We start from the raw sequence: 113,274 nt of genomic DNA, 5'->3' as shown, positions 1-113,274 counted from the left end.
CGGTATTTTATAATCCCATTTGAGTCGATGCTTCTTCCAAACTCTCATCAAAGAGTCTCTAAGTATATGACTTTTAAATACTTTATCAACTTTGTCATCATAAAATAAGTAAGCATGCCATCCAAATTCAAGATCAAAACTTTCTGCATTCAATATTCCAGCCTTTTTACTTCCAAACCAATCACTTGTTAAAGTTAAAGCTGCTGCATCATAATATAGCTGTAGGTTTGGAAGTTTAAGACCTCCTCTTTCTGGAACATCTTGCATAATTTTCAATTTCACTCTCGGCTTCTTCTCGTTCCAGACGAACTTATTCACTCCAAATTGCCAAACTTTCAATTGTTTATCACTTTTAAGCACCGGAATCATTTGAAACAAAAAAAGAAATCTTGGCAAAATATTCATCTTAACTTCTGCTATTCTTCCAAGTAGAGACAGCTGCAGTTTTTTCCAAGTCTCCATATCTTTCTGCACCTCTCGCCACAACACCTCATAGTTATTTTGAAACAATTTCATGTTTGATTCTGCAACCTGAACTCCTAGATATTTTACCTTAGGTACAGTCTCAAAACCTGCCCTCCTTTCAAGCTCATGTTTGCGATCTTGTGTCATGTTTTTAGCTATCATTTTAGTCTTTTTTGGATTCAATCTAAAACCTGAAACTTTACCATAGTCTTGTATAATGTCCTTCATCAAGATTATTGATTCCATTGGTTGTGATAGGGTAACAACCAGATCATCTGCAAATGCCTTTATTCTGTAATCCTCTTGCCTAATCTTTATACCTTTCAAGATATTAGAGTCCCGTATTGTATTTAGCAAGACTTCTAGTGTTAAAATAAATAAAAGTGGGGACAACGGACATCCCTGTCTTGTTCCTTTTTCAATTTTAAACTCTGTTGTCAGACTTCCATTAATAATGATCTGTGCCTTTTGCTCTTGATAAATTGCCGAAATCGCCTGTATAAATTGATCCCCAAAGTCCATCTTTTTCAAAGTCTTTAATAGAAAATTCCAATCCACTCTATCAAAGGCCTTCTCTGCATCCAAAAAGACCAGCACTGCAGGGATCTGTTTATTCTTCTCAAGATATTCCAATAAATCTATTATTTGCCTTACATTGTCCTTCATATATCTGCCCTTGATAAATCCCGCTTGATCATCATGAATCACCTTTTGAATTACTGGCAGCAACCTGTTGGCTAGTACTTTCGCAAAAATTTTATAATCTGTATTCAAAAGAGATATTGGTCTATAGTTCTCTGGTTTTTTAGGACCGATTTGTTCTTTTGGTATCAAAGATATGTAAGCTGTTGTCCATGATGGGGGTATTTTACCCCCTTGCTGAATATTGCAAAATAAATCTCTAAGTTGTTCCACCATTTCAGCTTGCAAAGTTTTGTAATACACTGCAGTCAAACCATCCGTGCCAGGAGCTTTGGCTGTTTTTAACTGTTTAATTGCTACTATTATCTCCTCCTCTGTTATAGGATAATTCATTCTTTCCTTTTGTTGATCAGTAATTTTTGTAACTCTTTTATCGTTTAAATATTTTTCTATAAGTCCATTCTGCACCTCCTCTTTAGCATATAATTTGGTATAATAGTCCACAAAAGCTTCTTTAATTAATTTTTGTTGAAAGATTTCTTTCCCTCCAATATCAATACTATCAATAGTCCGTATACTTTGTTTTTTCCTCAGTGTGTAAGCCAACCATCTGCCCGGTTTATTAGCGTTACAAAATGTGTTATGCTTCGCATATTGTAAGTTTGTTGCAACTTGTTCCGCCATAAGCATTTGAAATTGGTCTTTCAAAAGTTTTATAGCACTACGTATTCTTTCATCTGTTGGATTTTTAATAAGTAACTGTTCTTTATTCTTTATTTCTATTTCCAGTTCAGATCTTTTCTTTTGTCGGAACAGTCTATGTTTAGAGTTCATGTAGATAAGTACCCCTCTCATATAAGCTTTACTTGCATCCCACACAATTTCAATTGGGGTACCTTTATTCAAATTTATTTCAAAAAATTCTTTCAAATGCTTTTTAAGTTCTGTTGTATTTTTTTCATATCTAAACAAATTCTCATTTAATCTCCAAGAACGTCTCTCAACCTTGTCTATCTCAATTTCTATCCATACTGGGCTATGGTCAGTCAAAGTTCTTGGAAAAATCTTTGTTCTTTTTGTCTTAACAAGTAAATCATCTGTCAACAAAATAAAGTCAATCCTAGAGAAGGATCTATGTCTATCAGAAAAAAAAGTATAGTCCAATTCTTTTGGATTATATATTCTCCAAACATCTTTTAGTTCCATATCTTCTTTCATGTCAAAAAAGGTCTGTGGTAATCTGATTCTAGACTTTGCCAAACTCTTTTTATCTAATTTAGAGTCGATTACTCCATTCCAGTCTCCCATAATTAAAATAGATCTGTAATCCCATTGCAATATTTTAGTATGTAACATCTTATAGAAATAGTCCTGTTGTTGATTGGGAGCATAAATCCCAATCAGAAGAATTTGGCCATTTGCTATAGACAATTCAATTGCTACAAACCTACCATCTTCATCTGTTTCTATAACTTTAGCTGTTAACTTTTTATTTACATAAATAACCACACCATTCTTTTTTTGCGAAGTTGAAGATATAAAATGTGTTCCTAGTTTGGAGTTTATCAAATATTTTTGATCTTGAGTTGTGATATGCGTTTCTTGTAAACAAATTATATCATTATTAAATTGTTTCAGATATGTAAATAATTTCTTCCTTTTCTGTGCTGAATTCAGCCCATTAACATTCCAGGATAAACACTTAAACATCATCAGCCTCTTTCTGGAGCAAAGAGCAAAATAATTGAAGGTCATCCGAAAGCTTCGATCTTGCTCCTCCCATAGCTCCAGTCTCTTGTGCAGTACTCTTATCTGCCTCCTTGTCTTGTCTTTCCTGTTGTTGTTGTTGCTTTTGTTTAAGTAACTTAGCTTGAGCTCGAGTTATACGTTGATCCTTAACTTCAATCATCCGAACCGGGTCCAAGATTGGAGAAGATTCCAGCAGGGGCTCATCCAGAAAACCTCCTTCTGCACCTTGCACTTCTTCTAATTCCTGCTTAGACTGTTCTTGCAGTTCTCGTTGAGGTTGCTTCTCTTCACTCTCTTTAATCTCCAAAACTGTAGATGTACGTGGAGATGGTGTTCTTTCCTTAAGAATAGTAGTGTAGAAGTGCTGTGCCTTCTCCACGGTATTCAAACGGTATCTTTCTCCCTTGTATCTGAAAATTATGCCAACTGGTGCATCCCACCGGAAAGGTATCTGTAAATTTTGCAATTCCTTAACAAGAAAGCCAAATTCTTTTCTAGCTTTCAGCATTTTAGGAGGCAATTCTTTATAAATTCCAATTCGTGAGCCCCCCACTTGTACAGAAGTGTAAAAGGATTTTTACAGGATATTGTTTCTTATTTCTCTAACTGTAAAATATATGACCACATCTCTAGGTAATTGTCTTTGTCTGGCCACCCAAGAGTTCACTCTGTAAATTTTGTCTATTTTGTGAAAAACCACATCTGGATTAACTTGTAAAATCTTAGCCAGGGCCTCAGAACAAACTTGTCTCAAATCCTGTCTTTCCTCCTCTCGAATTCCTCGAAGCCGTATAGCAAACTCCATTGCCCTGAATTGTATCATGACAATCTCGTTTTCAACTCTTTGCATTTTATTGTCAACATCAGCAATTTTATAATCATTGTCTTTCATCTTAACATTAACTTCTGATTTAAGTTCTTCAACTTTAAAATCAACTTTCCCAATAAATTCTGCCAGGCCAGATGCCACTTCTGATATTTTTTTGGTCACCTTGTTTTGATTCTGTTTCACCATATCTTTAACTTCATTAATTTCCTGCATAAACTCCTGATGTGATTTTTGAAGTTTATCATCTATCTCCTGTTGAGATTTTTGAAATTTGTCATCCAAAGTTCTAGAAATAAATTCTTTTAAATCTCCCACATCAAATTCTTTTTTCTGAGTCTGTAGCTGTTGAGCAGGGGGAGGCTGCGTTTCATGTTTGTGTGTGGGGGATCCCCCCCCCTGTTGCCTTCCCTTCCTGCTTCTTTGAAGCCATCCTGCCATGTGATCTAGTTTTTCTAAAGAGGGAAGTTCCTTTTCCTTTCCCTCCTGCACAAAGACTTCTAAAAAAGTCCCCCAGATTTGATCAAATAAAGGTTGAAGTAAAGCAAAGTCAAGTATTGAAAAGGGAGAAATTTTCCACTTGTTTCTCTTATTACAAACAAGGCAACTTTGTAGCAACTTGGAAACTTTGTAACAAAACAAGATAACTTCACCAATCCACACTCGCTGGCTCGTTAACTCTAAGGCTGAGCGCCATGTTTTTTCAAAGCACTTTCACTCATTCGCATTTTTCTCAGTTTAAAAAGTCAACAAAGCGCTAATACTTGCGTTTCCAAGTTTCAGGATTCAGGTAATTTCGCTGTTTATTAAAGCTGGTTCTTTTTCGCTTTGAGTTTCCTGCAGCCGGCTTGTTCTGCGAAAGCAGAATCGTCCCACGTCGCCCGGAGTTTCAGCAGGTTGGGAGGGAGCCACGCCTGTTCTCTCCCCAGAAACTTCCCTGGGGGGTTGCAGGGGCTCGACCTGTGCCCTGCGATCTCTTCTTCCTCAATCCTACGGATTTGGAAGTTTTCGAGCCGCTTCCTCGTCTCGGAGCGGCTCTACGGGCGGCGGGGCTGGCGGAGCTTCAAAAGGCGCCGCCGTCGCCGAAGACAGGGAAACCGGAAGTCATCTTTTTTCCATTTCATTCTTATAGCCTGTAATTTTAAAATCTGCTTTCAACTCAGTCTCAGTCCTGTCCAATAGAGCAGAATTGTTCTTCTTCCATAATAACTTCCATAATAAACTCAGTCTGTCTATAATAGCAGACATTCTTAAAATTATCTTTTGAGTTCATTGTTCACAAACATCCTTCAATATGTCCAATGTTAAAATATTTTTTCCATTTTGTATTAATAAATGAAATTTAAGCGTTCTCCTCTACTTGTAAAATTTATATTCTTCTGGTTTCCTTAATGTTAAATCTTCAAAAAGTCCCATTTCATCACTTAAAAAAAAGAAAAAGAAAGAAATATGAGGAGCAACTGTCCGGAACACTTCTGTTTGATTTCATGTCCTCTTCATATCTGTAGAGGTATCACAAAGAACCTGTCCTTTCACTGACTCTTCACTCCACTAACAGAACTGTCTTCAATTCACCAGTTCATAAATCATTGTTCACAAATCAATAAGGAGTTCTGTATGCTATATATTTAGCAATTTAACAATAATCATGGGAGAGATATATAATTAATCTACCACCATCTAAATCAGAGGTGTCAAACTCACGTCATCACGGCAGCATCACGTGACATATCGAGACTTTTTCCTTCACTAAACTGAGTATGGCCAGTGCATGATGCATCCGGCCCATGGGCCAGAAGTTTGACAGCCCTGATCTAAATCCTCTGATATTATAGAAAGTCCTGAAATGCTTAGAGTATACAAAAGAGAATCTATCACATCTAATAGGAAACAACTCATAAAGTCTTTTTGCTTTGGGTACAGAATGTTTTATTAGTTTCTCTGTGTCTGAACTTTTCTTTAATGCATGTTTACTCTGAAATAAATCCTACCCACCAGTGTTTTTAAGTTTAGACCTTTAAGTGAGAGGGGGGCATGGATTTTTTAAAAAATATTTTTGACAAGCAACAAGACAGATTCACAGATTTTGTTTCAGTACTTCCACTGAATTCAGCTCATTTTCCACTATTTTCAAGAAAAAAGGAAAATGTTTTTCTTCCCAAAATAAAATTTTCACTCTTTAACACTCAATTATTTAGTGTAAAGGATGAAAATAAATGTTAATTTTGGAAGCCTTCTGAATCTCTTTCTACCATTCTCCATTGAGAATTGCTTTTTCTTTCTTCCCAGCAACACTATATGTATAGGTCAGGCTGCTATGAAAGTTACTGAAAGAGACCAGATCTTGTGTTTACAATCCCCAACCAGAGGGTATATAGTAACTTCAAAGTTACAATTATAATTGTGCAATCCTAAACATGTTATACTGGTTTAAATCGTACTAAGATAATTTAGGAATGGAATCTTATACTGCAACCCTAGATATTTATCAGAAAATATGCTCCAGGAAACATGATGAAACTTTCTCCTAATATACAAGAAATTAACCACAAGCCTATGGTATGTATGTTTGTTTTCAAAGAATTTTGAACTTTATATGCTCTATTCTTGGAAGTAAAATTAAATCTGGTTAGTTTTAAGAAAAGAAAATTAGAATATTTTCATGTCTATTTATGGCTGGGGGGGTTAGTGTTTATCTGTGTCAAAAATAATTCAGTGCAGATTTGTTAGGAAAAATGCCTTGAGTTCACATTTTCTATTGTTATGAACAATAGTCCTAACAAAGAAGACTTCCACATAAAATCTCTCATCCATTGGTTTATAAAAAAGTATATATTGGAAAATTTGACTATCTAAGAGGAAGTGATTCAAATTACTGCTATTGTGTTTCCACCTTATAAATTACAGCAAAGAGCACAAGCGATGCAGTTTGAGATGAACATTCTCCATATGATGTTTCAAACTTTTATTGTTAAAAAGTAATACTTCTGTTATGGAGGAAGGATTAAACCATACAACGGTATGTATAAAAATATGAAAATAGAAAAGTTCCATTACAGTGTTTGGGATTTTGATCTTAATGGTCTCACAAACAGGAGCATGAATCTATGTCGCTGACAGCAGAAGTAAAGGATTACATTTTTCCTCAGCATTTTCTTCTGCATCCTTATACTGGTTCTTGAAGACATTTTGGAAGAGTAGGGGAGGGAGAAGGAGAACGACAGAATAGATTTTTTAGTAGCTTAAAAGCTCCTATTTTGTGAAGAAAGAGTAACACAGTGAGGGGGAAGATGATACAGAATGGCCAGTACAAAATCACTCAGATGGGCTTGATCAGGACTGTCAGGAATATTTTAGTCGGAGAGAGGTTTTTGATTTTGTAATATGTGTTAAGCTTACAATAGGGTTTACACTATCCTGAAAAAGCAGAAAACCATGCTGAAAATTTTTAACATGTCTACAAAAAAAAAAAAATGATTGGGATTTGTATGCATCCCTGGAGCCACAGCTTCTCCATCTTTGAGTTAGTTCAAACTTAATTACAGTAGCAGTTGACCAGTAAAATCAGCAAAACCTGAAGGAATAGAAAAGTGTTATTTCATGACTGTGGCATGTGGCAACTTTTTGAAAACAGTCTTGAGATAACTTTGCTCTATTTCATAAGTCAAATGCATTTGAATAAAAAAAGAAAGGACAACTTGAACTAAAGTACTTAAAACCAGAGTAGTTTTTCACATAGCAGGAATATTAAGCATTTTCTTGTAGATAAGTAATCAAATACTTATGTGTCTAGCTATTGCTGATATCACTGTACATATTCATTTCTGAAAAAGCTTCATTTTTTCATATTTTATTTTACTTAAAATGCTATTGTTTTTGCTCTATCTTTACATCTTTTATGTAAACAAATCATTTTCATTTTAGAAAAGCTGTTCTATACTTGCAAAAATATTAATAATTTTATATTTGCTGAAAACATATTCTGCTAGTCTTCATTAGAATTCCTGATTAAAAGGCATTCTTGCATTATAAATAATGTTACGCAATTTTTAAGAACTGATTCTGCAGTAACTCTAAAATTAGTACTTTCAAAAACATTATAGTTAAATATTAGTTGAACTGAAATGTTAATCCCTAAAGGTACATATTTGTACAAAAAAGTGAAATACCATAAGTTACCTGCAAATGCCCTTATTTTTGTAATCAGTTTGAAAATTAAAGTTAAGAGATTAAGAATAATAATGAAAGCAATGATCCATTTCACTTAAGTAAAAATAAAAATTGCTAGCTTTTGTTGGTTAGAGTTAGGGTGTGAAATTCCACATTAATGTGAATGCTTACCAAATAAGTTAAAATACAGTTATTCTGTAGACACTCATATAAAACACTACTATAAAATTATGGCAGATATTTTAAATATATAGAAATAGTTGAACATAGACTTCTAGAACAGTATAATGCTGGTATATATTATATTTTGAATTATGTTTCTAATGGAATTCAGGTCACACTAGTGTTTTAAAATAACTGTTTGTACTTCAGAACAGGGGATTGTATAATCCTTTGATTATACAAAGTGATGAATTCCATAGTGAGTCATTTCCAGTACATGGACTTTTACTCCCCTAAATCTTCTTGAAGATGTATTGCTGTTCTACTCTATGCAGACATTGCAGTAATACTTTCAAGAATACCTACTAGCCTTAAAACAGCACCCAAAGCACTAACACAACACAACTATGGCATTTGTCAAAAACCCCTACAGCCATTCCAGGCGAATAGATAGCCACAACATTGAGCAGGTTTTATGTTTCAACTATCAGGGAGTAGTCCATTATTTTTGCATCATTAGGAAAACTCATGGACTACATTGCTGAAAATGCTGAGGGGCTCATCTGTCATCCTTAAATGCCTTGACAGAATAAGTGGCCACTACATACTCACAGCTCTCAAATTATTTGAAGCTGGGCCATTAACACTAGTTATCTATTGTAGTCAGTGGGGGGGCCTTCCCAATTTTGCATAACTAGAGCATGTGCACAGTCCAAATTTTTAACAGCAGCTGTTTAAGTCACTAATTGTTTCTTTCAAGTGCTACCCTGAGACTGGAGACAGGCTCTATTAAATTGAATGCTAGGGTGGCTTCAACTTACATTCAAGCTATTTTATTTTTGCCCCATTAATTAGGAGTGAAGATTTTCAGTCTACATGGAAACAGGCACTGGCAACTAAAATCTCATTCTTGGGGTTCTCTCAAGGTCTTCTACTCAGCATGGGGTCTGATCAAAATGCTTATTAAACAGCACATAATAGACATAGAGCACCAGTCAGATGCAGCCAAGACCCCAGACTTTCTTGCCAATGAATCCAACAGGTACCCTACTTCCCATACTTGACTAAACTCAAAGAATCTAAATTGAGAAGGGCCTTTACTGTGGCACTGTGTCAGGCCCCTTTCCTTAGCTGTCCTTGAAGGCACTTTTAGGAAGGCTTCATTTGGAGCAACAATGTCCCCAAGACTCTGAATACATAGAAACATGGCCTTCATCAGTATCTGTACTATAAAGACATTTGCAGTAGTCTCTTTTTTACCTTTACTACATAAATACCCAGGGCACACAGGACAATTTTGTACCACCTTATCACCTTCAGATACTAGCCCTGCTGTACATACAGTGACCCCAAGTTTTGTGAAGCAATACTAAAACACATCAGATGATGACCAGTCCTTGGGTCTCAGCTTTGTAAACTAGATTTAATGTGCACCCAGTATTAGAGTGCTCTGTAACGTGATATATATACCATATTTTTCAGACCTAGCTTTTGGGGAGGAAAACAAGAAAAAAAAATCTGCCTCTGCCTCCCGGTATTCATCTGGCCTGTTTGCTGTGGCCCATTTGCTGCTGCAGTCCGTTTGCCGCCATAGTCTGTTCACCGTGACCTGTTCACCACCACCGCCATGACCCATTCTAGAACTCCAGGCCACCCCAACGATGCCCTTGAAGTGATGTCCCAGTGCCTGGAGCCTCTGCGGATCTAGATGTGGAGGAACAGGCTCAAGCTCAACCCTTCCAAGACTGAGTGGCTGTTGTTCCCGGCATCCCGATATAGTCAGTTGACTCCATCACTGACTATCGGGTGCGACTCTTTGGCTTCCGCACGCAATCTGGGAGTCCTCCTGGATACGCAGCTGTCCTTGGAGGAACATCTGACGGCTGTAGCCAGGGGGACCTTCTGTCAGGTTCGCCTGATTCGCCAGTTGCGGCCCTTTCTTGATCGGGATTCCCTGTGCACAGTCACCCACGCCCTCGTCACCTCGCACCTGGATTACTGCAACGCTCTCTACATGGGGCTCCCCTTGAGAAGCACACGGAGGCTCCAACTGGTCCAGAATGCAGCTGCGCAGGTAATTACGGGAGCCGCCTGGCGCTCCCACATAACACCGCTCCTGCATGAGCTGCACTGGCTCCCAGTGGTCTTCCGGGTGCACTTCAAGGTGTTGGTTACCACCTTTAAAGCGCTCCATGGCATAGGACCTAGTTATCTTCGAGACCGCCTGCTGCTACCGATGAGCTCCCACCGACCTGTGCGCTCCCACAGAGAGGACATCCTCGGGGTGCCATCAGCCAAACAATGTAGGCTGGTGACCCCCAGGGGGAGGGCCTTCTCTGTGGGGGCACCTACCCTCTGGAATCAGCGGCCCCCAGAGATAAGGAGAATCCAAGACGTCGGTGCCTTCCGCTGTGCCCTTAAAACTTTCTTTTTTCAGCAAGCCGGGCTGGCTTAACATATTTTTTAACATATTTTTAATTTTTTAATTGGTTTGTTATCTTAAATTGTGGCCAAATTAATATATATCCTTTTAATTGTTTTTAATGTTTGTATTGTATGTTTTTATCTGGCTGTACACCGCCCTGAGTCCCTCGGGAGAAGGTGCGGTATATAAATTCAAAATAAAATAAAAATAAATATAAATAAAATAAATAACTGATCGGTGCCCACCAACCCTCCTCCCCTCGCAATATTCGCTGTATAAGATGCACAGACATCACCCACTTTTTTGGGGGGGGGAGTGTGTCTTATACTCCAAAAAATACGGTAATAGTTTTGTACATACTAACTTCTCAAATATTCTTCTACGTATTAACTTCTCAAATATACTCTATTCTCAGATAACACTTGTATATGTTTTCAGGTTCACACCTTAAATTTATATATACTTCAGCACCAAGCTGTTGCAGATCATAAAGTTGATAGAACAGAACTAACAATCTAAAATTGTAAATTTATGATACCAAAACTTTCTGCTTACAAAAAACAAAACAAATGGTTGTCTCTTTATACTACTATTGAGAATAGTGGAAACTATATACCAGTTCTGAAATTTTGCAGGATGTATCTTTGGTGTAGACCTGGGTGTTTATATGTAAATAGTCTACACCAGGGGTGTCAAACTCGTGTCATCAAGGACTTTTTTCCCCTTCACTAAACCGGGTGGGGACAGGGCCAGCACATGATGCATCCAGCCTGTGGGCCACGAGTTTGACACCCCTGGTGTAGACTATTTACATATAAATTGTCAACTCCCACATCAAATTCATGGAAGTTAATTTTTGAAGATTCCTAAGTACGATTATCAGACAACAAAAGGAGGACATATCCTTTTTTGTCTCTATGTCCTCTCTCTGGCAGACATAGCCTTAAAATCAAATATTGCCTGGTTTTTCAAGCATATAACAAGATTACTGAATAGCTTTTCTCCAACATGCAGTGCTTCCCTAATATGTGCTAACCGCAAGTTAATAAACTCAGCTCTGTGATTTTAATTAGTTGATTAGTATCCTCCTGTCTTGAGCTGCCATCAGATATTGAAAGCACCTTAATTGGTTAAATGCTGGAGGCTTTTGCTTCTTAACCAGCTGGCAGCCAGCATGCTAGGCAATCAGTTGGCACTAGCCCATTCCTCTTGTTGTGGTTGCTCCATTATGTGCCTGGGTACTCACTTGTAATCCTTTCCTCACCAATGAATGTAGCAAATATTACTAGCCCAATAAGTGTGCCCTTCTTTTTGATTGTCAGTGTCCTCCTTTGGACCCTGCAAATTCTACTTCTAAAGTACCTTCTTGTGCTCTCCTTTTAAAGCTATTAAATCTTTCTAACAAATATCTCCTTTATTCTAACTATTATCTACAGAGAAGCTTAAGGTAATGTTCATTTTTAGGACCTCCAAAATTGTATTTTTTTTCTTGCACAAGCTTGCTGAAATTGTTATAAATCATACAGTTTATGCGGAGATGTATCACTATATTTTATTTTTCGCAATATGTTTACTCTTCTTTTTTTCCCCCCTAATTTTTGCAACATGTAAATGAAAAAATTATTCACTGCAAACTGAATGACGGAACAATGCAAATGCCTCAACCGTCAGAAATAAACTTAAAACAGGCGTGCACAAAACATCGGTACGGTATGCTAAGAATGTGCAATCCGCCCCCCTCCCTTCCGTGTTTAAATAAATACACTGCTCAAAAAACTAAAGGGAACACAAGCAGAAGACATCCGAGATCTGAATGAATGAAATAGCCTTATTGAGTACTTTGTTCGTTACATACAGTAGTTTTGTGTTCCCTTTAGTTGTTTGAGCAGTATATTTAACACTACTAGATATTTAGAGTCAAGTTTTTTTGAAAACAGAATGTTTAAGAGGCTGATAGAATACAGCCGCAGAGAATACAGTATTAGCCTAGGCTACAATGTAGTCCACCCTCGCCTTGGAAAAACGAAGAACGCATGCTCTTTTAATAAATAAAATATCGTTCATAATAGCTTAATTTGCAAGAACCATTTGCAATATTTACATACTTCCTAGAAAGCATTGCAACTTTCCCCAAACACGCGGAAGCAGAACTTCCAGTCTTCCGCCAGAAAGCGCAGAAATGGCGTCATCGCTGGGTTATGACGTTTTCTAAATCTCCGCCTCTTGTTTCCGGTCGGCGATTCTGCAAGCGTCGCGTGAAATGAGCGTCGGCGAGGCGGCGACTTCTCAGCGGACGGCTTTGGCGGAGGAGGATGAACAGCCGCTTGCAGGAGATCAGGGAGCGGCAGAAACTACGCCGGCAACTTCTGGCTCAGCAGGTACCTGACGCCCGGTGACCGAGAGATCGTCCTTGGGAAGAGAGGCCGCTCGTGCGGGTTCCGTGGCTCAGGCTTAAAAGAAGGGCGGGGAATGGGGTCTATTAGTGCAGAGTTGTGATGTAAAGCAGAGGTCTCCAACCTTGGTAACTTTAAACCTGGAGGACTTCAACTCCCAGAATTCCCCAGACAACTTTGCTGGCTAGGGAATTCTGGGAGTTGAAGTCCTCCAGGCTTAAAGTTGCCAAGGTTGGGGACCCCTGATGTAAAGACCTACTGGGGCTGCGTGGATATAGTAACCCTAATAGTATAATATAATGCTAATGGTTAGTAGAATATTGCTCCTGTAATCATCTTCTGAACCCTTTTCTTTTCTTCTCCATATTCTAGCTGGGAGCTGAAAATGCTGATAGTATTGGTGCAGTGCTAAACAGCAAGGATGAGCAAAGGGAAATTGCCGAAACGAGAGAAACATGCAGGTTTGCATCAAGCGATTTTTTTAATTATTATCATGCAAACATGATAAACATGCAGAGAGAATTGGAAGTTCCTGCTAAGAAACTTTAGTTAATTTTGCTTGTTGTTATTTTGAGTTTTCAAATTGAGTTTTCAATTTCCAACCAAATATTTGAAAACAGATTCTATCCTAGAATTTGAATATTTACTTTATTTGGTAAATTTGGGTCTCTTGTAAATGCATAGCGATCTGAATCTTATAATTTTATATAGCAATAGCACTTAGACTTATATACCACTTCACAGCCCTCTCTAACCGGTTTACAGTGTCAGCATATTGCTCCCAACAATCTGGGTCCTCAATAAAATATAAACCTATTTTATGTATATTTAAGCTAAATGTTTAGTATATCTGTGATAAGGCTTTATTTTGGTATCATCAGACATGCAATAAAAAGTTACTCAGAAGAGAATTACAATAGTTAATATCATTAATATATAACAACCAGTCATGGGTTTCAACATTTTTTACTACCAGTTCTATGGGTGTGGCTTGGTGGGAGTGGATTGGTGGGGTGTGGCAGGGAAAGAATACTGCAAAATCCCCATTTCCTCCCAATCAGCTAGGACTTGGGAGGCAGTGAATAGATGGGGGCAGGGCCAGTCAGAATTTTTACTACCGGTTCTCCAAACTACTCAAAATTTCCGCTACCGGTTCTCCAAAACTGGTCAGAACCTGCTGAAACCCACTTCTGATAACAACACAGAAGAAAAGATTAAGGTAAAGGTTCTCCTCGCAGATATGTGCTAGTCATTCCTGGTTCTAGGGGGCGGTGCTCATCTCCGTTTCAAAGCCAAAGAGCCAGCGCTGTCCAAAGACGTCTCCGTGGTCATGTGGCCGGTATGACTAAATGGCAAAGGCGCAAGGAACGCTGTTACCTTCCCACCAAAGGTGGTCCCTATTTTTCTACTTGCATTTTATATGTGCTTTCGAACTGCTAGGTTGGCAGAAGCTGGGACAAGTAATGGGAGCAGCACAAGGGATTCGAACCGCTGAACTGCCAACCTTTCAACAAGCTCAGCGTCTTAGCCACTGAGCCACTGTCCAGCCAAAGATATAGACATGATATAAAGAGTTTAAAATGTCATTTATTTTCAGAGTTATGATTTCAATTCCTGAATGACAATCAATTATCTTGAAATCTTAGTGAAATAAGGGAGAACCTTTTTCAGGACTGAGAGTTCTTTGAAAGGACTGCCTTTCTTCAATCCTTTTTTATTTGCTAAAAGGCTACTGAATCCCAAAAGAATTCTTTTCATAGCAATAGCATTAAGGCTTATATAACACCCCCATAGTGCTTTACAGCACTCTCCAGGCGGTTTATAATGTAGAAGCATTACTTGCATATTGTCCCCAATAATCTGTGTCTTCGTTTTACCAACCTCAGAAGAATTTAAAGATCTTTGAGTCCTTTCAAGATCGAACTCCAGTTTGTTGGCAGTTTTCCTACAATACTTTTATAAAAAATAGGATGATAGAAGCAGTACAACAAGGATCAGCACATCTTAAATTAACTTTTCACAGCATCTTATGAAATTTGTTTTAAACTGACATACATTCAATATTCATATTTCTAGGGCTGCTTATGGTACATCTGCTCCAAATTTTAAACGTAGATATCCTGATGAGGGAGAAGCTGATGAAGAAGAAATAGAAGAATATAAAGTAAGAAAGTGACTTTAAAAAAGAAAAAAAGCAAATCTGTTTCAAAAATAGAAACATATGATTTGAATCTTTCTAATCATTTTACATACCAAAATCTTTAACACTTACATTAAAAGATTTTATTATAAATATTTAAAAGTATTTTAGCAATGCTTGTTTATAAACATTTTTGTTTGTTTTGTCTTTAGAAAGGACAATATTTTTGAATCTTATAAATAGATATGATGTATTCTTTATAAGGAGCAAATGTATTGATGTATACATCCATATATACATACATAGAAAAAAATTAGCACCCCATTCACAATAGAGATTCTAGGTTATTTAAATACAGGAAGTCCCTAGATTTGCAACAGCTCATTTAGTGACCATTCAAAATTACAATAGCACTAAAAAAAAGTGACTTATGACTGTTTTTCACATTTACAACCATTACAGCATCCCCGTGGTCCCATGATCAAAATTCAGATGTTTGGCAAGTGACTCATTTATGATGATTGCAGTATCCCAGGGTCATGTGATCACCTTTTGCAACCTCCTTATAAGCAAAATCAATGTGGAAGCCAGATTCATGTAACAACTGTGTTGTTAACTTCAGTGAGCAAGCAGGTCGTAAAATGGAGCAAAATTCATTTAACAGATGGCTCACTTAGCAGCAGAAATGTTGGGCTCCATTGTGGTCGTAAGTTGAAGACTACCTGTAATAGAACTATGAAGAAAAAAACAAACACCAATCAGTGATCGACCCAAATCACAAGAAGATGCGATCTACTAAAATACATGAAGAGTTAGAAAGATCCACTTGCCTTCTGATATACTCTCCATGAGATCCAGTGTAGTATTGTGGCTGAGACATTGGATTGTCCCTAGGGAAGCCCACTCTCAGCTACAAAAGTTAAGCAGAGGACTTTAGGCTTGTTATTCTCACTCAGTACTGAGAAATTGTGTGGATAAATAGAATGGCGTGCAATACATGCTGCCTTGAGCTCCTGAAGAAAGGGCAGAGGATGAATCTAAATAAATAAATAAATCCTTCTTAAGTAGCAATAGTTACGTGCATTATGACTTTGAAAGGCATATCTCTGATAGAGTGATTCACCCAAGATAGAAGGTATATGATATTAAAACATTTGGGTTTTTTAAATCATTTTTAAGTTTTATTTTTCTTGGTTAAACAGTGTTTTGGGGAAAATGTAATTGGTTCACTGACTGCTTTCCCAGACTTACACTGGGACTACTCATGATCTGCTGTTTCAGGGAGACAGTATTCATAGACAGCCATCTTCTTTCTTCATTAAGAAGCGGAATGCTAATGAGAAGAGAAACACCCTGTTTCTACACACACATAAAATGTGCTTTATTCCAAAGGATGAAGTGGAGCTTCCGCAAGATGAAGAGAATCTACCATACGAAGAAGAAATTTACAAAGATTCCAGTACTTTTCTTAAGGTAAATAGCTGTTATGATTTTTAAATCTATTATGTTTTTATATTTACTTTATTGATTTGTATTATGTTATTTGCATTTTATATCTTATTTTTACATTCAGAGGTCTTTAGTTTTTATGTGACCAAAAAGGGCTGAAAATAAATTTACAGAATATTTCAACTTTACTGTTCTACCTTCCACTTGAATGTTATTATTGAGATCTCTGGTTACACACATTTAGGATTTGAATACGCTTTTAAGATCAACAAAACTGATCACAGATGCATCTATTTCAATTTAGCTAATTTAAACAATATTTCACAGTTGCCATCAATACAGGAGCATCTGCTATACCAAACGATGTTTTGATGGAAATCAGAGAAAACATTTCATTCAAAAATAGCTGTTCGTCATTTTGGGCATTTATATGCTAAAGAAAAATACATTATCTTGAATATATAATTAATGCAGTCTTTGTTGAAAAAGGAGAAATGAAATCTATTGTTCAGATGTCGTTATTAAACTAAATTATATCAGCAGTCTGGAATAATAGCTAAGAGTCTAGGAGACATGGATAACCATATGCAGGTGATAATATCAAATCTGTGTATCAGTGATATGCTTCATTTTGCTAATGTTAATTCTTAGGTGATTTTCTTCCCTTAGGGGACGCAGAGCTTAAATCCTCATAATGATTACTGTCAGCATTTTGTGGACACTGGACACAGACCTCAAAATTTCATCAGAGATGTGGGTATGTCAGAGGAATTTATAATAGATTTATAAAAGATTTCTGTGTACAGGCTGTAAGAGGTTTTATTTATTCTGAGAAAAGTACAGGCTTTCCATTTTCTATTCATAGATGTATTTGAACTATCAGTCAAATGAAAAGTAACAGTGGAGTTGGGAATTATGTTTAGATAAATGTGAGTAATAATTGGATAATCAATAGCCGTGATTATCGATTTCCTGGTCAAAAGTTTCCTAGTTTTAGAAGAAAGGTCTGTTCCTGTAATATAGTGGCTGTTGGATGCTTAATTTTTTTTTAAATAACCATTTTCTTAAGTTTTCTCATATTTAATGTGGAGGCATCAGTATAAAATATAAAACTCAAGTTGGGAGCAGAAAATAATTATATTTCAGTACAATGGACTTTAATTTACAACCAGTCACTTAGTGGCTGATTTGAAGTTACAATGCGTCCTGAAAAAACTATGTACGATCCATTTCATTTCATTTCATTTCATTTCATTTATTAGATTTCTATACTGCCCTACTCACGAAGGACTCAGGGCGGTGCACAGCCAAACAATAAAAACACATACAATACAAAATTTAAAAAATAGAATAAAATCAAATTAAATAATTTTGGCCCCGACAAATTTCAAACCCCAAACATTTAAAACCAATTTAAAATTGAATATATAAATACTAAAAGATGTTTAAAATTTTAAAAATCTTTTATAAAAGAGGGGGAAAATTAGGCCAGGCCGGCCTGGTGAAATAGTAAGGTCTTTAAGGCGCGGCGGAAGGTGCGCAGATCCAGGATCCTCCGTATCTCTGGGGGGAGCTCGTTCCAGATAGTAGGTGCCCCCACAGAGAAGGCTCTCCCCCTGGGGGCCGCCAGTCGGCATTGTTTGGCTGACGGCACCCGGAGGAGCCCCTCTCTATGGGAGCGTACCGGCCGGTGGGAGGCTATTGGTGGTAGTAGGCGGTCCCGCAAGCCATGGAGCGCTTTAAAGGTGGTAACCAAAACCTTGAAGCGCACCCGGAAGACCACCGGGAGCCAGTGGAGCTCGCGCAGGAGAGGTGTTACATGGGAACGCCATGTCGCTCCCATTACCACCTGCGCGGCCGCACTCTGCGCCAGTTGGAGCCTCCGGGTGCTCCTCAAGGGGAGCCCCATGTAGAGAGCGTTGCAATAGTCCAGGCGGGAGGTGACAAGGGCATGAGTGACCGTGTGTAAAGAGTCCCGATCCAGAAAGGGACGCAACTGGCGAATCAGGCGAACCTGATGAAAAATCCTCCCGGTCACGGCCGTCAAGTGCTCTTCTAAAGACAGCCGTGAATCCAGGAGGACGCCCAAGTTGCGAGCCCTCTCCGTGGGGGCCAATGATTCGCCCCCAATAGTCAGTGATGGCGTCAACTGACTATATCGGGACGTCGGAAACCACAGCCACTCAGTCTTGGATGGGTTGAGCCTGAGCCTGTTCCTCCCCATCCAGATCCGTACGACCTCCAGGCACCGGGACATCACTTCAAGGGCATCGTTGGGGTGATCCAGGGTGGAGATGTACAGCTGGGTGTCGTCAGCGTACTGATGGTACTCCACCCCGAAACCACGGATGATCTCGCCCAGCGGCTTCACATAAATGTTGAACAGGAGAGGCGAGAGGACCGACCCTTGCGGCACCCCACATATGAGGGGCCTCGGGGTCGACCTCTGTCCCCCTGTCAACACAGACTGCGACCGGTCAGAGAGAAAGGAGGAGAACCACCGCAACACAGTGCCTCCCACCCCCAACTCTTCCAACCGGTGCAGCATGATACCATGGTCGATGGTATCAAAAGCCGCTGAGAGATCTAACAGGACCAGGACAGAGGAGCACCCCCTGTCCCGAGCCCTCCAGAGATCATCAACCAACGCGACCAATGCCGTTTCTGTGCTGTACCTGGGCCTGAAGCCCGACTGGAACGGATCCAGATACGTCGTTTCATCCAGGTGCTGGGGGAGCTGTTGCGCGACCACACTCTCAACAACCTTCGCAACAAAGCGAAGATTGGAGACCGGACGATAATTTACCAACATTGCCGGGTCCAGGGAAGGCTTCTTGAGGAGAGGCCTCACCACCGCCTCTTTCAAGGCGGCAGGAAAGTCACCCTCACTCAGCGAAGCGTTTATAATCTCCTGGAGCCAGCCTCGTGTCACTTCCCGGGAAGCCAGTACTAACCAGGAAGGACACGGGTCCAATAAACAAGTGGTCGCGTTCAGTCTACCCAGAATCCTGTCCACGTCCTCAGGGGTCACAGGATCAAACTCATCCCAGATAACATTCTCAAGACCTGCCCCTGTCTCTCCCCCTGAGACTACCCAGTCGGAGTCCAAATCTTCCCGAATCTGAGTGATTTTGTCATACAGATACTGAACAAAATCCTCGGCTCTACCCTCCAAGGGGTCCTCCCGCGCTTCCTGGTGGAGCAGGGAGCGGGTCACCCTAAAGAGGGCGGCCGGGCGATTATCTGATGACGCAATAAGAGCAGCAAAATAACTACATTTCGCTGCTTTTATCGCCACTAAGTAATTCCTAATATGGGATCTTACTAGTGTCCGGTCAGATTCAAGAAGACTGGCCCTCCAACTACTCTCTAGGCGTCTTTTCCGGCGCTTCAACTCCCTCAGCTCCTCGGTAAACCAAGGAGCCAATTGAGATCGGCGCCGGGTCAGAGGCCGCAAAGGCACGACCCGATCCAGAGCACCAGCAGCCGCCCTATCCCAGGCGGCCACCAGGTCTCCAGTCGAGGCGTGTGCCAGAACCTCAGGAAATGGCCCAAGCTCCGTCTGGAATCTGTCAGATTCCATCAGGCGCCTGGGGCGGAACCATCTTACCGGCTCCGCCTCCCTGCGGCGGGGTGCAGCGGTTCGAAAGTCGAGACGAAGGAGAGAGTGATCTGACCATGACAAGGGTTCAGTAACTATATCCCCTATATCAAGATCCCTCAACCACTGTCCAGAGACAAAAACCAGATCCAGCGTGTTTCCCCCTGTGTGGGTAGGGCCATGAATTAACTGGGTCAGGTCCATAGCTGTCATGGAAGCCATGAACTCCCGAGCCATCTCTGACGTCTCGCCCACGGACGGCAGGTTGAAATCCCCCATGACCATAAGCTTAGGGGTATCAACCGCCACTGCGGCGATGACGTTGAGTAGCTCGGGCAGGGCTGTTGCCACGTGGCAGGGAGCCAGGTACGTGGTCAGCAAACCCATCTGAACCCCATGACCCCATTTCACAAAAAGGGATTCAGAGCCGGCCGTCTGAGGAACAGTGGCCTCCCTCGGTCTCAGACCTTCTTTAATGATAACCGCTACCCCCCCGCCCCTCCCCTGTGACCTCGGCTGATGGAATGCTTGGAAACCTGGCGGGCACATTTCAACAAGGGGAACCCCCCCCCCTCCTGGCCCAGCCAGGTCTCCGTAATACCTGCCAGGTCCGCACCCCCCTCCTGAACAAGATCACAGATGAGGGGGGCTTTATTTACTACGGACCTGGCATTGCACAGCATCAGCCGAAGGCCTGGGTCCTGAGGATCTATGCAACCTGAGGAGCGAGTAGAGCCTTGGGGGCCGGAGCACGCCACCGCTCGTAGACAGCGAGTGTGCACTCCACTAACACGATACGGCCCCCTGCTCCCGCCATATCTACCCCTCCCACCTACAGTACTGATGTTCAAAAAACTATCCGGACAAGCTCTAACCCCCCCCTCGATCCCGGGTCCCCCATCCCCCACGCCACGCTTCACTGCCAGACCCGACCCTCCCCCTTGTGGGTTATCCCCCATACCCACAGCCCGAATCCAATCTGACCCTCCCTCTCCCTAGGACCCCTTAAAAATTTGACTAAAAATTTTGTTAGAAAACCCCTCAATCCCCTCGTTTTCACATGCCACCTCTCTGGGTCCCAAAACCCTTCCTTGAGGTGGGCCCTCGATAGTGAGGAGGGCCACATCTGCGAGAAGGGGGAATCTCGCAGCGCAAGAAGATCTGCAGTCGTATACATCCCCAAAATGCAGCGATGGAGGCCCAAAGCTCAGACAGGGGACTTCACAAAAGATGTAACACAGCCAATTGTTCATCGATGTGCTGTTGGTATCTCAGCTGTCCTCCCACAACAGCAGGAGGGTCCTAAATTATCTCCTCCAATGGGGGCGACCTCCGGCCTGCCCTCTCACGGCGGAACCCCACGGGACCGTAGATTGAAAAAAGTTCTCCCACAGACAAGAGTCATGATGTAATAGAAGACCCCTCAACAGTTGCATCAGTTTGGCTGACCATGGTCGGAAGAAAGATTTATCAGTCTATCAGTCAGTCTATGAGTCACGCCAGGGGCGAAGATGGAAAATCCTTGGCAAAGTCTTATACTCAAGATCATATTCGAGTAAGTCCCGATGAAAAAGGGAAAGAAGGGAAGGGGAAGAAGGAAGAGGGGAAGAAAAGGGGGGGGGAGAGAGAAAATTCCCTCAATTAGGGCGAATAATAAGCCCATTTAGGCAGACACAGTACATGGGAGGGGGAGGAGAAAAGGGCTGGTATCTATGTGACGGAAAACTCCTCCGTCGCCCCCCAGCCCTACATTCCTCAGATAGTTCAGTTCTTCCGGGATAACAAATCCAAACCCCAGCCTCCATTGGATGTCACGGGGCCTCCAGGTCCTCTACAGCTGCCAAGATATCCCGGGAGGGGGTCTTTCTTCTCTGGTCCGTTATGCTCCTCTCAGTTTTCACCCTCTAGCAAGCCTCCCTTCTCCGGCAATAGGGCCTGAGAACAGCTCCAGTACTTCCATGGGGTGTGCCATGGCCCGGTTTAATGTTGGGGCCGGCCTCACCACCCCCGCTGATATCCATGCCACCATTCCCGGATTCCAGGGGCCGCTGAGGAAGTTCCTGAGTGGGGCAGATGAAATTTCAACAGGCTGCCACCACTCGCTGCCCCACAGCCATACTTCCCCTTTCACCTTGCTGCTATCGCTGCCAACGAACAAACCACCATAGCACCTCTTTCGGCGGCGTTGGAGCAGCGCGGCCAACTTCTTCGCCAGTGCCTCTAGGCATGTCCAGGGGCGAGGGAGATCTCAAAAACCCTCGCCCCCTCCGCTGACTGACCCCCCCGCCGCCAGCAAGCCACATCTCCATATCTCCGCTCTCCGCTCGGCTCGGCTCCACTCTCCCTTCTCCTTCTCCTTCCCAGTAGCGCCGCCGCTCTCCACTCCCCACTCGGCTCGGCTCTCGGTGGCGTCGCGGAGTCGGAGCAGCGCGGCCACACTCTCCCTCACCGCCTCCGACTCCGGGGGCGTCCAGGGGCGAGGAAGATCGCAAAACCCTCGCCCCGAAGCCATCCGACCGATCCAAATTCAAAGTTCTGATATCCACCCCCTGTGGTCACATGACCACATTTCGGAGGCTTGGTTACTGGCGTACATTTATGGCCCTTTGCAACACATATCATGTGATCACACTTTATTGGCAAAAATTGCCCCATAGTGAGCAATGGGTTTTCTTAATAACCATGGTGTTAGCTTTACAACTGCAGCATTTGATTAACAGCCTTCACTCCAGCAAAGGTTGTAAACTTGTAAAATCAGGTCTGGTCACATGATCCACATTACAGCCATCATGACATTTGATTGACAATTTCATAAATTGAGGACTACCTATAATCAGTTCAGTTCAAATAGCAACTTCTAAAAATAAAGTAAACAATTTGTTTTAGGTGTTGTTATAATCAAAATTCTTAATCAAAATTATATATAAAAATAAAAAGACAGTAAACAGTCACAGTTAAGGATTTTAAAACTGCAAGTTGGAGATATCAACAGTTGTTTGAGTTGTATGTAGCCAAAATAATACCAGTCATGCCATAAATAGTTTCAAATAAGTAAGAACTCTTATTACTCTTTAAAAATCCAGAGACACGGACATTAATTTGCATTGAGACAAGTTAAACTCCGAAAACTAATATGAAGAATTTTATTTTATGTTATGTTGTCTATGCATTGCATTTCATAGTAATTTAAGCACATTGTGCAAAATTATAAATGAGTTTAGAAGATGTGCACTGAAGTGGCTAACACTCTGGATAAATATTCTTATTAATGTTCTTATTAGTGTTCGGCTAAATTGCGCTGAGCTCAAATCATAACGAAAAGAAACAATAGAGCTGTGATCTAAATCAAATATGTTAGGGTGCCTATTTTGTGACACATGTATTTGCAAGTTGTTTCTGTAGTATAACATATATGTGTTTTTATCTTAGGTTTAGCAGATAGATTTGAAGAATATCCAAAACTCCGGGAACTCATCAGGCTGAAAGATGAGCTAATATCTAAATCTAACACCCCTCCAATGTAAATACTTCAAATAAACTGGATTCTTTTGTCTAGACAGGATTATCTTTAGTTGACTGCAAATTAAGATTTTTCTGTGAACACCTGTTGACAATAGGAATGTTTTAGGTTGTATATATAAACTTCAAAATTATTAATCTATTTTCTTTGGTGTGCTTTCTTAGTGAATTTTTGCTCTTGACCATTTTATCAGATTTTCTTTTTTCTTCTGCTGTTTGCAAATACCTACAGTTCATAAGCCTTAGTTTGAAATGTGTAAATAACACACATTTACTACATCAATGGATTAAAATAAGAATAATTTTCTTGGTGTAAGGGCTCCTTGTTAATAAATCAGAAATAGATAACTTGTGGCACTCCCTCATTCTTTGGGATCAATGCTAATAGATAGGGAGATGTAGTTCAGCAATATCAATTACCCCACAGCTTGCCTACCATAGTCTAAACAACTTCCTTGATGTAAAGCGGCTTTACAAACCATTGGGCTGTCTCCCATATTAAACAGCAAGGTTGCATTTCCATAGCTAGAATTCTTCTTGTGCATCTCTCATTCTTGGTTCCCATTTGTTTTGAAAGTTCCCAACTGCTTCAGAAAATATTTTATAGATGATGGGGCAGAAGTGAAGCAGGAAGAATCTGTTAAACTAATAGATGCTGTTTCAACAGTGATAGACTGCTAAATTATTGGATACAGCCCATTTAAATTAATTTTGGAAAGTGGGTTTTTAAATTTACTTATTTCAGAAATTGCTTATCCCAAATTAATTTTTATTTAATTAGAATAGTAATTTTATAGCAATATTTGTAAATTTTAATAAGGTAATGATAGCCAGATTAGCTTTCAGAATTTAGTTTCTGAATATCAACCTAAACAGTTATCAGATTTTATTTACAAATTATTCTACAAATGTGAATTGCTTTCTCAAGAAAACAGCTTTTGTGCACAAAGTACTATGTGTGTTGCATGTGTAAATCGCACATCTCAATCTAAGACAATTGCACAACTTGCTTTAAATATCACAGTTGGAAAATGGACATTGTGAAATTGTCAACCTAGAAAACTAATCAAATAATAACAATGTATTTTTCATTTGTATGATAGGTATTTACAAGCTGAACTGGAAGCTTTTGAACTTCGTGAACTCAAGTCTAAGTTTGATGTGATACTTTTCGAACCACCATTGGAAGAATACTATAGAGAGACTGGCATTACTGCTAATGAGAAATGCTGGACATGGGATGATGTGAGTTTGCTATAGAAAACAAACAAAAGAAAAATTAAGACAGTCTTGTTTTGTTACTGTTTTACATGAATTGGCTTTTGAAATGCCTTTTATCTAGCTGCTTTTCAGATTTCCTGTGAATGCTCTTTCATCATCCTTTTAAAATATGAAAGATAAGTAATACCTTCATTTTTAAAACCATGTATCATTAGTAATTCTGTCATGTTAACATTTAGCTCACTTTAAAATTGCAGCTGCAGTAAGCTGTCTACCATCATCTATTTCTAATTGGTAGATTTAGAAACAATTTATACAATATGCAGTTATGAAGCAATAAAGTAAGAACTGTTGCATAAAAATAATATGAGCCATAAGAATCCTTCACTTAGTGTTCTTAGAACAAAATGTGTAAACAAATAAACTTTGAATATTTGGTGGTAGTTATAAGGAGACTTTTTAAAAATCAAGGTTTGCTAAATAACATGGGCCAGATAAATCGCTCTGTATGTTGTTACAGAGAACAATTAAGATAATAGGAAAGAAGCAATTAAAATTTTGCATTTGAAGTATTGGTTGAAATTCATAATAAAAACAGCCTTGTAGCCTTTGATCATGAATTTCTTCTATTAAATCTCTGAATTTAATATGTTAAAACCACTGATCTTTAATAATTACAAAAGTATTAAAGAAATAAGTTATAAAGTTATTATTTCTGTATCTTTGCCTCTATAGAGCGATTTATGCACTACTGATATCAGACATGAATGTCTGCATGGTTGTATTTTCTTTGCCTTTATTTTTGACACTTCGACAAGTAGATAAAAACTGGTGTATTATTTAAGAAAGACCATTTATTTATTATATAATTTCTTCCTAGTGCTTTCCCAGAAGTGCAGGGTGTTTGCAAATGGTTTTGCTTAAAACATTACACATTTTCTACTTTTTGCAGATTATGAAGTTGGACATAGAAGAAATTGCTGCCCCACGATCGTTTGTCTTTCTTTGGTGTGGTTCTGGTGAGGGCCTGGATCTCGGCAGGGTGGTAAGATGATGTAATTCTTTGTCATTGAAACAAATAATAACAACTGATTCAAGGGAAGCTTTCAGATAAGGCCAGCATATAAAAAAAATATCTGTCTAAGAGTCTCTGACTAAGAATCAACGACAGGAAGTCTTGAAAGCCAAGTCCTACAAATATTTGTAGGGTCCATTTTTGTCCCTATGGATTTTATTCCACTAATCATTGCTGACTATAGTGGGTGGGGCTCATCTCCATTTCAAGGACTATTGAGTCAGCACTTTCTGAGGTCATGCGGCCAGGATAATGTCATGGAGTGCTGTTACCTTCCCATCGAACTGGTACCTATTTATCTACTTGCATTTCCATGTCTTCGAACCAGCTTAGCAGGAGCTAGGGTGAGGACAGGTGCTCATCCCATCACATGATGTTCGGGTCTCAAACCTGGGCTGTTGGCTTTCCAACTGACAAGCCCTGCATCTTAACTGCTGAGCCATCGCACCAACTTCTGTACATTACATGCAAGCATACATATATACATAAAATTGTGCCATCAGTATGTTTAATTCCATAGGTAATGTATAAATCACCCATATGAGGTGATATGCAACATATTTTTAAAATGTTGAAGGGATTCAAATAAATATATACTATAACAGAGACATTGCTTGAAAACCTGTTAATTACTTGAAGTTTAGCAATCTGGTCTCTAGGAAAATTACAGAAGAAATCGGGTTTTTCTTTAAAAACAATTGAATTAATAAATTGGACTATATCCAGAGTTAAACCTACTTAGTTGGTTAACAATAGTGGAGCTTCATCCTCCCTGTACTTGTATTTCAGTGCTCCTGTAAAAGAGGATCACAGTTCCTACTGAGTGGAATAGGCTATACTTCAGGAAAAAGGGCATCTCATATTGAGCCCAGAGGTACATTAGTGACACACTACCCCATTCAATAGGATCTGCCAACATTCTCTTCAGGAAAAATTAATGAAAAATGAAAAGAAGGAATTTGTTTTCATCAGCCTTGTTACCTTTGTCTAAACTTGTCTCCAGTGCATTGTTCTTGTTCTTTGCTGTATTATACAAAAATTCTGTTTTGTTGAATTCTGGTAGTGTTTGCGCAAATGGGGATACAGAAGATGTGAAGATATATGTTGGATTAAAACAAATAAAAATAATCCTGGGAAGACCAAGACTCTGGACCCCAAAGCTGTTTTTCAAAGAACGAAGGTACATCTTTGAATTTCTCATCGTCTTCTCCCTGTGTTATGTCAGCGGATACTTTTTACGTGCTCTGTTGCTGTTGGTAATAATTTTAGTTTTACGAAAATACTTGCAGAACAAGTAGCTTCACTTACTACTTAAAAATGTGTTTACAAGTGAAAGACATGATGCAGTATTGAACTTCTGTCTACAACATGAAACTCTGGAAAATTCTGGGAAGCACTTATTTTATTGAAATGCAAATCAAAGTATCATGGAAAAATTAGGCTTTTTTCACCTTTCAGAGAGATGATGGAAGAGGTGTAGAATATCTTTTATAGTTTTCTTTTTGCTACAGTTTTGCTGTAGTTAGGAATTCAACATGGTTAGCTTTCATTTTGTTCTATGTTGAGATGTAAATTAAATGGAGGCAAGGGAAAATTATTCTGATTTTCTCTAGAATAATGTGGGGCTGTGTTAACTTCTTTCTAGTATTCAGTACTTCAGCAATATTTGGACTCTTACCTATTGCTTTGACAACTGTGCTTATTGCTTGAGTAATTGTTTTGTAAGAAGAGCAGATTTTGAGATATTTCTATATGTTTGACAGAAATTCATGAATCTTCCTCTCCCTTTATCTAAACATGGACCATAAAATAAATAGAGATAGTCCTTGCCATAAGAACATTTGTTTGGCAAATGTTTGAAGTTACAACAGTGCTAAAAAAAGTGACTTCTTACTGGTTCTCACATGTATGTACTTTTTCCGTAGTCATATGATCAACATTTGATTACAAACTCTCAAACTCCTCCCACCTATCCTCCCCATCACTGTCTTTTTGGCGATGGCCTCCCAGGGCAGTAGTGCCTGACTTGAGACTGCTGAAGGCCCCGAGCCTCTACTTCAGACCAAGCTCTGGTGGCATTGCCAGTGCTGCCAAGGAGTGTCACTGTGCAGGATGGCCAAAAGGGCAGAGATGGAGGAGGGAGAGGTGGATGGAGAAAGTGCTTCTGCAGTTATTAACTGCAGGCAGGCAGCTGAATGCTCAAATTTTGATTCTGTGGACATGAGGGTGTTGCAATGGCTGTAACTTTGGAGACTGGACATAAGTAGCATTTGTTCAGTGCTGACGTAACTACAAACAGTTGCTGATCAGATTGTCATTAAGTAAGGGCTACCTATATTTGTGTATGTCTTTTTTTCTGCCTATTTCTAAAGCATTTTCAAACTCTTTCTTATCGCAACATTTAATACAAAATTATCAATATTATTTAAAATTTGTATGTACCTTGTGCTATAATAATTCATAAACACAAACCTGCTGGTCAGGTATGTTTAGCACAAAATGCTTGAGCATTAACAAAATGGATGGAAGAGTGAGTTGATCTTTACCCTAATGAAATCCCAATGTTAGACGTTCATCTAAGTTTCTTTGCACCTTTTTGGGGGACTGCTTGTGTGAAATCCCACTTGGCAGAACACATATGGTCTTGCAGCTGGTAACTTCATTTGAGACTTGTTTACTATTGTCAGTTTTCTGAATGCTAGTGCTAATGTTTATAGAATTATTTGGACAATGTAAAGATTCATTGTGTAGATTCATGGCTGAGGCAGTTAAGTATGCCGGCTCTTAGTGGCTAAATGTCAGCATTGGTGGGGAGGATTAAGATGGCAAGTGGACTGTGGACCATGAGAAGACTGCAGTAAGTGATCATCCACAACCACACTTAGAAAATCACTGCCCTAGAAAATAGTATCAGTGGGCTATTTGAGCATCTTCCTCAAGACTAATCTAAACTGCCTCCTAAAATACCTCTTCCCTAGAGGAAAAAAGAAAAATTAGGTTCCTGAAATACTCAGTATCATTTGTTGATAATAGTAAATTCTATGTCACTAAACAAAATGTAACATTTTTAAATATATCATCATTCTCATAGAAATTAAAAAAAATATTCCATAGTGATGAATAATGACTATGTCTTAAAATTATTTGTTACTATTATGGTTTTTTAAGAGACTGCAAGTCTCAAAACATAAAGAAAAAGTAATCACTAGATATTTATGAGCTGCATTCTTTTTTTCTTAATCAGTTACTTCCACAGTGGTTTAGTCTTTTTTTAAAATCAAGGTCTAGAAATATTAGCACTGACATACAGTATCAACGTTCTTTAAATTGGTGATTCCAAATGTATTACCATGATGTTTAGGGATTATGGGAATTGAAGTTCAATCCATCTAGAAGTTGCCAGGTGAGAAAAAGTTGGCTTAAGACAGACTTGCCTAATCCAAGTAGTGTGCTTGCCAGAGATAGTAAAAGTGAACCGTTTTCTATCTCTGAAGGGACATCTTCCCTTACCTGGTTTTTCAGAATTTGGAACTTACACAGCTTTTGGGAGAGTTCTGGAAATTGTTATTCATCTTCACTCATAATTTTGTAAAAACCATCTGGTGGCTTCAGTAAAGCAACATTTAATAATTTGTGGAAAATTGGCCTTTTGGATCATTTTTCTGAAATGAGATAAATCTATCCACCCCAAAGGTAAATGTAGACTTTCCACATAGAGGCCTTATACAATTGCATTCCAATATTATCTTTAAAAAGAAGATACACAATGTCATTGTCTGTTTCTTTTCCTTTTTATGGGTGGGGGGGAGGAGGTGTTAAAACCAGTTTGTTCAAACTTCATGTGGTATCCGTGTTGTGTTCTATAAAACACAATCATACTTCTGGGGATGTTTTAGACTCCGAATGTTGACTTCCCTTAAATTGTGATTTATGAGTCTATACAAGGAATATGCAGAGCTTTGAAAATAGCTTATAAGAAAGTATTAATTATAGTTTCAAAAGCCTATTTGCAAATCAGTATATCAGCATGGAACTGTATTGAATAAGATGGGTTTGAAGTAGCTCATAAAACATTTTGCAGATTTAGTGTGTTTTCTATTGCTTCTGGGGTTGTTAGAGATAATATATACTACACTGAAATTTATATAGACACACACACACACACACAAAATGCTGAGTATGAGTTGAGTAATGTGATGGGTTCTTTGACAGATACGAGTAATTTGATCAATAAAATTTACCATAGCATTTAACTCAACTCTATTTGGAGCAATAATTTGGGTGGTAAAACAAGCTTTACTTTGGGTCAACCATTTTCTCTTAACCTGCCACATAGGTGTGTGGTTGTGGGGAAAAATTGTAGAAATGCGGTGTATACTTTCTTGAGCTTTGGAGAAAAGGCAAAATATGTATCTTCCTTAATAACATCGATGTAATGTAGTTCATTGTAGACTTCTTTCTTACCTTGCAGTGTGGCATTACTGGTTTTATAGCAAATATTTTTATTTCAGAACATTTTTTTAGGGTAATACTTTTCAGATAGGGATTTTCATGTTCTTACTGCTGCTGAATGATTTTAATTGTTTTAATATTTTATGGAGGTGTAAGAAAGCCATAGAACATCTTGGCCCATGATGATTTTTGATGAATTACATAATTGAACTTACAAAAAAGTCACATTCTCTTTCAACTTCTCCTATCCCTCCCATCCTTTTTGATACAAAAAAAAAAATGTTTCTTCTTTTTTTTTTTAGGAACATTGCCTTATGGGCATTAAAGGAACTGTCCGCCGTAGTACAGATGGGGATTTTATCCATGCTAATGTTGACATTGATTTAATTATCACAGAAGAGCCAGAAATTGGTAACATAGAAAAACCTGTGGAAATATTTCACATTATTGAACATTTTTGTCTTGGAAGAAGGCGGCTTCATCTTTTTGGACGTGACAGCACCATTCGTCCAGGTTATTCTCAATCTTGCTTTGTATTAAATCATTTCAAAAGCTTTATAGTAAATATGAAAATTTCATAAAATTAATTTGTGTGCTTTAGGAAAATGTAGATTTTAGAGGAGTAGTTATGGCTTCCAGTGCAGTATAGTGGTCCAGTTGCGCATAAAGGACAATTTTACCAAGCTCATTTTCTTACTAAATAACTGCAGATGTAATGAGGATATATGCATTCAGCAGACGGGCACAATTTTTTTTCCCCCTCAGAATGTTGCTGAGTGTTCCAAACGTTCTAGAATTTTGCTCTATTCTCAACTGTGTCGTTTTATATAGTAGTAGTTCAGGCATTCTAATCATAGAATACTTGAAACTAGCCACCCCAGAGCTGTTTCATTCAGAACACCAAGCAAAACTAATTTCCCATTTGAATATTACAGTATTTAGATCTTAAGGCAGAAATACAGTATGAAATTGACATCTAAGTTGAAATAAACATGAAAGGCAGAAATAAATTTATCACTTCTGGGCGTGATACCTGATTTTCAATAATTTTATTAATAATTAGTGATTACCATATTTTCCGGCGTATAAGATGACTGGGCATATAAGAAGACCCCCGAATTTTCCTGTTAAAATATAGGATTTGGGCTATACTCGCCGTATAAGACTACCCCTCTTCCAACGCACACCAAATAAAAATTAAAAAACATCAAATGGCTCATCCACAATGTAAAAGCAGCTGTGCTAGACCCAAAATGGCCCCTGAAACAAGCAGGAACCTCATACAGCCACAAAAAGCCCAAAAAACAATTTTCACACTTTACACACACACAACACAACACAACTGGCTCACCCACAATGTAAAAGCAGCTGTGCTAGACCCAAAATGGCCCCTGAAACAAGCAGGAACCTCCACAGCCACAAAAAGCCCCAAAAAACAACTTTCACACTTTACACACACACAACACAACACAACTGGCTCACCCACAATGTAAAAGCAGCTGTGCTAGACCCAAAATGGCCCCTGAAACAAGCAGGAACCTCACACAGCCACAAAAAGCCCAAAAACCCAACTTTCACATTTTACACACACAAAATTCCACATACAGCTTTGTGAGATTTTGTGTGTTTGTGTAGTTAGAGTGAAACACTACAAAAACATACTAAATCTCAGAAAGCTGCACAAATATTATTTTATTTTATTTTATTTTTATTTTTATATGAAAGCTAAATTTAAAACTTCCTAAACTTTAAATGGCTATGTCTAAAAAAGAACAACTAAAAAAAAACCCAATTAACTATTTTTTTTAAAGATCCCAAAGGGGAAAAAAACTTACCCAATAGAACAGGAGTCTCCAACCTTGGCAACTTTAAGACTTCAACTCCCAGAATTCCTCAGCCAGCTTTGTTTTGCTGGCTGAGGAATTCTGGGAGTTGAAGTCCACAACTCCCTGCCTGCTTGATTGCAGGCAGGGAGTTGCTTGCTGATGGAATGGATTCAAGCAAGCGAAGCAAGGCAAGTGAAGCAAGGTAAGCAAGCTGGAGGGGGAAAACTTTTTCCCTTCTCCATGGCTCTGGCGATCCCAACTGAGTTGCCTGATTAGCAGATCATCAGAGCTTGGATCGCCAGAGCCATGTGAAAGGAGAAAAGTTTTTCCCTTCTCCATGGCTCTGGCGATCCCAGCTGAGTTGCCTGATTAGCAGATCATCAGGGCTTGGATCGCCAGAGCCATGTGAAAGGAGAAAAGTTTTTCCCTTCTCCATGGCTCTGGCGATCCCAACTGAGTTGCCTGATTAGCAGATCGTCAGGGCTTGGATCGCCAGAGCCATGTGAAAGGAGAAAAGTTTTTCCCTTCTCCATGGCTCTGGCGATCCCAACTGAGTTGCCTGATTAGCAGATCGCAGGGCTTGGATCGTCAGAGCCATTTAAGGCTCGTCAGAGCCTTTCGGGCTGGTCTGCCTGGTTACAGGAGAACGACACCCGGCGTATAAGACGACCCCCGACTTTTGAGAAGATTTTCATGTGTTAAAAAGTCGTCTTATATGCCAGAAAATACGGTATGTGTTTTTAAAATGTCTTAATAGCAAGCTAAAGAGGGGAATGTCTCATATCATTGAAATACTGTCCTAGTGGATTAATATTAAGCATCTGTGGTTTTCAAAAATGACATTCAGCTACATCATGTAGAGTTTTATTGCTAATTCTACTTGCTCTTATTTTATGGGAATAGTTGCTTCTGCTAAATTTAAGTAGTATTAAAGAACCAATGAGGAAAGGATTAAGGGGTACAATTTTGTATGTGGCTCACTCTTCCCTTTTGTTCCCTTCCCTCCCCTTAGGCTGGTTAACTGTTGGACCCACACTCACAAATAGTAACTTCAATGCCGAAACATATACATCATATTTCACAGCTCCCAACTCCCACCTGACTGGTTGTACAGAAGAGATTGAGAGACTCAGACCAAAATCACCACCACCAAAAGATCGAGGAGGTGGTGCACCAAGGGGTGGAGGGAGAGGCGGGACTTCAGCTGGTCGAGGAGAAAGAGGCAGAGAGAGAAACCGAACTAATTTCAGGGGGGAAAGAGGTGGATTCAGAGGGGGACGGGGAGGTACTCACCGGGGTGGCTTTCCCCCTCGCTGAGCAATGAGAATCTTCATCTTTTTTCCTGCCTTTATCCTACTGAGTTTTTGTTTAAAAAGTACAGCCTTAGTTCTCCAGTTACCTTTATTAGCAACTCACTCTAGATCTGCTCATCAAAATATTTTTGTACCTATTATGAACCAGTCTTGTATAATAATCCAGATCTTACAATAAAGCACATTTACAGTGGAATTCTCTGAACTTGGTTGTTTTGTTGCCCACTGGTAGCATCATGAGTGTATTTACTATTAAGCACATTTACTATCAGAATCGACTTTGAACATGACAGCTTTAGTTTTAATTTTAATTATATGCTTTATCTTCCAATTTTTTTTAAAACCTCTTAATTGGATATTAATAATTCTAGGATAAATTTCTAAGACAAATATTTCTCTTTCTGTTACTTTTCAGATGATTGAATTATATTGCAACTTAGGTTCCAATAATAGAAAATTAGTGCTCCTATTAAGGGAAATCTCAAATATATATTAGTCTCCTAGTTAGTAATATTCCAAAACCACAAAAAATGCAAAAAAACCAAACTCCCCACACATGTTGTATGTATGTATAAAACATTAAGTAAATCAGATCAATTTCAGTAATGTTATTAAGAGAACATAGGGTTTTTTTTAAAAAAAAAAACAACCAGGGCTTTAAGTAAAGTACTTTTGTTTTGAAATGGATATTATACTGTAATGCTATATTGCTTGTTGTCCAAGAAACTTATGGTACAAAACCAGAAACCTAGATATGAGATAGATAAAAATATTTAAAATCCTTTAAGCCAGAATTTTAGTCATTATTGATTGAAAGCCCATCCTAATAGATATCCAATATTAAACTGAAAACCAACCAGGGACATATGGGACCACCAGGTAATCCTTGACCGATGACTACAATTAAGCCCAAAATTTCCATTGCTAAGAAAGATAGCTGTTAAGTGAGTTTTGCCCCTTTTACAACCTTTCTTGCCACAGTTGTTAAGGGAATCAAATTAGTAACATGTTTATTAACGTGGTTGTGGCTTCCCCATTGACTGTGCTTGTCAGAAAGTTGCAAAAGGTGATCACATGACCCCAGGATACTGCAATAGTCATAAATACATGTCAGTTGCCAAGCATCTGAATTTTGATCACATGACCAGGGGAATGCTACAATGGTAGTGTGTAAGTGTAACTAAAAAACAGTGTAAGTCACTTTTTTCATAACTTCCAGCGGTCACTAAACAAATGGTTGTAAGTCAAAACACTATATAATGGCTTAATAAAATGTGAACGCAGCCATTAATCCCCAGATCATGTGATTCCCAAAATGACAGTATAAAACCTGAAAAAAACTGGTCTAATAATTCTAAAGCCGTTAAAAGAGTTGTATATAAACGTGGTTTTAGTCAAATAAAGAACTTTTATTTTAGGAATAAAGTTAACAATAGTATCTTTCAAGTAATAGTAAATTTTCCAGGTCTGGGAAGTTAATATGTTGAACAGGTTTAAATGTTAATTTACTGCAATAATTATCCTTTAGGTAAATTCCAGTAATAGCAGTTGCTACTTTGCTTTTTGCAAGGCATTAAATTTTGCTATGACCTAAACAAAACTATTCCAAATTCCTTAATACCTTCATAGAGAAAGTGTTACAATTCAGTTATGACTCATGTACAGTAACAGGAGTTTGGAGTATGTTAAACAAATCTTTGGCGGAAAGGCCATGTGAATATGTTGAGATTGCATCTGGACATGGTCAACATAAAAATATTTTTTTTGTCCTAAATACAAATTGCATGTAAAAGAATTAAATCCCCCCCACCCACACAAATGACTTCATTCCTCTTTCCCCTTATCAACCCAAGAAATAATTAGTTTTAAAAATATTTATAAAATCAACAGGTGATCCGGAGAGCCACAATTTCCATGGCCCCAATCTTTGGATGTTTTGCTGGGGCTGAATAGTCCACTATTTTGAACTATGTCACTGCACCACAGCATGCAAAATAATAAAAAGTACATTAAATTAAATGTAAGCTAGGAGGGAAAAAAGTTATTGGGTCAAAATGTACAGTAAAAAGGACCAAAAATTATATGAGTAATACAAATCATATATAACAGGGCTTGATGCTTTGCAGTTTATTAAAATGTGTGAAATGAGAATTGCATGTTTTACACAGATTCCAAGATTTCAAACCTTGCCATTAGAAAACTTCCTTTTAAAGAAGGATAAAGGCTCTCCCATAGGAGTTATACCTGAGCAAATATTTGCCTACTTTACATAATTATAGATGGCTACATTATTATGAAACAAAGCACTAATCTACAAAATTAGAAACTGTACAATAAGGTAGCAATATAAAGCACCTTGTGATGGTGGTTGGCCATTCTTGAATAGGTTCCGAACAAATGCACAGAGAACAAACATCAAAATCCATTAGTTGAGAAGCTGACATATTTCTTTATGAACGCAACATAAGAAGTCCACATAAGAAGCTCCTCCGTAGATGTTCTTGTCTTCAATTAAAAACTGCTTGAAAATCATCTCTGGTTGCTCTCGTTGCTTCACAATCAGAATCTTTAAAAAATAGTTTAAGAATTAACGAAACATACAAATGCTGCTTTGAGTCTTATTTCTCAGCTTAATTAAAGAGCAAAAAATGTTAAGGTTATTAAAATGTTTTCAAAGAAGGGAATTAGGCAATCATAAGAGCAACGTTTTAAGTAATCTTTTACCTTCATGGAATAAGGCGTTCTGCTTTGGAGCTGATCTATTATGGACTTCAGTTTTGAAGAATAGGGATTATCCAGTTCTGGAAGACGTGACTACATGTAATGAATAAATACACATACAGACTTAGCACACATGAAAATTGCTATTCTAGAAAAACAGATTGTATGCCGTATGGATATTTGCAATGGATTTGAAAGGCTAAAAGTTGTTGACTTGTACAATGAAACAAGCAAATTATTTGGTACAGAAAAAATGTCCTTAAAATTCTCTGTGAATGTAATTTCATTGACAAATTCATCAAGATGATTGATAAATATTTTATTCGTGATCAAAGATGAAATAAATTACAAGGAAGATTTGGAAGATAAAATAGAATTTCATCAAAACAACTATTCAATAGGATCTATTGGCTGATAGGACAATATTCGCATACAATTTGACACAGCCATTAATAAAGGAATTATTAGATCAATGTGCCAGGCCAGATAAAAAGGCAAATATAAGACAGATGTTAACAAACAGAAGCAAGTTCAGTGGAAGGTTACCAAGATAAGGAAGGAACTGGAAACCAAGTCCTATGAGCATCATTAAAGGATTGTTTATCATGCAGATAAGAAGGCTAAGAGAAGATATGATAGCTGTCTTCAGATATCTAAAGAGTCACACAGAGAACTGAATGGCTTTGTTCCCTTTACCTAGGATTCAGCTGTTTGAAATATACAGGGGATTTGTTTCAGGTTAGTTATAAGCAATTTCCTCACATTAATAGATGTCAACCAGTAGGATAAATATCCTTATGAAGTGATATACTTCCCTTTGCTGGAATATTCAGAGGTTGGATACTAGCTATCTGTCTAGAATGTTTCAGCAGCTCTTGCAATAAGCAGGTGATAGGACTAGGCAATCTTTGAGGTCCCTTCCAACCCTTATGATGCTATAAAACTTTTTTAAAAATGGAATGATAATGATATGCATCCAATTCACATTACTTTCAGCACTGTAATTTGTGTGCTTTATACTGAAAACTTACCTATACATTAATCAATCCTGGCATATTGCATCTTTGCAATTCAGACTGGTTTCAGGGAGAAGGTAGTAGAGGCTTTGTTTTTGGAAATCAATAGACTTGCAAAATAACTTAGGTATAGAAACCTACCCACTTTTTCTATGCGTGTTTCTACACATCTGCATTTTCATCTTTATAAAGGAGCAATGATTTCAAGGCTGCATTGTTCATATCATGTCATCTGGCACTTGCATCATAGTTTGGAAATGAAGTACCGTGTTTCCCCCAAAATAAGACCCTGTCTTATATTTTTTTTGAACCCCGAAATAAGTGCTTGGCCTTATTATTATTTTGGGGCCTGTGGAACAAGATGGGGCTCCTCTTGCTGTCTTACCTGATTTCCAGCTCCATTGTGTTTCTTGCCATTGTGTGCAGGGAAACAAGTTGTACCGTAAAAAAACACTTCTCATGAGTTCAATCAATTAATTCCAACTTCTCGAATTTCCACCCCTTCACTAGGTCTTATTTTCGGGAGGGGGGGCTTATTTTAGCACATGCACTCAAAAGCCCGGTTGGGCTTATTATCCAGGGAGGTCTTATTTTTGGGGAAGCAGGGTACATATTAAAAATAAGCATTCAACTGCTCTTTCTCAAATACATAAGACTATACTCACAGCCTCGGTGTTGACGTGTGCAAAGGAAGGCACGTTAAATATCCCTTGGATAAGATCTGGTGGGGCACTGACTCCAAGCCATAGAAACACATGTAGAGAATTTGCCAATAGGAATACTCCTCCTTCAGAGAGACGTTCTTCTGAGCAGCGAACAGCAGGAGGAATTGTGTCTTTACTTACATCCATGGAATGCTGTGGGATAAAATTTAATAAGATTCACTGCATGTTTTTTTTTTTTTTAAAAAATCTGAACAACTATGAGAGTAAATTTGATATGATTTAAAGCATGAGGGTCAAAAGTAGGAACCCATGAGTTCTAATCCTGCCTTATACACAGAACTGGCTGGATGCCTTTAGGCCACTTAATCTCTCAGCCCTAGGAAGCAGGCAATGGCACACCAATTACATTCTATGGACTTGTCCAGATAGTTCATTGAACTGAACTTTCCTTTTCCTAATAAACTTGGATACATAGATTCTGAATCAAAGAAATGATGACTATACATCTATGAATTTAGGAGACAGTGTTTCCAAAATTTCTGCATTTTCAAATTCCACATTATGACCACAATGCCAGATGACTATTCCTACATTGGCATATTCTACATCTACATATTATGTGGTATATACAAAGAGTAATGCTTTAGGCACAAAAATGAGTGCAATATTCTTAAGATTAACAAATTTTGCAAAATAATTTATTTTTGATGAAAATATACCTGCAATTATCAGTTTCAGGTTTATGCAAGGGGACCAATTGGAAAAGTTGCTCTGATTTTTCTCTACTCAACAGTCCTGGACAATATTACACAACTTACTATTGTCTGTCTGTTTTTGCCACTGGTAGGGGGTGGGAGGGTCACCAACTACTTGCCTATTGGCAATAGCTTCAAATTAATTCAGAGGAAAGTGTGGTTGGGCAACATGAACTGTGCTTCATCAGTGCCATGATGCTATCATACTTATATTGGCTTTTTACAATCTCTGCGGGCTGAAGGAATTATAATGGTAGAACCACTAACTCAGACCAGATGGACTGACTAGTATCCGCAAGACTATGTTAGAGGTAGCCTTGTGCCCTAGCCTACCATATTCTCCATGTCGCAGCAACTGCCCTGTGATATTGCCCAATATCTGCTGATAGCAAAATACTTACAATTGGCAAAAGCTGTGGATAGAATAAAAGTTGGGTGTTAGCAACATCCATTGACATGACCAGCTGTCTATGAAAAGTTCTTTCATCCGTGGGAATCTCTGACTTGCCCAACAGCACACAGCTTTTCAGAAGGCTATTCATGTAGACAGGAAGTACCTTCATTGAATCAGGAAGAATAAGCTGAAAAAGAAGAAAAGGCATCAGCTAAAATATCTTGCCATTCATGTACTCCAAGTTTTCTCCAGCAGAATTTGCTTCTGATTAGTTCCACAATCAACTGCTTTTGTCTGACAGATTTCTATAAACAAATGGAAGTTTAATTTAAATGGTTTTCCTGTCTTCAAATGTCACAACTTGGTTTATACTTCAATCCATAAATCAGTGTTATGAGAAAAAGTATATTCAATAATTAAAATAAAACAAATACGAAAACCTCTAAAAATATATTCAATTTCTGATTTGTTTTCTCCTAAATATTCTTATTTTGTATCTATAATATAAAGGTGATATCTGCTTTTTGGTATCATATGCATATATTACAAATCAGGGATCACATGATTTAGGACTTAATCTAGCCTGCCCAATCAAAACTGCTCTTATGATCTGATCTTGGTAATTACAAAAGGATAAATTTATCAAGTGATTTGAGCCTGAACAAAGTCTTTCTAATTTTCAAAAATTGTACTTTTTTAAAAATACAGAAGTATAAGCTAAAAATTGAAGTTCAGTTATAAGACAATAAAATATTTTTATTTTATGAAAGAACATTATGTTAGCCATATGCCATACAAAGCATAAAAATTGTTCTGAGATTTATATACTAAATTGCATGTAGTTAAAAACTGCATTGCATTATTTATAGCACAATGACATTTAGAGATTATCTTATCCTGCACATGCAGAGATGCCAAGACTGTTGAAGGCCAAGATTTTAAGCAAGCAGTTCCTACAAAATCCAATGAAAATGCAGCACAACTGTGTAGCACATACGGGAATGATAAATACAACATTTAGATCTTTCCTCATAGTCAGCCTGGGTTAATAATGACCATAAAAGGTGCTAGCTAAAGCTGGAAAATAAAGCTTTAATGCTAAATTCTTTGCTGTGCTTCTTCACTGAATAATTAGGCTTTAGGCAAGTACTATTTTTGTATTGTGGTTTATATTACATAATTTACAGTCCTGGCCACAAAAATAATTGAGTGAAAATGTGAGTGAGGAAAGATGTTTATTTCAAATTGCAATTTATGTCTTTGCAAGCTTATTAAAAATCAGCATAAGCAAGCATAAATTAACTGTAAATTAGTTAACATCTGGAGAAAACAAAGCACAAAATCTTACAATCTTGACTTAGATTCTAAACATTTTGTTCTTTCAATTGAAAAAAAAAATCCATGAAACACAAACCATCCATATCTACTAGTTTAAAATCAATAACCAGAATAGAGAGGCTCTGGAGGCTGGGGACAGCAAAAAACATCACTTCTTGTCCAATTGGCAGTTGGGAAATGGGCCATTTCAGGCCTCCAGAGGGCCTCCGAGGGGGTGGGGAAGGCTGTTTTCACCTTTCCCAGATGCATAGACAGGATCTGGAGCCAGGTGAGAAAGAGAAATGGACCTACTGGGCCACTGCATACCAGGAGCAGGGGGGGGGCTTGCGCACGCATGCGCAGGGTGGGGCGCATAGAATTATGGGTATGGGCACATGTGCACGTGAACCTCCCCCACCCCCCCTCCTGGCACGCGATGGCAAAAAGGTTAGCCATTACTGCTATAGTCCATCACATCACTTCCCTCTTTGTAGACACATTCCAACATACGTAGCTATCCTATTTAAGACCAAAGAATGAAAATCCCAGAACTAAGAGATCCAAGGATCTGCTAATACTTGGTCTTGCTAGAGTTAAGCCTGAGCCCATTTTCCTCCATTCCAGACCTCAACAGCCTCTTTATTTGCTGAGACAAGACTTGACAGTATCATTCTGAAAATTTAGCACCAGATTCTTAAAATAGAGTTTATATTCTATAATAGATTTCTGCAGCATATCGGCTTACAGTCTCTAAACTAATTTAACTATAGGGAGTGTGGCAGAAGGCTCACTAATGTTCACAAACACCTAGTCTACTTAAAGCAAAAAATAAAATTTGCATATTAAACCCTATGGAGATGCAATATTTCTGAATTTGGTATCACATATTTTTGCTTATATGTTAAAATAAATACCCAAATAATGCTCAAATAAAACTTCTAAAGCTGGAAATATAAAATACCTGGCTCACTGAAGATGGACTAGCACAGTTCTTTCTGTAACATGCCAACATGCGAGCTGTTTGATTCACCAGGATCTCACGAACAGTCTTTAAGGGCTGGCTGAGAATGGCTTTATAAGCTATCATTATATAAAGAAGTGATAAAATATGTTATGTTAACCATTATATCTTTTCACAGGAGAAAAAAAAATCAGACTTCAGATATTAAAAAAAGTTTCATCTAATTTACCCTTTCTAAACAGAGTATAAAACTTCATATATTAGATTTAAATTATAAACTGTGTGAAAATTATTCACCTTGCATCCATGGTCAACCACAACAAAAAATGGCCAATATTCTTGTTCCAATGCTATCATAGTGACTTAACAATAGTGCTCTATTAATATCACTATAATACATAGAAATTCTGAAGTATGAACTTCATGTATCCAGGAACTTAAATTAGATATATTAAAAGCATTCAGCAACTATTGTCAATTTACATCACTGTCTTGTGACAATTTCTTATATATATATTTGACAGGAATTGATTATTTCTGATTTTTAATACCGTGTGTTTTATCAGATTTTAAATGTCCACTGTCACTTTCCAGCCTCCCTCCCCACTCCCAAAGCATGTATTATAAGCTGACCTGATTTTGCAAAGAAATTTACTAGCGCATCAGTCTCACAGCTCTTGTAGATATCAGCTAACTGGGAACTACAACTGAGTCCAATGTTATGTATGCGCAGTCTTCTTTGACCAGTCATGGATGTGTAAAGGACTGCACACTGCAATGACAAAGTCAAGATGATAGATAACTTAAAATGGTTAAGTTACTTGCATTTTCTACAAAAGTATTTCAACTTGTTTTTAAAACAGTAATTTGAGACACTGACTCAAAAAGTGTAATTTATTTATTTATTATATTTATTTATGCAGCCACCTATCTCACCATTGCAACTTCAAATGGCACACACAAGGTTAAAACCTAGGTTGGCACTGTAACAGAGTAAGATGTGAAATATTACAAGTAGAAAAATTCAGGTAGAGTTTTTTCTTTTGAATATGAGTCCAGATGAACCAAAATAATAGTAACATATTATAATGAGTTGGACCAAGAACCATTTTAAGGCAGCATTGCTTAAACTGACTTCCAAGGTACTTCACAGAGGCCTTCTCTAGCCCTACAATTTGACATGCCAGGGACTTACCTATTTCCTTATTCACAAGTACTTTATACTTAAAATTATGTAACTAAAGCCTATGAATTGCAATATTTGTTCATTGATTTTTTGTCATGTAATAGTTTTCCCAGACTTAGAAAATTAAATGTCTCTTTAAAAATTATTATAGATTTTTCTTGACTTACACTCTCTTTCATTTAGTGTACCTGACTCTGTCCTTTATTCCAAAGAAAGGCACTAATCACTTTGGTATGTTGGAGCTTGACATAAGGGCATATTGTACTAAGGAATGGGGCTTTCTTTGCCTAGAATCACTGTTTACCACCCTTACATGAGGATTTCTGATATTTCAAGGTATGTGAATAACTATAATAGTAGCAAAATGTTGAAATAACTTTAGAAATCGCTTATAACCGGCAGGAAAAAAGGAAAGCAGCAGTCTTGACAAATAAGTCTTCATTACCAATTAAGGTTTAGGGTTTACCTAAATTTTAAAGTAAAGGATGTCTTCATCACTTTTAAAATAAAAAAGCCCATAAACCATAACTATAAAAAAGGCCCACTTACATTTGCTTTCAATGCTGCTGTGTTCCCCTACTATGACAGCAGCTGAAGCAGCAAGTATTGTAAAGATACTAAGAAATAAGCTAAGACAACATGTGCTCATCTGAAGCAGGAGTTTATTGAAGGTGAGTGGGAGTTTCTCTACTGTGATAAAGATTCATAGTCCTGTCGTAAGCAGCTAAGCTTCAGGAAAACAGAAGAGCACTGCATGAACAAAACAGCTAGTTGTGTTAACTGTTGTCAGCAACCCACAATGATCCAATGAAAATTCCAATGCTACATTTGGCATATGTCAATTATGGTAAAGCAGTGGTGGGTTGCTCCCGGTTCAGATCGGTTCTATAGAACCGGTAGTAAAACCGGCAGGAGACTCCGCCCACTGATCTGGATGTCATCAGAAGCAATCTGCGCATGCACAGAAGAGCGCGCGGGCATGATGTGAACCGGTAGTAAAGGTAAGTAGAACCCACCCCTGCAGTAAAGGTAGCCAGAATGATGGCATTTTCACTGAGGTAAATCACTGCTCATATGTTAGGGAAATCATATGGCAGCGCAGGTTGTGCAATACTGCCTGTATGTACCAATTATGCATAACGGATCTACAGTAATGGTCATCCAGAAAGACACCAAAGAGGCATGTGACCTAGGAACTTCTTACCTGGATTAAAGCCCCACTATCTTCACTCAATTTATCATCATGCTTGAACTCCACAGTCACAGCTTTGTCACAATCTATTGCTGCCAGTTCAACATCTGTGGTATTGTTCATGTAAATAGCTCCCAGGAAATCTGTTGCTCTAAAACCTAAGTCAGGATAAGAAAAGAGTAAGTTGTACAGTTAATAAAAGCAACCAGCATCATTTTTGTAATAGGTAAAATAGCTGATAGCTTTAAAGGACATATTCCCCTACTCACCCACCCAGTGCCATTCTTAGTACCAGTCTCTATCCTCTTTAATGTGAGAAGTTGATTTGTTAAAAAATAAATACTACAGTCACCTTACTCATAAGAAACATTAACCTGAAACCAGCAAAAAGTCTCATTATTCGTAGCTGAAGCAGCAATCTGGAACCTTACTTTCAAAAAGAAAAGTGTGCTTGAAATAAAGACTGCTGATCATGACATTTTTTTCAAATGATCCACTATAATTATGCCAACAGTGATGGATTTATTCTGTGCTATGTAATTGAATGTTTCAGGAAGAAACCTGGGTGGTTTCTCATCTAAAAAACCAAGCCAAATCCAGAATGCATTTGGAAAGATTTGACAGATTTGACAGCGAGGTTTACTAATTCCCAATGCTTCACATTTTGTTCCGGGGGTGGGGGGTGGGGTGGGGTGGGGGAGACATATTAAAACTATCTCTTAAACAGAGTAAAACAAGCAAATAAAAACCTCTATAGTAATCATTATTACCTGTGCTGGTTCGAATTCTCATAATAGCATCAAAACCCACTTTTTTTTCTATATCCTTTCTCAGGTCATTGAGAAATTGATGGCTGTCAGAATGTATCTAAACAAAAAGAAGAGATTGGGAAAAACTTGACTAAATAATGACTACCACTGGATGGCAGCAGCACAACATAAATAGTTTAAGGATATACTGTAAACTGTTAGGAATGAATAGCACTAAATCACTCCTAAATAAATAATTTATTTAGTTAATACTTGCAGGCCTTTCACATTCTCACATGGTCATGCAGATTAAGAGAAAAATCAAACTGCTTGTTATACATAGAGAAAAAAATACAATATTAGTAAAGAAAACCTATTCTTTTAAAATAGATTGATGAAAATAACAGATATTTATTATTATTAAATAAATAAATTATTATTATTATTATTATTATTATTATTATTATTATTAAAAAAAACAAGCCAACATTAGAGTAAGCATGTATTTTATGTTAGAAATTTGCTGCATATTATATTCCCAGTTCAATAAAATAATTGTAATTTTTTCATAATTTTACAAGATTATGTTGCGCATTGTCATCATAAACCTAGGGAACGTATAGGAATGCAAAAAAAAAAGGTGTAATATATAATTATTTAACATCAGGAAAAGGACAGAAATGCCACTAAACATTAATGGTTCTTGTGAGTCTAGCACTAATAAGCAGAGAGGGACATAATCCATATATTTCTTTATCCTATTTGGAATGGAGAAGAAAATCAGATTAAAATTTTAGTTCTAGTTGTACAGAAGGCTGCAAGACAAACATTTTACTCACTACTTATAGAAATATGTATTGCATTCTTCTTTATTTATCCCTATAAATGCTTGAGATTTCTCCTATTTTTCCACACAATATTGTGAAATAGTTTGGGCACTGACTATGTCCTGTCAAATTTTTAACCCTAATCTTCTGACTGCAGATGAATCTGGACCTTTATCACGTTGGTCCTTGTTCAACACCTTAATTACTGCATCACATTTTCAGAGGTCTTATCATAAGATTTCCCAATGCCCAAACACCACTTTACATTTATCCTACTGTAGGTGAGTTGCTCTCTTGGTAATCTGTACGTCCCATTAGAGTTAGCTTAAATGGTCAGTGCCAAGGACTGTCGGAAGTTAAATAATTCTGCAGCATCTTCATATAGAGGAATTTCACAGGAAATTGGTAAGCATTTGGGGGAGGGGGGGAAATCCCTTCACTAACAAGATAATTTTATCTTACAAGATTTACATTCTATAGGCCCTAAACCCTTGCCTTTTCAAATTAATACCCTGATGCCAGAATTATTATAGTTTTGTTAGATAGCCCTAATTCTACAATATATTTTGAATATAACAATACTGGAATCTGTGTTTAATCTGCATGTAGTTAATTAATTTAGTTCAGTTAACTGGATGGAAGTTATCCCCTGCAGTTAAAAAAATTCAGGGCAAAGTGGGTGGGCTGAGATTGGGAGTGGGATATGAAGGCTATTATCCTGTGGGAAGCTTTCCAGAACAATATTTTAAGAAGGATTTTAGGACGTCCCCAGCATATTTCTGTGCCTATTGAAGGTGGAAGTTGCATAACCTGCAATCTTGAACAGAGAATTCGTACTGTATTTTTAAAAAATAGAAACTGATTTCCTATGTATAGATCACTGGGACTACCACATAAGCTTGCTGTTGGCAAATTGTCATCAGGTGACACAATAGTGCTTATGACTCTTTTATCTACTATGCATGCATTTCATTTTAATACATACCATACATACCACCATACATACATATATACATACAGTACATACAGTTAAAATGCATTGAAATCTTGAAAACCTGGCAAAATTTAATGACATTGCAAGAAAGAATCAGTTTTTGCTACTTACATTTTTTACTTTATTTTTGCAGCTGTTACATAAACCAGATAGTCAAGGCTGACTCCTAATGTAATTCTACTTGCAACTTGACAACAGAAATGAAGGGAAGGGGGAGGAGAATGCTTGGAATATATTGGCAGCTGGGAGGGAGGTGAGGAATTTATGTGAGCTGTTGGCATCCTGAGAAGCTCATGATACTTCAAGGCCGTGCGATGGGAACCTTCTGAAGGTGTAGACTGTTTTCCAAAAATAAAAAAAATGTGGACAATGGGTGGCCCAAATGGGGAAAAGGGCTGTTTTTTGCACGAAAATCTAACTAACTAACTTCACTTCTTCTGTGCCTATATGAATCTATCGATAAAGTTATACTCTTGGTAAAATAATGTTCCAGGAGTTTCTTTTGCTGCATATGCCAATGGGACGATTGGCTCCATCTACAATATCATCTGAGTGATCTACAGACCTCAGGTTGCAAACTACTGAGACAAAAAAAGAAGCTTTTGTCAGTTACCTGAAAATTATTGTACTTATACAATGTTCCTCCAGTATGAAAAGTCACAAAGCCCATGGAAGCAATATCTGCATACTGGTTTGGGAAAAGAAACAGATTTACACAGCAACCGCTGGCAACACAGTCTTTGGCCAAGGCCTCATAAATATTTGTCTGGGCCTGAAACAGCGTCTGGGGAATATAGAAGAATATAAAAGAATTAAGCATTCTAAGTAACCAGCAAACAAAAAAACAAGATGTTGCGAAAAATAAGGAGGCAAACAAAAATATATATGAAATTAAAATATAGTTTTAAGAGCTAAACAATTTTAACAAGCATAAAGCATTAACCAAAAAGGCAGTTGCAGGTTTTCTTGACAAGAATATACTATCTATTTCAGATACTAATCAAATATCTAAATGTATTAAGAAAAATTTAAGTACTTTGCACACAACTATGTTCATTAACGGGAATAAGTAGTCTTCGCTTACCAATGGTTACTAATTCGCTTCGCTTACTAATTTTGTTAACTCTGTTGCTAAGCAATGAGATCGTAAAGTACAATGTTATGTGACTGCGATGATTTACGACTGCAGTTTGGACAGTCCAAGTTGCCATCATAAAGTGAATCCCATGCAGTCACAGCATTCTGCAATCACACATTCGCCATTTGCAACTTCCGGCCAGTTTCTCTATTAACTTTGCTTGTTGGAAGCTGGCAAATGGCAGTTACATGACTGTGAGATGCTGCACTGTTGTAATTGTGAGCTGGTTACCAAGAACCTGAACTGCAATCTAATGACTGCAAGGATGCTGTGATGGGTACAATAATAGGACCTGTCATAAATCTCCCTCATTCAGTGCCATTGTAACTTTCTTTGCTGAAATGAGTGGATTGTTAAGCGAATATTACCTGTATATATGACTGACACAAATTAATCATTTGAAACAATTTTTTTGTGACACTCAAATGCAACTGAAACTCTTCTGTGAGCAGAAGATGCTGCTGGCTAAGCCCAGAGAAGGTTGAAAGTTCTGCTAAGGTTCCCCCTCTCCTAGTAAACTCCTTATTGCCTTCTTGATGAATTCTCCCAGAGAATTCTTAGTATCCCTAAACAACTAACCCTTGCCCTATCTCAAAGGAGGGCAATCATTTTTAATTGAGATAGCTCAGGCAAATGATCCAAACCTTTACATTTTACAGTAGGAGTTTTCCACCCAATATTTACTTTCTTCTGCCTCCCAAGCAAAGGTAATTTAAAAAAAGAGAACCTTACATATCAGTGTCCAAACCGACATGGAGATATTGGTTAAAGAATAGATCTTTAAACTGGTTGATTAGGAAAAAAACCCACTTTCCAAGCCAAGAAAATACCAGTCAATGAGTTAGAGGCAATCCCTAAGAAGGGCCTATTCTGGTGCAAGAATTGAACTGTTGGAATCCATGGCCTAATATGGGAGTTTCCCTCATTTGCCATATTATGAAAGGATCTATATATGTTTCCATGTTTTATTTGATCATTAATTGTATGCTACTTTTGGAGTTAGATATCTAAAATTCCTACTACAATGAATAGCTCACTAGGACCTGAATCATAGATTCTTCTATTTCCTCTTAGACTCTAATATATATGCTGTTAGCAGAACTGCAAAGTTGATAAGACAAAGCAGTGGAGCTAAGAATTTGTTATATTGAAGGTCATGGTATAATGTAAAGGCGATGTATTTATTCGAACATTAATTCTTTGTATTTAACCAGATATGTATTTAATTATTGTATTTTCTTTTATCTATTTTATAAATAGGATTTACATTTTATTTTAAATATGGTTATAAACTAATCAATTATCTCTCTATCTCTGTAATTCTCTGTCCGTCCATTTCTCTCTCTCTCTCTCTCTGTCTCTCTCTCTCTCTCTCTCTCTCTCTACCTACCTAGCTATCTAGCTATCATCATAGTAAACAGCATACATATAACCTCCTATGCCCAAATAAATAATCCACACTATATCTTAACCTGATAGCCTAATTCATAAAATGTTGGCCAATGGCTAAATTAATATGACATGCTGAACCACAAATTACTCATCTGCATTTTAATCTACCATAATATTCCCAGCTAAATGAAAAAGCCCAGCACCACCGTAGGAAGTTCTCCAAAATTCTCTTCTTTTTGCTTTTGAAATAATTTCTGCAACTAATTTTATTTGATCAAACTAAATGAAAACTAGTAGAAAAACAATGCAAATTAATTTATATACTTGACAGCAATACATCCTAAAACAGAGTTCAAAAATATTAACAATGCTGGAGGTTCATATCACAGTTGTTAAGCTTTATATTTATTACTACTACCTAACTACTACAGTACAATGCAACATTTATCCAGAGCTATTTTCATAGTTTGTTATCATTGCTAACTGGATGAATTGCATACCTTGGAAGCTTCTCTTGGAGTTTGTGTCAGTGCTATTGAGTCAGAATTCAATAGTGAAACCATCTTGATTGCAACTGTCTCTGCTATACTGAGAATTAAACTGACTATATTATGCTAAATTCTATTTGTATGATTTGTATGATGAAATGCAGAAACACGTTTACTCTTTTATACAGCAAGTTGTAGAATTATACCTTCTCTTTTTCTGTATTGACCAATTTCCTATCATCTCTGTTCTTCAGCTTCCCTGGTGCCTCTGCAGTTGGCAATGAAGAGTGGAAGATAAACAGTTTTCCAGCGCACTCTGCTGCCTGTAACAAAAATAGAAAAAAAGTAAGAAACAAAAATGACCTTTATTCTCCTGCAGATATAAACTTCTGAGATAGAGCCTTATACAGTTCTGTTATTTCAGTATAAACTCTCAGCGACTTTATAAACTAAATAGTCCATTTGTTTATAGTTTGAACTTCATTTGATACCCTAAAACTTCACCTCTACTACCACAAGAAAAAAAAGAAAGAAAAGAAAAGATCTAGTATTCACAAAAAATCAACATAGTACTATCTGGGTCATGGATGCAGTTAAAATGTTCTCTCTGTGTGCATCTGTGTGTAGATACATGTGTCTATACATTAACAGGCACATCAGGAAAGCCGAGACTGTCCAGATGCAAAATTTAATTCAGTTAAACTTGAGTGCCTTAGAATGCACTGATGATACTACCTAGTTTGGGTAATGAAACCAGGGGTGGGTTCTAAATTTTTTTTACTGCCGGTTCTGTGGGCGTGGCTTATTTTGTGGGCGTGGCTTGATGGTCATGTGACAATTATTTAGGATTTAGCAGAGATACTGGTCTACCAGGCTTTTAACTGCTTGCAGAGCTGTACCGATCTACACATTTATTTTTTGCAGGCACTGGTCTACCCATTTATTTTTGCAGGCACTGATCTATTCATTTATTTTTGCAGGTACTGGTCTACTCATTTCTTTTCTTTTAACACTGCTCAGCTGTAGGGTGGCCCTTTGAAGCCCCACGGCAAGAGTATAAACAGTTTTTTTTCCCTCTAACCATCAGCTGGGACTCAGGAGGCAGCAATAGATTAGGGGTGGGGCCAAATAAAAGGTAAGAATAATGCGGGGGTGGGGGGGCACAGGGGGGTGCAGGGGCAAAACCGGTTCGGTGATGTCATATCATCACCGCTACCGGCTCGGGAGAACCGGGCCGAACCGGAAGGAACCCACCACTGAATGAAACGTCTGCAAAAAAACAACCAACCTCAGAGAGGCCCCAAAGATCCGTCATTTCAACCCTGTGCTGCAAATATTTTCCTTTATTGATTCAGTATAGAACACAGGGTTTACTTGAGCCTGCAAAACCAGTGTGGGTTTATCTTAAAACTGTTAGAGTGGATGTACCAGTTTAAACATCTTTATAATGTAATTAGCTGATGTACATTGCTGTAATAAGTTTATTCAACTGCACTTTACGGGTGCCTGTACAGGCCAGGTCAGGGAAAAAAATTAACAAGAGTTAGTGGGACTCTATTGTTGTAAATGTAATAAAAAGTATCTTGAAAGCTTTCCCAATTTTTCCTGTCTTCTCAGTCTTCCTCTGAGTAGTAACTCAGAATTACAGACTTTAAATCAGTTTCTATGCTTCCTACTTTTCCAGGGCTAAGATTTCTTGTACAGTCTCTTTTATCAGTTAATAGCTCTTGAGTTTCTTCACCAATGTTAACTCTGACTCTCTCTACAGATTGCCACACTTGGATTAAATAAAGAAGCAAAATAAATTCACAACATTTGTTTTACTTCAGAAATATTTTCCTAAAGTACCTGGAATACATAGACATATACTATCCATCACTGATTATTGGGGTTTACTTGGTTTTTTCATGTTATTCACAGAGCAATGAAGAAGCCTGTACTTAAAGAAATCTGTATTTATTTAAACATAAATGTCCACTGAATCTTATCAAGGACTGAATTATTGATTGTTTAAATATGAAAAATCCAAAAAATGTATGATGTCATATTTTTGCCTAAATCATGATTACATTCTACTGAGTGTGAATGCAATCTTTCAAAGTACATGGTTCATTGGCTGTCCTTTATAAGTAAATTACATACCAAATAATTATTGGGAATCAAGTTAAATTAGCATTAAAAATACTAAGATTTCATAATCGTTTTACCATAGCACCCAAATCATTCACAATGAAATAGTGAACCACACATGATCCCTAGCATGAAGATGTATAAAGCATGAAAATGTATAAAGTATAAAGTAATAAAAATGTTTCACGTCAGAAAAACAAAGAAAAAGAGCTATCATGAAATATATATGATCATATATGGGAAAGAAAGCAGTTAAATTTGCATCAATCCTTCTCATATTTGTTAGATTCAATTCTGCATTTGTCACAGAAGAAGTATGATTATTGTGTGTGTTTTTATACACACAGACCATTAATTTATCCACCCGCACATGAATTTCAATAATTTCTTATGAGAGGAAGCCTATCTGATACTTAGTATTTTTATAAGAAGTTTAAATTGTAATTTTTCATTCGACCACCACACCTTTTCAAACAGACCTTATTATTATTATTCAAACATCAATTTCCTCTTCCTGGGAAGATGGTGAAATACAAAAATGCTTGATCATTTGATTTATGTAGCAAAGCATGTGTTACAGAATTTGTTCACAGTTGGCATTGTGAGCAAAAAAACAAAAGAAAATAAATCGAGAGACTAGAAGTCTGCTGAGCCACTGATATCACTTTCATGGTAAATATATACACATACACACCATTCCAGATGGATCCCCTTTGAAGTTATGATGTATTCAGTGTATGGAATTTGGTTTTAATTATCTTGTGTATAAGCATGTTTTGAAAATGGGTGAAGAAAGCTAAACAAGAGATCTGCATATAAATGGCATTAAAAATAAAAGTGATGAGATAAAGTGGAATATAACTGAAGAGAATGCTAGATGGAATATTTTATAGACTCCCTCTTCTTTGTGGCAACCCCTGGGATATTGGAACACTGCTATCATGTCTCCCCTAGTCCTTCTCTTCATTTAACTAGACATACCCAGTTCCTGGGTCACACTTGGAATACTGCATCCAATTTTGGTCGCCACGATATAAAAAAGATGTGGAGACTAAAAAGAGTGCAGAGAAGAGCAACAAAGATGCTTAGGGGACTGGAGGCTAAAACATATAAAGAACAGTTGCTGTAACTGGGTATGTCTAGTCTGATGAAAAGAAGGACTAGGGGTGACATGATAGCAGTGTTCCAATATCTCAGGGGCTGCCACAGAGAAGAGGGAGTCAAGCTATTCTTCAAAGCACCTGAGGGTAGAACAAGAAGCAATGGGTGGAAACTAATCAAGGAGAGAAGCAATTTAGAACTAAGGAGAAATTTCGTGACAGTTAAAACAATTGATCAGTGGAACAACTTGCCTGCAGAAGTTGTGAATGCCCCAACACTGGAAATTTTTAAGAAGATGTTGGATAACCATTTGTCTGAAGTGGTGTAGGGTTTCCTGCCTGGGCAGGGGGTTGGACTAGAAGACCTCCAAGGTCCCTTCCAACTCTGTTATTCTATTCTATTCTATTCTATTCTATTCTATTCTATTCTATTCTATTCTATTCTATTCTTTGAGTAAAAAATAATATTTCCTTTTGTTTCTCCTGATTCTTTCAGGATTTCATTGGCTGATTTCTGATTCTAGTATTTTGAGAAAGGGAAAATAGCTTCTTCTTGTCTCTTTATCCACATCATGCATAATTTTTATACACTCAGTCACATTTCCTCTTATTTGGTTCTTTCCTAGACTAAAAAGTTCCAAATTTTACAAGCTTTCCTCTTAGGGAAATTACTCCAGCCCTTTTCACATCTTAGTTGCTGTCCTCTGAATCTTCCTCACGTCTGCTATATCCTTTTTGAGGTGTGGCAACTAGAAGTACATGTGTAAAAAGTATCTTGCCATATCATATACATTGGAATGCTGAGAATGGTAACGTATATGTGTAAGTGAAACAATTATGGTTTTCTATAGTAGTTTGTCCAGCTATGTGGCAATGCCTAGCCAGCTTTGACTAATCTTGAAAAGCTAATCACGGTCAGACCTGGTTGGTACCTCAGTGGAAGACCACCAGAAAATATCAGGATTGTAGGCTAGACTGAACAGTTGAAGGAAATCTGAATAATTATCTTGACAGGAAATCAATTTCTGTGATCATCAAGAAATACTACAGGGATGAATCCATGAAGTCGCTAGAAACTGTGCTCAACTCAAATGAAATTTTACCCCTTTTCAAATAAATTTTAAACATTTACTTATGTTTACTTTTTGGCTTTGGCTTCTATTAGGAAAAATAGCATGCGTGAAGCAGCACCCAGGTATAGTACAAAATTCTATTGACAGAAAACAGCAGTAGGTTTTATGGTGATCAATATTTTTCAAGGAGAGTTTTTCATAGCTTAGTGAGGCTCTATGGTGAAAAGGAGTCTAACCTTGAGTGCTTCCATGCCTGCTTGAATCACAGGAGCAAAGACAGTCTCACTCTCATTTGTATCTCCAAACATCTCAGGAATCTGGTCCAGCAAGCTAGAGAAAGGAAGAAAAAACTTGTTGTTCAAAAGACTGGACTAGACAGAAGAAACAATCATTCTCCAGGTCTGGTACTCTTAAACTATAACTCAAATAATAAAAATGTGGCTTGTCTATTATGGGACTTATTTTCAATTAAAGTGTTTATGAAATTATGAACATCCATTTTTTCCCATTATCAGTCTTCAAAACTAGTGCATGGGTTTTTTTACAAATATAATCCCTGCTTAGATATTAATATGAGAAAAATGTATAAAATATTTCCTTACTTATTTATAACAGATTGTGATTCTTGGAAGTTGACAAGGAAGCCATCCAACAAAGGTACAAATACTTCACTGACGTCAGTGACTACCATCATTTGAGGTTGTGCAAGAGTACTTTTTACATTGAAGAAGTGAAGGATTTTATTGTAAGTGACAAATCCAACCCGAATTGTTGAAACGTCTTGCTCCTCTCTTGAAGAGAAATAGTTTTAGAAAATACAGTTGCAGAAAATTTTTTACCCCTTTATTATGTCATCTTACCCTAACATTTGGATTTTATCTGAACATATAAGATAAAAGACTACATCCACACATATGCATAGAATCTTTCAGTGAATCCATTTCTAGACAGTTTCGAGACATGAGGTAAAATCTGGGTCTGAGTTAAGAAAGAATAAACAAACTATGGAGAAAACTGACCAACCTTTAAAGCAAGCATTGGGTTGCAGACACCCAATGTTTTTGTTTTCTAAGGGTAACTATATAAATCATGTATACCTCAGAAGTATTTTTAATTATTTTGTTTTAATTAAAGCTATCTTTAAAAAACTAAGTTAGATTGGATAAATAGCCTGGTGGACACCAAAGAGATAAACGCTGGTACCGCTAGGAACTATTCTGGATCGCTGTTATAATAATCCCAAGGCACTTCTTTCTTCAACCCACTTATCTTACTACCTTCTAAACAATACTCCTATTCAGTAGAATCTCCTTAATTCAGACTCAAATCCCTGATGGCTTTATGGGGAGGGCCATGCTACTTTCTTGCTCATAATAAGAGCCTTGATAGTACAGTGGTCTAAGCACCCTGTTATTAACACAGCTGCCTGCAATTACTGCTGGTTCGAATCTCTCCAAGGCTCAAGGTTGACTTAGCCTTCCATCCTTTCTAAGATAGGTGAAATGAGGACCCAGTTTGTGGGGGCAATAAGCTGACTTTGTATAAATATACAAAAGTATGAAGGCTATTGCTTAATGCATTGTAAGCCGCCCTGAGTCTCCGGAGAAGGGCGGCATATAAATCAAATTTAAAAAAAAATAATAATAATATGGAAGTTATTTGCTTTTAGACCTGGACTTTACTGCTACCTTCCCACCCAAACTATATTCAGGTGCAATTCTGCTTTGCTTTTGGGGTTTGGCAAAGGTGAACTTGATCCTCTTAAATTGGCTTAAGAAAGAGAGAGAGAAGAAGGGGGACAGAATCCAAACAAATTGTACACGTGGCAGTTTTGGTCTTTTTTATTACATTAAATATCTTCTTAAAACTGAGGACAGGGGATTGAAGATGACAACATGATGTGCATCATTATGCATCATTACAGAAATGAAAGCAGAAAGAAAGCAAACAGATAATCCATCCATTGATCAAGACCTTTATCCCTTTTCTAAATTAAAAATATCACTAGTTTTGCTGAATATTTATTATACTTTTTTCTTACTTTGGAAGTCTGTTCAGTACAGTTTTTAGTTCTTCACAAATGAGCTTAACAAGACCACTTTTTATGTTATTGTATGACACATCAATCATAAAAATATAGGCTGGTGGCTGAGGCGGCTTGTTGTTCTATGAAGAAGAAGGGGGGAAAACCAATATTAATATGACAAATTAGATTATTTTTCCAAGGCTCTCAAACCAACCATGAAATACTACATTACTACTACTATACTATTACTACTACTATTACTATTATATACAGTATTTATAGCTAATTTAAGACTCAATCTCTTTTGGTATTAAGATTCATTTCAGTGAAAGTATTGCAAAATTATAAAATCCAAGCACTACTAATTTTCTACTAATTTTCTACTAATAATCTATCTTTTATTTATTATTCTGTTTTCACACTCTTCTTTGGCATGAAATTTATAATTATGCAGCTAGTGCATGAAATTATGGTCTAACCATATAACATGATCTAGTCATTTCAAACTGTACTGTGACATCATTAAAAGTCAGGCATATCCTTTGACTGCCAAGTGCCTAATGCAGAAGAAAAAGGAGTGGGAGATTTTCATCAAGATGATGGTGCAAAGTGAAAAGATATAAACACTACGCTGTGTAACATGGGGATGCAGAATACATGCTTGCTTAAAAAGGGATGTAATTTTCTCTGCATCCCTTCTGTACTTCCCTAATAACATCTTGTTTAAGCTACAAGTCACAAGGGACTGAAGGGTGAAAAATACATTTATAATAATCTCCTGTTCCTCCTCCTACATCTGGAATGTTCTCATATATTTATTCACTTTTATATGTTCTATATGTGCATGTATATATGTTCCCTACATTCTGGAGTTGTGAAATGTTCTCATGTTCCACAATTTTACTTCACTCTGACAGCAGAATGATCAGTTATCTTATGAATTTCAGGTAGTTATAATATTTATCAATAATTTAAGCTGGCAAAAATGTTCGTCAGATCTCCTCTGAAGAAAATACTCAGCATTAAGGCAATTTATAAGAATACTCTTGAGGATATCCGCTATCCACTGCAAGCACTTATAAGTCATCTTTGCTCCAGAAACATAAAAATGATTAACCACTTTCCCTCTACTCCAATCCAACATAGACTATCCCTTGAAGTCAAATATAAAGTTAGAAAAGACTCCCTTATTTCCTCTTTCAAATAATGAGCCTGAACTCTTAGCAGGAGTAGAATGCTTTACGAAAACAATTTCCTGTGCCATAAGTAACTCATAAAGCTCCTCTTTACATTCATAGGTTAATTGCTGAAAACAAACAACAAGGCAATTAGGAATGCAACGCCAAGTAATTGTAGTATAAGCCATTATGTTAACAATAATGACCGTTTCTTCTTCTTTCAGTTGTAGAGGAAAAAATGTCAGCACATCCCTCAGAGAAATAAGGGAACTGCAGAAATTTAGGAGGAGGTCTGAGTTTTTAAAAGTTTTCTAATCAATCCCCAAATACTACCACAAAACACATATCCGTATATTAAATTCTATCTAAATATTTATCATTGTGGTTAATATTTCTACATATTTAGCATCAATAAACACAATAGAAAGTTCTCTTTTCCTCAGATATTGAGGTGGAGAATTCAAACATCTTCCTGCAAATTATAAATGCTCTACACTAGTGCGAAAGTTTCAACACGAATGTCAGTTATAAAAGAAGCACGGACAGTTGATCGTTTAGCTTAATTATGAACATTTTACAAACTGGACAGAAAAAAAAGCAATCCTACAACACTTTATCCATGAGGATTATCTAGAAATTCATGCAAGGTCAAGAAGAACACATATTGTAAAAGTATAGTTGAAGAGAATTTAGAGGTCATCTGATCCACTCATTGCTTAGTGGAGGATTCATTACAGCATCTCTAAGAGAAAACTACCCAGACTTTATTTGAAGACTTCTAGCAAATGATAACATTCCACTTCATGTGACAGCCTGTTCCACTGACTGACACTTCTATATTTCGGAATTTCCTGCTGATGTACTTCCTTGTACCTTTAACCCACTGATTCAGGTCCTGGTCCTGATCTTGGTCCAGTTTCAGCTATCTGGCGCAACAGAGAAAATGCTTATTCTCTCTTTCATGTGATGGGAATTTGAAAGGATTTGAAGATTGCTATTGTATCTCTCTTCAGTTTCTCTTTTATAGGTTAAACATATCCACATCCTTTAACTGTTCCTAATGGGCTGGGCTGGTTTTAGGCAAAGGCTAAGGACCGTAGGCACTGGCTCAGGATTACAAAACTTGGGAGAGGGGCAATGCCATCCCTTCTTCCAAATCATTCTAAAAATCCAAATCTTCACATCAGTGCAAGGTGGCATTATCAAACAATATGGCTATTGCCCTGTAGTTTTGAATTGATCTTGTTTAATGGCTTTTTCCCCCTAGAGCAGGGGTGTCAAGATTTCATTGAGGGCCGCATCAGGGTTGTGTTTGACCTCGGGGGGGGGGCAGGATGGGGTGGGTGTGGTCCTCTGCCAACGAAAATGGAGTTTTCGGCCAGGACAGCTTCCTGAAGCCCTCTGCCAGTGAAAACGAGATAAAAAGAATCTGTTTTCTCTTACACAGGGCTGCAGGAAGCTGTCCCAGCTTAAAATGGAGTCTGAGAGGGCCGCACACGGCCCTCCTGAGCTCAGTTTTCATTGGCAGAGGCACTGCGGGCCGGTCCTTCACTGTTTCCAGGGCAGTCCCATGGTCCAGATCTAAGCATCTCGCAGGCCAGATCTGGTCCCTAGGCCTTGAGTTTGATACCCCTGCCCTAGAGTCTTCATTATCTTAGTAGCCACAGACATCTAGCCACAGTCCTATTTGAACTGAGGTGCCCAGAACTGAAAACTGAGCAGAGCGGAACAATCAGTTATATTGAACTTGATTGTATGGTCCTGTTTAAGGCACCCAACATAGCATTTGGCTCTTAGCAGCCACATCACACAGGTGGTTCATACTAACTTTTTGACTCATGTGGTCAAAAAGAAGAGCCAGACCCTTTACAGATGTGCTTTGAAACATCAGAGATTCCAAGTCAAATCAAAGGGGGAACTGAGCTTACTAGGTTATCACGTTGCAGGTATAGTGGCTATATTTAATTTTAAAAATGGATAAACCTGGTTAGTTTCAAGCCCAATTAATTTTATGAGACTTAGTGTATTCTGTGAAGTGAGACAACTTACAATAGTGTTCTGTGCAAATATAAAAAAAAACAAAAGAACCAATTTGGCAATCATATTAAGTATGTAACATTAGCAGATGAATTATACAACTGTAAAAACTAAATATATATATATTTTTTTTCTCAAAAGAAATTTCTTAGGGGAAAAATAGGAAAATTGTATTATATTAATATAATTTACCATATATTTATTTGGATTATATTTCATATTGCTCTGGGTGTAGATTTTAATTTTAAACAAACAGATAAATCTGCACTCTTTCTACAATCTGTAAATCTCTGATTTAGCATGTATTATAAGTTTTTCCATGCTCAGACTTACCTTGCAATAATCTAAAGTAGCAACATACTCATATGATCCAAGTGATAGCTCTGGTCTTTCATAGTGGTCTAACCTTCTACCAATGTGATCCAGATGTTGAAAATAAAATGGAGGAACTAAAAAGAGAGAGGGGATTACTTTCTCCTTTTGTTCAACAGAAATAACCACATAAACTCTCAGGATATTGTTCTGAAAGTGATAATACCTGATATGCAATAGATTTTACATGAAAGGAACAGTGTTGCAAGGGATGGAACTCTTTGTATTGGTTTTGCTTTACAACAATTGTTGGCAAAGATGAAAACACTTGTAACATTAAGTTCACATTCCCGACCAAATATATTCACCTTAAAGAGACTTCTTTTACTTGTCTCATCCCTATTCTTTCTGACAATCTAATCACACATCTTTCAGTTTTAGGATTTAAGAGAGTTTCAGTCTGTTGATATGCTGCCTGTCCAGTGAGGTACACATCACACAAGCAAATCTTTAACTTTGATGTTACTTCTCTTCATACTGTTTTTCCTCTGACCACTTACATGAAGTTTCTTACTGGTTACTCCAGTATTTGCATGTTATTGCAGTATTGCACTTGCAATAGCCATTGCTGAGCTTTCAATATGGTAAGTGCGTTTCCTTTAAAGGTAAAGGTAAAGGTTCCCCTCGCACATATATACTAGTTGTTCCCGACTCTAGGGGGCGGTGCTCATCTCTGTTTCAAAGCCGAAGAGCCAGCACTGTCCGAAGACATCTTCGTGGTCATGTGGACGGCATGACTAAATGCCAAAGGCGCACGGAACGCTGATACCTTCCCACCAAAGGTGGTCCCAATTTTTCTACTTGCATTTTTTACATGCTTTTGAACTGCTAGGTTGGCAGAAGCTGGGACAAGTAATGGGAGCTCACCCCGTTATGAGGCACTAGGGATTCGAACCACTGAACTGCCGACTTTTTGATTGACAACTTCAGAGTCTTAGCCACTGAGCCATCACATCCCTGCATTTCCTTTAGTGTATGCTAAAATGCAAAGGGAGGCAAGAAGAAAAGAACTGGGTAGGGCTTGGGTTGCCTCTAAAAGTATTGGAAAAGGACTGATCCTGCACCTCAAAAGAGCCCAAGAGATTTTTGTTCTCTGTGGGAAAAGCAAAGAGGGGCTGCCTCTACATTTTTGCTTATCTGGTGCAATTAGAGTTTAAGAATTTGAAAAGAAAAAGGGCTTTCCTTAGATCTGTCCTTGAGGAAAAGCAGCTTGCTGGCAATAGACAGCAATTGAAAAAAAAATCAGCACACCAGCCAAGATGCAAAAAATATACTGGAACAATATATCTTACACTGCATTATTTCATATGTGTAAATAATATAGATAAATAATGGCTGTGAAAATGCAGCAGCTCTCAGATCTCAAACAACTGTTCACTGTGGGAACATCTGACCTCTTCTAACATTCAAACAATACATATTAGTGCACAATCTATCTTTCTGTTATGAACCCAGCAAACATTTTGCACATGCAAAGTTTCAGTTTTAACCATACTTTAGACTACAAATACAAATGTATCACCTGTATCACACTTCTTAGCTGCTGAGTGGGAGGCTACTGTGAACCTGGAACTAAAATCACTATTATTTTACTATGGCCATCATTTCTCCACAAGACTGGACATTGTTCTCCTGCTTATGATGAAAATCAGAGTGCAAAAAAAAAAAAATAGCACAATAAAAAGAATATTGCAGGAATGCAAACAAATGTTTGTAAATGGCAATATCAGTCTAAATGTTTGATAGTTCACTGCTACATACATTTGTGAGAACTTTCTGCTGAATAAACAGTCCCAGCAGCCAACTGCCTTCTCTTTCTTTCCAGAGATTAAGCTTTGAGGCAAATAAGAGTTGGCATAAGTCTTTTAAGGTTCATGTTTCACAGCTGAAAAGATTACTGTATTAGGGAAAGCTCTGTGACACTTTGATCCAGCTGAGGAAATCCAACTAGATGCAAGCATCTTGAAAAAGGCATTCTGGCAAAGCTTTGGGACTCAGCCAGAAGTTTAGGAACTTGTATTTATGAGTCACATGCAGTTATACTTGGACAAATATGGCATGGCATCTACTGTTCAAAGCAACTCCAAGCCTAGTAAAATTAATGGATGTTTTAACCATGGTAGTCCTCTGACATAAAGTAAGGCAAAGGCCTTAATATTTATTCTTTTCTAAGTGGTTCAAAAATGTATTTAAATCTATATACTGTAGAAAACAGTTTGATTTAATTATAATATCTTTCCTTCCCTGCTTGCCTATTTTACACAGTATAAAATTCACAGCTATTATTTAAGGAAGTGGTTTTACAGAAAAATTCAAGTATTTTTCTAAAGAAAGATTAACTGTTCTCATACAAAAAACAACAGATAAGCTTTTTGTCTTTTCAATGTGAAATATTTCCACGTAATTCCTAAAGCAAAGATTGAGCGACTCTATTGCACATTTTCAACTGCCAGAATAATACAAGGCTTTGAGAAGTCTACTTTCAATCAGGCAATGCATGAAGGAGCACGCTGGAATCTTTTCAATGGACAAATTCAAAATTTCAGTTCATATGAAGTAAAATGTTTAAGCAAAATACCAATTCATCCTGGCCAGATGCAGATTCTTATTTCAAGATTGCAATTTTATACCTACATGTCTTGTGGTAATCCACAAAAAATACACATTTGAAAATCAGGCATAAGATTTGACTGTAATGTGAATTTTCATATTAGAATAGAAATAAAAAGATGCTGAGAAGAGAATAGGGCAGAGATTGAAGAAAGTTCAGCAGAGTTTTCCAATGGCTCTTACATGAGTAGAAGATTAGCATGATCATCTAATCTTCATTTCCTTTGGTCTTTTTAAATTGATCATTCCTTCATTCTCTGGAACAGGGGTATCAATCTCAATTTCATTGAGGGCCACTTCAGGGTTGTGGTTGATCTCGGAGGGCTGGGCAGGCGTGGCTGACTGGGTGGGCATGGCCAGCTTGACACCAGTCACTGGGCGTGGCCAACTGGGTGGGCATGGCCAGCTTGACGCCAGTCACTGGGCGTGGCCAACTGGGTGGGCATGGCCAGCTTGACACCACTCCCCAAACTGCTGGCATGTTTCCTCTTTGCATTGGGTAGACCAGGCCGTAGCAATGCGGGTAAACCGGGCCATAGCAATGTGGGTAGATTGGGCCAAAGCAACGCAGGATGGCCCCTTACACTTTCCAGGGCGGCCCCATGGGCTGGATCCGACCACATCGTGGGCCAGATTTAACCTGCAGACCTTGAGTTTGACACACCTGGTCTGGGACCATAGAGTTGGAAAGGGCCTATTATGTCATCATGTCCAACCCTGTACTCAATTCATGAATCCAAATTAAGAATCCCTGAAATATATTGTCCAGCCTATATTTGAACAAATAATAAATGCAAATCAATTCTTTGGTCAGGGATGCTCCATTTTAACAACTATTGCAAAACTCAGAAATAGTCATAATTTGCAAGCAATAGCTTTATTCAAAAGACAAGAACTGCATTAAAATATATTTTACCTTCTTTGCTCTTCAGCATTGTCTCTGGAAACAGAACTGAGATACATACATTCATCTACACTACTAGATGAAATTTCCACATAAGTGACACATTTTCTAAGAAACAGTATTTCCAGTTGGAATAAAGTGAAAGAAAAAGGTTCTAGGTGTCTTTTTTTTAAATTAACTCAACTATTTTAAAATTTCTTTGGAGAATGAGTTTTCTATCATTTCAAAAACAACCAGAAAAGCAATGCTACTTACCATCATTCACACAGTTACAAAAGCCACACTGATATTTTCTTCCTCCCTCAATGAACTGCATGAAAGGACACATGTAAGCTTTGCATCGATTGCATCGAATTGGTCCATTTTCCCCATGATTTACCAAATAAAGTGGTGTCTGCAGAGATTTAAAAAAAATAGTGATGCAACTTGAATAGGTCAGGGCCTAGCTATAGATAGTTACACCTGAAAGATCACTTGTTTCCCATTGATATGAGGAGCTTTTAAACTACCAATGTTCTTAATGAATTTGAATCCTGTGGGCCTTCTTTCGCATAATACTTTTAATATTTTGTAATTTACCGTATTGTTCTTGCTGATTAATTGAATCAATATGAAATATAACTGCATGCATCAATATTTCACAATGTAAAAGTAGCTTTTAAAAATTACATTATCCTTAACTAACACAAACTAGTTTACTAATCATATATCACTCAAGCTTTTCTTATGGGAGAGTTCAGTACAAATCTTTCCCACTAAAGTGAATGGGATTTGAAAGTACTTAATTTTGGGCTGAATCTATCCACTGTAAACAAAAATTAGAGCAACTAATTGTATATAATTGCATAGTATAGCATAGTGACATTTATTCAGAAATAATTACCATTGTAATGACAAGGTTTCTACTAAGAATGTGCAATGTATTTATGAATATATAAATAGCAATAGCCATTGCACTTACATTTATATACCACTTCTTAATAGATTGATTTGAGTCAGCCAAGGGGTGGATTATTAAAATTCATTTTCTCCCTCATTTAGACTGTTAATCACTAGACATACAACACATTTCTGTATGAAGGAGATGTGTGTCTCTCTCACAACTGAGTTGATCACAATAGATAACTGATGCAACTACAAGTTATTATCTCAAAGCAGGAGATATAAAGTTAATTTTTAAATTGGTCTGAATAGTCAATTTTGAACATTTCCCACTTCAAAATCTATAGCATTTAATAAAAGAGATAAATATGTATAATTCCTTCTACTGAAACTCACAGGGTAAGGAATAAAGTCTTCTAAACTCAGCAAGAATTATTTTGAACAAAAATACATGAAACTGGACTGTTTGAGCTGGATTGTGTCCAATAAGCCAGTAGTTTGGTCACAGCATATTAAATGGTGTTGTCATTAACACAATTATTTATTTGCTTTGATTTATGAACCTTATATTATTTAATCTACCTTTTCTTTCAACGAAATTGTTTTGCATTGAAACATGGCTATGTTAAGAAAAATAATTTGTGAACAATTTATCTTCCATGAATTATTTCTTCAAATCAGCAAGTTCAAAAGAAATGCTCATAAAAGTCATTGGTTGAGGTTAGCAGGCTGCAGATATATTAATCTGCTTGCTTTTATCTAATATGCCACTAGAGACAGATTGAATAAATCAAAACAAAATAGATTTTTCTAATGATTTCTTATTAGAAGTGGAAAGGTTATCTTTATACTTATTCTGATGCCCATAAAAAAACTCAAATTAGCAACATAACGTTTTGGTTTTACACTGAATGTTTTTAAGAATGGTCTTGCCTTTTTAATTGTCAGCAGTACCGAATTTAAATACAGTTATTGCAAAGAAATATTACAACTGAAATATAATTAAAACTAATACTTTGGGGGGAGCCTCTTACATTATCAGAACTATCAGATCTACTTCATCAACTATTTTATTTACTTTATATATACAAATTACCTAAAATACGAAAAATTGCAGAAATCATCTATTTATCCCAAGAACAATAAATTTCAAAGGAAATACATGTTGTTGCATACTGCTTCCTCTGGAATTCTCCTATTCATATCAAATCCACATTCTTCAAAAAATTACTATAGTTGTTAGAGAAAATTCTTGTGGCCTGAAATGTCATTCCTTTCTAAAAAAAATTTCCAGTGCCTCTATGATTTTAAATTAGCACTGTTTACTATAATTTTTCCAACAATTTCACTTATTTATATTTATGGCCATTCATTTTCTAAACATGCTTATTAATTCATTTCAAAGTGAAAACAACACAGAGCTTGGGGTTTTTTCTTACCTGGTCTAACATTATATGCGCTAAATTTATTATTTTTAAGTGCAATATTTTATTTCATTTATTTAAAATAAAACTGAGAAGTTCATATAAGTATGATTTCATCTATAATTGCCTACAATAAGAAAGGACAATGAAGAGACTTCCGGTTTGGCGTCGCGGCGAGACAGCCGGGGAATTAGCGGGCTCCGATGAACTCCGTGAAAACCCCGGCTGACGAACCGCCGCCGATGGGTCTGCAGACCAGAACCATCCTGTAGGGATGGGGAAGAAAGAGAGGCACCTCGGATGACCAAGAGGTACAGGCAAGTTCCTCAAAGGTCGGAGGGAACTCTGTGACTCGGTGGCAGCGGATGGCAGCCATGGCGGCTGCCACGAAGCTGAGACAACTGGACTAAGTATAGAGCTGGAGAGAAGAGAGGAATGGAACAGAGTCTTTTTAAAGCCGGGTGAGTGGCAGCCAACCCAGGCTTGAAATAACAACAAGGGAATCATCTTTCAATTATAAGACCCCTAATGAGGAAATAGTGGCTAAGGAACATGGGGGCAAAGAAGATTTTGAAGCGTAACTTTAAAGAGATAGAAAAGTGATTTCTGAACAAACTATTTGGAAACTTTAAACAACTAGATATGGTCAAAGGATTGGAAAGAAATAAAGAGATCCTTTTTTTTCCCTTTCTTTTTTAAATTTCAAGAAAAACAAAGAGAATGGACAATAAGCTTTAAAAAAGAAGTGGTTTATAAATAAAGAAAAAAAGGGGGGGGAAAGAAGTGAGAAGAGCTATTTAAATTTGGACTGGACTTTAAATATGATTTGATACTTTTAAAACTAAAAAGAAAAAGAGAAGCTAAGTATGAACGTTATGTAATTGAAACAAAATGGATACTTGTTAAACAATTGGAAATTGTGGATTACAGAGAGACACCTTCTGCAATAAAAAGGAATATTGCAACTTGGTTTTTGTTTTGGAAAATTGTGAACTTCACAGATAACAACCGTGAGAGCTTTGGAGGGAAAAAAATTAGAAAGAAGGGAACACAACGGAACTCTTATAATTGGAATAATATTAACTTAAAAAGAAAAACGGCGCAGGAATTAGAGAAGGAACAAATTGACTTGGAAAATGGAAATAAGAGAATTAATTATAAATGTTGCACAAAGGACAAAAATTTGAGGATACAGAAGCTGAAATGGAGTACATGCAAGCGGACAAGAAAATGAAGATGGAGAAATAAGATACAGAGATGGAAAATAAAGAAGATAAAAATAATGTGATTAAAATATGAATAAGTAACTGAATATGTGAATAGTAATAATAAAAAGGAGGTTTATATAGAATCTATTGAGATTAACAATAATATAATGATGATTACATTGGGATTAACAGTGATATGAAAAGAATAAAGGTTGGAAAATATTAAGGAAAATAAAAAAGTCCAGGTGTCAGCACTTCAACCTGCATTTACTCTAGTGCTGACATAAGAAGAAGAAGAGGGGCCAGCTGGCAAGAGGACGCTTGACACTTCACCTACTTATTTTCATTGAAGATAATATCCCCTAGGAGATGAGAAGGAGGGGGGGCATTCCTGGGAGCTTAGGTAGTAGATATGGGGAGAGTGATTTGGAAGAAGGCCAATGAGACGCAGAGATTTGGAGAACGGAAAGGGAGGGTCTGAGGTCAGGAAGCCAGAGCTGGCTTCGCCACGAACAGGGCCAGATTGTCGTGCTTAATAAAATGAAAGATTTCTTCAAAGACTATCTGTTTGGAAATGCAATTTATTTTATTTGAAGACGATATCGAAACCTGACAGCAGGACTTGGATGTATAAAATAACTATATTGAGATTAACAATGGTAATAGAAATGTGAGAAGAAATATGTTACAGATACTTAGAAATGAAATATGGATTGAAGCTAATAACATATGAGAAATAGACTATGTTAAAAGAAAATATACCAATGGACATAATGAATCAATTTTTATTAAGATGTTAGATGGTATTATTTGAGAAAATTGATATTGTTTATATACTTATAATAATTGTAATAATTTGAACATTTTCTACTTAAGCAAAAAAGAAAAGAAAATTGAAACAATATATGATTATGATTTACAAACAAGAATTATTTAATTGGTGTTTATATAAATGGTATGGCTAAATAGATAGAATTTAGGGAAATAATTGGGAAATTGTATTATGTAGCATTATTTGAATTAAGAACTATGTTTAAATGATAAATTGCTATATTTTTAAGATTAGAGATAAGATTTAAATTTGATAAAGTAATAATGAAATAAAGATTCAATGAACATTATATGAAGTAATAAATAAATGTAAGGGAGTTTTTAGAAATGGAAATAATTTTGAAATATAAACATGTTTGAACGGTATTGTTAATAATGAGGATTTAGGGTAAGAATTGTGAAATTATGAGGTATTAATTGAATTAAGATTTAAGGTGGGTTAATAGAAGGGTAATTGTTTTGATTAGGTAAATATGAGTAAACTTTTTCTAAAATGGTATTAGTTGAGATATGTGATTTAAGATTAAGAAATAAGTGTTATGGCAAAATAGAATGTATAAAATTTTGTTAAAGATGACAAAAAATTGAATAAATTGATGACCGGATCAAAGCTCTGTTCCCAAAAGATGTATTTGTGTGTTTGGAAAAAAAATAAAAAAACTTTTTTACAAAAAAAGAACAGAAAGGACAATGAGTTAGCTGAGCAAAACCTTATTTGTGCTCTGTGCTATCTGTAGAGGTCACTGTGCCCCAAAGAGATACAATACCCATAATAAGCAACAGATTTGTGCTGATTATAGTACCAGAACAATTGCCATAAATCCAATGAAACTGAGAAAGATCAAACAAATGTTATTCATTTGCCTTATGATAAAATAATGTGCTAAGGTTAATAACTGAAAAACACATTCAGTATGAACATTAATTAATTTAAATTTTTTTCCTAATGAAGACCAAAACTACTAACAAAGCAACTGGCAATTAAATGATATAATATATAATGTTGCTGTCCCAGATTTTCCATGTTGACCATATTGTGTTTTCTCTAGACTGTTTTTAGAGAGAAAGTGTGGGTGATGTCGGTATTTCATGAAGTTATTTAGTATATCGTTTACAATGTTGACACATTAATTAGAATGATCTAGTGGAAGCAAATATTTTGTTAACTCTGGGGCAAATAAGTAGTATTTGACTCTTGGCAGACCAAGATCTGAGCTGCTTTTTGATGCATTTTTTATCAAATATCATTCTTTTGATAGAGTTATGTTACCAGATTATGGGAATTTAAGATATCTTCTGTGGCTTTGCAGTGGTTGAATAAACAGAATAAGTATCTTATTAGTGTGATATATATTAAGCAAATCAAATGAGATTTGTGAAAATTGTATCAGGAATCAGGTACTGTATGTAGCACATAATATATATGTGTGTTATATACAATGTATATATATGATATGTACAGTATATATCTATGTGTCTGTGTGTGTATTAAGACCAGTGATAATGTTATACATTATTAAATAAATTTCTTCCTATGAATAGTATATGTTCACTCTCTGCTTTTGTATCATTCAACAGGTAACAAGGTACAAACCAGGGAAGTCAATACATTTGCAGTTGTCAAGGAGTTCAATATTTATCAACATATCATAAAATCAGAAAGGTAGAAAAAACAGGTTCGAAAGCCACACAACAAAGCCAAATCAATCAAGACATTAGCCATTAACTAAAATGAAACTTTTATACATTCCATTACCAGTTAACACTATTTTGACTGTAGTTACCTGCTATTAATTGCTACAAATTAATTCTAGAGGAACAAAATACACCTGTGAATGTGAATGTATTGACACTCACTTTCAGCAGTGGTCCATTTGTAGTACTCTGCCTAAATAGGTAACCCACCCAAAATCATAAAGGGGATGCACAGCATAGAAATTAGACAGACAGACAGACGATGATAGACAGATAGACAGAAAGATAGATAGATAGATAGATAGATAGATAGATAGATGATAACAATGCCATTATTTTTTAAGATTTTCACTGTAAAATATCCAAATTCTGAATTCAGCAAGTTCTAGATAATAGAGCCAAATAATAGTTAAGTAATTAATGGCTGCTTTATTTTGTGACAAAGCAAGGAACGTGTGTGGTTCTAGTCAATAGCAATACTCTTATATCACAAGGTTGGTCTTTATTGGTAGATTGCTAATGCCCAGTATATTACATGACCAAAAATTATATTGGCATTGTTAATTTAGTTAACAAAATTTGTGGCATGAAACAGATAATACTAAAGCATGACCACAACTAACCTTAATTTAAACTTAAAAATAAAAGTCCAGCCCTGCCCCTGCATGGATTATCTGGCCTCTGAGATTCTGAAAGACTACATTGCCCACTTCTGTCTTTTCTAGAACTCCTCTCCGCAAATCATGATGGACAAAGAATTCTATAAATTACATGTAGCTTGTTTACCTTGTAGGGAAGATGGGCACATAGACATTTAATAAATAAATAATAACGTTCATTTTCAACTATTATCCTGACATCTTATAGGGATTCATTAATTTCAAGAGTACTAGTTCTAGTTCCAGTCTCCTTCAGCCAAAGTATGACATATTCAGAGTCCCACCCATTCTAATCACTGTAGTAACTAAGCAGGGTGTACTCATATTAGAATACCAATGACTTTCTTTACTTTGAAAGTGTTGGTTGCTATATGGAAGTTGGGTGGTGCTGTTTATCAAGGGACGGTCAGTAGTCAGGATTAACCAGTGATAAAAACCCAAATATCAAATCAGAACATATCATGGTAACCAAAAGCCTCTAATAGACAATGGATCTCGAAAATGTCAGGGAGCAGAAGCAATCAGAACAAAGGAAATGGAAAGAAAAAAATTAACAAGCTAATATGCAAAATATATGGTAAATTGCCATAACATCACAACAGCAGTTTCAACTTTGTTGCTAGAAGGTCATGAAAATAATTGACTGCAAAGTGCTTTTTTTCATGCTAGTCTTCTGCCTTTCATAGCTTTCACTTAGCACTGAACTGACATTTAGATTACTTGACATTTAGAAGACCATACATAGAGATAGTATCTGATGTGTCTGGGCATTGCTTCTTTTATAAACTGCTCTTGTGAGCCCTGGAAAATAACTATTTAGTTTCTGCTGAATGCACCATATTGGCTAATTTCCAAGAATGAAAGAAGAGAAAAGGGAAACTTTTATGTGCTTCATTGATCCATTCTAGAAATCATAGTAGTAATCATCTAGTATCATTTTTAGACTACAAAACTTTAAAATTCTACAATCATATTCTCCTTTGTTCCTTGTTAGTAAAAAGAGGACAGTAATATGATTTATGGAAGATGATTAAGATTTATCCAAGTCAAGCTGACAAGTTAACTAAGAAGTGAGGGAAAATCTGTGATTTACTGCCAAGCTCCAATGAGGAACCTAACAGTGACATGTTGTGAATTGCATTTTCTGCCCAGCAATAAAGAGCAGATGCAATGTATTTTGCCCTCACTGGAAATGTAAATACTATTATTTTTACTAATAACAATGCCAATTTAGTGATGTAACAGAGTAACAGAATCAGAAGGGACCTTGGAGGTCTTCTAGTCCAAATGATAGAGACCCTCTATCATTTCAGACAAGTGATTAGTTCATACACATTATAAATTTCTATGGCAAGATGACACTTAATAGAGCATCAAGACATGCTAAGGACTGCATGAGACTTGTGAATTGCCCAATCCTGGCATAACAGGAAGGAATCAATTTTCTTAAAAATTATTGGTTTTTTAAAAAGTATCACTTCCACAGAATCAGTTTAAGTTTTATAGAAATTCATTAAAATGGCTTTTAAAGCCAAACTATTGAAATAGCGAGAGTTAATTTAAAATTTTAATGTATACACAGTATAGACAGTTTTCCTTTATTAAAACATTGTCGTCTTGATTTCTCAAAAAATCAAAACATTCAATTTTATTCAAACTCAATGAACTCTACTTAAGAAATTGTATCACATCCCTTAAGGTTGTAAGTCAAAGTCTGCACTGTGCCATGTTCTTGAATTCGTAACAATTATGATTACTGAATTTTGGCAACTAGAAAATGATATGCTGCTCCATTTCCACAGAAAGAAGCCAGGTTCTCTCCTGTTGACAGTTGCTACGAGGCAATCAATAGAATTTCTTGCCAAGTCGCTTGGAAATTCCCCACAGCAAACTATCCAGATCCATGAGATGCCTGGTATAGACTATCCTAATTAAGTGTCTATTGGACAGTTACTGTCTTTTAAAAGTGCTTGCCAGAGTTGCAAGATGGCTAATCTCATTGTTTCTGGTGCTTAAACTTGACGAAAACTATAGTCTTGCATCTCCTCATGGTAGCACCATCTGAGCACCTGTGTGTGTGATCTCCCATTCTCTCCCTTTCCAGAGCGGTTCCCAGGAACCAGTCTGCTCACCAGTTCCATGGACTTGGCTGAGGCTATTGGCTCCACTTTTGCAGAGCCAATTTTAGTTTGTCATACTTCCATCAGAAGTCTGCACTGTTCATCTAAAATGTAAGGCTAAGGTCACCAGCAACTTGACAATAAGGATGCAGGGTTGGATCCACCACATGGAAATAGGAACTGACAGTATAATATTGAGCCTCTTTTCCCTAGAACAGTCTGCCTGGTATCCCACACTGTGTCAACTCTGACCCATAATAACAGTGATCTGTCCAGTTTCCCCAGTTAGATGGAAACTATCTCAAAATGCTTCTCAATTGCTATTATAATTCTCAATAATATTAATTCTTCTTGCCAACGAAATCTAGCCAACCCAAAAAACCTCCCATTGTCTAACATATTTAGAACAAAACACAACCCATTTAAAACCAGGTATTTCTTTTTTTTTTTTTTTATTTACACTTTATTGATTTTTTAAGACAGATTAAATATAATAACAACTTTGTTTGACATCGGATTTGCAGTGTTTATACATATGTACATGAAAGAAATATCTGGTGTCTTTTATACTATACATTTCTAATTAATTTCTGCACCTTTAAGCTCCTTCCTTAATTCTATCATTTATCCATTCGTACCATCTTCCCCACACAGTATCGTAATCTGAATTTTCATCATCACTTATTTCGTGCGTTAATTTACTTGTCTCTGCACACTCTAATATTTTGCTAATTATAAGGTCATCTGGCGGTAGGTCTTTCTTTTTCCAGTATTGAGCATATGCCAGTCTGGCAGCTGTAGTAATATGTATTAGGAGGTGGACCTTTTCCTTTCCATGCCCTTTCTTTACCATTCCCAGGAGAAATATTTCTGGAGTCAAGTCAATTTCTTCTTTGAGTATGTCTTTCAACCATCTCCGAATTTTGCTCCAGTATCTTTTTGCTTCGGGGCATGTCCACCACATGTGAAAGAAGGTGCCCTGCCCATGACCGCATTTCCAACAATTTGGGTGCACATTGGGAAACATCTTTGATAATCTTGCAGGGGCTAAATGCCACCTATGGAGCATTTTATAATGATTTTCCTTATACGTGGCTGCTCTAGTTAATTTATAATTTTTATTCCACGCCTCTTCCCATTCATTAAAGTTCAAACTATGCCCAATGTTTCTCTCCCATGCTCTCAATTGGTTTCTAATTGTATCCTCATCTCTATCTTCATCTAGTAAATAATTATATAGCTTGGCCAGCGCTTTTTTCCCTGGTCCCATCAAGATTTTGTCCAATCCGTTATATCTCAATTCTATGCCAAATTCATCTTTATCTTTCTGGTATCTTGATTTTATTTGCAGGTAAGTCCACCAATCTAAAGTTATGCCTTGGTCTTTCAGAGCATCATTTGATTTGAGGTTTCCCCCTCCGTCAATGATATCTTTATATCTGCACAGTTTCTCCATTCCCCACCTGTTGGGGTAAATCAATGCCTCTACCGTAGAGAGCCAATTTGGAACTTTTGTATAGTGTCTCTGCCTGATCCCCGCCCACATTTGTATTAAGGAGTCCCTAATTTTATGCCTGTGGAAATAGGTTTTCTTTTTCTTGTCTTTGTCCCATAAGTATGAATGCCACCCTCTCTGTAAATCGTGGCCTTCTAGCATTAGGATTCTCTTGTTCTCTAAGGTGATCCATTCCCTTATCCAAATCAACTTTGCTGCTCTGTAATACATTTCCCAATTCGGGAGACCAAATCCTCCCACGTTCCTTTTTTCCTGTAGAATTTTGAGTGAGATCCTCGATTTTTTTCCCTCCCAAACGAATTCCCTAATAATCTTATTTAATTCTAGGAAAAAAATTTTCTCTAAAATCACTGGTAGATTTTGATATAAAAATAGGATCTTGGGGAGGATGTTCATCTTAATTGCCGCAATTTTGCCTATAAGTGACAATTTAATCTTTTTCCATCTATCCAAATCTTGTTTTAATTTATTAATTAGTGGGGTATAATTATCGTCTCTTAGAGATGAGCACCTTTTGGTTAGCCAAATTCCTAGATATTTTATTTTTGGGACAACCTTTAGGCCCAAAGTTCCTTCTATCTCGTTCTTCTGCGCTTCCGTTATATTCTTAGTTAATATTTTGGTTTTAGATTTGTTCAGTTTAAAGCCAGCCACCTCTCCATATTTACTCAATTCCTCTAGTACTTTTTGTCCTGATGTTAATGGGTCTTCTAGTATTAGTGCCACGTCATCCGCAAAGGCTTGTGTTTTATAGGTCTCATTTCTAATTTTTAGGCCTTTAATTTCCTTGTTATTTCTAATCTTACGTAGCAGAACTTCTAGAGCCAAAATGAATAACAGCGGTGACAAGGGGCAGCCCTGCCTTACTCCCTTTCTGATTTGGAATGTTCTTGTCCTGTCTCCATTAACTAAGATGCTCGCCCTCTGATTGTCATAAATGGTCTTTATCATCTTTTCGAAGTTTTGCCCGAATCCCATTATTTTAATTTGTTTGGTCATAAAATTCCAATTTAAATTGTCGAATGCCTTTTGGGCATCCAAGAAAACTAAGGCCAACTGCTTTTCTGGGTGTTCTTCATAGTATTCTAGAATATCTAATACAATTCTCAAATTGTCCCTAATTTGTCGCCCCGGAAGAAATCCATTTTGGTCTTTATGAATCCAATTATTTAATATTTTTTTGGTTCTTTCTGCCATTATACACATGAATAATTTGTAATCAGTGTTTAGGAGCGAAATCGGTCTGTAATTTTGGATTTTTTGGGAGTCGGCACCTTCTTTCGGCAGGAGTGTGACATGTGCTTCCCTCCATGAATCAGGAATTTTTGAGCCCGTCAAAACCTCATTAAAGATTTCCATTAGTTTGGGTTGTAAAATTTCTTCCAATTTTTTGTATATTTCTCCCGGGAATCCATCCGGGCCTGGTGATTTGTTGTTTTTGAGTTTGGAGAGGGCTTTTTTAAATTCTTCAATTGTTATCTTCGCGTTTAACATCTCCTTCTCTTCCTCCGTTATTTTTGGGAGCTCCGCGTTTGCCAAGTATTGGTCTATTTTTTCTTCCGAGGCCTCCTCTTCTTTATACAAGGATTCATAGTACTCTCTCGCTCTTTCCAATTTATCTTCTTCTTTATTTAGAGGGTTTCCCTTAGCATCTTCTAGTATCTGAATTGTCGCTTTTTCCTTTTCCTTTTTTAATTTATAGGCCAGCCACCTGCCCGATTTGTTGGCATTCTCAAAATAGTACTGCTTTGTTCTTTTTATGTTTTGGGCTAGCTCCTCTTGCTCTAGGATGTTTAATTTATGTCTCCACACCAGCCGATTTTCTTTTGCTACAGTATCTCCAGGTATTTTTTGGAGTTTCCTTTCTGCTTCATCTAAATGCTTAATAAGATCTTCCCGGGATTTCCTTTTTAATTTATTTTTATATGCAGTGTATGATATTATTACCCCTCTTAGATAGGCCTTCATTGTGTCCCATACTATTTCACGGGGTGTCCCTTGATTCTCATTTTCCATAAAAAAGGTCTTTATTTCTCCTTTCAATTTTTCTACACACTCTTTGTCGCCGAGTAAATTTGTGTTGAGCCTCCATCTCTGTTGTTTCTTTCTCTTTGTGATTCTCCATTTTATTTCTAGGGGGTTGTGGTCAGCCCAAATATTTGGGCTAATTTCTGCTGTCTCTATTTTTAATCCCAACGACCTGGTGACCCAAGCCATGTCTATTCTCGACCATGATTTTTGCGGATTAGAATAGAATGTATACTGTCTTTCACTTGGATGCAAGGTTCGCCATATATCAATTAAACTCATTCCCTCCACCAAATCGAAAAAAGCTTTTGGTAAGGTCGCCCTTTTATTTTTGTTCATTTTATTACTTTTGTAGTCATTGTCTGGGTCTATGATTCCGTTGAAATCTCCTATCATACAAAGTTCATTGTATTCCATTTTCCCTATTTGTTCGCGAAGCTTTTGGAAATATTCTCCTTGTTTTTTATTTGGGGCGTAAATGCCCACAAGTAATATTTTAGTGTTTTCTCTCGTAATTTCAACCATGAGGGTTCTTCCCTTTGTATCATTATATTTCAATTCTGCTTCAATTCCTTTTTTAACATAGATTACTACCCCTCTCTTCCTTTTTTCAGCTAATGAGGTAAATAGTTTACCATATTTCTTAAACTCCAAACGTTTACCCTCATCCTTTTTTATGTGGACCTCCTGTAAACAGATTATATCCATATTTTGTTTTGCTAATTTTGTAAGTGTTAATTTCCTCTTTTTACTATCGTTTAATCCATTAACGTTTACTGAAATTAATTTCAAGTCATTCATTCTTGTTTTCCTTGCTCGGTCTTAGTTCTTATTTAGTCTTACGGCTCTTACTGGTCTTATTATTTTTTTTTCCTTGGCTTCTTCTTCGGTCTTTTTCTCCTCCGCGGTTCCTTCCTCTTCTAAATTTGTCACCTCTACTTCCTCCTTACTGTTCTGTTCTTCTTCTGCACCCCTTAACTGATCAAGGAAGTCTTGTGCTGTGCTCAAGCTATCTATTTTTATTTTTCTCCCCTGCCAGGTGATTAACATCCCCTCCGGTAAGAGCCATCTAAATAATATATTTCTTTTGTTCAATTGCACAGCCAAAAATCTGTAATCCTTTCTCACCTCCCTCACTCTTCTTGGAATCTGTTTTAATATTATCACTTCTTTTCCTCTGTAAGTTATTTGTCCGTCTCTCGCCATACTGTATAGGTTGTCTTTTACTTTCTTTCTCGCGAACCTGATGTGGACTTCTCTGGGGAGCCTATTCCTCCTCGCGTAGTTTGTTTGGACTCTATAGACGTCGTCCAATTCTCTGATGATCTCACATTTATCTTGTTGAAGTACTTCTGCGATTAGTTCCGCCATCTTCTCTCCCAGATCCTCGTCTTTATCTTCTTCCACATTTTGAAAACGCAGGTAAAACGACGCCCTGTCCATCTCTAATTGTATTAACGAATCTTCTAATTCCTTATTTTGCATCGTCAGTGTCTGGTCTACCATGTCCAGCTTCTTCTCATTTAGTTCTATTTTTTGCTCCGCCTTCTGGATTCTTTGTTCATTGTTAGAAATTGAGACTTGGATCTCATTCATCTTCTGGTCCAGTAGGTGGATATCTGTTTTCAGTTCGGTGTGATTGCTGGACATTTTTTCCTGCATGGCCATCATCGTTTCTTGAATTAATGTCAATGTTGACTGCACTGTTAATAATGTTGGTGTTGCTATGGCCTTATCCGTTTTTGGTAGTCCTTCCATTGGCTTTTGGGTAGCCGGGGAGGTCATGGATATAGTGGGATTTGAAGGGGTCTTTTTTCCTGTTTTCAGAATTGTTGATGACATGCTCGTCATTTCTTTCAGGATTATTTTTTGTTCGTTGATTATTTTCTCGATATTTCTCCAAATTTTCATACACTAGTTGTCACCTCTTTTTTTTTTTTTTTTTTTTCTATGCTTCTTCAGGGTATGGAGAGAGATTAATTATCAATTAATGTCAAATTATCAATCTATATCTCTTTCAGACAGTACTCTTAAATATATTTTTCAATCAAAATCAATCTATCAATCTATATCTATATCACTTCCAATCAATATTTATGATCTATAATTAATTTGTAGTCACTTGATATAATAGAAAATAATTAATTGATAGGGGTTTGTTTTTATTTGTTAATAATTAATTAATTTATAGTTAATTCAAGTCTTAATAATTTAAGTCACTATAACGCACTAACTCCTAAATAGGTCTATAATCTATAACTAAAATTCTTATTTTTTAAATTACTATATAGCTATTTACCAATAGATAACTTAATATATATAAATATGGCAATTCTAATATAATAATATGTCAAATTAAATATATGGGAATAGTGTCAATACAAATATATATGAGTAAATATATGTATATGCGATTAAATAATTAATTAGATAAATATAAATCTAATGGACTCTATAAAAAAGTATCTTATATATAAGCAGGATCAGAACTTAATTACTATAAAGATTTACAGTTCTTATTGATAAAAATATTATTAAGCAAAGGATCAGAGTTGTTATAGAAAAAGGTTTCAGAGAGAAAGGGGGGAAAAGGGGGGAAAAAAAGGGGGGGAATAGAAAATGTCCAGATTTTAATTTAGGGCAGGCAAAGTTTTCCCAAACAAGTAATATTTTTTCTCGTTCAGCCACCAGTCTCCTCCAATCCTTTCTTCTTGCCGCGTTTACTTTGCCACTGTCAAAACTCTATGGTAAGTCTCGAAGCTAGATTGTCTCTATGTCTGTCCTTTTCAATTTGCTCTGTCAGGCTTCTTCGATGGCTGCACTTCCTGTTCTCAGGCACAGTTGGATAGAGTCCAATCTCCGACTTGATTAATCTTCTCTGCTATCCCCAGCAAACGAAACAAAAACGAGTTCTTCTGGATTCTTTAGGTTTCCTTGCTCCCTATGCCCACCGATCCTCCTTTTGCGCAGGCGATTTAGCGTCCTCGATTTCTTACTCTCAGCGCCGGCTTGTCGAGCTCTGTAGTTATTCAGGCTGTTCACCAAACTCCGTCGCCGCCTTTTTCCACTCGAGCCCTTCTCGCCCGACTCCGCCGACCCCTTCCTGATGTTCGGTCTCACGTATGCAGGGAGGACACGTTTTAATCCCGACACTGCAGCCTCCGATCTTTCTTGCTTCCCATCTAGTTGTCGGCTACCACAGCTTCAGGTCAGCCATTGAAAGGCTGACTTCACGCGCGTCAGTTTGACAGAGTTGCCCGGTTATGCGAGAAGTGTTTGCGCTTCACTTTCTCGCTCCCCCGGCTCTCTCTATTGTCCGCGGGGCTCTCCAGGTCCCGCGCCCCCGAAGGGATCCCCAAAACGCGGTGACAAAGGATGCTGAGGAGTGGAGATCACTCGCTCAGCACCATGTCGCTGCAGCTCGCCGACCGGAAGTCTAAAACCAGGTATTTCTACTCCATGTATTTAACTTTTCATTTTTTCAGTGGGAAATTTGACAGTTCCTTGCCAGTTCCCACTGAAAAAAAGTTAAAAGTTAACAATGGCTGCACACCTCCAACTGCAACCATATTCTTACTATAGCCACATTTTTAAAGAGGCTTTTAAAAATCAAGCATCTGCTTAAATTTTCTACAATCAGTATTAGTAATTTTTAGAACTATTCGAGTATTACAATATATATATTTTAATTTACTATAGAACACTTATTGAAATAACCTAATTTCTTTTAGACACTGCAAAGATTAAAAAGATGGAGAAGACAGGGAAACTTCTAAAGCTATAAAAAGAGATCATATATCCAAGATAATAATAACAAGCAGCATTAAATGTTAAACAAAGATCACCTAGTTTATCCAACTCTGGCTATTATTAATACATTCTAAAAAGCAACGTGCAAAGTGCTTGGACAAACATGTTAGCTGTTGGCTTTTGTTTCTATGATCTGTTGCTAAAGCAATAGTTTGCTAAAAATATATTCTGTCAAACAATTACATTGCTTTAAGGAGAGGAGAGGAGAGGGGAGGGGAGGGGAGGGAAGGGAAGGAAAGGGAAGGGAAGGGAAAGAAAGGAAAGGAAAGGAAAGGAAAGGAAAAGAAAGGAAAGGAAAGGAAAGGAAAGGAAAGGAAAGGAAAGGAAAGGAAAGGAAAGGAAAGGAACTTCTGAATATTCCTCCCAGATCACAGAAAAGAAAAACAACTTGAATTGCCAAAATGGAGAAGAAAATCGACAGGGACAAAACAATGAAATATAAAATTACAAACTTCAATTTCTCCCTAGAATTCTATACATTATTTCTACCCAATTCAAGGAAGAGTCTCTGCATGCCTGGGTGCACGAATTTATAATGGTATTTGATGACTGTTAGATCACATGTATCTCTTAATATGCATTCTATTGTCTTATGTTTGCTTCGTATTACCAATAAAATTGATTTGTATTTTGTCCTGAACATATCACAACTGAGAGACAGTGCAACTGTTAATACTAAAGGTTTTGATTACTATTTCATGGTTCTGCTGGTATAATATGTTTAAGCTAATCAGCCATTATCCTGGTGACAGTTCCTTCTTAGTAGATTCTAGTAACAAACAATTTTGATAACTGCTTTGAAACCTGCTGTTTTGGGGAATAGAATTCTCACTTATTTCCCCCAGGGTATGCATGTATCCTAAAGCCATTGTCCCAAGGTGAGGTTTATTACATCAGTAGTCAAACAGGCAGCAGAGGGTAAAGCTTGGACAATGCAGTCAACCAACAGGAAAAAGGTGTGTTCATTGGCTACCAGGACTCTACAGTAAATTCTGTAATAGACAGCTTCATTTTTTTTTTCAGTTTCCCCTGCTCTTCATAAACTGCCCTATGGTTTCTAGTTAAGCAACATTTAGTTTATTTACAGTGACATATATAAATTGCATCCAATCCTCAGTCTGCTTTTCCTAGTAGAAGGCTGTATTTCACAGCTCTTACTTTCCTTTGTTTAAGACACAAATTATATGTAATCCCCCCCCCAAAAAATCTTAATGCTTTCTCTAATGCTGTACAGATCTCCAATCACCTCTAACAGTATTTGAGCAGCATTATGACCTAATAAATAATATACATAAACTAGTTTCTACAATGTGTAGAGTTTCAGATCATTCTGTTCTAGAATTCACTTGAGAACAATAACTGTTCTAGGGGGTGGAGGTATAACTCAGTCTTAGAATTTTTGTCAGTTGGTTAGCTTATCTCACAACTCATCTCTAGAAGTTCTTGTGGAGTAGGCACAAATGTCTTCTATCCCTCAGAATAGTTTCATCCACTTATCGTTTAAATGTTTATTTTTATATTTCCATTATTTTTATTCTTGTTCATTGCCTATAGTTCTGGTTTTTAAACCTGCTGGTTCTTGCAATCTATAAATACATGAAAAATACAGCCCATGACAACTAAATAATTACAACCTCCTATATCAAAAACATCAGCTCTAATTATCTTCCAGGTTCTATCTGGCATTGTTGTAATTATATTTTTCTTCTGATGAGAAAGTTAGTTTTGTGGGGGAAAAACAAAACCTACTATAATCTGTTCAAGATTTTGACTCATCTATGGCCAAAAAGAGATATTCTTGCCCATTCTGTGCATTTGGAGCTGCCTAAATGATTTCTTTTCAGTATTTCTTGTTGCATCTCAGCTGGAATAACAACTCTGTTACCATAGAGAATTAGTCCCTATGATACCATAAATCTTCCCTCTTCAAAGAAACAGTAATAGATTGAGTGTGGTAGGCAAGATGTTTGCATGTGACAGCCAACTAATGTGTATAAAGTTGAACATTGTTTATAGTCCTGGATAAGAAACAATAATGTGTGTACACACTGAAGAAATCTATTAGAAACATGGTAAAGCCTACAATATTTTTTAATGCTTAGTACCTTTCCACTTCTTCTAAAGCAGTGTTTTTCAAACTTTCCACAATCATGGATTACTTAAAAAAACTTTAACAAATGTGGGACTATCCAATTAAACTAACATCTCCACCCTACATGTTTATTTTTAAAAGCATTAAAATTCCTGTTTGTTTTCCTTAGAGCAAATAATATAACTATATTAAATGACAATTATGTGTGCATGCCTTCTCATACCATTAATATTTCTTAGAAAAAACACATTTATTTAACAATTGTGGTCAGTACTGAATAAATAAATAAGGTTTGATCTAACCAGCTGATTGATGATGAATGGGAAGAAAAGCAGCTAAGATACTGAGCAGGCACTGAGCAATTAATGTAAGGAGACTCCAGTTCTAAATTTTTGGTGGACTCTGAGGACTACCAGATGCCAGTCTGAAACTTACAGTTTTAAGATTAAATGTTTTACCTGGATGATATTAATTGTGAAGGTTGTTTTTAATCATTATATGTCTCTACATTTTATTACTGCATAGTCCAAACTTCTACAATGTTACCTGGAAAGGATGATTGGTATATTGTGGCTACTATTCCCATTCATTAAGATACTTTCAGAATTGTTTACACACAACACTATACTCTCTAAGAGCTTGGGAATATTATATATCTGGATCTCGGACTATTCTGAAACTGTGAACTATTGGCATCAACATCCCTTCATGATCCTGAAGCAAAACTCTTGCCCTTTTTATACTTGCTACCATCAGCAGTCACAACAGTATACCGTATCACTGACATCACTGGCAGCACCAGTGGTTTGATACTCCTGAAAAATTCTTCTTTAAAAAAAGATTTAAAATAAAAGATAAAAGAGATACAGAATACTACTCAACATGGGATAGGTTTTATCAATGGTTAGACGTAACAGGTAGAGGTTAGATGAAGAAAGATTATTGTTATGTGCATGTAAAACATGAACTTCTCTATGACTATAAGTATGCTAGTATAATGAACATGACTATAAATAAGCTAATATAACTATTAATATTGATATAATTAATATGTATATTATTATTATTATTATTATTATTATTATTATTATTATTATTACTTTATTATTATTATTATATCTAATTTTTTTTGTAAAATAAAATGCCTGGACAATACACTGTTTTCAAAATATTTATATATAAATAAAGAATTTTTTTTAAAAAAGACACAAGACCTCTATCAGTTCATAGAATAAAGCTTGTGTTATTCCAATCCCAAAAAATACCTTTGGTCAACTACAGATTTGAGAAAGTGAATTTCTAAAGTAAGCTCCACTGCGGTTGGTTCTGGACTCATTCCACATCCATTTATGGGGTCCCAAGATATCTGAACTCTTGGAAATAAGAGTCCTTTCCACAGCTAATAGATCTTGAGGCTTGATACCAAACTTTTTTTTCCTACTTGGATTTTCCATCTGTATCTCTTCAATAGGTTCCTTTGGATGACCTGACTTTGTGTGGAGTTGTCCCATTAAGGTGCTCTTGTCTTGAATCTGGCTATTGATTACATTTGTTATCATTCGCATAGCCCCTCCAAAGGTTGAAACCATCTGCATAAGTAACACCTGGGACAAAATCTTGTCCAAAATATCCAGAACTAATCAGTTCCTGGTTTTTTTTCTTCATACACTTATAAAAACCTAGCAGTCCCTAGACTTTTATATCCTTGGATGGAAACAAGCAATATCATAGATCACATTTCCTAAGGGCAAAATATTTACAAAGTTTCCCAAACTACAGAGTTATATATCTTTATGTGTGGCAGCTCTGATGGTTGTCATAACATCTTCTCCTAAAAAATTATTTCTGTTTAGCTTGCCTACTCCAACCTATGCTCAAATATTTATTATTAGTTTGTAAACTCACATGTAAAAAGAAAGAGCATTATATTCACTGATTTCTGTATACACTGAAAATCTTAATATTTCAGTAAAACATTCCTTTTCCGTTTCTTCTGAATGTGAGGATGTTTTAACGGTTATTCAATGCTTATGAATTTTTAATGAATTTATTTCATGCTAAATTGTGATAACTACTTCCAATATAATCCCAAAATATATAACCCTTTGGAATATATTTCACATAACAGTGAAATGATTCTTTAGACCAGTTGTGGATTATGCATGTATCTGCCTAAACTCACAAGGATGTGAATATGAAGAATTTCTGCCAAAACATCCTAACTGTCTCCACTGAAATTAATGGAATAGCATATGCAATCTGGATTTTCTTGAACTCACAACTCCTGCTCAGACAGCAGATAGCTGCTGTGGCCAGGAGAATCTTTGCACAACTTTGTATTGTGTGCCAGTTTGTGCCCATTCCTGGATTAGGAGGCCCTGCTCATATTCACTTATCCTGGTCAACTCTTGAATTAATGTAATGCATGGTGCTACCCTTAGTGAGCATCCAAATGCTGCAACTAGCATAAAATGTGGCAGTGTTGGCATTATGTGTACTCTTTAATCAGTGCACATTACACCTTTGTTCTCATGCTGCATTATCTGTCATTATGCTTCCTGGTTCAGTTCAAGATATTGGTAATATATGGCTTTGTATGATGTGGGACCGATTTATTTGAGGGATCGCTCTTTCCATTTACATCTACTCATTCCATCAAGATAGCCAGGAGACGTTATGCGGGGGGAGGGGGCAGACATGCAGGAAATAAGTATTTTCTTCCATGGTACTCATGTAAGATATCATCCCCTTGGCCGTAGATTGGTCCCAACCAGGGGTGGGTTCTACTTACCTTTACTACCGGTTCGCAACGGGGCCGCACATGCGCAGAAGCATTTTGATGACTTGAGGGTCAGTGGGCGAAGCCTCCTGCCAGTTTTACTACCGGTTCTATAGAACCGGTGCAAACCGGGGGCAACCCACCACTGGTCCCAACCCTCCCAGCCTTTAGGAACACATGGCTCTCTAGGTGTGCCTGGGGATCTGGCATTTTACAGTTTACAGTTTTTGCAATATTGTGAGACACAATGATGGATTTTGCCACTGATCATGGTTATTTTTGTACAATGTGGATATTGATGATTTTTATATGCTTGTTTAACTTGATCTGATTGTTGTTTTTAATAGCTTTGAGCCACCCAGAATCACTTAGGTGAGATGTGTGTCCATTCAAATTGAATAAATAAAACAACATAACTCATCAAAAATCTTCATGAACATCTGTAGCAACCTAAATACTTATGGATTGTCCAATTTATTAAAAATGGAATTTTAAAAACCTAAAAATTCTATATCTTTGGACTAAAGATATAGAACTTTCATATCATTCTAATAATGTAGACTTTTCTACAAATGATAAACATATTGTATTATTTCACATATGTAAGATTCATGCTGAATATTAATCAGCTAAATAAAAACTTAACGGCTGGTAAAACAGCTCTTTTAGTACATGCCAGATTGATCAGATTATACAAAAGAACCAAGAACTATGCATAAAAGAAGTAACTCTTATGGATGTTCACTCCTTTGCTTTAGTGATTTAATCAGAAAGATAGCTCTCAGTTTTATCCAGTACTTGAAATATATATAAAAATTAGAAAAGAAAGGTTATAGATATAAAGCTTTACTTTAAAGGTTTCTATTCACACAATCAGTATGTTGGAATCCTGAATAGTGAATTAACTTCACAGTCATAATGGGAGAATTCATGAGATTTTCACGAACTCCTGCAGCTGCTCCATGATAATTGAACAATCACTGAACTTGACAACTGATTTTATTGATTCATTCCTGTAACACTGCTTTGCTATGAACAGATGCATTATATTCCGCTCTGCTATAAACAGATGCATACTCTTTACATGTAAAATCACTAAATATGTAATTTATGAACAAATGTATTTTTTGTCAGTTTTCTCACTTACTTCATTTGCTGGAATATTGGCAAAAGGCTTGATGATAGCAGCTAATGGAATTTGAGCCTGTTTTGCTAGGTCTGAAGTTGAAGGAAAGCAATAAGAGGTACATCGAATATAACGAGGACTGGAATTACCTGCATAATTCCAAATAGTGACAATGTTAGTTGATTAAAAACAGATATGTTTTGACCTTAAAATCAGAGAATATTCCTTCACAAAGAATGCAAAATAAATATCTTTTGACTGAGTTCAACCTAATGATAAAACCACATAGGCTCTGTTCCTCTCATTGAAATCTCTAATACTTCTCTACAAAAAAAAAAACCCTAAGAGGGTGAAACTCAGAACTACATAAGTAAAAATTCTTTTTTTTTTCTTTCAGTGTGGTTTCTCCTCCTTTCCAAGCCGGGTACAATTTCTCCCAATAAGCTACAGAAATTTTTCAGTCCCACAGAGAAGATTTGAAATCTCATAGGAATAAAGAATTGCCCAAGAGCTCTTTCCAAGATAGAAGCAACCAAGAAAATATTAAGTTTTGTACCAAGAAGTTTGGAATCAGTTGCAAAAATATTAAACCCCTAAAGGAATGTAAAAAAAATTGAATTCTTTCCCACTAACGCTTAGTTTTAACTAAGTTACTGTGCAACTACATAAGTTATTTCCAGAAGAAGCTAGATTAACATGAGTTCACCAATAAAAAAAAAACCTTTAACATGTTGTACTCCTGTCCTTTTGACTTCTAGATCAATTTAACAAATATTAGAGAAATTAAATATGAATATTCAAATCAATACAAATTGTAATTCAAGTTCACTGATATTATCTATTTACCTTGATCTTGGATCAGACAATCTGTTGTAACAAGAGGAGGGACTTGTCCTCTGATATTGGTAACATAGGTCTGACCTCCTCTGGAAACTTTATCATTTTCAATTACTTGAATCTTATGGATAAAAGTAAATAAACAATATAAGCATTGGAGGCAGACTTTTTTTTTTTTAAATTAATGTTTACAGACATGTTACCACAGTTCAAAAATCAAGGCAGGTTTTATGGATCAAGAAAGCAATGGGTTTTGATGCTGCTTGGAAGAAACTTTAAAATGCAATTTCAAAAAAATGAAGAACCTTATATACTTCAAAAATATCTTTAAGCATTATAATAGTACAGTAATTGATTCAAACTCCCACCCATCTTTCACCCATGATACTAACATTCAAGCATATTTTCAAGAACAGTTTTTGTTGTTCTCCTCAGCTCTACAAAGTATGGACAATCTTAGGGATTTTCTGCAGCTAATCATAAAATTACAATAAACAAAATAAAATGAGCAGTTAAATGGCGCAAAAAAATTTAACACAAGCTAAAAGAGGAAGGTTGGAACTTTGTTTTGTTTTTTTAAAGGATAATAAGAATTACACTTCCAAGTTTAGAATGAAATAAACCAAGAAAATTCTTTTAGATTAATGCAAACATCTCATCTGAACATTTTAAGTGAGTGGGAGCATGCCAACAGAACAAAACTCCACTATTTTAAATGTCTTATCTCAGAAGCAAAGGAAACTAGTAAAAATGCTTGCTGCTTTGTTTTTCATTCATATGTCTTGAAAGTAAATGGGAATTATACCAACCGATTTCCAGAGAAATTTAGCAATGTTTTTTGTAGTCTGCCTGCATAGTTGTTTGAATCATTCATTCATTCATTCATTCATTCATTCATTCATTCATTCATTCAATTACCCCGTGCTTTTTAAAATATAGTCAGTCAGTTGGTAAGTATCAGCACTTAAATTACATTCTGTGGTCCTAGGATTAAAAATAAAACAAGGAAGCAAGACCTTGTTGAGCAGAATATTCAAAATAATATGGAATTTTGTTTTTCAGCTTCTTCGTTTTTACTTTAAGCCACGAGTGTCAAACTCACTGTGTCATGCTGCTGTCATGTGATGTTTGGTGACGCTTTTCCCCTTCACGGAGCTTGGGTGGGTGTGGCCTGTGCATGACACATCCAGCCCGCGGGCCGCTAGTTTGGCACCCCTGCTCTAAACACTTCAATGAAAATCTCAGGCTCAGAAGAATTGGGACATGATACAGTGATACAGCTTGCATGCCACATCCAGGGAACCAAAAGGATGAAATTCTTACTCACTGGGCTTGGAATGGAATCTGGATCAAGTTTTCTTTGCTGTGGTCCAGCTAATTGTGCTGGACCTGAGGGAAGGCCACCTGGATAAGACAATTGTGCCCCTGCCATTGGAGGACCATAATTTCCTGCAAAAAAGGTAAAAATGTAATAATCTCACCAATGTTCACAACTTTATTTTATAACCCATGTTTTCTATCTGTTTTGATTTTTATTAAAGAGGTGTTTTTTTTTAAAAAAAAAAGCAGAAGTGAAAAAGCTATTTCCTGTTTAAAATCCATACTCCAAACAAGACATAACTATTTTCTCTCATATGATGGGGAAGGATAAAGAGTGCTCTCTATAAATAAAGATCTCTTGGGAATATTTCATGGGAAATGGTGAAAAACAAAGGAAGGAATGGTTTAACATATGTAAAATAAAATGCTTTCCAACATTTCTATTGTGTTCTTTAAAAACGGTGAGGAGTAAATGTTATCCAAATATGAAGACATGGGGTAATCCTGCTGACTATTGAATTTTCTATTTCAAAGTTGTTTTCTCTCCTTTGTGCTGGTGAGTGTGTTTGCTGAACATGCATGCTACCTATCAGTAAGCTATCCATCCTATGGAAATCTGATTTAGATAAGCCAGCAAACAAAGGTCATTTTCTTAGTGTATGATCAGCAATATTCTGATAACTGGCCAACTGCTATATCCCTAACAATTATTTTTACTGTAATACTGTTAAAATATTATTTTAACCAATTTACATGGGGGTTCATCTTGCAAGAGCAACTCTAGGTGGGTCACGTAAATACAATAACCGGTAACTGGTGTAAATACAGTAACTGGTAACACATGTAAATGGTGGCATTCAAAGTCAGCATAAATTATTTGCAGATAGCACATCCATTTTACAGACCCAATTTAAACAGTTCTACATGTTCTGTGATGGTCCAGTTAGACCTGGGATACATATACTTATTTTTTTATTCCTCTTCTGCCAGGCCTATAAAAAGGTGGAAAAAAATAATGTCCTATTTTGCATCACTCAAGCATTTTGTCTCTGGGTTCAGAACTCATAAAAGGTTCCAATGTTTCAAGGAGGCCAAGAGAAAAACATCTCAAGTAAAACAGCAATAGGGATGTTTTGTAACAATAAAAGTTGGATCTATAGTGCAGTCTAGTCAACACGTTAGGTCTAGAGTTAGTTCTACAGATCATACTGAGCCAATTTCTGTTCACTATGCCACATAAAGCAAGGAATCTATGGACAGAAAAAACCATATTTAAACCTTGTCTGTTCTAAATTACCGCATTAGATGCTCCTCTCATTTCTCATTAGACACTACTCCCTTCTCTATATTCAAAACAGAAATTACAGCCTGCTAATCCTGTGTCAGGGGGATCTGGTGGCTCAGAGGCTAAGACACTGAGCTTGTTGATCGAAAGGTAGGCAGTTCACCGGTTCAAATCCCTAGTGCTGTGTAACGGGGTGAGCTCCTGTTACTTTCCCAGCTTCTGCCAACCTAGCAGTTTGAAAGCACCTAAAAAATGCAAGTAGAAAAATAGGGACCACCTTTGATGGGAAGGAAACAGCGTTCCTTGCACCTTTGGCATTTAGTCATGCCGGCCACCCACATGACCACGGAGACATCTTTGGACAGTGCTGGCTCTTCGGCTTTGAAACGGAGATGAGCACCGCCCCCTAGAGTCGGGAACGACTAGCACATAAGTGCGAGGGGAACCTTTACCTTTACCTTTAATCCTATGCTGCTTAGGTGAGATGGACAGTGTACAAATTTAATAATAAGTAAATGAAATGAAATGAAATGAAATGTAGGCATCTACACTTACCATACTGAGGAGGAAACCCAGGACCTGGGGGTTCACCTGCAAATTGCTGTGGCAAGTTGGTGTTCAATGGATTTGGGCCAGAGATCCCCTCCTGCCTAGCCATTGAAGGAGGTAAAGATGAAGTGCAGTGACTATTCAAGTTATTTGGTGGAGAAACAGGAGGACTTGTTGGCAAAGCCATTTGATGTGGCTGAAGCGGTGGACCTTGCAAACGTGATGGTAGGCCCGAAGGTCCAGAAGAAGGTGGATTCTGAGCATTACTGGGACCTATGCAAGAATACAATTATGAAGTATGCATCTAAAACTCAAAATTGTCATGCAGTCACATCTGAGTAATTTAGTCTTCTAGACATTTACAATACATATTTTTGTTAATGATTATATATTACTTTGAAATTACAATAAATTACATACCATACATGCTTGAGTATTTTTAAAGTCTACACAGAGGCACGCTGCACCTCAAGTCAAACTAGAGTCCTGGTGATTTCATGGACATATTTATATAGTACTGTTGGCAACAATAAAGAAATGGTTTGCCACTGCTTTCTTCTAGGTTGTTTTTTTTTTCCATCCTTAGACTAGACTTTAGATCCACAGAAGTTATTCAATTATGATTATTTTATTTTCAATAGTTAATCTGCTCCAGACATGATTAGAACTAAATCCAATCCATTAATAATTGTTAGATTTTAAACCAAAATTACCCCACAAGCACAGCTATAAAGACATTTACCTAAATTTATTGTTGAAATTTAATACATAAATAAAATTTACTTAAATTTACATAAATTACTTAGATCACATTCCTAGAAGTAATTATTTTATTCCATTTCATGATAAAAAGAAGCATACTTGGGATATTTAAATACTATGATACAGATGAAAGATGGCAGCTATAAAGATTTTTAATCAATACATTTATTACCTATAGAAAACAGGGCATAAAATATGAGGATCCTTTGCTGAAATGTTAAGCCTAATACGTAAGTGTCCATGGCATGTATAATATTTCAGAGATCATGTCTGAATACATACAATTTCCAAATTACACAGGAACTCTAGGATAAGCTGATATTCACATGTCGAACTGTATGCTGTACAATATGTGTGAGCAAATATGGCAATCATTATTTTGTAGATGGCTGCCATTCTTGCATTCTCTTCGATAAAGTCAGATTTATTAAGTCAGAGTTTATATAAACCAATAATTGTTTGCTTCTTTACACATAAAAGAAAACAGAGGAGAGATATTTTTCTAGTATTATTAACTTTATGAAGTTTGTAAAAATGAACACCCTTCTATCCAATGAATAAATAACCGTGATTTTGACAAAATTGCTTAAAATAGATTTACAATTGATTAAAATTTGCATTAGGAATCTTGTATCAAAATAAGATTATGAAGGTAACTTTAAAAGTCATGATCCAGGTATTTATTCATTTACTCATACTGCATATCCGATTAGTACTGGGAATTGATATTATTTGGAAGCATCCAGTAAGCTTTCGAACTATCAGGTCTTTGCCTTCACCAAAATATGTTTAAATGAATAGTACAATCTATTATTCTAATTCTTTTAAGTATTTTTAAGAAAGGAAAATCTCAGAAAAACTATATTGACTTAAACATACTATATGGTTTGATTCCCTTAAGTATTTTTATACCACCTTTAGATGACATGTATATGATAACCAGTCGATGTGAAGTCTGTGCAATGTAAAATGCTCATTTCCAGGCTTCTGATCACAAATTCCCCCATGTTATTATACACTTATCCCATCCCCTTGCTCTAATACTTTTTGTGATGGTGCAGGAATCTCCAATTGAAAGCCCTTAATATAAGCAAAAATCCACTTGGAACAATTGGACCCAATGATTAGATCCAGATTGAATTAACTTTGTTTCTAGCCAATTCAATCTGGATCTAACCGTTGAGATCTATGGAATTCTATGGAATTTAAATTAGTGTTTCTATGTTAATCTTATTTAAATCCAATTCATATTAAAACAAACCAATGCATAGTTAAAATTCTAATCTGTCAGAAACTATCCAGTGATTTGCAAAATTGATGTTTTAGCAATTTATAAAGGAATAGATTATGCATTCTTATAATGAAATATTGTTATTCACTGAAATGCTAATATAGAACGTTTTATATATGTATAAATATAAATAAATATATGTAATGTATGCTTTTTAAAAGTTTTTATTTTATTTTGACTTTCTGCCTTTATTTTTCCTTTTTGTTTTTATACAAAAAAAAGAAAGAAAAGAAAGGAAAAACCTTTAATAGATCATACCATAACTACTTATCTGCATGTTGCCAAGCTGATTTGTTAGCTGTACTGCAGGCAAAGGGGGGCTGTTAGGACCAGACTGTAAAGAATGATGGTAGGAAGGATAAGAAGCTGGAGGACCTGGCAATCTGAAAACAAAAAATAACATTATACAAACTCAGGAAATCATCATACAGTATATTATTTTGTTCATAAAACATATCAGCCAAGATGCACATGAATCATTCCTGTAGACTCTGCAGAGAAAATACCACACCTAAAATGTCTAGGAAACTAAAAAGAGGCTTTGTCTGTAGCAGGTTTACTCATCACATGCTGTACAGCAACTTCCTGATTAATTATTATTTATAGGGGAACAATTCTAGGTGAGCCATCCTCAGATAAATTATTTATCCCTTGTATTTTTTTTTCAGGCACTTTCAAAGTAAGAGGTTTTCTTCCCATTCTACTAATAACAGTTTATCATTATGACTAAACCCATATAAACTATGGTTAGCTTTCACTGTGGAAAAAAAATTAGATATAGCCGGGTTGTTTCAATAAAGCACTAATTGACATTAACCAGGTTTTAAAAATCACTTAATACTAAGCTGCAGCTAATCAAATGTCAAAGTTTCCAATCTCTTCTTCATATGACTATTCAGCAGTAATAGAGTTTAAATCCTAAATTCACCAAGGCTCATTCTCCTGATAAAAACACAGGCACTGTCAATTGTTAGAATCATTTTGCACAATTGAAATTTATCTTCTAAAAAAGGGGGTTTCCATTGTGACATTATGCTTTACAAACACAATAGAGATGAGCTGAAATGATTAGAAGTATTTTTATTAGGAGCTCTGTAGGGATTCTCAGTCATCCAGGTCACGGTTGTCCCAAAGGTGCTTCTTCAGGAGGCAACTGGACTTTGTTTTTTTTTTCTTTTGAAGACATTTCGCTTCTCATCCAAGAAGCTTCTTCAGCTCTGACAGGTTGTGAGGAATGGAAGGATTTATATTCCTTCAAAACAGCTGGTAATCTGCATCCTTTTAGAGGGTCGTTGAAGCACTTGGAGGTTTATCTGTCTCCTCAGGGTCAATTGATCTTTTTCCACATTGCAAAAAACTTAAGTGGAAATAGGTGCTTTGCAATTAAATCCAATCTAATGCAAATGATCTCTGTTTGCAAAAAGTTTATATTCCCTATGAAACACAACCATGAATTACAAACAACATTATGAATAATTCTGTCTTTAAGTTTTTTTTTCTTGCCTTATTTTTTCTGCTCCTTCATTTTTGGTCATCATTTTCCTTTGCAATTTTTTTCTAATTTATAATGGCAATATAGACAACCCTGTGTATACAGAACGCATAGACTGTGCAAAGTGAGAACTATTTCATATAAGTCAGGCACAATTTGGCTGGTTTGAGACTGGACTAAGCCCTAAGCCCGTAATGGCGAACCTATGGCACACGTGCCAGAAGTGGCACGCAGACCCCTCTTTGTGGGCATGTGCGCTATCGCCAGCTACTCTTCTGGTTTCCAGTGCGCACATGCACACTGGCAAGCTGGTCTTTGCACGCGCTGGAGTGCCGATGCGCATGCACACGCCGGCCACTGGTCTTTAGGTTTCCGGCGCTCCAGCATGCATGAAGACCAGCTGGCCAGCACACGGGCACACAGATGCATTCCAGTTTGGGCACTCGGTGCTGAAAAGGTTCGCCATCACTGCCCTAAGCTATGGTTTGCAAACCACAATGACAGGATTTATAGAATTTGCTAAGATAAGACCAAACATTCACATTTTAACTTTGCATGATGCAGAAGCCCAATACTGAGTAATCATGAAGAACACTGTGCTTAGCGTGGATTTTACTTTCTAAAAAGTATGACTGAAGTCTAAAAATCTTTCCTTCTCTCTTTTAATCCACATTAGCAAACGTGTTTTATTAAGTTCTCTTAATAAAGAGAATTTTCTCTCCCTTTCTCTTCAAATCTTGAAACAAAAATAGATGAAATAATTAATAAGGAAATGCAACATGTATACTGAGCATATTTTTCCTTAAAACTTAAAACTGGCTTAAATAAAGCAAAACTTAATAGGGTCAGAGAAGAATAATTTCAATTAGTAGGCAGCTCAATTTGAATAATTTTCCCTTATTCAAAAATGATTTCTCAAAGTCATGCATAAGTAACTTAACAACTTTTACAAAATATGACATTATTAATTCTTGCATACACTGCTCATTTAATGACTAAGAAACAAAAAGAAACTGAAATAGATTAAATCTCATCTCATGGCTCACAGATCTTCAGCTTTGATCTTTTAAGTTGGACATAAAGGTCAAAGGCGATTCTCTGTCCACGGAATATGTTCTGCATTATGGCTGCTCAAAACATATGGATTAAATTAGACCTTGGATTCTGATTAAAATAACTGCTTGATACAATAGTAAAAGAATTAGGCTTTTCCTTTTGGTTAATCCAATTTTTAGAGACACTTCTTTATCAATATTCTAGAACTCAGTACAAAAATGATTTATTTTTCAAAAAGACTATGTAACTGTGTGTCCTTAGCATATGCAATATAATAAAAATCTGATTTTAGTAAACTGATTGGGGAGGAGAATGTCTGTTTTTCCCCCAAAGTCCAGTAAATCAAAGGGTATGTCATTATAGTGATGCAGATTACATTATTCGCATTACATTGTCATTATGCAAATGATACCAATTGGCACAAATGTTGTATGTATATTGACTTTAACATATATATATATGTCAGATACATAATAATATTACACATACAACATAAATTCTGACACAATATGACTGTTATATTCAAATTTCATTGCATTAAAGTTTGTAAAATCAAAGTTTAGTGATACCCAATATAAGTATGCTTCCAATTGACAGAAAGTATTGATTCCATTGTGTTCTCATCGATCAGATATCACTTCAAGTGTTCTGTTCCATTTGGGTCATCGTACTTTAAGACTGAGATAAACTGAGCACGGCCTACTGAATTTGCAAAACAAGTTCGTGATAAATATTAACAAAATGCTTTCAGGAATGGATGTATCATAAAACTCCAATATTTTAAAAGTATTTTTGGATCTACCATGCAAAAACATAAAGCTATCACAAGCCCTTTGAAGGCTTAGTGTACCCTTCTCTGCAGCCCAACTACCCCAAAATTTTCTGAGCATGTATGTGTTTGCACAAAAGACATTTCTGGAAGGACAGCTGGCATAAACCAAAACTCTAATGAAGAGCCATCCTGGAGCTTCTGAGCCTGCTTCATGTCACATGAGCAAAGAATTCATCAAAGGGTCTGCTCAGTCCTCAAAAGTGTAAAAACTATTCCGAATGTCTATGGAGATTCTCAGTCATCCAGGTTCATGATTGTCCCAAAGGTGCTTTTTCAAGAGGCAAGTGGACTTTCTTGTTTTTCTTTGAAGATGTTTCGCTTCTCATCCAAGAAACTTCGTCAGTTTAGTACTGAAAAAGCTTCTTGAATGAGAAGTAAAACATCTTCAAAGAAAAACAAGAAAGTCCACTTGCCTCTTGAAAAAGCACCTTTGGGAATATTTCTAATGCTTTATTCTGCTTTGTTTCAAATCTCACCTGTGTGGCTGTTGAGCTGCTGCAGTGCTGGGTCCATTCTGGAAATTAGTCTGCTTAGGTGAGTGGAGGTTCTGAGGTGGAGATCCCATGGCGGGAGGAACTCCAAAAGGCACATTTGTTTTCAATATACCTAAAAGAAAAGTAAGCATATTGATATCAATGGAAAACCATTACATTTAAAATGTAAAAGTCAAAGCGTAAATAATGTATGTTAAAGAAATACACTAATAAACTAAATTAAATAAATTCCAAATTATTCAGTGTCTTCCATTTATATCAGTATCAGGAAAGAAGAGAAAGCAATAAGCTTTTTAAAACTTTACAGCCATACTAAAAAAGGACAAAGACCTCAGTGAAAGAAGTCCATAAGTAGTGGGTTTTTTCCCAGGGTTTAAATGCTGAATCACATACAACCTGAGTCCACAGGCCATGATAAACCTTTATTTGTTCTAATTGTAGTTAGTTTTATGATAGTGAACTCTTTTTCCCCAACTCATACGTCCAGAATTCCCCTCAAACATTGTCCTGGCTGAGAATCTGGAAAATACAACCCATTATTTCTAGAAAGAACCAGAATACAACATGAAGTAACTGTACCTGACTGAGATGTAAAAGGTGCTGGATTTGGATCATTATAATGTCCATGCAGAGGTGAAGAAACTGTTTGTCCAAAGCCAGAAGAAAATCCTCCCATTCCTGGCTGGGCCTGGGAATATGGAGGTGCTGCAACATATCCTTGGTGATTCATTTCAGCGGTATTTTTTCCTTATAAAAATGTGAATAAATAGGAAGATTATAATTTTCACCCACTAAAAATGTGAAATGAATTATTACTATTACATTATAATAGTAAGAAACAGAGTCAGCATTTTGGCAGATCAGATCCAAGGAAGTGGTCCATAGTCTGATAATTCTCTTAAGAATGAGGATTTTGATATGGACAAAGCACATGGTAGTTTTTCTATATCAGGGATACAGATGTAAATGGTTTTATCGCACAACTGGATAATATATATTTTCTTTTATAAAATATAGAATTTTGCCAGAACACCTTCATGGAAGTTCTTTTCAAAATCTACTTTTTCTGGATAAAGTTGAGGAGCAGACATCTCTTTGGTGCCTGGAGATACACATTTTCTTATGAGGGAGAGAAAACAGCGACATTATCTGAAGGAGTAGGAATTAAATGTTCAGTTTTACACTCTCTCTGCAATGGGTTAAAGAAATTGGTAAGTTAAGCCACTGCAGATAATCCACCTTCAAACATGTTTCTTTTGAATATGTAAAACTATGTGACTACAGTTCAGGAGCACAGTCTTAGGATACCCCAAGAGTATAAAGAAAAAGATTGGAGACCACCTGTTGCTTACAGGACACAAGCGATTCATCTTCACTTAAACTCTACACCTTATTTAAGTAGGACAATCTATGTGCAGCTGAAATAATATGCATTCCTCTTACGACCCATTCCTCAATTTCTTCTGCCCTTCCACTATTTCCTTGTCTCGTTGAAGTGTTAAACCTACTTTTTTATACCTACTTTTGTCAAATGACACAAATATGGTAATTATATATATCATTTATATATATATATATATATATATATATATATATATATATATATATATATAATTTTGTATTCATACATACATACATCACACGAAAACACTATCTATATTTATATCTCTCTGTACAGTATCTCTATCTCTATAGTGTTGCAACACTATAATTGAAATGTATATCCTTTCCAAGAAGGCAAGAATTCCCCAACGTCCCCTCACCTGCCACAATAGAGGAGTCTGTGGCAACAAATAAGTTTTTAAACAGCAAAGAAGCTTCCCAAAAAGACCTTAAGACCCAATCACTACTTGCCCTTAACACAGTACTATCATCCCATGAACATAATTTTTACTCTGTTCACCTAATATTATCTCATTCCCACTCCATGAATGAGAAAGACATTAATCATTAGCTGTTCCACTCTAATAGCTTTTTCCACCTTATTCCAATATCATCCCAAGACATCTGCAAGATGAATAAAACATATTATGTTGCTCACCATTACTTTGGAAGCAGTCAGGTGTCCTGATGTGGGGTATTTTGGGAAGTACTGGGAGATGCAGACTTGGCCTCTTCACTCTCTGTTTATAAATCAACCTCCACCTTATTCATTCCCTTCTAGCTTCTGTCCTTCCATTCAAGTTCTTTTTACATCCGCTGTTTTTGACCACAACATCTCTATAGACTTTCAACCAATTCCCAGAATACTGGCTAGGACAGTGATGGCGAACCTTTTAGACACTGAGTGCCCAAACTGCGCGTGTTCATGCCCAAACTGAAAGGTGCACATGCATGCGCATGTGTAGACATACACAGACATGTGTGTTTGTGTGCAAAGACATCCACATGTGCAGACTTGCACATGCACGGAGATGCGCGCATGCGCAACCGAGACCCGAAGACCAGCTGGCCGGCGGGAGGCGGGGCATCCCAACACCGGCAGTGCGGCAAGAGGTAAGAACTTTTTTTTTTGTGAGCTTCTATTTTGTCGTTTGCAGGGAAACAGAAGCTCACGAAAGAAACGCCGTGGAGATCTGACCTGGGACGATGATGAGCATGCCAGCAGAGAGGGCTCTGCATGCCACTTCTGGCACACGTGCCATAGGTTTGCCATCATGGGGCTAGGACTTCTGGGAGTTGAAATTCAGACACCTTAAAGTTGCAAAGACTGAGAAACATATTCAGCATAAAGAAAGAAAAGCATCCCAATTTTATTTAAGATGAATGCTTATTTGTCCCTTTCCTGGTATTTATCAGTTTCATCCCTAATTTTAGTGTTTCTTGCTTTTAAAATATGAATGCCCAGAGTTGGGTAGCTTCTAAATAAGTCCTCTCAATTCCATGGGGGGAAAAAACCCTAAATTATTTAGCAGCTAGTTTTCTTAGTGCTCCTGCTCTACAAGAACCTCACCAACTGTGAAGGGGTCTGCCTCCGTTCTCTATAAGGTTATTGGTGCACAGCATATTTCCATATTTCTGTATTTCATATTCTTTTAATTGGAGGGATGCCCAAATACAGTTGAGCAAAGAAGCAGATAAACCAGTCCAGAGAAGACAAAACCAAAAATGGGAATTCCTCAAATCCTGCTGCAGAGCCCTCACTGGTAGATGTTTTCATTGCTGCTTCGTGTTATATTGGAAAAGGATGGCATCAAAGCCAGAAGGACACAGCAATCATTTTGCCCGAGCAATGAATGGTGCAAAATAATGCCCAAACAAGTCTTGGAATAATAATAATAATAATAATAATAATAATAATAATAATAATAATAATAATAATTTTGTTTTGGTAAAACAAAAGCTGAACTGAATTTATTAATTGAAAACACAAAAGAATTCAGCCAAGACATCGGTATGCAGTTTGAAATTGACAAATGTGCAACAATAGCAACCAAAGCAGGCAAGATCATAGAAGAGGATGGAATAGAACTAGAGAATGAAGAAATGATAAAGACAGTAAAATCAGAAGAAGGTTACAAGTACTTGGGGATTTTAGAAGCCTCTGACTTAATGCATAATAAAGTCAAGGAATTAACTTCAGCCAAGTACATTCGGCGAATTCGTAAGATATTAATGTCCAAATTGAGTGGAGCAAACATCATAAAAGCCTGGGCTATACCTGTGATTAGATACTCTGCAGGAATAATTGACTGGACCCAGATGGAGTTAGACAATTTGGACAGAAAAACAAGGAAGCTTATGACAATGAATCATGCCTTGCACCCTAAAAGTGATGTTGACCGATTATATTTACCAAGAGCAGAGGGTGGTCGAGGACTCCTACAAGTAAAGCAGACTGTGGAAGAAGAAAAACACAGCTTGAATGATTACATCCAAAAAAATGAAGAACCAATGATTAAGGAAATAAATAAAGGAGGCCTTTTAAAGACAACTAAAACAAAAGCAGAATATAAGAAAGAAGTAATTGAGCAGCGAGCTGAAAATTGGAAAAGCAAAACTCTGCATTGCCAATACTTGAAAAGTATTGAAGGCAAAGCTGACCAGAAACTAACTTGGAACTGGTTAAAATCAGGAGTACTGAAAAAAGAAACAGAAAGCTTTATTTTGGCAGCTCAAGAACAAGCCCTAGCCACAAACTGCATGAAGGCAAAAATTCAACATGTTATCACCAACAGCAAATGCCGCCTCTGCAATGAGAAAGATGAGACAGTCGACCACCTGATCAGTGGGTGCAGCAAAATTTCACAAACTGACTACCTACAACGCTATGACCGTGTTGCTAAGATCATTCACTGGAAATTGTGCCAGAAGTTTGGATTTGAATACAGCAAAAACCATTGGGAACATCAGGTTGAGAAAGTTTTAGAGAATGAGAAACTCAAGATCTTGTGGGACTTTAGGATTCAGACTGACAGGCACTTGGTCCACAACACACCTGACATAACAATAGTTGAAAAGAAAAAAGTATGGTTCATTGACATTGCAATACCTGGTGATGCACGGATTGAAGATAAGCAGCAAGAAAAAATCACAAAGTACCGGGACTTGCAAATTGAAGTTGAGCGACTGTGGAAAAAGAAATCGTGTGTTGTCCCGATTGTAATTGGAGCCCTTTGAGCAATACCCAAAGGGCTACCCCGCTATTTAGAAATTCTAAATTTGCTGGACTTGAACATTTTGACTCTACAAAAAACCACCTTACTCGGAACAACTTACATCCTCCGACGATACCTTAACAGTTCCTAGGTCCTTGGTTAGGACTCGAGCTGCTGAGCTATTAACCAGCCTCAAAGGCTGTGAATCTCACTAAAGATTAAATAATAATAATAATATTAATATTAATAATAATAATATTATTATTATTATTATTATTAATAATAATAATAATAATAATAATAATAATAAAAAAAAATAGAACTGGTAAGAATTGGTAAATGAGAAAACAAATGTTATAAGTTTTGCGCCAACTCAAAGGTAGCATTACTTCAACTCATAGATAAGCAAAGAGCCTAATTTGGAAGCCACCCAGACTTGCTTAAGAAGGGGGCAGGGGCTTCTAAATTTTTTTAAACAAATAAATAAGTCTCTGACATGGGTAAAATTCACAGGTGTATTTTTCCTATTTGTACAACCAAAATGTCAACTTCTGCAGTTCTATGGCCCACTACTTGCAAGAAAATCCTATTTGCTTGCATCACATTACTTATTCATTAGAAGAAACATATGATTTGATTGGGTTAACACTTATAACTGATGGGGATGTTATTTAAAGTGGCAATTACAGTTGAAAATAATAATTGGGTTCACATTTAGGAACACGTTCTTTGAAAGAGGGAAGTTTCCAATTCACAAGATTTCCCAAATTTCTGTGCAGTATGTTTTTCTGTTTATTAGATTTATAATACCATCCAAATCAAACAATGTGACTTTGGGAGTCATACGACAAACAAAACCACTACATATATCTACCAGTAACATTAAAAGCTATGTGATATAAAAATACAAAACATAAACTACCACCAAGCAAGAGCCTTGGTAGTACAGTGGTCTAAGGCACCCTGTTATTAAGCTGGTTATTAAGACCAGCTGCCTGCAATTACTGCAGGTTCGAATCTCGCCAAGGCTCAAGGTTGACTCAGCCTTCCATCCTTTCTAAGGTAGGTAAATTGAGGACCCAGTTTGTGAGGGCAATAAGCTGACTTTGTATAAAAATATACAAAAGTATGAAGGCTATTGCTTAACGCATTGTAAGCTGCCCTGAGTCTCCGGAGAAGGGTGGCATATAAATCAAATTAAAATAAATTAAACCCCCCCCCCCAAAAAAATCAAGGCTCCACTAATGCCTGGGGGAAAAGCCAAGTCTTAATGGTTTTCCTAAAGTCAAGCAAAATCAGGGCCTATTATACAGCATATGGAGGTAGGTTTCATTCCAGAGAACAGAAGCAACTGCAGAAAAGGCACACTTCCTACGTCCAGAAAATAACAAGAAGCCTTCTGCCGCCCTCTAGGAGCATGTGGGACAGGCAGATGTTCTTGGAAGAAGGTGTCCTTCAAAAAAACTTGGCCCTGTGCCATATAAGGCTTTAAAGACAGTAAGCAGAACCTTGAATCACATCCAGAAATCTAACGGAAGCCAGTGCATTCTGGACCAACTCTATAGCAGTGTTACAGGACTTATTGAAGTGCACCCATAGCACTGCATTCTGGACCAACTGAACCTTTCCTATGTTCTCTGAGGGCAGCCCCACACAGAATGTGTTGTAGTGGTACAATAAGGAGGTGAATAGGTGTGAGCAAACATGAGCTGCTACTTGTATGGGAACAATTATTGCACAAGAAACAGTTGTAAAGAGCCCCTCTGGCTACAGCTGCCACCTGTTCTTCAAGCAGAAAGTGTGAGTCCAGGAGAGACAACTAGAATGAAAGGGAAAAGATAAAAATTAGTATCTACCACTCTACCTTCACAAATGCAACTTTGGATTCTATAAAAGTTTACCGAGAAGCAAGCCCCACAAATTTCAAAGAGGCTAAGTAAATATGTACAAAAATGCAGTCAAAGGATCAGCTGTCTCAAAATTTCTTCCAGTCACTTCTCAACTTTTCAGTGCCAAATCGAAACAACAGGAGAAAGAAAGTAAGTACTTAGGATGAAGTGTGAGAAAAAATTACAGTAGACCTGGTCAGTTATAATAATTACAAGTTTTTCTTTCTTTACTATTAATTGGTATGTGCAAAATTACTAAGGAAAGGCTCACACAGACCTTACTCTTTTCTCTGACAGACCACTGTGGGCCCTACATCACCATGTCTAGCAAAATAGTATATTTGTAGTTTGCAATAAGTGGATGTACTAAATAAAGTTATCAAATTTCTAGAAATGAATTTATGCAAAAATATAAAATGCATCAAAGGTATATAAAAATCAAACAAATTGTATACCTTGTAAGTCAGAAGAACAAACATGGATTACACACACACACACAAAAAAACCCATAAGCTTTGTTGATTACAATGACATTTATAGAGAAGGAAAGGTATTCATGGCTATTTACTCACAACTTATTGCTTACTAAAACTGTAGGCACTGAAAAAATAATAACCAATCAGCAGTATTTTAAATTATGAATGCCAACATGTACATCTGATCTGTATCGTTAATTGATTTTCCTGTTATTTCCTTTCATATTTTGAAGACAAATATTTTTGTAAATTAGAACTTTTAAAATTGTGATTTTTCAAGTGCCATGCACATAAAATGAAAAAAATTGTTTTTGGTGAGGTGGCACTAGTTAATTAAATACATTCTATGAAAGAAGCAGATTGCTGCCAGTGATTACCGTCTCCCCTCCAAAACAGACTCATAATTCCTTTTCTTTCAGAATAGAAACGTGGCAGTTTAGAGCTGTAATCATCTCAACAGGTGCATTTAACTGTTTGATAAGCCATGCTGATAGTCACTATAAAGAATTCCATTCTAGCCAGTTACAGTTGATAATATTCTGAGCCAATAAAACTACTTCCTGCACAGTTGAGACAGGAAAAAAATGTGCCACGTCAGAACATCCTAAGCAAACCAAAGGCCAAGAAAGAAATAAAAACATAACTGTGCTTAAATGACTTCAATCTACTTTCAGTTTCATGATAAACAAAGTAACCTAACAAATATGTCTCCCTTCCTTCTTTCCTTCCCTTCCAACAATGTGTATCAACAAGGTGCAAATTAAAACCCATTTTATAAAGCATCTCAATACCAAGAAGGTAATCCATCAATCATAATTACGTTATACCCAAAAAAAATTAGCTTTCATATGAGTAGTTTACATATTAGTTTAAAAACATCCCTGCAATCAGGCTTTCCAACAAGATAACAAAGAAAATATTTTTTTAGGTTAAGAAGCAAAAAAAGTAATTCAGATTTGAAGGCTTTGTTATATAGTTATTAGTTACTACCTACTTAGAAAACTATTCAAACAACAGACAAACACTTTCTTAACTAAGTCAGCAGAATGCCTCCCTATTTTTCCTTTTTACACTCTATTATATAGCCAAATCAGATGGTTGATGATAGGTATCAACAGATGGAGGAGGCAGTTTAATTTCTCTAACAGAGCTGATGACTTCCTCTTCTGTATTGCTATAACCTCTTTGTGTCCCATTATGCAGTACTCTTGACCTCTTCATGTTTAAGGTTCCCATATTAATGATGAAGAGAATCATAACTAACAGTAAACACACACATTTTATATACCTGGTTATTAAAAACTAAAGAAGATATAAAATACAAAATAATCACTAAATTACACTGAATCGACAGAGAAAGAAAATGCTTCTGTAATGATAGCAGATAAAACAGTATTGAAATGTCAAGTTCCCATATTCCTATAGCTGAGAAAATATGTTGCGATTGTCCCATACATTCTTTAATATAGGAAGACATAAGAGCGTACTCAAAATATACTCAGCTCATAATTAAAGGATGACTACTGGGATGCAAGTTAAGGACAAAAGATGCATGCCACCACTGCAGCACATATGTCAAAATAACTATTTCCCCATTCTTGTTATACAATATGGCAGGGTCAGTCTCCCGCCCCCACAACACAATGTGGGTTCAGGTAGTTTTTGTATGGTGAAGATTAATCCCAATCGAGAAACCAATGCCAATATCTTTATTAAATAGCATTTACAGAAAACCCCTTTGAAAATTACTATTTCAACATTAAGTATGTAAAAACTTGCAGGGCATGCGATCAGCCCATTTTTCACAGTTTTTGACTACGTTACAAATCCTTCAGTCTTGCAATAAAATTAGGGCTAGTTGCACCCAAGCTGGGGGAATGGGGCTTGAATGAGCTTTTTAATTGTTTTGAGTATAACTTTCTAAAAGAATTAAGCCTATTTAGAACCTGAACAGCTTCAAGACAACTGAGCAGGTTGCAGACTAAATCAGCGGATGCCTTGAAAGCAAATCCTGCCAGCCCTCCTAAGGCTACACAGATTGGCCAGATGTGGATCAGGTACTGCATTCGCAATGTTCCCTATGAGACACCCCATTTGATAACGGAGAGGCTTCTCTGCATCTCTTGCGCTGAGATAAATCTTCTCTCCCTCCTCTTCTATGCAAATTCAGAAGTTTTTTCCCCCAGCCCTAGATGCCCCTTCAAAGGGATGCTATCATCTCTGACTGCCCCACCGATTGCTTTCAAAGGCGCTCTCGGGTCCAGACTGCCTGTCCCCAGAGCCTTCTAATTTCTCTTGGCCCCCCAATATCTGCCCAAGGTCATTCCCCTTACCTGGCCGTCCCCAGCTTTCAATTCGCTACCTCGCCCTGCTTCTAAGCCGGTCCTGCTGCAGGCGCTTGTCAGAGAGCCGCGCGACGAGCCGGCTGCCTTCAGGCTTTCCCTACCCGGGAGCGCTCAGAGAACTGCCACGTGTAACAGTGCTCGCGGGAGCGCGCACCGAGGCCACAGCTGGCCTCGAAGCGCGCGTTGCCGCCGCCACGCAAACTGTGTTCTGCTCTAAGCTGCCAGTCGGGCTGCGAGCATTACACTCCCCCCCCCAAAAAAAACAACAACACCCGAAAGAGACAGGAAGGAGGAGCGCATGCGTATTGCCTGTGGTGAAGCATTTCGCCCTTAAATTGCGTTCCAGTAATCGCATCTTGTGAAAATAGCATGCAAGAGAGAAAAAGGTTAAAGCACCTAGGAAGGAAAGATCGACAGGGAAATTAAACTCCACCATTTGAAGGCAGTAATGGTGGTTGTCTTCATAGTAGTGTTTAACTCACAATGGTTTACCCAATTTTTATGGATTTACATCAGTGGTGAAATCTATTTTTTTTTACTATCGGTTCTGTGGACGTGGCTTAGTGGGCGTGGCCGGGAAAGCATACTGCAAAATCCCCATTCCCTCCCCACTCCTGGGGGAAGGATATTGCAAAATCTCCATTCCCACTCCACTTTGGGGCCAGCCAGAGGTGGTATTTGCCAGTTCTCTGAACTACTCATAATTTCCGCTACCGGTTCTCCAGAACCTGTCAGAACCTGCTGGATTTCACCCTTGATTTACATGTCACATGGAACTATATCTTAATCACACAGGGTGGATTTGATCAATGTGATCTGTTAAATGTGGTTGAGTGTTTTCTGTTTCAATGGAGTGAACAAATGTACCATCTTTTAGAGAGCATTCAATTGACAAACATTGGACCAAATATTGTCTGCCTTTTTAATAGACTAATGTGTATCTTTGGAGCTTGCTTTGCAGGAGGAATACTTGTTGAATTAGAATGCAGCTAATGAATGGAAATGGGACAGTTGGTACCAGAAAAAGATACAAACACTTAGGATTACTGTCTGATTTACTATGTAATCAAGTAAAATAATACTTGGTCCAATTATATAAAATTAGTCTGGTATAGTTTAAAAACAAAATTAAATTCAATTAAAGTTGAAATACTTCAACTGTTCTAATTATTTCATATACTGCAGCTTTCATTGATTGGCCGCAAGCTGGATTGGATATACTAAACAAAATTAGAAATTAAGGCCCATCAATCATGTTTTTTTTAATACTGAAGAAGCAGTTCAGAAGCTCATCTTTGCTAGAAGAAAGGTGGGATGCAATTTCTTCAAATCAAGCAAGCAAGAGGTATAATCTGAATGGTTATATGAATAGAATAGAATAGAATAGAATAGAATAGAATAGAATAGAATAGAATAGAATAGAAATAACAGTTGGAAGGGACCTTGGAGATCTTCTAGTCCAACCCCCTGCTTAGGCAGGATACCCTACACCACTTCAGACAAAAGATTATCCAATCTCTTCTTAAAAACTTCCAGTGTTGGAGCATTTACAACCTCTGGAAGCAAGTTGTTCCACTGATTAATTGATGTAACTGTCAGGAAATTTTTCCTTAGTTCTAAATTGCTTCTCTCCTTGATTAGTTTCCACCCATTGCTTCTTGTCCTGCCCTCAGGTGCTTTGGAGAATAGCTTGACTCCCTCTTCTCTGTGGCAGCCCCTGAGATATTGGAACACTGCTATCATGTCACCCCTAGTCCTTCTTTTCATCAGACTAGACATACCCAGTTACAGCAACTGTTCTTTATATGTTTTAGCCTCCAGTCCCCTAATCATCTTTGTTGCTCTTCTTTGCACTCCTTCAAGTCTCCACATCTTTTTTACATTGTGGCGACCAAAATTGGATGCAGTATTCCAAGTGACCTTACCAAGGCATTATAAAGTGGTATTAACACTTCACATGATCTTGATTCTATCCCTCTTTTTAAGTAGCCTAGAACTGTGTTGGCTTTTTTGGCAGCTGCAGCATACTGCTGGCTCATATTTAAGGATTGTCCACTAGGACTCCAAGATCCTCTCACAGTTACCACTATTGAGCAAGGTACCACATATACTGTACCTGTGCATTTGGTTTTTCTTACCTAAATTTAGAACCTTATACTTTTTTAGTAGCATCAAAATAATTCATATTTCTACAATGATATTATGAAGATGTTCATGATATTATGTTTCAGATGCCTATCATAGCCATGAACTAAGACTCAAGCAACTAAACAATATAATGGCCGATTATGATGTGTGACTTTGGCCGCAGTTCAACTGACAATAAAATCAGGTGTGACTTCATTTTAGTTGTTAAACTTCTATTATGTGGTTCCCAGAAAGCTCTTATATCTCCAATTATTCATGTGTATGGGTTTCATTTGATGTGGGACTTGTTTCTTTCTTGGCGTTTAATCATAATGTGATTTGATAGGTTTTGGCATAGTGTATTGCTTAAACCTAGCCAGTTCTGTCTGATTCAACAAAGCACATTAACTAAACTATAATTTGGTGTAATATGTAAACTCAATCTATATATTTCTACTTCTTTTATTGTTTTGTTTGTTCAATGTTTTAAGTTGCAATACCAAGAAGAGATTTAAAAATGCTGAAAATAAAACCTTCGCACTTACCATACTGGTATTGTTAGGCTGAGCTTTCAGAACCAGAAAAAGAGCAGTACTGGTAAAGTCTGATAATAATAGTAAATGGTGTGCTGAATGCATTGATTGTCAACCCAGTGATTGTATAGAATCCCAAATTAGAATAGAGGAAGAAGGGGAGGAAAACTGATGGTACCTCTCCTATTATTCAGGCCCTGCAATCTATTATTGATAGCTATAACACTTCTTGGAGAGATATGATGCAGCTGTTAAATATCTTCCTTTGAGAAAAGAAATTGGGATTATAACACAATTGGCATTGGAAGAAATATACTAGGACAAAAGAAAATTTATTAGAAGTCCTACAATAGCTGGGACAAAAACCTTTAAAATGGTCTAGATTCCATCATACAATCCAAAGAGAAGAGAAACTCTGGATACCTTTTGAGTCCGCCTCCTTAAAACTGGAGTTGCCTCTGTGCACCTAGATATTAATAATCAGAAAGACCAGAGAATCTTAGCATCTGCTTTTATAGACCAACCTGCCTGTGACATTAAAAATCATTTTCAGACAGTATCCAACTGGTCATCTTTAGAAATCCCTGAATTATGGAAGATTGTCAACTTTATATATGGCCAAAGAAAAAAAGAAAGAGGAAGAAAAGGGGGGGGGAAGCAGAGAAAGGAATAGGGAGTGAAGGTGAAGGACTCAAAGGAAAGAGGATTTAAAACTATTTGCAGCCCTCCACCAAGAGCAAAGGATGTGGGGAGAAAGACGGCACTCTGTTATTTGCTATCAATGTGGGAAGGGAGACATTATAGGCAGAACTGCAGAACTAATTTCCATAGAAAATGCTGCCAAATTCCAAGGGCACCATTAACTTCATTCATTGACAAACAGCATTTAATTAGCTTAATGCTTTAGCCCAGGGGTCGGCAAATTTAAACACTCAAAGAGCCACTTGGGCCCGTTTCCCACAGAAAAAAAACACACCGGAGCCATAAAACCTGGGTGAGTGTGGCCAACTCGATATTACTCACTCACCCAGTCACATGACCCTCCCTAGCCACACCTACCCAGCCACAAAACCATTCTGTCTCTCTCCCCATCTTCCTATCTCCCCTTCTCTCCCCCATGTCTCTCTCCCTCTGTATCTCTCTTTCTCTTCCCCTCTCTCACCCCTCTCTATGTATCACTCTGTATGTGTCTCTATGTCTCTCTCTCTCCCCCCATCTCTCTCTCTCTCTCTGTCTCTCCCCTTCCCTTCGGGTGACCGTCCTCCTTCTCCCCCTCCTCTTGTGATGTCCTGGACGGCTGTGGCTGAGCCAGGAGTGTGTGCATGGGCGGGAAGACCCTCCCCAAACGAGCACCAAAGCACAGCAAAGGCACCCGCGGGTGAGCGGCTGCTCGATTAGGAGGGTCTTAACAGGATGGGACAGGAAGTTCCTCCTGCACCTTTCTAATCCGCTTCGCTAAACTTCCGGTTTCACAGTTCGGCTTCTTGGCGGCGGAGGTAGCTGTAGTAGATGCTTTCTTGGTAGCCTTATTCCGTCTCTTCTTTCTCCACCTCCGTACCTGGGCAAGAGCCCGGCGTTTGGCTGAGCGGGAGGGGTCTCGTTACCCCACTATGCCGCTTCTCACAGGAGCTCTTCAGAGCGCATGGTCCCGGCTGTGGCTGAGGCGGGAGCATGCGCACACGTGGGGAGACCCTCCTTAAGCAAGCTGCTGCCCACCCTGTGTGCACTTTTCCTGAGCTTCGGCGCTCGCTTGAGGTTCTCCCTGCGCGTGCGCACACTCCCGGCTCAGCCACAGCCGACCAAGGCTTCACGAGTGTGGAAGATCCACACTCAAGGGGCCAAAGAGCCGCATGTGGCTCGCGAGCCATGGTTTGCCAACCACTGCTTTAGCCAATTAACAACAAAAGATATTCCTGAGCCTAATAGATACTAACATCAGTGGTGGGTTGCTCCTGGTTCGGTCCGGTTCTATAGAACCGGTAGTAAAACCGGTGGGAGGCTCCGCCCACTCACCATGACATCATCATGGGCAATCTGTGCATGTGCACACGTGCTCCCGCTGTGAACCAGTAGTAAAGGTAAGTGGAACCCACCCCTGCCTAACATGCATTTGATAAAATAAAGCAAACTTTAGTCTCAGCCCCAGCTCTGCAGCTACTGGACTATAAAAACTCCTTTATTTAGTGATAAGAGATTCTAATCAACCTGCAGCTTTTTCACTTAGTAAACATTGAAGACAAACTTTTTCTATCATGAAGTTTATTTCCATCATCATCAATTTCAAGTCTTAAAATCAAAATATGCATCTGTCTTTGGGCGTACATGAGCTCTCAGTACCATTCTGAGGAATCCAAAGTCAAGCCAGGAAATAAACCTGGTTTGGATTAGGTTCAAAGATACATTTAATTTACATTTATTAAAATTAAATTTCATAATTGAAATGATTTTTCGTGTGTTTTAATATTTCCCCTCTGACATTAAAACCTACAATTTGGTGGCAATTTCTTGCATTCTCATAGCTGCACCTCTTGCCTCTGGCTTCTATACTGTAATGCAGGGATGTCAAACTCCCGGCCCATTGGCCAGATGTGTCACGTGCTGGCCACACCCACGCCCAGTTCAACGAAGGGGGAGGGGAAGTCCCAATACATCACATGACGCCACCGTGACGTGAGTTTGACACCCCTGCTGTAATGTATGGAATTTTAAGGAATTATCTTATTCAAGTGGCCAGTTTGGTATTTCTATTAAATATCAGTTTGGAATCTCTATTTGGAATTTCTATTAAATCTAAACTGATTTTTTTCAATCTGCATCAATTAAACAGAAAGGGCTACAAAAATCCAGACGGTCACTAGATGGCAGCAGAAAGTTTCTAGATGCTGTGGTTCAGATCTGGTAGTGCTATTTGTAGCGAGAGCAGTGAGCTGCATAGTGGGTCTCAACCATTTTTTTTATTATTATTATTTTGTTAAAGAATTATAGTACAATTCCACCTTTCCGGTTTCATGGTATTGATATACACATACATATACACATACATAATATTTGCTTATTATTTACATGGTATAGCCTCGTTATCTTAATTTAAAAGGTACTGCCCGTAGGATTTCTTACTTATGTTATCCTTAATACCTATTGTTACATTTTATTTACATAAACTTGCATCCTTACTCCATTTTATTTCATACTACCGGTAGTACGACTCCTTTCAATATACTCATTTAGTTAATCATCAAATTGAACTTTAGCTCTCTCCGTCTTCACTTCAATTTTCTTCTCTCTAACCACTCATACCACATATCCCACACGCTATAGTAGTCAGTTTCCTCTCTATCATTAATTTCTAACGTCAGCTTGTTCATTTCGGCACATTCCATTATTTTCCTAATTAAATGCTCTTTGGATGGCAACTTTTTCTCTTTCCAATGTTGAGCGTAGGAGATTCTTGCTGCTGTTATTTTATGTGTGATAAGATACTTCTTCTTTCTTGCAAATTCTGTCTTCAAGATTCCCAGGAGAAATATTTTTGGTTCTAATTCAATGGTATCTCCTATTATTTCCGACACCCATTTACAAATCATCCTCCAAAATTCTTTGGCTTGTGGACAGGTCCACCAACAATGATAATAGGTACCTTGCTGGTGGCCACACTTCCAACAGTTTGGACTCGTGTTTGGGTAAATTTTGGCAATCCTGGCTGGTGCTAAGTGCCACCTATAAACCATCTTATATTGATTTTCCTTGTAAATTGTTGCTCTGGTCATTTTGAGATTCTTATTCCAAATCTGGTCCCACTCATTCAGATTTATGGTTTGTCCGATATTTTTGGCCCATGCTATCATTGGGTCCTTAACCACCTCCTCTATCAAGTCATACTCTACCAGATAGTTATACAATTTAGTCAATAATTTATTATCCGTACCCATCCATACCTTGTCAAAACCATTGATGCCTATCTCTATGCCATATTCTTCTATGTCTTTTTTATATCGCGATTTAATTTATGCATATGTCCACCATTCTATGTGGGTGCCCTGTTCTTTCAATTCTTCCATTGTTTTGAGGTTTCCTGCCCCATCTATAAATTTCCTAATAGTAGAATTAAATTCCCGAAAAAATTTCCTATCTAATTTGACTGGAGCAGTTTGAAATAAATACAGCAACTTGGGTAGCACGCTTATTTTGATTGCTGCAATTCTTCCTAAAAAGAATATCTGGAGCTTCTACCACTTTTCTAAATCTTGTTTAATATTTTTGACCAGGGGTACATAATTATCCTCTTTAAGGGCTGAGCACTTTGTTGAAATCCATACTCCCAGATATTTTACCTTCTTAACAACTTGTATCCCCATTGACTCCTCCAACACTTTCTTCTGGTCTTTGGAAACAGGCGCCCAAATTTTGGAAGAACTCGGTAAGTATGGAGAGGTGGCAGGGTTCAAACTAAATAAATCTAAAACTAAAATGCTAACCAAAAATATGGTTCTCAGCCATTTTTATTTAGATCTTATTTTTATCTGCATCATGACATTTATATCCCCAACATATTTGTCTAGCTTCCCCTTCAGTATATCCACTGAATTTGTACCCACAGTTTGTACCCATCACTTGTTAGGATGTTTTTTTCTAAAATTTATCAGAATTGCCTACCTGTAACTTGAAACAATTATTTTGTGTCCTCCATTATGAAATAATAGAAGCCAGGTCTTGATTTTCTAATATGACATTTCTTCTTCAGATATTTATATTTTCTCTCTTCTTTTCTCAAGACTGAGAAAGTTTGACATTCCCATTTTTTTCCCCTCTGTTTTCACAGGCTTTAGTTTCTGGTCCTGTCATCATCCTCATTACTCTTCTCTGAAACTATTCTACTTTATCTGAAACTTTTTAAAAATTGATGCTGAGAACTGGAGAAAATAACCAAGGTCAGGTTTGACCATTGTAGAATGAAGTGGAAGCATTACTTAATGTGATTTGGAAACTATACTTGTGTTCAAGTTTTTGGAATCAGCTATACTGCTGATTTGCTGACTTCACAACCCCACAAGTATTCCAAGACTTTTTCAGGAATATATACCTAGCCAGGATCAGGATCCCCACTCCCATTCTATATCTATGAATTTCATTTTATTGCTTTTGTTCCTCTTAAATACCTTTGTCTTATTTCTTAATCAAGATTGGGGTTTTTTTTAATCTTCTAAGGTATTGTCTATCTTATCCAATGTTGTGTCATTGGCAGATTTGGTAAATGGTCCATCTCTTGATTCATGCCATTAATAAAAATAGTGAAGAGCAGAAGATTTAGGATTTAGCTTGCAGGGCCTACTCAGCATCTCCATTTAATATGGAACCACTGATATCTTTATATGATTCTTGAGCCAACTACATAGCAATTTCATGGTTATGCCATCCAGGCTTTTTATTTTGAACATAGCACTTTTTGTAACTGTTTTCAGTCTCTGCCATTCTGAGCTTTCCTTACACCATATTTGTTGTTCTTCATTAACTGTATAGGGTAATATGTCCACCTTTTCAAGTTACATATGTGCCTGGAGGCCGTGTGGATCTGGATGGGGAGAAACAGACTCAGGCTCAACCCGTCCAAGACCGAGTGGCTGTGGTTTCCGGCGTCCCGATATAGTCAGTTGGTGCCATCACTGACTATTGGGGGCGAGTCGTTGGCCCCCACGGAGAGGGCTCACAACTTGGGTGTCCTCCTGGATACACGGCTGTCTTTAGAAGAGCATCTGACGGCTGTGGCCAGGAGCACTTTCTATCAGGTTCGCCTGATTCACCAGTTGCATCCCTTTCTGGATCGGGACTCCTTATGCACGGTCACTCACGCCTTCGTCACTTCCCGCCTGGACTACTATAATTCTTTCTACATGGGGCTCCCCTTGAGGAGCACCCGGAAACTCCAACTGGTCCAGAATGCGGCCATGCAGGTGGTTATGGGAGCGACATAGCGTTCCCATGTAACACCTCTCCTGCCCGAGCTGCACTGGCTCCCAGTGCTCTTCAAGGTATTGGTTACCACCTTTAGAGCGCTCCATGGCTTAGGACCTGGGTACTTACGAGACCGCCTTCTGCCACCGGTAGCCTCTCACCGGCCAGTACGCTCCCACAGAGAGGGGCTCCTCAGGGTGCCATCGGCCAAACAGTGTCGACTGGCGGCCCCCAGGGGGAGAGCCTTCTCTGTGGGGGCACCTGCCCTTTGGAACGAGCTCCTCCCCCCCCCCCGGAGATATGGAGGATCCCGGATTTACGCACTTTCTGCCATGCCCTCAAGACTTTTTTATTCCAACAAGCGGGGCTGGCCTAACTCTTTTTAATTGTTTAATTTTAATTTTAATTTGTTTTTTAAAAACAGGGGTGTTTTAATTAGTATGGGCCAAATTTATTTAATATGTTTTTAACTTATTTTTTAAATTTTATACTGTATCTGTTTTATCTTTGGCTGTTTACCGCCCTGAGTCCTTCGGGAGTAGGGCGGTATATCAATCTAAATAAACTCAAACTCAAACTCAAACTTTTAAAAATAAGTATTTTAAAAAAGATCTTC

At 37.2% G+C, this 113,274-nt stretch overlaps 2 protein-coding genes and 1 long non-coding RNA gene across 4 annotated transcripts; 2 read left to right on the top strand and 1 right to left on the bottom strand.

The window, feature by feature from the left end:
• The first annotated feature begins 6,091 nt into the window (after nt 1-6,091).
• Nucleotides 6,092-10,902, top strand: LOC148112598 (uncharacterized). Its single transcript, XR_015729237.1, has 3 exons — nt 6,092-6,241; nt 6,590-6,701; nt 9,497-10,902. It is a non-coding gene; the product is annotated as an uncharacterized LOC148112598 (long non-coding RNA).
• Nucleotides 10,903-12,642: 1,740 nt separating this feature from the next.
• Nucleotides 12,643-33,624, top strand: METTL14 (methyltransferase 14, N6-adenosine-methyltransferase non-catalytic subunit). Of its 2 annotated transcripts, none has more exons than XM_034442836.2 (11): nt 12,643-12,817; nt 13,205-13,293; nt 14,909-14,996; nt 16,365-16,445; nt 17,091-17,178; nt 23,452-23,542; nt 24,645-24,786; nt 25,715-25,807; nt 26,901-27,017; nt 30,592-30,802; nt 33,128-33,624. In XM_034442836.2, exons 1-11 carry the CDS (start codon nt 12,752-12,754, stop codon nt 33,430-33,432), a joined length of 1,371 nt encoding a protein of 456 aa, XP_034298727.1. In that variant the 5' UTR covers nt 12,643-12,751; the 3' UTR covers nt 33,433-33,624. The 2 variants fall into 2 exon arrangements, with proteins under 2 accessions (XP_034298727.1, XP_087730747.1); XM_087874621.1 differs by having other exon boundaries at nt 12,663-12,817; nt 16,254-16,445.
• Nucleotides 33,625-34,816: 1,192 nt separating this feature from the next.
• Nucleotides 34,817-104,351, bottom strand: SEC24D (SEC24 homolog D, COPII component). Its single transcript, XM_034442818.3, has 23 exons — nt 104,038-104,351; nt 95,321-95,488; nt 94,724-94,853; nt 91,126-91,250; nt 88,821-89,087; nt 86,988-87,109; nt 85,670-85,781; nt 84,845-84,972; nt 62,909-63,047; nt 59,101-59,216; nt 55,568-55,692; nt 54,129-54,317; nt 53,763-53,856; nt 49,430-49,546; nt 46,819-46,989; nt 44,406-44,502; nt 43,648-43,793; nt 41,891-42,029; nt 41,258-41,376; nt 38,987-39,166; nt 37,831-38,022; nt 36,153-36,242; nt 34,817-35,994 (listed from the first exon to the last, which is right to left on the bottom strand). Exons 2-23 carry the CDS (start codon nt 95,469-95,471, stop codon nt 35,854-35,856), a joined length of 3,090 nt encoding a protein of 1,029 aa, XP_034298709.2. The 5' UTR covers nt 95,472-95,488; nt 104,038-104,351; the 3' UTR covers nt 34,817-35,853.
• Nucleotides 104,352-113,274: the final 8,923 nt, after the last annotated feature.

Source organism: Pantherophis guttatus, chromosome 8 (genome assembly GCF_059756535.1).
Source record: "Pantherophis guttatus breed Tessera chromosome 8, ASM5975653v1, whole genome shotgun sequence".
Taxonomy (NCBI): Eukaryota; Metazoa; Chordata; class Lepidosauria; order Squamata; family Colubridae; genus Pantherophis; species Pantherophis guttatus.
Note: the sequence above shows the minus strand (reverse complement) of the source record. Positions and strands in the feature narration are given on the sequence as shown.

Excerpts from the sequence above, each read along its gene's own strand:
- METTL14 (XM_087874621.1), top strand. The coding sequence starts at position 12,752 with ATGAACAGCCGCTTGCAGGAGATCAGGGAGCGGCAGAAACTACGCCGG. Across the intron at positions 12,818-13,204 it reads GGCAACTTCTGGCTCAGCAG|CTGGGAGCTGAAAATGCTGA; the intron begins GTACCTGACGCC and ends TCCATATTCTAG. Across the intron at positions 13,294-14,908 it reads GAAACGAGAGAAACATGCAG|GGCTGCTTATGGTACATCTG; the intron begins GTTTGCATCAAG and ends TCATATTTCTAG.
- SEC24D (XM_034442818.3), bottom strand. The coding sequence starts at position 95,471 with ATGAATCACCAAGGATATGTTGCAGCACCTCCATATTCCCAGGCCCAG. Across the intron at positions 59,217-62,908 it reads TTGTAACTGTGTGAATGATG|TTCCTCCATTTTATTTTCAA; the intron begins GTAAGTAGCATT and ends CTCTCTTTTTAG. Across the intron at positions 41,377-41,890 it reads AAATTTCTTTGCAAAATCAG|CTTATAAAGCCATTCTCAGC; the intron begins GTCAGCTTATAA and ends ATATAATGATAG.